Source organism: Ranitomeya variabilis, chromosome 5 (assembly GCF_051348905.1).
Source record: "Ranitomeya variabilis isolate aRanVar5 chromosome 5, aRanVar5.hap1, whole genome shotgun sequence".
NCBI lineage: Eukaryota > Metazoa > Chordata > Amphibia > Anura > Dendrobatidae > Ranitomeya > Ranitomeya variabilis.
Window position 1 is genome coordinate 592,478,855 of NC_135236.1, and position 138,524 is coordinate 592,617,378.

At 35.5% G+C, this 138,524-nt stretch overlaps 47 non-coding genes across 47 annotated transcripts; all 47 read right to left on the reverse strand.

Annotated features, from left to right (window-relative positions):
- Positions 1 to 1,678: 1,678 nt before the first annotated feature.
- Positions 1,679 to 1,760, reverse strand: TRNAL-UAG (transfer RNA leucine (anticodon UAG)). Its single transcript has one exon. It is a non-coding gene; the product is annotated as a tRNA-Leu (tRNA).
- Positions 1,761 to 7,785: 6,025 nt separating this feature from the next.
- TRNAL-UAG (transfer RNA leucine (anticodon UAG)) lies at positions 7,786 to 7,867 on the reverse strand. The gene has a single exon. It is a non-coding gene; the product is annotated as a tRNA-Leu (tRNA).
- Positions 7,868 to 10,659: 2,792 nt separating this feature from the next.
- Positions 10,660 to 10,741, reverse strand: TRNAL-UAG (transfer RNA leucine (anticodon UAG)). The gene has a single exon. It is a non-coding gene; the product is annotated as a tRNA-Leu (tRNA).
- A 2,931-nt stretch (positions 10,742 to 13,672) lies between these two features.
- Positions 13,673 to 13,754, reverse strand: TRNAL-AAG (transfer RNA leucine (anticodon AAG)). The gene has a single exon. It is a non-coding gene; the product is annotated as a tRNA-Leu (tRNA).
- Positions 13,755 to 18,926: 5,172 nt separating this feature from the next.
- TRNAL-UAG (transfer RNA leucine (anticodon UAG)) lies at positions 18,927 to 19,008 on the reverse strand. The gene has a single exon. It is a non-coding gene; the product is annotated as a tRNA-Leu (tRNA).
- Positions 19,009 to 21,053: 2,045 nt separating this feature from the next.
- Positions 21,054 to 21,135, reverse strand: TRNAL-AAG (transfer RNA leucine (anticodon AAG)). The gene has a single exon. It is a non-coding gene; the product is annotated as a tRNA-Leu (tRNA).
- Positions 21,136 to 23,543: 2,408 nt separating this feature from the next.
- TRNAL-UAG (transfer RNA leucine (anticodon UAG)) lies at positions 23,544 to 23,625 on the reverse strand. The gene has a single exon. It is a non-coding gene; the product is annotated as a tRNA-Leu (tRNA).
- A 2,488-nt stretch (positions 23,626 to 26,113) lies between these two features.
- On the reverse strand, positions 26,114 to 26,195 carry TRNAL-AAG (transfer RNA leucine (anticodon AAG)). The gene has a single exon. It is a non-coding gene; the product is annotated as a tRNA-Leu (tRNA).
- A 3,519-nt stretch (positions 26,196 to 29,714) lies between these two features.
- Positions 29,715 to 29,796, reverse strand: TRNAL-AAG (transfer RNA leucine (anticodon AAG)). The gene has a single exon. It is a non-coding gene; the product is annotated as a tRNA-Leu (tRNA).
- A 1,532-nt stretch (positions 29,797 to 31,328) lies between these two features.
- Positions 31,329 to 31,410, reverse strand: TRNAL-AAG (transfer RNA leucine (anticodon AAG)). Its single transcript has one exon. It is a non-coding gene; the product is annotated as a tRNA-Leu (tRNA).
- An 826-nt stretch (positions 31,411 to 32,236) lies between these two features.
- Positions 32,237 to 32,318, reverse strand: TRNAL-AAG (transfer RNA leucine (anticodon AAG)). The gene has a single exon. It is a non-coding gene; the product is annotated as a tRNA-Leu (tRNA).
- Positions 32,319 to 34,085: 1,767 nt separating this feature from the next.
- Positions 34,086 to 34,167, reverse strand: TRNAL-UAG (transfer RNA leucine (anticodon UAG)). The gene has a single exon. It is a non-coding gene; the product is annotated as a tRNA-Leu (tRNA).
- A 1,454-nt stretch (positions 34,168 to 35,621) lies between these two features.
- Positions 35,622 to 35,703, reverse strand: TRNAL-UAG (transfer RNA leucine (anticodon UAG)). The gene has a single exon. It is a non-coding gene; the product is annotated as a tRNA-Leu (tRNA).
- A 1,924-nt stretch (positions 35,704 to 37,627) lies between these two features.
- TRNAL-UAG (transfer RNA leucine (anticodon UAG)) lies at positions 37,628 to 37,709 on the reverse strand. Its single transcript has one exon. It is a non-coding gene; the product is annotated as a tRNA-Leu (tRNA).
- A 1,454-nt stretch (positions 37,710 to 39,163) lies between these two features.
- TRNAL-UAG (transfer RNA leucine (anticodon UAG)) lies at positions 39,164 to 39,245 on the reverse strand. The gene has a single exon. It is a non-coding gene; the product is annotated as a tRNA-Leu (tRNA).
- Positions 39,246 to 40,699: 1,454 nt separating this feature from the next.
- On the reverse strand, positions 40,700 to 40,781 carry TRNAL-UAG (transfer RNA leucine (anticodon UAG)). The gene has a single exon. It is a non-coding gene; the product is annotated as a tRNA-Leu (tRNA).
- Positions 40,782 to 42,705: 1,924 nt separating this feature from the next.
- On the reverse strand, positions 42,706 to 42,787 carry TRNAL-UAG (transfer RNA leucine (anticodon UAG)). The gene has a single exon. It is a non-coding gene; the product is annotated as a tRNA-Leu (tRNA).
- A 2,990-nt stretch (positions 42,788 to 45,777) lies between these two features.
- On the reverse strand, positions 45,778 to 45,859 carry TRNAL-UAG (transfer RNA leucine (anticodon UAG)). The gene has a single exon. It is a non-coding gene; the product is annotated as a tRNA-Leu (tRNA).
- Positions 45,860 to 61,205: 15,346 nt separating this feature from the next.
- On the reverse strand, positions 61,206 to 61,287 carry TRNAL-UAG (transfer RNA leucine (anticodon UAG)). The gene has a single exon. It is a non-coding gene; the product is annotated as a tRNA-Leu (tRNA).
- Positions 61,288 to 63,857: 2,570 nt separating this feature from the next.
- TRNAL-AAG (transfer RNA leucine (anticodon AAG)) lies at positions 63,858 to 63,939 on the reverse strand. Its single transcript has one exon. It is a non-coding gene; the product is annotated as a tRNA-Leu (tRNA).
- A 1,532-nt stretch (positions 63,940 to 65,471) lies between these two features.
- Positions 65,472 to 65,553, reverse strand: TRNAL-AAG (transfer RNA leucine (anticodon AAG)). Its single transcript has one exon. It is a non-coding gene; the product is annotated as a tRNA-Leu (tRNA).
- A 4,758-nt stretch (positions 65,554 to 70,311) lies between these two features.
- TRNAL-AAG (transfer RNA leucine (anticodon AAG)) lies at positions 70,312 to 70,393 on the reverse strand. The gene has a single exon. It is a non-coding gene; the product is annotated as a tRNA-Leu (tRNA).
- Positions 70,394 to 71,923: 1,530 nt separating this feature from the next.
- TRNAL-AAG (transfer RNA leucine (anticodon AAG)) lies at positions 71,924 to 72,005 on the reverse strand. Its single transcript has one exon. It is a non-coding gene; the product is annotated as a tRNA-Leu (tRNA).
- Positions 72,006 to 75,141: 3,136 nt separating this feature from the next.
- TRNAL-AAG (transfer RNA leucine (anticodon AAG)) lies at positions 75,142 to 75,223 on the reverse strand. Its single transcript has one exon. It is a non-coding gene; the product is annotated as a tRNA-Leu (tRNA).
- Positions 75,224 to 76,755: 1,532 nt separating this feature from the next.
- On the reverse strand, positions 76,756 to 76,837 carry TRNAL-AAG (transfer RNA leucine (anticodon AAG)). Its single transcript has one exon. It is a non-coding gene; the product is annotated as a tRNA-Leu (tRNA).
- Positions 76,838 to 78,369: 1,532 nt separating this feature from the next.
- TRNAL-AAG (transfer RNA leucine (anticodon AAG)) lies at positions 78,370 to 78,451 on the reverse strand. Its single transcript has one exon. It is a non-coding gene; the product is annotated as a tRNA-Leu (tRNA).
- Positions 78,452 to 79,983: 1,532 nt separating this feature from the next.
- Positions 79,984 to 80,065, reverse strand: TRNAL-AAG (transfer RNA leucine (anticodon AAG)). Its single transcript has one exon. It is a non-coding gene; the product is annotated as a tRNA-Leu (tRNA).
- A 1,906-nt stretch (positions 80,066 to 81,971) lies between these two features.
- On the reverse strand, positions 81,972 to 82,053 carry TRNAP-AGG (transfer RNA proline (anticodon AGG)). Its single transcript has one exon. It is a non-coding gene; the product is annotated as a tRNA-Pro (tRNA).
- A 2,025-nt stretch (positions 82,054 to 84,078) lies between these two features.
- Positions 84,079 to 84,160, reverse strand: TRNAL-UAG (transfer RNA leucine (anticodon UAG)). Its single transcript has one exon. It is a non-coding gene; the product is annotated as a tRNA-Leu (tRNA).
- A 942-nt stretch (positions 84,161 to 85,102) lies between these two features.
- Positions 85,103 to 85,184, reverse strand: TRNAL-AAG (transfer RNA leucine (anticodon AAG)). The gene has a single exon. It is a non-coding gene; the product is annotated as a tRNA-Leu (tRNA).
- A 1,268-nt stretch (positions 85,185 to 86,452) lies between these two features.
- TRNAL-AAG (transfer RNA leucine (anticodon AAG)) lies at positions 86,453 to 86,534 on the reverse strand. Its single transcript has one exon. It is a non-coding gene; the product is annotated as a tRNA-Leu (tRNA).
- Positions 86,535 to 88,066: 1,532 nt separating this feature from the next.
- Positions 88,067 to 88,148, reverse strand: TRNAL-AAG (transfer RNA leucine (anticodon AAG)). Its single transcript has one exon. It is a non-coding gene; the product is annotated as a tRNA-Leu (tRNA).
- A 1,906-nt stretch (positions 88,149 to 90,054) lies between these two features.
- Positions 90,055 to 90,136, reverse strand: TRNAP-AGG (transfer RNA proline (anticodon AGG)). The gene has a single exon. It is a non-coding gene; the product is annotated as a tRNA-Pro (tRNA).
- Positions 90,137 to 92,161: 2,025 nt separating this feature from the next.
- On the reverse strand, positions 92,162 to 92,243 carry TRNAL-UAG (transfer RNA leucine (anticodon UAG)). The gene has a single exon. It is a non-coding gene; the product is annotated as a tRNA-Leu (tRNA).
- Positions 92,244 to 93,432: 1,189 nt separating this feature from the next.
- TRNAL-AAG (transfer RNA leucine (anticodon AAG)) lies at positions 93,433 to 93,514 on the reverse strand. The gene has a single exon. It is a non-coding gene; the product is annotated as a tRNA-Leu (tRNA).
- An 802-nt stretch (positions 93,515 to 94,316) lies between these two features.
- On the reverse strand, positions 94,317 to 94,398 carry TRNAL-AAG (transfer RNA leucine (anticodon AAG)). The gene has a single exon. It is a non-coding gene; the product is annotated as a tRNA-Leu (tRNA).
- A 1,255-nt stretch (positions 94,399 to 95,653) lies between these two features.
- TRNAL-AAG (transfer RNA leucine (anticodon AAG)) lies at positions 95,654 to 95,735 on the reverse strand. Its single transcript has one exon. It is a non-coding gene; the product is annotated as a tRNA-Leu (tRNA).
- A 3,051-nt stretch (positions 95,736 to 98,786) lies between these two features.
- On the reverse strand, positions 98,787 to 98,868 carry TRNAL-AAG (transfer RNA leucine (anticodon AAG)). Its single transcript has one exon. It is a non-coding gene; the product is annotated as a tRNA-Leu (tRNA).
- A 2,933-nt stretch (positions 98,869 to 101,801) lies between these two features.
- TRNAL-AAG (transfer RNA leucine (anticodon AAG)) lies at positions 101,802 to 101,883 on the reverse strand. The gene has a single exon. It is a non-coding gene; the product is annotated as a tRNA-Leu (tRNA).
- A 231-nt stretch (positions 101,884 to 102,114) lies between these two features.
- Positions 102,115 to 102,196, reverse strand: TRNAL-UAG (transfer RNA leucine (anticodon UAG)). Its single transcript has one exon. It is a non-coding gene; the product is annotated as a tRNA-Leu (tRNA).
- Positions 102,197 to 105,268: 3,072 nt separating this feature from the next.
- TRNAL-UAG (transfer RNA leucine (anticodon UAG)) lies at positions 105,269 to 105,350 on the reverse strand. Its single transcript has one exon. It is a non-coding gene; the product is annotated as a tRNA-Leu (tRNA).
- Positions 105,351 to 106,306: 956 nt separating this feature from the next.
- TRNAL-AAG (transfer RNA leucine (anticodon AAG)) lies at positions 106,307 to 106,388 on the reverse strand. Its single transcript has one exon. It is a non-coding gene; the product is annotated as a tRNA-Leu (tRNA).
- A 1,269-nt stretch (positions 106,389 to 107,657) lies between these two features.
- TRNAL-UAG (transfer RNA leucine (anticodon UAG)) lies at positions 107,658 to 107,739 on the reverse strand. The gene has a single exon. It is a non-coding gene; the product is annotated as a tRNA-Leu (tRNA).
- A 1,268-nt stretch (positions 107,740 to 109,007) lies between these two features.
- TRNAL-UAG (transfer RNA leucine (anticodon UAG)) lies at positions 109,008 to 109,089 on the reverse strand. Its single transcript has one exon. It is a non-coding gene; the product is annotated as a tRNA-Leu (tRNA).
- A 956-nt stretch (positions 109,090 to 110,045) lies between these two features.
- TRNAL-AAG (transfer RNA leucine (anticodon AAG)) lies at positions 110,046 to 110,127 on the reverse strand. The gene has a single exon. It is a non-coding gene; the product is annotated as a tRNA-Leu (tRNA).
- A 2,934-nt stretch (positions 110,128 to 113,061) lies between these two features.
- Positions 113,062 to 113,143, reverse strand: TRNAL-UAG (transfer RNA leucine (anticodon UAG)). Its single transcript has one exon. It is a non-coding gene; the product is annotated as a tRNA-Leu (tRNA).
- Positions 113,144 to 114,412: 1,269 nt separating this feature from the next.
- TRNAL-UAG (transfer RNA leucine (anticodon UAG)) lies at positions 114,413 to 114,494 on the reverse strand. The gene has a single exon. It is a non-coding gene; the product is annotated as a tRNA-Leu (tRNA).
- Between the last annotated feature and the right edge of the window lie 24,030 nt (positions 114,495 to 138,524).

Genomic DNA, 138,524 nt, shown 5'->3' on the forward strand with positions numbered 1-138,524 from the left:
CAAAGGGTTCTCAAAACCTCATAATAATGGCAGCAGTGGGATTTAAATGGGCATGTCTCTAAACATTAGAAAAAAGCAAGGATTCTATCAACAGTCTTTATCTGAACTGAAAACTGCAAAATCATGCAAATACAAAAGAAGATTAAATCACATGCTAATTTGCATGTTAGCAAAATCATAAGAATAAGTACAAAAACATTTCAAGATCTCATAATACTGGCAGCAGTGGGTTTAAAGCATATGCTAATTTTGCATGTTAGCATAATTATAAGAATAAGATAAAAAGGTTTAAAAGAACTCATACTAGTGGCATTTGAACCCACAAGTCTGTTAAAATTTAGGTAAGTCTCTAAACAATAGGAACAATCAATGATTCTTTCAACTGTCTTTTCCAAAACAGAAATGCACACACTCATGGAAATACAAAATACTCAGAATTAGATCAAAGGGTTCTCAAAACCTCATAATAATGGCAGCAGTGGGATTTGAATGGGCATGTCTCTAAACATTAGAAAAAAGCAAGGATTCTTTCAACAGTCTTTATCTGAACTGAAAACTGCAAAATCATGCAAATACAAAAGAAGATTAAATCACATGCTAATTTGCATGCTAGCAAAATCATAAGAATAAGTAGAAAAACATTTCAAGATCTCATAATACTGGCAGCAGTGGGTTTAAAGCATATGCTAATTTTGCATGTTAGCATAATTATAAGAATGAGATAAAAAAGTTTAAAAGAACTCATACTAGTGGCAGCAGTGGGATTTGAACTCACAAGTCTGTTGGAATATGGGTAAGTCTCTTAACAATAGGAAAAATCAATGATTCTTTCAACTGTCTTTTCCTAAACAGAAGTTAAGACACTCATGAAAATACAAAGTCATAAGAATTAGATCAAAGGGTTCTCAAAACCTCATAATAATGGCAGCAGTGGGATTTGAATGGGCATGTCTCTAAACATTAGAAAAAAGCAAGGATTCTATCAACAGTCTTTATCTGAACTGAAAACTGCAAAATCATGCAAATACAAAAGAAGATTAAATCACATGCTAATTTGCATGTTAGCAAAATCATAAGAATAAGTACAAAAACATTTCAAGATCTCATAATACTGGCAGCAGTGGGTTTAAAGCATATGCTAATTTTGCATGTTAGCATAATTATAAGAATAAGATAAAAAGGTTTAAAAGAACTCATACTAGTGGCATTTGAACCCACAAGTCTGTTAAAATTTAGGTAAGTCTCTAAACAATAGGAACAATCAATGATTCTTTCAACTGTCTTTTCCAAAACAGAAATGCACACACTCATGGAAATACAAAATCCTCAGAATTAGATCAAAGGGTTCTCAAAACCTCATAATACTGGCAGCAGTTGGATTTGAACCCACGCCTCCGAAGAGACTGGAGCCTTAATCCAGCGCCTTAGACCGCTCGGCCATGCTACCTAATGCATCATTAAAAGAGCTTCCTTAGAGTAAGTTTAGTGTATCTGACTACATTTTAAACTTGTGCATTGTGGAAAATGGATAGGTCTCTAAACAAAAAGGAAAAAGCAATGATTCTATCTTTTGTCTTTTCCAAAAAAGCAAAGCACGCACTCATACAAAAATATGCTAATTTTTCTGTTAGCAAAATCATAAATATAAGCTGAAAAGGTTTTCAAAACCTCAATATGTTGGCAGCAGTGGGATTTGAACCCACGCCTCCAAAGAGACTGGAGCCTAAATCCAGCGCCTTAGACCACTCGGCCATGCTACCTTAAACAGCATGATTAATTAAGCTTCCTTAGAGAAAGTGAAGTACATTTGACAACATCTAAAATTAGTACATTTTGGAAAATGGGCATGTCTCTAAACATTAGGCAAAAACAAAGATTCTATCAACGGTCTTTATCTTAACTGAAAACTGCTAAATCATACAAATACAAAAGAAGATTATATCACATGCTAATTTGCATGTCTCTTAACAATAGGAAAAATCAATGATTCTTTCAACTGTCTCTTTCTAAACAGAAATTAACACACTCATGAAAATACAAAATCATAAGAATTAGATCAAAGGGTTCTCAAAACCTCATAATAATGGCAGCAGTGGGATTTGAATGGGCATGTCTCTAAACATTAGAAAAAAGCAAGGATTCTTTCAACAGTCTTTATCTGAACTGAAAACTGCAAAATCATGCAAATACAAAAGAAGATTAAATCACATGCTAATTTGCATGTTAGCAAAATCATAAGAATAAGTACAAAAACATTTCAAGATCTCATAATACTGGCAGCAGTGGGTTTAAAGCATATGCTAATTTTGCATGTTAGCATAATTATAAGAATAAGATAAAAAGGTTTAAAAGAACTCATACTAGTGGCATTTGAACCCACAAGTCTGTTAAAATTTAGGTAAGTCTCTAAACAATAGGAACAATCAATGATTCTTTCAACTGTCTTTTCCAAAACAGAAATGCACACACTCATGGAAATACAAAATACTCAGAATTAGATCAAAGGGTTCTCAAAACCTCATAATAATGGCAGCAGTGGGATTTGAATGGGCATGTCTCTAAACATTAGAAAAAAGCAAGGATTCTTTCAACAGTCTTTATCTGAACTGAAAACTGCAAAATCATGCAAATACAAAAGAAGATTAAATCACATGCTAATTTGCATGCTAGCAAAATCATAAGAATAAGTAGAAAAACATTTCAAGATCTCATAATACTGGCAGCAGTGGGTTTAAAGCATATGCTAATTTTGCATGTTAGCATAATTATAAGAATGAGATAAAAAAGTTTAAAAGAACTCATACTAGTGGCAGCAGTGGGATTTGAACTCACAAGTCTGTTGGAATATGGGTAAGTCTCTTAACAATAGGAAAAATCAATGATTCTTTCAACTGTCTTTTCCTAAACAGAAGTTAAGACACTCATGAAAATACAAAATCATAAGAATTAGATCAAAGGGTTCTCAAAACCTCATAATAATGGCAGCAGTGGGATTTGAATGGGCATGTCTCTAAACATTAGAAAAAAGCAAGGATTCTATCAACAGTCTTTATCTGAACTGAAAACTGCAAAATCATGCAAATACAAAAGAAGATTAAATCACATGCTAATTTGCATGTTAGCAAAATCATAAGAATAAGTACAAAAACATTTCAAGATCTCATAATACTGGCAGCAGTGGGTTTAAAGCATATGCTAATTTTGCATGTTAGCATAATTATAAGAATAAGATAAAAAGGTTTAAAAGAACTCATACTAGTGGCATTTGAACCCACAAGTCTGTTAAAATTTAGGTAAGTCTCTAAACAATAGGAACAATCAATGATTCTTTCAACTGTCTTTTCCGAAACAGAAATGCACACACTCATGGAAATACAAACTACTCAGAATTAGATCAAAGGGTTCTCAAAACCTCATAATCCTGGCGGCAGTGGGATTTGAACCCACACCTCCGAAGAGACTGGAGCCTTAATCCAGCGCCTTAGACCGCTCGGCCATGCTACCTAATGCATCATTGAAAGAGCTTCCTTAGAGTAAGTTTAGTGTATCTGACTACATTTTAAACTTGTGCATTGTGGAAAATGGATAGGTCTCTAAACAAAAAGGAAAAAGCAATGATTCTATCTTTTGTCTTTTCCAAAAAAGCAAAGCACGCACTCATACAAAAATATGCTAATTTTTCTATTAGCAAAATCATAAATATAAGCTGAAAAGGTTTTCAAAACCTCAAGATGTTGGCAGCAGTGGGATTTGAACCCACGCCTCCAAAGAGACTGGAGCCTAAATCCAGCGCCTTAGACTACTCGGTCATGCTACCTTAAACAGCATGATTAATTAAGCTTCCTTAGAGAAAGTGAAGTACATTTGACAACATTTAAAATTAGTACATTTTGGAAAATGGGCATGTCTCTAAACATTAGGCAAAAACAAAGATTCTATCAACGGTCTTTATCTTAACTGAAAACTGCTAAATCATACAAATACAAAAGAAGACTATATCACATGCTAATTTGCATGCTAGCAAAATCATAAGAATAAGTACAAAAACATTTCAAGATCTCATAATACTGGCAGCAGTGAGATTAAAGCATATGCTAATTTTGCATGTTAGCATAATTATAAGAATTAGATAAAAAGTTTAAAAGAACTCATACTAGTGGCAGCAGTGGGATTTGAACTCACAAGTCTATTGGAATATGGGTAAGTCTCTTAACAATAGGAAAAATCAATGATTCTTTCAACTGTCTTTTCCTAAACAGAAATTAACACACTCATGAAAGTACAAAACCATAAGAATTAGATCAAAGGGTTCTCAAAACCTCATAATAATGGCAGCAGTGGGATTTGAATGGGCATGTCTCTAAACATTAGAAAAAAGCAAGGATTCTATCAACAGTCTTTATCTTAACTGAAAACTGCAAAATCATGCAAATACAAAAGAAGATTAAATCACATGCTAATTTGCATGCTAGCAAAATCATAAGAATAAGTACAAAAACATTTCAAGATCTCATAATACTGGCAGCAGTGGGTTTAAAGCATATGCTAATTTTGCATGTTAGCATAATTATAAGAATAAGATAAAAAGGTTTAAAAGAACTCATACTAGTGGCATTTGAACCCACAAGTCTGTTAAAATTTAGGTAAGTCTCTAAACAATAGGAACAATCAATGATTCTTTCAACTGTCTTTTCCGAAACAGAAATGCACACACTCATGGAAATACAAACTACTCAGAATTAGATCAAAGGGTTCTCAAAACCTCATAATCCTGGCGGCAGTGGGATTTGAACCCACACCTCCGAAGAGACTGGAGCCTTAATCCAGCGCCTTAGACCGCTCGGCCATGCTACCTAATGCATCATTGAAAGAGCTTCCTTAGAGTAAGTTTAGTGTATCTGACTACATTTTAAACTTGTGCATTGTGGAAAATGGATAGGTCTCTAAACAAAAAGGAAAAAGCAATGATTCTATCTTTTGTCTTTTCCAAAAAAGCAAAGCACGCACTCATACAAAAATATGCTAATTTTTCTATTAGCAAAATCATAAATATAAGCTGAAAAGGTTTTCAAAACCTCAAGATGTTGGCAGCAGTGGGATTTGAACCCACGCCTCCAAAGAGACTGGAGCCTAAATCCAGCGCCTTAGACTACTCGGTCATGCTACCTTAAACAGCATGATTAATTAAGCTTCCTTAGAGAAAGTGAAGTACATTTGACAACATTTAAAATTAGTACATTTTGGAAAATGGGCATGTCTCTAAACATTAGGCAAAAACAAAGATTCTATCAACGGTCTTTATCTTAACTGAAAACTGCTAAATCATACAAATACAAAAGAAGACTATATCACATGCTAATTTGCATGCTAGCAAAATCATAAGAATAAGTACAAAAACATTTCAAGATCTCATAATACTGGCAGCAGTGAGATTAAAGCATATGCTAATTTTGCATGTTAGCATAATTATAAGAATTAGATAAAAAGGTTTAAAAGAACTCATACTAGTGGCAGCAGTGGGATTTGAACTCACAAGTCTGTTGGAATATGGGTAAGTCTCTTAACAATAGGAAAAATCAATGATTCTTTCAACTGTCTTTTCCTAAACAGAAATTAACACACTCATGAAAGTACAAAACCATAAGAATTAGATCAAAGGGTTCTCAAAACCTCATAATAATGGAAGCAGTGGGATTTGAATGGGCATGTCTCTAAACATTAGAAAAATGCAAGGATTCTTTCAACAGTCTTTATCTTAACTGAAAACTGCAAAATCATGCAAATACAAAAGAAGATTAAATCACATGCTAATTTGCATGCTAGCAAAATCATAAGAATAAGTACAAAAACATATTAAGATCTCATAATACTGGCAGCAGTGGGTTTAAAGCATATGCTAATTTTGCATGTTAGCATAATTATAAGAATGAGATAAAAAGGTTTAAAAGAACTCATACTAGTGGCATTTGAACCCACAAGTCTGTTAAAATTTAGGTGTCTCTAAACAATAGGAACAATCAATGATTCTTTCAACTGTCTTTTCCAAAACAGAAATGCACACACTCATGGAAATACAAAATACTCAGAATTAGATCAAAGGGTTCTCAAAACCTCATAATACTGGCAGCAGTGGGATTTGAACCCACACCTCCGAAGAGACTGGAGCCTTAACCCAGCGCCTTAGACCGCTCGGCCATGCTACCTAATGGATCATTAAAAGAGCTTCCTTAGAGTAAGTTTAGTGTATCTGACTACATTTTAAACTTGTGCATTGTGGAAAATGGATAGGTCTCTAAACAAAAAGGAAAAAGCAATGATTCTATCTTTTGTCTTTTCCAAAAAAGCAAAGCACGCACTCATACAAAAATATGCTAATTTTTCTGCTAGCAAAATCATAAATATAAGCTGTAAAGGTTTTCAAAACCTCAATATGTTGGCAGCAGTGGGATTTGAACCCACGCTTCCAAAGAGACTGGAGCCTAAATCCAGCGCCTTAGATCACTCGGCCATGCTACCTTAAACAGCATGATTAATTAAGCTTCCTTAGAGTAAGTGAAGTACATTTGACAACATTTAAAATTAGTACATTTTGGAAAATGGGCATGTCTCTAAACATTAGGCAAAAACAAAGATTCTATCAACGGTCTTTATCTTAACTGAAAACTGCTAAATCATACAAATACAAAAGAAGATTATATCACATGCTAATTTGCATGCTAGCAAAATCATAAGAATAAGTACAAAAACATTTCAAGATCTCATTATACTGGCAGCAGTGAGATTAAAGCATATGCTAATTTTGCATGTTAGCATAATTATAAGAATGAGATAAAAAGGTTTAAAAGAACTCATACTAGTGGCAGCAGTGGGATTTGAACTCACAAGTCTGTTGGAATATGGGTAAGTCTCTTAACAATAGGAAAAATCAATGATTCTTTCAACTGTCTTTTCCTAAACAGAAATTAACACACTCATGAAAGTGCAAAATCATAAGAATTAGATCAAAGGGTTCTCAAAACCTCATAATAATGGCAGCAGTGGGATTTGAATGGGCATGTCTCTAAACATTAGAAAAAAGCAAGGATTCTTTCAACAGTCTTTATCTGAACTGAAAACTGCAAAATCATGCAAATACAAAAGAAGATTAAATCACATGCTAATTTGCATGCTAGCAAAATCATAAGAATAAGTACAAAAACATTTCAAGATCTCATAATACTGGCAGCAGTGGGTTTAAAGCATATGCTAATTTTGCATGTTAGCATAATTATAAGAATAAGATAAAAAGGTTTAAAAGAACTCATACTAGTGGCATTTGAACCCACAAGTCTGTTAAAATTTAGGTAAGTCTCTAAACAATAGGAACAATCAATGATTCTTTCAACTGTCTTTTCCAAAACAGAAATGCACACACTCATGGAAATACAAAATACTCAGAATTAGATCAAAGGGTTCTCAAAACCTCATAATACTGGCAGCAGTGGGATTTGAACCCATGCCTCCGAAGAGACTGGAGCCTTAATCCAGCGCCTTAGACCGCTCGGCCATGCTACCTAATGCATCATTAAAAGAGCTTCCTTAGAGTAAGTTTAGTGTATCTGACTACATTTTAAACTTGTGCATTGTGGAAAATGGATAGGTCTCTAAACAAAAAGGAAAAAGCAATGATTCTATCTTTTGTCTTTTCCAAAAAAGCAAAGCACGCACTCATACAAAAATATGCTAATTTTTCTGTTAGCAAAATCATAAATATAAGCTGAAAAGGTTTTCAAAACCTCAATATGTTGGCAGCAGTGGGATTTGAACCCACGCCTCCAAAGAGACTGGAGCCTAAATCCAGCGCCTTAGACCACTCGGCCATGCTACCTTAAACAGCATGATTAATTAAGCTTCCTTAGAGAAAGTGAAGTACATTTGACAACATTTAAAATTAGTACATTTTGGAAAATGGGCATGTCTCTAAACATTAGGCAAAAACAAAGATTCTATCAACGGTCTTTATCTTAACTGAAAACTGCTAAATCATACAAATACAAAAGAAGATTATATCACATGCTAATTTGCATGTCTCTTAACAATAGGAAAAATCAATGATTCTTTCAACTGTCTCTTTCTAAACAGAAATTAACACACTCATGAAAATACAAAATCATAAGAATTAGATCAAAGGGTTCTCAAAACCTCATAATAATGGCAGCAGTGGGATTTGAATGGGCATGTCTCTAAACATTAGAAAAAAGCAAGGATTCTTTCAACAGTCTTTATCTGAACTGAAAAATGCAAAATCATGCAAATACAAAAGAAGATTAAATCACATGCTAATTTGCATGCTAGCAAAATCATAAGAATAAGTACAAAAACTTTTCAAGATCTCATAATACTGGCAGCAGTGGGTTTAAAGCATATGCTAATTTTGCATGTTAGCATAATTATAAGAATAAGATAAAAAGGTTTAAAAGAACTCATACTAGAGGCATTTGAACCCACAAGTCTGTTAAAATTTAGGTAAGTCTCTAAACTAAAGTCTAAAACTGTCTTTTCCAAAACAGAAATGCACACACTCATGGAAATACAAAATATGGAAAATGGGCATGTCTCTAAACATTAGGCAAAAACAAAGATTCTATCAACGGTCTTTATCTTAACTGAAACTGCTAAATCATACAAATACAAAAGAAGATTATATCACATGCTAATTTGCATGCTAGCAAAATCATAAGAATAAGTACAAAAACATTTCAAGATCTTATAATACTGGTAGCAGTGAGATTAAAGCATATGCTAATTTTGCATGTTAGCATAATTATAAGAATGAGATAAAAAGGTTTAAAAGAACTCATACTAGTGGCAGCAGTGGGATTTGAACTCACAAGTCTGTTGGAATATGGGTAAGTCTCTTAACAATAGGAAAAATCAATGATTCTTTCAACTGTCTTTTCCTAAACAGAAATTAACACACTCATGAAAATACAAAATCATAAGAATTAGATCAAAGGGTTCTCAAAACCTCATAATAATGGCAGCAGTGGGATTTGAATGGGCATGTCTCTAAACATTAGAAAAAAGCAAGGATTCTATCAACAGTCTTTATCTGAACTGAAAACTGCAAAATCATGCAAATACAAAAGAAGATTAAATCACATGCTAATTTGCATGTTAGCAAAATCATAAGAATAAGTACAAAAACATTTCAAGATCTCATAATACTGGCAGCAGTGGGTTTAAAGCATATGCTAATTTTGCATGTTAGCATAATTATAAGAATAAGATAAAAAGGTTTAAAAGAACTCATACTAGTGGCATTTGAACCCACAAGTCTGTTAAAATTTAGGTAAGTCTCTAAACAATAGGAACAATCAATGATTTTTTCAACTGTCTTTTCCAAAACAGAAATGCACACACTCATGGAAATACAAAATACTCAGAATTAGATCAAAGGGTTCTCAAAACCTCATAATAATGGCAGCAGTGGGATTTGAATGGGCATGTCTCTAAACATTAGAAAAAAGCAAGGATTCTTTCAACAGTCTTTATCTGAACTGAAAACTGCAAAATCATGCAAATACAAAAGAAGATTAAATCACATGCTAATTTGCATGCTAGCAAAATCATAAGAATAAGTAGAAAAACATTTCAAGATCTCATAATACTGGCAGCAGTGGGTTTAAAGCATATGCTAATTTTGCATGTTAGCATAATTATAAGAATGAGATAAAAAAGTTTAAAAGAACTCATACTAGTGGCATTTGAACTCACAAGTCTGTTGGAATATGGGTAAGTCTCTTAACAATAGGAAAAATCAATGATTCTTTCAACTGTCTTTTCCTAAACAGATGTTAAGACACTCATGAAAATACAAAATCATAAGAATTAGATCAAAGGGTTCTCAAAACCTCATAATAATGGCAGCAGTGGGATTTGAATGGGCATGTCTCTAAACATTAGAAAAAAGCAAGGATTCTATCAACAGTCTTTATCTGAACTGAAAACTGCAAAATCATGCAAATACAAAAGAAGATTAAATCACATGCTAATTTGCATGTTAGCAAAATCATAAGAATAAGTACAAAAACATTTCAAGATCTCATAATACTGGCAGCAGTGGGTTTAAAGCATATGCTAATTTTGCATGTTAGCATAGTTATAAGAATAAGATAAAAAGGTTTAAAAGAACTCATACTAGTGGCATTTGAACCCACAAGTCTGTTAAAATTTAGGTAAGTCTCTAAACAATAGGAACAATCAATGATTCTTTCAACTGTCTTTTCCAAAACAGAAATGCACACACTCATGGAAATACAAAATCCTCAGAATTAGATCAAAGGGTTCTCAAAACCTCATAATACTGGCAGCAGTTGGATTTGAACCCACGCCTCCGAAGAGACTGGAGCCTTAATCCAGCGCCTTAGACCGCTCGGCCATGCTACCTAATGCATCATTAAAAGAGCTTCCTTAGAGTAAGTTTAGTGTATCTGACTACATTTTAAACTTGTGCATTGTGGAAAATGGATAGGTCTCTAAACAAAAAGGAAAAAGCAATGATTCTATCTTTTGTCTTTTCCAAAAAAGCAAAGCACGCACTCATACAAAAATATGCTAATTTTTCTGTTAGCAAAATCATAAATATAAGCTGAAAAGGTTTTCAAAACCTCAATATGTTGGCAGCAGTGGGATTTGAACCCACGCCTCCAAAGAGACTGGAGCCTAAATCCAGCGCCTTAGACCACTCGGCCATGCTACCTTAAACAGCATGATTAATTAAGCTTCCTTAGAGAAAGTGAAGTACATTTGACAACATTTAAAATTAGTACATTTTGGAAAATGGGCATGTCTCTAAACATTAGGCAAAAACAAAGATTCTATCAACGGTCTTTATCTTAACTGAAAACTGCTAAATCATACAAATACAAAAGAAGATTATATCACATGCTAATTTGCATGTCTCTTAACAATAGGAAAAATCAATGATTCTTTCAACTGTCTCTTTCTAAACAGAAATTAACACACTCATGAAAATACAAAATCATAAGAATTAGATCAAAGGGTTCTCAAAACCTCATAATAATGGCAGCAGTGGGATTTGAATGGGCATGTCTCTAAACATTAGAAAAAAGCAAGGATTCTATCAACAGTCTTTATCTGAACTGAAAACTGCAAAATCATGCAAATACAAAAGAAGATTAAATCACATGCTAATTTGCATGTTAGCAAAATCATAAGAATAAGTACAAAAACATTTCAAGATCTCATAATACTGGCAGCAGTGGGTTTAAAGCATATGCTAATTTTGCATGTTAGCATAATTATAAGAATAAGATAAAAAGGTTTAAAAGAACTCATACTAGTGGCATTTGAACCCACAAGTCTGTTAAAATTTAGGTAAGTCTCTAAACAATAGGAACAATCAATGATTCTTTCAACTGTCTTTTCCAAAACAGAAATGCACACACTCATGGAAATACAAAATACTCAGAATTAGATCAAAGGGTTCTCAAAACCTCATAATAATGGCAGCAGTGGGATTTGAATGGGCATGTCTCTAAACATTAGAAAAAAGCAAGGATTCTTTCAACAGTCTTTATCTGAACTGAAAACTGCAAAATCATGCAAATACAAAAGAAGATTAAATCACATGCTAATTTGCATGCTAGCAAAATCATAAGAATAAGTACAAAAACATTTCAAGATCTCATAATACTGGCAGCAGTGGGTTTAAAGCATATGCTAATTTTGCATGTTAGCATAATTATAAGAATAAGATAAAAAGGTTTAAAAGAACTCATACTAGTGGCATTTGAACCCACAAGTCTGTTAAAATTTAGGTAAGTCTCTAAACTAAAGTCTAAAACTGTCTTTTCCAAAACAGAAATGCACACACTCATGGAAATACAAAATATGGAAAATGGGCATGTCTCTAAACATTAGGCAAAAACAAAGATTCTATCAACGGTCTTTATCTTAACTGAAACTGCTAAATCATACAAATACAAAAGAAGATTATATCACATGCTAATTTGCATGCTAGCAAAATCATAAGAATAAGTACAAAAACATTTCAAGATCTTATAATACTGGTAGCAGTGAGATTAAAGCATATGCTAATTTTGCATGTTAGCATAATTATAAGAATGAGATAAAAAGGTTTAAAAGAACTCATACTAGTGGCAGCAGTGGGATTTGAACTCACAAGTCTGTTGGAATATGGGTAAGTCTCTTAACAATAGGAAAAATCAATGATTCTTTCAACTCTCTTTTCCTAAACAGAAATTAACACACTCATGAAAATACAAAATCATAAGAATTAGATCAAAGGGTTCTCAAAACCTCATAATAATGGCAGCAGTGGGATTTGAATGGGCATGTCTCTAAACATTAGAAAAAAGCAAGGATTCTATCAACAGTCTTTATCTGAACTGAAAACTGCAAAATCATGCAAATACAAAAGAAGATTAAATCACATGCTAATTTGCATGTTAGCAAAATCATAAGAATAAGTACAAAAACATTTCAAGATCTCATAATACTGGCAGCAGTGCGTTTAAAGCATATGCTAATTTTGCATGTTAGCATAATTATAAGAATAAGATAAAAAGGTTTAAAAGAACTCATACTAGTGGCATTTGAACCCACAAGTCTGTTAAAATTTAGGTAAGTCTCTAAACAATAGGAACAATCAATGATTCTTTCAACTGTCTTTTCCAAAACAGAAATGCACACACTCATGGAAATACAAAATACTCAGAATTAGATCAAAGGGTTCTCAAAACCTCATAATAATGGCAGCAGTGGGATTTGAATGGGCATGTCTCTAAACATTAGAAAAAAGCAAGGATTCTTTCAACAGTCTTTATCTGAACTGAAAACTGCAAAATCATGCAAATACAAAAGAAGGTTAAATCACATGCTAATTTGCATGCTAGCAAAATCATAAGAATAAGTACAAAAACATTTCAAGATCTCATAATACTGGCAGCAGTGGGTTTAAAGCATATGCTAATTTTGCATGTTAGCATAATTATAAGAATGAGATAAAAAGGTTTAAAAGAACTCATACTAGTGGCAGCAGTGGGATTTGAACTCACAAGTCTGTTGGAATATGGGTAAGTCTCTTAACAATAGGAAAAATCAATGATTCTTTCAACTGTCTTTTCCTAAACAGAAGTTAACACACTCATGAAAATACAAAATCATAAGAATTAGATCAAAGGGTTCTCAAAACCTCATAATAATGGCAGCAGTGGGATTTGAATGGGCATGTCTCTAAACATTAGAAAAAAGCAAGGATTCTATCAACAGTCTTTATCTGAACTGAAAACTGCAAAATCATGCAAATACAAAAGAAGATTAAATCACATGCTAATTTGCATGTTAGCAAAATCATAAGAATGAGTACAAAAACATTTCAAGATCTCATAATACTGGCAGCAGTGGGTTTAAAGCATATGCTAATTTTGCATGTTAGCATAATTATAAGAATAAGATAAAAAGGTTTAAAAGAACTCATACTAGTGGCATTTGAACCCACAAGTCTGTTAAAATTTAGGTAAGTCTCTAAACAATAGGAACAATCAATGATTCTTTCAACTGTCTTTTCCAAAACAGAAATGCACACACTCATGGAAATACAAAATCCTCAGAATTAGATCAAAGGGTTCTCAAAACCTCATAATACTGGCAGCAGTGGGATTTGAACCCACGCCTCCGAAGAGACTGGAGCCTTAATCCAGCGCCTTAGACCGCTCGGCCATGCTACCTAATGCATCATTAAAAGAGCTTCCTTAGAGTAAGTTTAGTGTATCTGACTACATTTTAAACTTGTGCATTGTGGAAAATGGATAGGTCTCTAAACAAAAAGGAAAAAGCAATGATTCTATCTTTTGTCTTTTCCAAAAAAGCAAAGCACGCACTCATACAAAAATATGCTAATTTTTCTGTTAGCAAAATCATAAATATAAGCTGAAAAGGTTTTCAAAACCTCAATATGTTGGCAGCAGTGGGATTTGAACCCACGCCTCCAAAGAGACTGGAGCCTAAATCCAGCGCCTTAGACCACTCGGTCATGCTACCTTAAACATCATGATTAATTAAGCTTCCTTAGAGAAAGTGAAGTACATTTGACAACATTTAAAATTAGTACATTTTGGAAAATGGGCATGTCTCTAAACATTAGGCAAAAACAAAGATTCTATCAACGGTCTTTATCTTAACTGAAAACTGCTAAATCATACAAATACAAAAGAAGATTATATCACATGCTAATTTGCATGTCTCTTAACAATAGGAAAAATCAATGATTCTTTCAACTGTCTCTTTCTAAACAGAAATTAACACACTCATGAAAATACAAAATCATAAGAATTAGATCAAAGGGTTCTCAAAACCTCATAATAATGGCAGCAGTGGGATTTGAATGGGCATGTCTCTAAACATTAGAAAAAAGCAAGGATTCTTTCAACAGTCTTTATCTGAACTGAAAAATGCAAAATCATGCAAATACAAAAGAAGATTAAATCACATGCTAATTTGCATGCTAGCAAAATCATAAGAATAAGTACAAAAACATTTCAAGATCTCATAATACTGGCAGCAGTGGGTTTAAAGCATATGCTAATTTTGCATGTTAGCATAATTATAAGAATAAGATAAAAAGGTTTAAAAGAACTCATACTAGTGGCATTTGAACCCACAAGTCTGTTAAAATTTAGGTAAGTCTCTAAACTAAAGTCTAAAACTGTCTTTTCCAAAACAGAAATGCACACACTCATGGAAATACAAAATATGGAAAATGGGCATGTCTCTAAACATTAGGCAAAAACAAAGATTCTATCAACGGTCTTTATCTTAACTGAAACTGCTAAATCATACAAATACAAAAGAAGATTATATCACATGCTAATTTGCATGCTAGCAAAATCATAAGAATAAGTACAAAAACATTTCAAGATCTTATAATACTGGTAGCAGTGAGATTAAAGCATATGCTAATTTTGCATGTTAGCATAATTATAAGAATGAGATAAAAAGGTTTAAAAGAACTCATACTAGTGGCAGCAGTGGGATTTGAACTCACAAGTCTGTTGGAATATGGGTAAGTCTCTTAACAATAGGAAAAATCAATGATTCTTTCAACTGTCTTTTCCTAATCAGAAATTAACACACTCATGAAAATACAAAATCATAAGAATTAGATCAAAGGGTTCTCAAAACCTCATAATAATGGCAGCAGTGGGATTTGAATGGGCATGTCTCTAAACATTAGAAAAAAGCAAGGATTCTATCAACAGTCTTTATCTGAACTGAAAACTGCAAAATCATGCAAATACAAAAGAAGATTAAATCACATGCTAATTTGCATGTTAGCAAAATCATAAGAATAAGTACAAAAACATTTCAAGATCTCATAATACTGGCAGCAGTGGGTTTAAAGCATATGCTAATTTTGCATGTTAGCATAATTATAAGAATAAGATAAAAAGGTTTAAAATAACTCATACTAGTGGCATTTGAACCCACAAGTCTGTTAAAATTTAGGTAAGTCTCTAAACAATAGGAACAATCAATGATTCTTTCAACTGTCTTTTCCAAAACAGAAATGCACACACTCATGGAAATACAAAATACTCAGAATTAGATCAAAGGGTTCTCAAAACCTCATAATAATGGCAGCAGTGGGATTTGAATGGGCATGTCTCTAAACATTAGAAAAAAGCAAGGATTCTTTCAACAGTCTTTATCTGAACTGAAAACTGCAAAATCATGCAAATACAAAAGAAGATTAAATCACATGCTAATTTGCATGCTAGCAAAATCATAAGAATAAGTAGAAAAACATTTCAAGATCTCATAATACTGGCAGCAGTGGGTTTAAAGCATATGCTAATTTTGCATGTTAGCATAATTATAAGAATGAGATAAAAAAGTTTAAAAGAACTCATACTAGTGGCAGCAGTGGGATTTGAACTCACAAGTCTGTTGGAATATGGGTAAGTCTCTTAACAATAGGAAAAATCAATGATTCTTTCAACTGTCTTTTCCTAAACAGAAGTTAAGACACTCATGAAAATACAAAATCATAAGAATTAGATCAAAGGGTTCTCAAAACCTCATAATAATGGCAGCAGTGGGATTTGAATGGGCATGTCTCTAAACATTAGAAAAAAGCAAGGATTCTATCAACAGTCTTTATCTGAACTGAAAACTGCAAAATCATGCAAATACAAAAGAAGATTAAATCACATGCTAATTTGCATGTTAGCAAAATCATAAGAATAAGTACAAAAACATTTCAAGATCTCATAATACTGGCAGCAGTGGGTTTAAAGCATATGCTAATTTTGCATGTTAGCATAGTTATAAGAATAAGATAAAAAGGTTTAAAAGAACTCATACTAGTGGCATTTGAACCCACAAGTCTGTTAAAATTTAGGTAAGTCTCTAAACAATAGGAACAATCAATGATTCTTTCAACTGTCTTTTCCAAAACAGAAATGCACACACTCATGGAAATACAAAATCCTCAGAATTAGATCAAAGGGTTCTCAAAACCTCATAATACTGGCAGCAGTTGGATTTGAACCCACGCCTCCGAAGAGACTGGAGCCTTAATCCAGCGCCTTAGACCGCTCGGCCATGCTACCTAATGCATCATTAAAAGAGCTTCCTTAGAGTAAGTTTAGTGTATCTGACTACATTTTAAACTTGTGCATTGTGGAAAATGGATAGGTCTCTAAACAAAAAGGAAAAAGCAATGATTCTATCTTTTGTCTTTTCCAAAAAAGCAAAGCACGCACTCATACAAAAATATGCTAATTTTTCTGTTAGCAAAATCATAAATATAAGCTGAAAAGGTTTTCAAAACCTCAATATGTTGGCAGCAGTGGGATTTGAACCCACGCCTCCAAAGAGACTGGAGCCTAAATCCAGCGCCTTAGACCACTCAGCCATGCTACCTTAAACAGCATGATTAATTAAGCTTCCTTAGAGAAAGTGAAGTACATTTGACAACATTTAAAATTAGTACATTTTGGAAAATGGGCATGTCTCTAAACATTAGGCAAAAACAAAGATTCTATCAACGGTCTTTATCTTAACTGAAAACTGCTAAATCATACAAATACAAAAGAAGATTATATCACATGCTAATTTGCATGTCTCTTAACAATAGGAAAAATCAATGATTCTTTCAACTGTCTCTTTCTAAACAGAAATTAACACACTCATGAAAATACAAAATCATAAGAATTAGATCAAAGGGTTCTCAAAACCTCATAATAATGGCAGCAGTGGGATTTGAATGGGCATGTCTCTAAACATTAGAAAAAAAGCAAGGATTCTATCAACAGTCTTTATCTGAACTGAAAACTGCAAAATCATGCAAATACAAAAGAAGATTAAATCACATGCTAATTTGCATGTTAGCAAAATCATAAGAATAAGTACAAAAACATTTCAAGATCTCATAATACTGGCAGCAGTGGGTTTAAAGCATATGCTAATTTTGCATGTTAGCATAATTATAAGAATAAGATAAAAAGGTTTAAAAGAACTCATACTAGTGGCATTTGAACCCACAAGTCTGTTAAAATTTAGGTAAGTCTCTAAACAATAGGAACAATCAATGATTCTTTCAACTGTCTTTTCCAAAACAGAAATGCACACACTCATGGAAATACAAAATACTCAGAATTAGATCAAAGGGTTCTCAAAACCTCATAATAATGGCAGCAGTGGGATTTGAATGGGCATGTCTCTAAACATTAGAAAAAAGCAAGGATTCTTTCAACAGTCTTTATCTGAACTGAAAACTGCAAAATCATGCAAATACAAAAGAAGATTAAATCACATGCTAATTTGCATGCTAGCAAAATCATAAGAATAAGTAGAAAAACATTTCAAGATCTCATAATACTGGCAGCAGTGGGTTTAAAGCATATGCTAATTTTGCATGTTAGCATAATTATAAGAATGAGATAAAAAGGTTTAAAAGAACTCATACTAGTGGCAGCAGTGGGATTTGAACTCACAAGTCTGTTGGAATATGGGTAAGTCTCTTAACAATAGGAAAAATCAATGATTCTTTCAACTGTCTTTTCCTAAACAGAAGTTAACACACTCATGAAAATACAAAATCATAAGAATTAGATCAAAGGGTTCTCAAAACCTCATAATAATGGCAGCAGTGGGATTTGAATGGGCATGTCTCTAAACATTAGAAAAAAGCAAGGATTCTATCAACAGTCTTTATCTGAACTGAAAACTGCAAAATCATGCAAATACAAAAGAAGATTAAATCACATGCTAATTTGCATGTTAGCAAAATCATAAGAATAAGTACAAAAACATTTCAAGATCTCATAATACTGGCAGCAGTGGGTTTAAAGCATATGCTAATTTTGCATGTTAGCATAATTATAAGAATAAGATAAAAAGGTTTAAAAGAACTCATACTAGTGGCATTTGAACCCACAAGTCTGTTAAAATTTAGGTAAGTCTCTAAACAATAGGAACAATCAATGATTCTTTCAACTGTCTTTTCCAAAACAGAAATGCACACACTCATGGAAATACAAAATCCTCAGAATTAGATCAAAGGGTTCTCAAAACCTCATAATACTGGCAGCAGTGGGATTTGAACCCACGCCTCCGATGAGACTGGAGCCTTAATCCAGCGCCTTAGACCGCTCGGCCATGCTACCTAATACATCATTAAAAGAGCTTCCTTAGAGTAAGTTTAGTGTATCTGACTACATTTTAAACTTGTGCATTGTGGAAAATGGATAGGTCTCTAAACAAAAAGGAAAAAGCAATGATTCTATCTTTTGTCTTTTCCAAAAAAGCAAAGCACGCACTCATACAAAAATATGCTAATTTTTCTGTTAGCAAAATCATAAATATAAGCTGAAAAGGTTTTCAAAACCTCAATATGTTGGCAGCAGTGGGATTTGAACCCACGCCTCCAAAGAGACTGGAGCCTAAATCCAGCGCCTTAGACCACTCGGCCATGCTACCTTAAACAGCATGATTAATTAAGCTTCCTTAGAGAAAGTGAAGTACATTTGACAACATTTAAAATTAGTACATTTTGGAAAATGGGCATGTCTCTAAACATTAGGCAAAAACAAAGATTCTATCAACGGTCTTTATCTTAACTGAAAACTGCTAAATCATACAAATACAAAAGAAGATCATATCACATGCTAATTTGCATGTCTCTTAACAATAGGAAAAATCAATGATTCTTTCAACTGTCTCTTTCTAAACAGAAATTAACACACTCATGAAAATACAAAATCATAAGAATTAGATCAAAGGGTTCTCAAAACCTCATAATAATGGCAGCAGTGGGATTTGAATGGGCATGTCTCTAAACATTAGAAAAAAGCAAGGATTCTTTCAACAGTCTTTATCTGAACTGAAAAATGCAAAATCATGCAAATACAAAAGAAGATTAAATCACATGCTAATTTGCATGCTAGCAAAATCATAAGAATAAGTACAAAAACATTTCAAGATCTCATAATACTGGCAGCAGTGGGTTTAAAGCATATGCTAATTTTGCATGTTAGCATAATTATAAGAATAAGATGAAAAGGTTTAAAAGAACTCATACTAGTGGCATTTGAACCCACAAGTCTGTTAAAATTTAGGTAAGTCTCTAAACTAAAGTCTAAAACTGTCTTTTCCAAAACAGAAATGCACACACTCATGGAAATACAAAATATGGAAAATGGGCATGTCTCTAAACATTAGGCAAAAACAAAGATTCTATCAACGGTCTTTATCTTAACTGAAACTGCTAAATCATACAAATACAAAAGAAGATTATATCACATGCTAATTTGCATGCTAGCAAAATCATAAGAATAAGTACAAAAACATTTCAAGATCTTATAATACTGGTAGCAGTGAGATTAAAGCATATGCTAATTTTGCATGTTAGCATAATTATAAGAATGAGATAAAAAGGTTTAAAAGAACTCATACTAGTGGCAGCAGTGGGATTTGAACTCACAAGTCTGTTAAAATTTAGGTAAGTCTCTAAACAATAGGAACAATCAATGATTCTTTCAACTGTCTTTTCCAAAACAGAAATGCACACACTCATGGAAATACAAAATACTCAGAATTAGATCAAAGGGTTCTCAAAACCTCATAATAATGGCAGCAGTGGGATTTGAATGGGCATGTCTCTAAACATTAGAAAAAAGCAAGGATTCTTTCAACAGTCTTTATCTGAACTGAAAACTGCAAAATCATGCAAATACAAAAGAAGATTAAATCACATGCTAATTTGCATGCTAGCAAAATCATAAGAATAAGTACAAAAACATTTCAAGATCTCATAATACTGGCAGCAGTGGGTTTAAAGCATATGCTAATTTTGCATGTTAGCATAATTATAAGAATGAGATAAAAAGGTTTAAAAGAACTCATACTAGTGGCAGCAGTGGGATTTGAACTCACAAGTCTGTTGGAATATGGGTAAGTCTCTTAACAATAGGAAAAATCAATGATTCTTTCAACTGTCTTTTCCTAATCAGAAGTTAACACACTCATGAAAATACAAAATCATAAGAATTAGATCAAAGGGTTCTCAAAACCTCATAATAATGGCAGCAGTGGGATTTGAATGGGCATGTCTCTAAACATTACAAAAAAGCAAGGATTCTATCAACAGTCTTTATCTGAACTGAAAACTGCAAAATCATGCAAATACAAAAGAAGATTAAATCACATGCTAATTTGCATGTTAGCAAAATCATAAGAATAAGTACAAAAACATTTCAAGATCTCATAATACTGGCAGCAGTGGGTTTAAAGCATATGCTAATTTTGCATGTTAGCATAATTATAAGAATAAGATAAAAAGGTTTAAAAGAACTCATACTAGTGGCATTTGAACCCACAAGTCTGTTAAAATTTAGGTAAGTCTCTAAACAATAGGAACAATCAATGATTCTTTCAACTGTCTTTTCCAAAACAGAAATGCACACACTCATGGAAATACAAAATACTCAGAATTAGATCAAAGGGTTCTCAAAACCTCATAATACTGGCAGCAGTGGGATTTGAACCCACGCCTCCGAAGAGACTGGAGCCTTAATCCAGCGCCTTAGACCGCTCGGCCATGCTACCTAATGCATCATTAAAAGAGCTTCCTTAGAGTAAGTTTAGTGTATCTGACTACATTTTAAACTTGTGCATTGTGGAAAATGGATAGGTCTCTAAACAAAAAGGAAAAAGCAATGATTCTATCTTTTGTCTTTTCCAAAAAAGCAAAGCACGCACTCATACAAAAATATGCTAATTTTTCTATTAGCAAAATCATAAATATAAGCTGAAAAGGTTTTCAAAACCTCAAGATGTTGGCAGCAGTGGGATTTGAACCAACGCCTCCAAAGAGACTGGAGCCTAAATCCAGCGCCTTAGACTACTCGGTCATGCTACCTTAAACAGCATGATTAATTAAGCTTCCTTAGAGAAAGTGAAGTACATTTGACAACATTTAAAATTAGTACATTTTGGAAAATGGGCATGTCTCTAAACATTAGGCAAAAACAAAGATTCTATCAACGGTCTTTATCTTAACTGAAAACTGCTAAATCATACAAATACAAAAGAAGACTATATCACATGCTAATTTGCATGCTAGCAAAATCATAAGAATAAGTACAAAAACATTTCAAGATCTCATAATACTGGCAGCAGTGAGATTAAAGCATATGCTAATTTTGCATGTTAGCATAATTATAAGAATTAGATAAAAAGGTTTAAAAGAACTCATACTAGTGGCAGCAGTGGGATTTGAACTCACAAGTCTGTTGGAATATGGGTAAGTCTCTTAACAATAGGAAAAATCAATATTTCTTTCAACTGTCTTTTCCTAAACAGAAATTAACACACTCATGAAAGTACAAAATCATAAGAATTAGATCAAAGGGTTCTCAAAACCTCATAATAATGGCAGCAGTGGGATTTGAATGGGCATGTCTCTAAACATTAGAAAAAAGCAAGGATTCTTTCATCAGTCTTTATCTGAACTGAAAAATGCAAAATCATGCACATACAAAAGAAGATTAAATCACATGCTAATTTGCATGCTAGCAAAATCATAAGAATAAGTACAAAAACATTTCAAGATCTCATAATACTGGCAGCAGTGGGTTTAAAGCATATGCTAATTTTGCATGTTAGCATAATTATAAGAATAAGATAAAAAGGTTTAAAAGAACTCATACTAGTGGCATTTGAACCCACAAGTCTGTTAAAATTTAGGTAAGTCTCTAAACTAAAGTCTAAAACTGTCTTTTCCAAAACAGAAATGCACACACTCATGGAAATACAAAATATGGAAAATGGGCATGTCTCTAAACATTAGGCAAAAACAAAGATTCTATCAACGGTCTCTATCTTAACTGAAACTGCTAAATCATACAAATACAAAAGAAGATTATATCACATGCTAATTTGCATGCTAGCAAAATCATAAGAATAAGTACAAAAACATTTCAAGATCTTATAATACTGGTAGCAGTGAGATTAAAGCATATGCTAATTTTGCATGTTAGCATAATTATAAGAATGAGATAAAAAGGTTTAAAAGAACTCATACTAGTGGCAGCAGTGGGATTTGAACTCACAAGTCTGTTGGAATATGGGTAAGTCTCTTAACAATAGGAAAAATCAATGATTCTTTCAACTGTCTTTTCCTATACAGAAATTAACACACTCATGAAAATACAAAATCATAAGAATTAGATCAAAGGGTTCTCAAAACCTCATAATAATGGCAGCAGTGGGATTTGAATGGGCATGTCTCTAAACATTAGAAAAAAGCAAGGATTCTATCAACAGTCTTTATCTGAACTGAAAACTGCAAAATCATGCAAATACAAAAGAAGATTAAATCACATGCTAATTTGCATGTTAGCAAAATCATAAGAATAAGTACAAAAACATTTCAAGATCTCATAATACTGGCAGCAGTGGGTTTAAAGCATATGCTAATTTTGCATGTTAGCATAATTATAAGAATAAGATAAAAAGGTTTAAAAGAACTCATACTAGTGGCATTTGAACCCACAAGTCTGTTAAAATTTAGGTAAGTCTCTAAACAATAGGAACAATCAATGATTCTTTCAACTGTCTTTTCCAAAACAGAAATGCACACACTCATGGAAATACAAAATCCTCAGAATTAGATCAAAGGGTTCTCAAAACCTCATAATACTGGCAGCAGTGGGATTTGAACCCACACCTCCGAAGAGACTGGAGCCTTAATCCAGCGCCTTAGACCGCTCGGCCATGCTACCTAATGCATCATTAAAAGAGCTTCCTTAGAGTAAGTTTAGTGTATCTGACTACATTTTAAACTTGTGCATTGTGGAAAATGGATAGGTCTCTAAACAAAAAGGAAAAAGCAATGATTCTATCTTTTGTCTTTTCCAAAAAAGCAAAGCACGCACTCATACAAAAATATGCTAATTTTTCTGTTAGCAAAATCATAAATATAAGCTGAGAAGGTTTTCAAAACCTCAATATGTTGGCAGCAGTGGGATTTGAACCCACGCCTCCAAAGAGACTGGAGCCTAAATCCAGCGCCTTAGACCACTCGGCCATGCTACCTTAAACAGCATGATTAATTAAGCTTCCTTAGAGAAAGTGAAGTACATTTGACAACATTTAAAATTAGTACATTTTGGAAAATGGGCATGTCTCTAAACATTAGGCAAAAACAAAGATTCTATCAACGGTCTTTATCTTAACTGAAAACTGCTAAATCATACAAATACAAAAGAAGATTATATCACATGCTAATTTGCATGTCTCTTAACAATAGGAAAAATCAATGATTCTTTCAACTGTCTCTTTCTAAACAGAAATTAACACACTCATGAAAATACAAAATCATAAGAATTAGATCAAAGGGTTCTCAAAACCTCATAATAATGGCAGCAGTGGGATTTGAATGGGCATGTCTCTAAACATTAGAAAAAAGCAAGGATTCTTTCAACAGTCTTTATCTGAACTGAAAACTGCAAAATCATGCAAATACAAAAGAAGATTAAATCACATGCTAATTTGCATGCTAGCAAAATCATAAGAATAAGTACAAAAACATTTCAAGATCTCATAATACTGGCAGCAGTGGGTTTAAAGCATATGCTAATTTTGCATGTTAGCATAATTATAAGAATAAGATAAAAAGGTTTAAAAGAACTCATACTAGTGGCATTTGAACCCACAAGTCTGTTAAAATTTAGGTAAGTCTCTAAACTAAAGTCTAAAACTGTCTTTTCCAAAACAGAAATGCACACACTCATGGAAATACAAAATATGGAAAATGGGCATGTCTCTAAACATTAGGCAAAAACAAAGATTCTATCAACGGTCTTTATCTTAACTGAAACTGCTAAATCATACAAATACAAAAGAAGATTATATCACATGCTAATTTGCATGCTAGCAAAATCATAAGAATAAGTACAAAAACATTTCAAGATCTTATAATACTGGTAGCAGTGAGATTAAAGCATATGCTAATTTTGCATGTTAGCATAATTATAAGAATGAGATAAAAAGGTTTAAAAGAACTCATACTAGTGGCAGCAGTGGGATTTGAACTCACAAGTCTGTTGGAATATGGGTAAGTCTCTTAACAATAGGAAAAATCAATGATTCTTTCAACTGTCTTTTCCTAAACAGAAATTAACACACTCATGAAAATACAAAATCATAAGAATTAGATCAAAGGGTTCTCAAAACCTCATAATAATGGCAGCAGTGGGATTTGAATGGGCATGTCTCTAAACATTAGAAAAAAGCAAGGATTCTATCAACAGTCTTTATCTGAACTGAAAACTGCAAAATCATGCAAATACAAAAGAAGATTAAATCACATGCTAATTTGCATGTTAGCAAAATCATAAGAATAAGTACAAAAACATTTCAAGATCTCATAATACTGGCAGCAGTGGGTTTAAAGCATATGCTAATTTTGCATGTTAGCATAATTATAAGAATAAGATAAAAAGGTTTAAAAGAACTCATACTAGTGGCATTTGAACCCACAAGTCTGTTAAAATTTAGGTAAGTCTCTAAACAATAGGAACAATCAATGATTCTTTCAACTGTCTTTTCCAAAACAGAAATGCACACACTCATGGAAATACAAAATACTCAGAATTAGATCAAAGGGTTCTCAAAACCTCATAATAATGGCAGCAGTGGGATTTGAATGGGCATGTCTCTAAACATTAGAAAAAAGCAAGGATTCTTTCAACAGTCTTTATCTGAACTGAAAACTGCAAAATCATGCAAATACAAAAGAAGATTAAATCACATGCTAATTTGCATGCTAGCAAAATCATAAGAATAAGTACAAAAACATTTCAAGATCTCATAATACTGGCAGCAGTGGGTTTAAAGCATATGCTAATTTTGCATGTTAGCATAATTATAAGAATGAGATAAAAAGGTTTAAAAGAACTCATACTAGTGGCAGCAGTGGGATTTGAACTCACAAGTCTGTTGGAATATGGGTAAGTCTCTTAACAACAGGAAAAATCAATGATTCTTTCAACTGTCTTTTCCTAAACAGAAGTTAACACACTCATGAAAATACAAAATCATAAGAATTAGATCAAAGGGTTCTCAAAACCTCATAATAACGGCAGCAGTGGGATTTGAATGGGCATGTCTCTAAACATTAGAAAAAAGCAAGGATTCTATCAACAGTCTTTATCTGAACTGAAAACTGCAAAATCATGCAAATACAAAAGAAGATTAAATCACATGCTAATTTGCATGTTAGCAAAATCATAAGAATAAGTACAAAAACATTTCAAGATCTCATAATACTGGCAGCAGTGGGTTTAAAGCATATGCTAATTTTGCATGTTAGCATAATTATAAGAATAAGATAAAAAGGTTTAAAAGAACTCATACTAGTGGCATTTGAACCCACAAGTCTGTTAAAATTTAGGTAAGTCTCTAAACAATAGGAACAATAAATGATTCTTTCAACTGTCTTTTCCAAAACAGAAATGCACACACTCATGGAAATACAAAATCCTCAGAATTAGATCAAAGGGTTCTCAAAACCTCATAATACTGGCAGCAGTGGGATTTGAACCCACGCCTCTGAAGAGACTGGAGCCTTAATCCAGCGCCTTAGACCGCTCGGCCATGCTACCTAATGCATCATTAAAAGAGCTTCCTTAGAGTAAGTTTAGTGTATCTGACTACATTTTAAACTTGTGCATTGTGGAAAATGGATAGGTCTCTAAACAAAAAGGAAAAAGCAATGATTCTATCTTTTGTCTTTTCCAAAAAAGCAAAGCACGCACTCATACAAAAATATGCTAATTTTTCTGTTAGCAAAATCATAAATATAAGCTGAAAAGGTTTTCAAAACCTCAATATGTTGGCAGCAGTGGGATTTGAAACCACGCCTCCAAAGAGACTGGAGCCTAAATCCAGCGCCTTAGACCACTCGGCCATGCTACCTTAAACAGCATGATTAATTAAGCTTCCTTAGAGAAAGTGAAGTACATTTGACAACATTTAAAATTAGTACATTTTGGAAAATGGGCATGTCTCTAAACATTAGGCAAAAACAAAGATTCTATCAACGGTCTTTATCTTAACTGAAAACTGCTAAATCATACAAATACAAAAGAAGATTATATCACATGCTAATTTGCATGTCTCTTAACAATAGGAAAAATCAATGATTCTTTCAACTGTCTCTTTCTAAACAGAAATTAACACACTCATGAAAATACAAAATCATAAGAATTAGATCAAAGGGTTCTCAAAACCTCATAATAATGGCAGCAGTGGGATTTGAATGGGCATGTCTCTAAACATTAGAAAAAAGCAAGGATTCTTTCAACAGTCTTTATCTGAACTGAAAACTGCAAAATCATGCAAATACAAAAGAAGATTAAATCACATGCTAATTTGCATGCTAGCAAAATCATAAGAATAAGTACAAAAACATTTCAAGATCTCATAATACTGGCAGCAGTGGGTTTAAAGCATATGCTAATTTTGCATGTTAGCATAATTATAAGAATAAGATAAAAAGGTTTAAAAGAACTCATACTAGTGGCATTTGAACCCACAAGTCTGTTAAAATTTAGGTAAGTCTCTAAACTAAAGTCTAAAACTGTCTTTTCCAAAACAGAAATGCACACACTCATGGAAATACAAAATATGGAAAATGGGCTGTCTCTAAACATTAGGCAAAAACAAAGATTCTATCAACGGTCTTTATCTTAACTGAAACTGCTAAATCATACAAATACAAAAGTAGATTATATCACATGCTAATTTGCATGCTAGCAAAATCATAAGAATAAGTACAAAAACATTTCAAGATCTTATAATACTGGTAGCAGTGGGTTTAAAGCATATGCTAATTTTGCATGTTAGCATAATTATAAGAATGAGATAAAAAAGTTTAAAAGAACTCATACTAGTGGCAGCAGTGGGATTTGAACTCACAAGTCTGTTGGAATATGGGTAAGTCTCTTAACAATAGGAAAAATAAATGATTCTTTCAACTGTCTTTTCCTAAACAGAAGTTAACACACTCATGAAAATACAAAATCATAAGAATTAGATCAAAGGGTTCTCAAAACCTCATAATAATGGCAGCAGTGGGATTTGAATGGGCATGTCTCTAAACATTAGAAAAAAGCAAGGATTCTATCAACAGTCTTTATCTGAACTGAAAACTGCAAAATCATGCAAATACAAAAGAAGATTAAATCACATGCTAATTTGCATGTTAGCAAAATCATAAGAATAAGTACAAAAACATTTCAAGATCTCATAATACTGGCAGCAGTGGGTTTAAAGCATATGCTAATTTTGCATGTTAGCATAATTATAAGAATAAGATAAAAAGGTTTAAAAGAACTCATACTAGTGGCATTTGAACCCACAAGTCTGTTAAAATTTAGGTAAGTCTCTAAACAATAGGAACAATCAATGATTCTTTCAACTGTCTTTTCCAAAACAGAAATGCACACACTCATGGAAATACAAAATCCTCAGAATTAGATCAAAGGGTTCTCAAAACCTCATAATACTGGCAGCAGTTGGATTTGAACCCACGCCTCAGAAGAGACTGGAGCCTTAATCCAGCGCCTTAGACCGCTCGGCCATGCTACCTAATGCATCATTAAAAGAGCTTCCTTAGAGTAAGTTTAGTGTATCTGACTACATTTTAAACTTGTGCATTGTGGAAAATGGATAGGTCTCTAAACAAAAAGGAAAAAGCAATGATTCTATCTTTTGTCTTTTCCAAAAAAGCAAAGCACGCACTCATACAAAAATATGCTAATTTTTCTGTTAGCAAAATCATAAATATAAGCTGAAAAGGTTTTCAAAACCTCAATATGTTGGCAGCAGTGGGATTTGAAACCACGCCTCCAAAGAGACTGGAGCCTAAATCCAGCGCCTTAGACCACTCGGCCATGCTACCTTAAACAGCATGATTAATTAAGCTTCCTTAGAGAAAGTGAAGTACATTTGACAACATTTAAAATTAGTACATTTTGGAAAATGGGCATGTCTCTAAACATTAGGCAAAAACAAAGATTCTATCAACGGTCTTTATCTTAACTGAAAACTGCTAAATCATACAAATACAAAAGAAGATTATATCACATGCTAATTTGCATGTCTCTTAACAATAGGAAAAATCAATGATTCTTTCAACTGTCTCTTTCTAAACAGAAATTAACACACTCATGAAAATACAAAATCATAAGAATTAGATCAAAGGGTTCTCAAAACCTCATAATAATGGCAGCAGTGGGATTTGAATGGGCATGTCTATAAACATTAGAAAAAAGCAAGGATTCTTTCAACAGTCTTTATCTGAACTGAAAACTGCAAAATCATGCAAATACAAAAGAAGATTAAATCACATGCTAATTTGCATGCTAGCAAAATCATAAGAATAAGTACAAAAACATTTCAAGATCTCATAATACTGGCAGCAGTGGGTTTAAAGCATATGCTAATTTTGCATGTTAGCATAATTATAAGAATGAGATAAAAAGGTTTAAAAGAACTCATACTAGTGGCAGCAGTGGGATTTGAACTCACAAGTCTGTTGGAATATGGGTAAGTCTCTTAACAATAGGAAAAATCAATGATTCGTTCAACTGTCTTTTCCTAAACAGAAGTTAACACACTCATGAAAATACAAAATCATAAGAATTAGATCAAAGGGTTCTCAAAACCTCATAATAATGGCAGCAGTGGGATTTGAATGGGCATGTCTCTAAACATTAGAAAAAAGCAAGGATTCTATCAACAGTCTTTATCTGAACTGAAAACTGCAAAATCATGCAAATACAAAAGAAGATTAAATCACATGCTAATTTGCATGTTAGCAAAATCATAAGAATACGTACAAAAACATTTCAAGATCTCATAATACTGGCAGCAGTGGGTTTAAAGCATATGCTAATTTTGCATGTTAGCATAATTATAAGAATAAGATAAAAAGGTTTAAAAGAACTCATACTAGTGGCATTTGAACCCACAAGTCTGTTAAAATTTAGGTAAGTCTCTAAACAATAGGAACAATCAATGATTCTTTCAACTGTCTTTTCCAAAACAGAAATGCACACACTCATGGAAATACAAAATACTCAGAATTAGATCAAAGGGTTCTCAAAACCTCATAATAATGGCAGCAGTGGGATTTGAACCCACGCCTCCGAAGAGACTGGAGCCTTAATCCAGCGCCTTAGACCGCTCGGCCATGCTACCTAATGCATCATTAAAAGAGCTTCCTTAGAGTAAGTTTAGTGTATCTGACTACATTTTAAACTTGTGCATTGTGGAAAATGGATAGGTCTCTAAACAAAAAGGAAAAAGCAATGATTCTATCTTTTGTCTTTTCCAAAAAAGCAAAGCACGCACTCATACAAAAATATGCTAATTTTTCTGTTAGCAAAATCATAAATATAAGCTGAAAAGGTTTTCAAAACCTCAATATGTTGGCAGCAGTGGGATTTGAAACCACGCCTCCAAAGAGACTGGAGCCTAAATCCAGCGCCTTAGACCACTCGGCCATGCTACCTTAAACAGCATGATTAATTAAGCTTCCTTAGAGAAAGTGAAGTACATTTGACAACATTTAAAATTAGTACATTTTGGAAAATGGGCATGTCTCTAAAAATTAGGCAAAAACAAAGATTCTATCAACGGTCTTTATCTTAACTGAAAACTGCTAAATCATACAAATACAAAAGAAGATTATATCACATGCTAATTTGCATGTCTCTTAACAATAGGAAAAATCAATGATTCTTTCAACTGTCTCTTTCTAAACAGAAATTAACACACTCATGAAAATACAAAATCATAAGAATTAGATCAAAGGGTTCTCAAAACCTCATAATAATGGCAGCAGTGGGATTTGAATGGGCATGTCTATAAACATTAGAAAAAAGCAAGGATTCTTTCAACAGTCTTTATCTGAACTGAAAACTGCAAAATCATGCAAATACAAAAGAAGATTAAATCACATGCTAATTTGCATGCTAGCAAAATCATAAGAATAAGTACAAAAACATTTCAAGATCTCATAATACTGGCAGCAGTGGGTTTAAAGCATATGCTAATTTTGCATGTTAGCATAATTATAAGAATGAGATAAAAAGGTTTAAAAGAACTCATACTAGTGGCAGCAGTGGGATTTGAACTCACAAGTCTGTTGGAATATGGGTAAGTCTCTTAACAATAGGAAAAATCAATGATTCTTTCAACTGTCTTTTCCTAAACAGAAGTTAACACACTCATGAAAATACAAAATCATAAGAATTAGATCAAAGGGTTCTCAAAACCTCATAATAATGGCAGCAGTGGGATTTGAATGGGCATGTCTCTAAACATTAGAAAAAAGCAAGGATTCTATCAACAGTCTTTATCTGAACTGAAAACTGCAAAATCATGCAAATACAAAAGAAGATTAAATCACATGCTAATTTGCATGTTAGCAAAATCATAAGAATACGTACAAAAACATTTCAAGATCTCATAATACTGGCAGCAGTGGGTTTAAAGCATATGCTAATTTTGCATGTTAGCATAATTATAAGAATAAGATAAAAAGGTTTAAAAGAACTCATACTAGTGGCATTTGAACCCACAAGTCTGTTAAAATTTAGGTAAGTCTCTAAACAATAGGAACAATCAATGATTCTTTCAACTGTCTTTTCCAAAACAGAAATGCACACACTCATGGAAATACAAAATACTCAGAATTAGATCAAAGGGTTCTCAAAACCTCATAATAATGGCAGCAGTGGGATTTGAACCCACGCCTCCGAAGAGACTGGAGCCTTAATCCAGCGCCTTAGACCGCTCGGCCATGCTACCTAATGCATCATTAAAAGAGCTTCCTTAGAGTAAGTTTAGTGTATCTGACTACATTTTAAACTTGTGCATTGTGGAAAATGGATAGGTCTCTAAACAAAAAGGAAAAAGCAATGATTCTATCTTTTGTCTTTTCCAAAAAAGCAAAGCACGCACTCATACAAAAATATGCTAATTTTTCTATTAGCAAAATCATAAATATAAGCTGAAAAGGTTTTCAAAACCTCAAGATGTTGGCAGCAGTGGTATTTGAACCCACGCCTCCAAAGAGACTGGAGCCTAAATCCAGCGCCTTAGACTACTCGGTCATGCTACCTTAAACAGCATGATTAATTAAGCTTCCTTAGAGAAAGAGAAGTACATTTGACAACATTTAAAATTAGTACATTTTGGAAAATGGGCATGTCTCTAAACATTAGGCAAAAACAAAGATTCTATCAACGGTCTTTATCTTAACTGAAAACTGCTAAATCATACAAATACAAAAGAAGACTATATCACATGCTAGTTTGCATGCTAGCAAAATCATAAGAATAAGTACAAAAACATTTCAAGATCTCATAATACTGGCAGCAGTGAGATTAAAGCATATGCTAATTTTGCATGTTAGCATAATTATAAGAATTAGATAAAAAGGTTTAAAATAACTCATACTAGTGGCAGCAGTGGGATTTGAACTCACAAGTCTGTTAAAATTTAGGTAAGTCTCTAAACAATAGGAACAATCAATGATTCTTTCAACTGTCTTTTCCAAAACAGAAATGCACACACTCATGGAAATACAAAATACTCAGAATTAGATCAAAGGGTTCTCAAAACCTCATAATACTGGCAGCAGTGGGATTTGAACCCACGCCTCCGAAGAGACTGGAGCCTTAATCCAGCGCCTTAGACCGCTCGGCCATGCTACCTAATGCATCATTAAAAGAGCTTCCTTAGAGTAAGTTTAGTGTATCTGACTACATTTTAAACTTGTGCATTGTGGAAAATGGATAGGTCTCTAAACAAAAAGGAAAAAGCAATGATTCTATCTTTTGTCTTTTCCAAAAAAGCAAAGCACGCACTCATACAAAAATATGCTAATTTTTCTGTTAGCAAAATCATAAACATAAGCTGAAAAGGTTTTCAAAACCTCAATATGTTGGCAGCAGTGGGATTTGAACCCACGCCTCCAAAGAGACTAGAGCCTAAATCCAGCGCCTTAGACCACTCGGCCATGCTACCTTAAACAGCATGATTAATTAAGCTTCCTTAGAGAAAGTGAAGTACATTTGACAACATTTAAAATTAGTACATTTTGGAAAATGGGCATGTCTCTAAACATTAGGCAAAAACAAAGATTCTATCAACGGTCTTTATCTTAACTGAAAACTGCTAAATCATACAAATACAAAAGAAGATTATATCACATGCTAATTTGCATGTCTCTTAACAATAGGAAAAATCAATGATTCTTTCAACTGTCTCTTTCTAAACAGAAATTAACACACTCATGAAAATACAAAATCATAAGAATTAGATCAAAGGGTTCTCAAAACCTCATAATAATGGCAGCAGTGGGATTTGAATGGGCATGTCTCTAAACATTAGAAAAAAGCAAGGATTCTTTCAACAGTCTTTATCTGAACTGAAAAATGCAAAATCATGCAAATACAAAAGAAGATTAAATCACATGCTAATTTGCATGCTAGCAAAATCATAAGAATAAGTACAAAAAAATTTCAAGATCTCATAATACTGGCAGCAGTGGGTTTAAAGCATATGCTAATTTTGCATGTTAGCATAATTATAAGAATAAGATAAAAAGGTTTAAAAGAACTCATACTAGTGGCATTTGAACCCACAAGTCTGTTAAAATTTAGGTAAGTCTCTAAACTAAAGTCTAAAACTGTCTTTTCCAAAACAGAAATGCACACACTCATGGAAATACAAAATATGGAAAATGGGCATGTCTCTAAACATTAGGCAAAAACAAAGATTCTATCAACGGTCTTTATCTTAACTGAAACTGCTAAATCATACAAATACAAAAGAAGATTATATCACATGCTAATTTGCATGCTAGCAAAATCATAAGAATAAGTACAAAAACATTTCAAGATCTTATAATACTGGCAGCAGTGGGTTTAAAGCATATGCTAATTTTGCATGTTAGCATAATTATAAGAATAAGATAAAAAGGTTTAAAAGAACTCATACTAGTGGCATTTGAACCCACAAGTCTGTTAAAATTTAGGTAAGTCTCTAAACAATAGGAACAATCAATGATTCTTTCAACTGTCTTTTCCAAAACAGAAATGCACACACTCATGGAAATACAAAATACTCAGAATTAGATCAAAGGGTTCTCAAAACCTCATAATACTGGCAGCAGTGGGATTTGAACCCACACCTCCGAAGAGACTGGAGCCTTAATCCAGCGCCTTAGACCGCTCGGCCATGCTACCTAATGCATCATTAAAAGAGCTTCCTTAGAGTAAGTTTAGTGTATCTGACTACATTTTAAACTTGTGCATTGTGGAAAATGGATAGGTCTCTAAACAAAAAGGAAAAAGCAATGATTCTATCTTTTGTCTTTTCCAAAAAAGCAAAGCACGCACTCATACAAAAATATGCTAATTTTTCTGTTAGCAAAATCATAAATATAAGCTGAAAAGGTTTTCAAAACCTCAATATGTTGGCAGCAGTGGGATTTGAACCCACGCCTCCAAAGAGACTGGAGCCTAAATCCAGCGCCTTAGACCACTCGGCCATGCTACCTTAAACAGCATGATTAATTAAGCTTCCTTAGAGAAAGTGAAGTACATTTGACAACATTTAAAATTAGTACATTTTGGAAAATGGGCATGTCTCTAAACATTAGGCAAAAACAAAGATTCTATCAACGGTCTTTATCTTAACTGAAAACTGCTAAATCATACAAATACAAAAGAAGATTATATCACATGCTAATTTGCATGTCTCTTAACAATAGGAAAAATCAATGATTCTTTCAACTGTCTCTTTCTAAACAGAAATTAACACACTCATGAAAATACAAAATCATAAGAATTAGATCAAAGGGTTCTCAAAACCTCATAATAATGGCAGCAGTGGGATTTGAATGGGCAAGTCTCTAAACATTAGAAAAAAGCAAGGATTCTTTCAACAGTCTTTATCTGAACTGAAAAATGCAAAATCATGCAAATACAAAAGAAGATTAAATCACATGCTAATTTGCATGCTAGCAAAATCATAAGAATAAGTACAAAAACATTTCAAGATCTCATAATACTGGCAGCAGTGGGTTTAAAGCATATGCTAAGTTTGCATGTTAGCATAATTATAAGAATAAGATAAAAAGGTTTAAAAGAACTCATACTAGTGGCATTTGAACCCACAAGTCTGTTAAAATTTAGGTAAGTCTCTAAACTAAAGTCTAAAACTGTCTTTTCCAAAACAGAAATGCACACACTCATGGAAATACAAAATATGGAAAATGGGCATGTCTCTAAACATTAGGCAAAAACAAAGATTCTATCAACGGTCTTTATCTTAACTGAAACTGCTAAATCATACAAATACAAAAGAAGATTATATCACATGCTAATTTGCATGCTAGCAAAATCATAAGAATAAGTACAAAAACATTTCAAGATCTTATAATACTGGCAGCAGTGGGTTTAAAGCATATGCTAATTTTGCATGTTAGCATAATTATAAGAATAAGATAAAAAGGTTTAAAAGAACTCATACTAGTGGCATTTGAACCCACAAGTCTGTTAAAATTTAGGTAAGTCTCTAAACAATAGGAACAATCAATGATTCTTTCAACTGTCTTTTCCAAAACAGAAATGCACACACTCATGGAAATACAAAATACTCAGAATTAGATCAAAGGGTTCTCAAAACCTCATAATACTGGCAGCAGTGGGATTTGAACCCACGCCTCCGAAGAGACTGGAGCCTTAATCAAGCGCCTTAGACCGCTCGGCCATGCTACCTAATGCATCATTAAAAGAGCTTCCTTAGAGTAAGTTTAGTGTATCTGACTACATTTTAAACTTGTGCATTGTGGAAAATGGATAGGTCTCTAAACAAAAAGGAAAAAGCAATGATTCTATCTTTTGTCTTTTCCAAAAAAGCAAAGCACGCACTCATACAAAAATATGCTAATTTTTCTGTTAGCAAAATCATAAATATAAGCTGAAAAGGTTTTCAAAACCTCAATATGTTGGCAGCAGTGGGATTTGAACCCACGCCTCCAAAGAGACTGGAGCCTAAATCCAGCGCCTTAGACCACTCGGCCATGCTACCTTAAACAGCATGATTAATTAAGCTTCCTTAGAGAAAGTGAAGTACATTTGACAACATTTAAAATTAGTACATTTTGGAAAATGGGCATGTCTCTAAACATTAGGCAAAAACAAAGATTCTATCAACGGTCTTTATCTTAACTGAAAACTGCTAAATCATACAAATACAAAAGAAGATTATATCACATGCTAATTTGCATGTCTCTTAACAATAGGAAAAATCAATGATTCTTTCAACTGTCTCTTTCTAAACAGAAATTAACACACTCATGAAAATACAAAATCATAAGAATTAGATCAAAGGGTTCTCAAAACCTCATAATAATGGCAGCAGTGGGATTTGAATGGGCATGTCTCTAAACATTAGAAAAAAGCAAGGATTCTTTCAACAGTCTTTATCTGAACTGAAAAATGCAAAATCATGCAAATACAAAAGAAGATTAAATCACATGCTAATTTGCATGCTAGCAAAATCATAAGAATAAGTACAAAAACATTTCAAGATCTCATAATACTGGCAGCAGTGGGTTTAAAGCATATGCTAATTTTGCATGTTAGCATAATTATAAGTATAAGATAAAAAGGTTTAAAAGAACTCATACTAGTGGCATTTGAACCCACAAGTCTGTTAAAATTTAGGTAAGTCTCTAAACTAAAGTCTAAAACTGTCTTTTCCAAAACAGAAATGCACACACTCATGGAAATACAAAATATGGAAAATGGGCATGTCTCTAAACATTAGGCAAAAACAAAGATTCTATCAACGGTCTTTATCTTAACTGAAACTGCTAAATCATACAAATACAAAAGAAGATTATATCACATGCTAATTTGCATGCTAGCAAAATCATAAGAATAAGTACAAAAACATTTCAAGATCTTATAATACTGGTAGCAGTGAGATTAAAGCATATGCTAATTTTGCATGTTAGCATAATTATAAGAATGAGATAAAAAGGTTTAAAAGAACTCATACTAGTGGCAGCAGTGGGATTTGAACTCACAAGTCTGTTGGAATATGGGTAAGTCTCTTAACAATAGGAAAAATCAATGATTCTTTCAACTGTCTTTTCCTAAACAGAAATTAACACACTCATGAAAATACAAAATCATAAGAATTAGATCAAAGGGTTCTCAAAACCTCATAATAATGGCAGCAGTGGGATTTGAATGGGCATGTCTCTAAACATTAGAAAAAAGCAAGGATTCTATCAACAGTCTTTATCTGAACTGAAAACTACAAAATCATGCAAATACAAAAGAAGATTAAATCACATGCTAATTTGCATGTTAGCAAAATCATAAGAATAAGTACAAAAACATTTCATGAAAAAACATTTCTCATAATACTGGCAGCAGTGGGTTTAAAGCATATGCTAATTTTGCATGTTAGCATAATTATAAGAATAAGATAAAAAGGTTTAAAAGAACTCATACTAGTGGCAGCAGTGGGATTTGAACTCACAAGTCTGTTAAAATTTAGGTAAGTCTCTAAACAATAGGAACAATCAATGATTCTTTCAACTGTCTTTTCCAAAACAGAAATGCACACACTCATGGAAATACAAAATACTCAGAATTAGATAAAAGGGTTCTCAAAACCTCATAATACTGGCAGCAGTGGGATTTGAACCCACGCCTCCGAAGAGACTGGAGCCTTAATCCAGCGACTTAGACCGCTCGGCCATGCTACCTAAAGCATCATTAAAAGAGCTTCCTTAGAGTAAGTTTAGTGTATCTGACTACATTTTAAACTTGTGCATTGTGGAAAATGGATAGGTCTCTAAACAAAAAGGAAAAAGCAATGATTCTATCTTTTGTCTTTTCCAAAAAAGCAAAGCACGCACTCATACAAAAATATGCTAATTTTTCTGTTAGCAAAATCATAAATATAAGCTGAAAAGGTTTTCAAAACCTCAATATGTTGGCAGCAGTGGGATTTGAACCCACGCCTCCAAAGAGACTGGAGCCTAAATCCAGCGCCTTAGACCACTCGGCCATGCTACCTTAAACAGCATGATTAATTAAGCTTCCTTAGAGAAAGTGAAGTACATTTGACAACATTTAAAATTAGTACATTTTGGAAAATGGGCATGTCTCTAAACATTAGGCAAAAACAAAGATTCTATCAACGGTCTTTATCTTAACTGAAAACTGCTAAATCATACAAATACAAAAGAAGATTATATCACATGCTAATTTGCATGTCTCTTAACAATAGGAAAAATCAATGATTCTTTCAACTGTCTCTTTCTAAACAGAAATTAACACACTCATGAAAATACAAAATCATAAGAATTAGATCAAAGGGTTCTCAAAACCTCATAATAATGGCAGCAGTGGGATTTGAATGGGCATGTCTCTAAACATTAGAAAAAAGCAAGGATTCTTTCAACAGTCTTTATCTGAACTGAAAAATGCAAAATCATGCAAATACAAAAGAAGATTAAATCACATGCTAATTTGCATGCTAGCATAATCATAAGAATAAGTACAAAAACATTTCAAGATCTCATAATACTGGCAGCAGTGGGTTTAAAGCAGATGCTAATTTTGCATGTTAGCATAATTATAAGAATAAGATAAAAAGGTTTAAAAGAACTCATACTAGTGGCATTTGAACCCACAAGTCTGTTAAAATTTAGGTAAGTCTCTAAACTAAAGTCTAAAACTGTCTTTTCCAAAACAGAAATGCACACACTCATGGAAATACAAAATATGGAAAATGGGCATGTCTCTAAACATTAGGCAAAAACAAAGATTCTATCAACGGTCTTTATCTTAACTGAAACTGCTAAATCATACAAATACAAAAGAAGATTATATCACATGCTAATTTGCATGCTAGCAAAATCATAAGAATAAGTACAAAAACATTTCAAGATCTTATAATACTGGCAGCAGTGGGTTTAAAGCATATGCTAATTTTGCATGTTAGCATAATTATAAGAATAAGATAAAAAGGTTTAAAAGAACTCATACTAGTGGCATTTGAACCCACAAGTCTGTTAAAATTTAGGTAAGTCTCTAAACAATAGGAACAATCAATGATTCTTTCAACTGTCTTTTCCAAAACAGAAATGCACACACTCATGGAAATACAAAATACTCAGAATTAGATCAAAGGGTTCTCAAAACCTCATAATACTGGCAGCAGTGGGATTTGAACCCACGCCTCCAAAGAGACTGGAGCCTTAATCAAGCGCCTTAGACCGCTCGGCCATGCTACCTAATGCATCATTAAAAGAGCTTCCTTAGAGTAAGTTTAGTGTATCTGACTACATTTTAAACTTGTGCATTGTGGAAAATGGATAGGTCTCTAAACAAAAAGGAAAAAGCAATGATTCTATCTTTTGTCTTTTCCAAAAAAGCAAAGCACGCACTCATACAAAAATATGCTAATTTTTCTGTTAGCAAAATCATAAATATAAGCTGAAAAGGTTTTCAAAACCTCAATATGTTGGCAGCAGTGGGATTTGAACCCACGCCTCCAAAGAGACTGGAGCCTAAATCCAGCGCCTTAGACCACTCGGCCATGCTACCTTAAACAGCATGATTAATTAAGCTTCCTTAGAGAAAGTGAAGTACATTTGACAACATTTAAAATTAGTACATTTTGGAAAATGGGCATGTCTCTAAACATTAGGCAAAAACAAAGATTCTATCAACGGTCTTTATCTTAACTGAAAACTGCTAAATCATACAAATACAAAAGAAGATTATATCACATGCTAATTTGCATGTCTCTTAACAATAGGAAAAATCAATGATTCTTTCAACTGTCTCTTTCTAAACAGAAATTAACACACTCATGAAAATACAAAATCATAAGAATTAGATCAAAGGGTTCTCAAAACCTCATAATAATGGCAGCAGTGGGATTTGAATGGGCAAGTCTCTAAACATTAGAAAAAAGCAAGGATTCTTTCAACAGTCTTTATCTGAACTGAAAAATGCAAAATCATGCAAATACAAAAGAAGATTAAATCACATGCTAATTTGCATGCTAGCAAAATCATAAGAATAAGTACAAAAACATTTCAAGATCTCATAATACTGGCAGCAGTGGGTTTAAAGCATATGCTAAGTTTGCATGTTAGCATAATTATAAGAATAAGATAAAAAGGTTTAAAAGAACTCATACTAGTGGCATTTGAACCCACAAGTCTGTTAAAATTTAGGTAAGTCTCTAAACTAAAGTCTAAAACTGTCTTTTCCAAAACAGAAATGCACACACTCATGGAAATACAAAATATGGAAAATGGGCATGTCTCTAAACATTAGGCAAAAACAAAGATTCTATCAACGGTCTTTATCTTAACTGAAACTGCTAAATCATACAAATACAAAAGAAGATTATATCACATGCTAATTTGCATGCTAGCAAAATCATAAGAATAAGTACAAAAACATTTCAAGATCTTATAATACTGGCAGCAGTGGGTTTAAAGCATATGCTAATTTTGCATGTTAGCATAATTATAAGAATAAGATAAAAAGGTTTAAAAGAACTCATACTAGTGGCATTTGAACCCACAAGTCTGTTAAAATTTAGGTAAGTCTCTAAACAATAGGAACAATCAATGATTCTTTCAACTGTCTTTTCCAAAACAGAAATGCACACACTCATGGAAATACAAAATACTCAGAATTAGATCAAAGGGTTCTCAAAACCTCATAATACTGGCAGCAGTGGGATTTGAACCCACGCCTCCGAAGAGACTGGAGCCTTAATCAAGCGCCTTAGACCGCTCGGCCATGCTACCTAATGCATCATTAAAAGAGCTTCCTTAGAGTAAGTTTAGTGTATCTGACTACATTTTAAACTTGTGCATTGTGGAAAATGGATAGGTCTCTAAACAAAAAGGAAAAAGCAATGATTCTATCTTTTGTCTTTTCCAAAAAAGCAAAGCACGCACTCATACAAAAATATGCTAATTTTTCTGTTAGCAAAATCATAAATATAAGCTGAAAAGGTTTTCAAAACCTCAATATGTTGGCAGCAGTGGGATTTGAACCCACGCCTCCAAAGAGACTGGAGCCTAAATCCAGCGCCTTAGACCACTCGGCCATGCTACCTTAAACAGCATGATTAATTAAGCTTCCTTAGAGAAAGTGAAGTACATTTGACAACATTTAAAATTAGTACATTTTGGAAAATGGGCATGTCTCTAAACATTAGGCAAAAACAAAGATTCTATCAACGGTCTTTATCTTAACTGAAAACTGCTAAATCATACAAATACAAAAGAAGATTATATCACATGCTAATTTGCATGTCTCTTAACAATAGGAAAAATCAATGATTCTTTCAACTGTCTCTTTCTAAACAGAAATTAACACACTCATGAAAATACAAAATCATAAGAATTAGATCAAAGGGTTCTCAAAACCTCATAATAATGGCAGCAGTGGGATTTGAATGGGCATGTCTCTAAACATTAGAAAAAAGCAAGGATTCTTTCAACAGTCTTTATCTGAACTGAAAAATGCAAAATCATGCAAATACAAAAGAAGATTAAATCACATGCTAATTTGCATGCTAGCAAAATCATAAGAATAAGTACAAAAACATTTCAAGATCTCATAATACTGGCAGCAGTGGGTTTAAAGCATATGCTAATTTTGCATGTTAGCATAATTATAAGTATAAGATAAAAAGGTTTAAAAGAACTCATACTAGTGGCATTTGAACCCACAAGTCTGTTAAAATTTAGGTAAGTCTCTAAACTAAAGTCTAAAACTGTCTTTTCCAAAACAGAAATGCACACACTCATGGAAATACAAAATATGGAAAATGGGCATGTCTCTAAACATTAGGCAAAAACAAAGATTCTATCAACGGTCTTTATCTTAACTGAAACTGCTAAATCATACAAATACAAAAGAAGATTATATCACATGCTAATTTGCATGCTAGCAAAATCATAAGAATAAGTACAAAAACATTTCAAGATCTTATAATACTGGTAGCAGTGAGATTAAAGCATATGCTAATTTTGCATGTTAGCATAATTATAAGAATGAGATAAAAAGGTTTAAAAGAACTCATACTAGTGGCAGCAGTGGGATTTGAACTCACAAGTCTGTTGGAATATGGGTAAGTCTCTTAACAATAGGAAAAATCAATGATTCTTTCAACTGTCTTTTCCTAAACAGAAATTAACACACTCATGAAAATACAAAATCATAAGAATTAGATCAAAGGGTTCTCAAAACCTCATAATAATGGCAGCAGTGGGATTTGAATGGGCATGTCTCTAAACATTAGAAAAAAGCAAGGATTCTATCAACAGTCTTTATCTGAACTGAAAACTACAAAATCATGCAAATACAAAAGAAGATTAAATCACATGCTAATTTGCATGTTAGCAAAATCATAAGAATAAGTACAAAAACATTTCATGAAAAAACATTTCTCATAATACTGGCAGCAGTGGGTTTAAAGCATATGCTAATTTTGCATGTTAGCATAATTATAAGAATAAGATAAAAAGGTTTAAAAGAACTCATACTAGTGGCAGCAGTGGGATTTGAACTCACAAGTCTGTTAAAATTTAGGTAAGTCTCTAAACAATAGGAACAATCAATGATTCTTTCAACTGTCTTTTCCAAAACAGAAATGCACACACTCATGGAAATACAAAATACTCAGAATTAGATAAAAGGGTTCTCAAAACCTCATAATACTGGCAGCAGTGGGATTTGAACCCACGCCTCCGAAGAGACTGGAGCCTTAATCCAGCGACTTAGACCGCTCGGCCATGCTACCTAAAGCATCATTAAAAGAGCTTCCTTAGAGTAAGTTTAGTGTATCTGACTACATTTTAAACTTGTGCATTGTGGAAAATGGATAGGTCTCTAAACAAAAAGGAAAAAGCAATGATTCTATCTTTTGTCTTTTCCAAAAAAGCAAAGCACGCACTCATACAAAAATATGCTAATTTTTCTGTTAGCAAAATCATAAATATAAGCTGAAAAGGTTTTCAAAACCTCAATATGTTGGCAGCAGTGGGATTTGAACCCACGCCTCCAAAGAGACTGGAGCCTAAATCCAGCGCCTTAGACCACTCGGCCATGCTACCTTAAACAGCATGATTAATTAAGCTTCCTTAGAGAAAGTGAAGTACATTTGACAACATTTAAAATTAGTACATTTTGGAAAATGGGCATGTCTCTAAACATTAGGCAAAAACAAAGATTCTATCAACGGTCTTTATCTTAACTGAAAACTGCTAAATCATACAAATACAAAAGAAGATTATATCACATGCTAATTTGCATGTCTCTTAACAATAGGAAAAATCAATGATTCTTTCAACTGTCTCTTTCTAAACAGAAATTAACACACTCATGAAAATACAAAATCATAAGAATTAGATCAAAGGGTTCTCAAAACCTCATAATAATGGCAGCAGTGGGATTTGAATGGGCATGTCTCTAAACATTAGAAAAAAGCAAGGATTCTTTCAACAGTCTTTATCTGAACTGAAAAATGCAAAATCATGCAAATACAAAAGAAGATTAAATCACATGCTAATTTGCATGCTAGCATAATCATAAGAATAAGTACAAAAACATTTCAAGATCTCATAATACTGGCAGCAGTGGGTTTAAAGCAGATGCTAATTTTGCATGTTAGCATAATTATAAGAATAAGATAAAAAGGTTTAAAAGAACTCATACTAGTGGCATTTGAACCCACAAGTCTGTTAAAATTTAGGTAAGTCTCTAAACTAAAGTCTAAAACTGTCTTTTCCAAAACAGAAATGCACACACTCATGGAAATACAAAATATGGAAAATGGGCATGTCTCTAAACATTAGGCAAAAACAAAGATTCTATCAACGGTCTTTATCTTAACTGAAACTGCTAAATCATACAAATACAAAAGAAGATTATATCACATGCTAATTTGCATGCTAGCAAAATCATAAGAATAAGTACAAAAACATTTCAAGATCTTATAATACTGGCAGCAGTGGGTTTAAAGCATATGCTAATTTTGCATGTTAGCATAATTATAAGAATAAGATAAAAAGGTTTAAAAGAACTCATACTAGTGGCATTTGAACCCACAAGTCTGTTAAAATTTAGGTAAGTCTCTAAACAATAGGAACAATCAATGATTCTTTCAACTGTCTTTTCCAAAACAGAAATGCACACACTCATGGAAATACAAAATACTCAGAATTAGATCAAAGGGTTCTCAAAACCTCATAATACTGGCAGCAGTGGGATTTGAACCCACGCCTCCAAAGAGACTGGAGCCTTAATCAAGCGCCTTAGACCGCTCGGCCATGCTACCTAATGCATCATTAAAAGAGCTTCCTTAGAGTAAGTTTAGTGTATCTGACTACATTTTAAACTTGTGCATTGTGGAAAATGGATAGGTCTCTAAACAAAAAGGAAAAAGCAATGATTCTATCTTTTGTCTTTTCCAAAAAAGCAAAGCACGCACTCATACAAAAATATGCTAATTTTTCTGTTAGCAAAATCATAAATATAAGCTGAAAAGGTTTTCAAAACCTCAATATGTTGGCAGCAGTGGGATTTGAACCCACGCCTCCAAAGAGACTGGAGCCTAAATCCAGCGCCTTAGACCACTCGGCCATGATACCTTAAACAGCATGATTAATTAAGCTTCCTTAGAGAAAGTGAAGTACATTTGACAACATTTAAAATTAGTACATTTTGGAAAATGGGCATGTCTCTAAACATTAGGCAAAAACAAAGATTCTATCAACGGTCTTTATCTTAACTGAAAACTGCTAAATCATACAAATACAAAAGAAGATTATATCACATGCTAATTTGCATGTCTCTTAACAATAGGAAAAATCAATGATTCTTTCAACTGTCTCTTTCTAAACAGAAATTAACACACTCATGAAAATACAAAATCATAAGAATTAGATCAAAGGGTTCTCAAAACCTCATAATAATGGCAGCAGTGGGATTTGAATGGGCATGTCTCTAAACATTAGAAAAAAGCAAGGATTCTTTCAACAGTCTTTATCTGAACTGAAAAATGCAAAATCATGCAAATACAAAAGAAGATTAAATCACATGCTAATTTGCAAGCTAGCATAATCATAAGAATAAGTACAAAAACATTTCAAGATCTCATAATACTGGCAGCAGTGGGTTTAAAGCATATGCTAATTTTGCATGTTAGCATAATTATAAGAATAAGATAAAAAGGTTTAAAAGAACTCATACTAGTGGCATTTGAACCCACAAGTCTGTTAAAATTTAGGTAAGTCTCTAAACTAAAGTCTAAAACTGTCTTTTCCAAAACAGAAATGCACACACTCATGGAAATACAAAATATGGAAAATGGGCATGTCTCTAAACATTAGGCAAAAACAAAGATTCTATCAACGGTCTTTATCTTAACTGAAACTGCTAAATCATACAAATACAAAAGAAGATTATATCACATGCTAATTTGCATGCTAGCAAAATCATAAGAATAAGTACAAAAACATTTCAAGATCTTATAATACTGGCAGCAGTGGGTTTAAAGCATATGCTAATTTTGCATGTTAGCATAATTATAAGAATAAGATAAAAAGGTTTAAAAGAACTCATACTAGTGGCATTTGAACCCACAAGTCTGTTAAAATTTAGGTAAGTCTCTAAACAATAGGAACAATCAATGATTCTTTCAACTGTCTTTTCCAAAACAGAAATGCACACACTCATGGAAATACAAAATACTCAGAATTAGATCAAAGGGTTCTCAAAACCTCATAATACTGGCAGCAGTGGGATTTGAACCCACGCCTCCGAAGAGACTGGAGCCTTAATCAAGCGCCTTAGACCGCTCGGCCATGCTACCTAATGCATCATTAAAAGAGCTTCCTTAGAGTAAGTTTAGTGTATCTGACTACATTTTAAACTTGTGCATTGTGGAAAATGGATAGGTCTCTAAACAAAAAGGAAAAAGCAATGATTCTATCTTTTGTCTTTTCCAAAAAAGCAAAGCACGCACTCATACAAAAATATGCTAATTTTTCTGTTAGCAAAATCATAAATATAAGCTGAAAAGGTTTTCAAAACCTCAATATGTTGGCAGCAGTGGGATTTGAACCCACGCCTCCAAAGAGACTGGAGCCTAAATCCAGCGCCTTAGACCACTCGGCCATGCTACCTTAAACAGCATGATTAATTAAGCTTCCTTAGAGAAAGTGAAGTACATTTGACAACATTTAAAATTAGTACATTTTGGAAAATGGGCATGTCTCTAAACATTAGGCAAAAACAAAGATTCTATCAACGGTCTTTATCTTAACTGAAAACTGCTAAATCATACAAATACAAAAGAAGATTATATCACATGCTAATTTGCATGTCTCTTAACAATAGGAAAAATCAATGATTCTTTCAACTGTCTCTTTCTAAACAGAAATTAACACACTCATGAAAATACAAAATCATAAGAATTAGATCAAAGGGTTCTCAAAACCTCATAATAATGGCAGCAGTGGGATTTGAATGGGCATGTCTCTAAACATTAGAAAAAAGCAAGGATTCTTTCAACAGTCTTTATCTGAACTGAAAAATGCAAAATCATGCAAATACAAAAGAAGATTAAATCACATGCTAATTTGCATGCTAGCAAAATCATAAGAATAAGTACAAAAACATTTCAAGATCTCATAATACTGGCAGCAGTGGGTTTAAAGCATATGCTAATTTTGCATGTTAGCATAATTATAAGAATAAGATAAAAAGGTTTAAAAGAACTCATACTAGTGGCATTTGAACCCACAAGTCTGTTAAAATTTAGGTAAGTCTCTAAACTAAAGTCTAAAACTGTCTTTTCCAAAACAGAAATGCACACACTCATGGAAATACAAAATATGGAAAATGGGCATGTCTCTAAACATTAGGCAAAAACAAAGATTCTATCAACGGTCTTTATCTTAACTGAAACTGCTAAATCATACAAATACAAAAGAAGATTATATCACATGCTAATTTGCATGCTAGCAAAATCAAAAGAATAAGTACAAAAACATTTCAAGATCTTATAATACTGGTAGCAGTGGGTTTAAAGCATATGCTAATTTTGCATGTTAGCATAATTATAAGAATAAGATAAAAAGGTTTAAAAGAACTCATACTAGTGGCATTTGAACCCACAAGTCTGTTAAAATTTAGGTAAGTCTCTAAACAATAGGAACAATCAATGATTCTTTCAACTGTCTTTTCCAAAACAGAAATGCACACACTCATGGAAATACAAAATACTCAGAATTAGATCAAAGGGTTCTCAAAACCTCATAATAATGGCAGCAGTGGGATTTGAATGGGCATGTCTCTAAACATTAGAAAAAAGCAAGGATTCTATCAACAGTCTTTATCTGAACTGAAAACTGCAAAATCATGCAAATACAAAGGAAGATTAAATCACATGCTAATTTGCATGTTAGCAAAATCATAAGAATAAGTACAAAAACATTTCAAGATCTCATAATACTGGCAGCAGTGGGTTTAAAGCATATGCTAATTTTGCATGTTAGCATAATTATAAGAATGAGATAAAAAGGTTTAAAAGAACTCATACTAGTGGCAGCAGTGGGATTTGAACTCACAAGTCTGTTGGAATATGGGTAAGTCTCTTAAAGGGAACCTGTCACCCCGTTTTTTCGGTATGAGATAAAAATACTGTTAAATAGGGCCTGAGCTGAGCATTACAATAGTGTAGTTTGTGGACCCCGATTCCCCACCTATGCTGCCGAAATACGTTACCGAAGTAGTCGTTTTCGCCTGTCAATCAGGCTGGTCAGGTCAAAAGGGTGTGGTGTCCTCCCCCAGATCTTGCGTAGTTTTCCGTTGGTGGCGTAGTGGTGTGCGCATGTCCAAGGTCCAGATTCCTCTGCCAGGGGATTTCAAAGAGCGCGGTGTCCGTTATTGCATTGGTGATCGGTGGGCGCGGCCATCTTCCTTTGGCCGCGCGTGCGCAGAAGCGGCGCTGTGCTGGCCGCGACGCTCTGCTGGCCGCGGCTTCAGGAAAATGGCCGCCGCGATATCCATCTGCGCACGCGCGGCATCCCGCGGCCATTTTCCTGAAGCCGCGGCCAGCAGAGCGTCGCGGCCAGAACAGCGCCGCTTCTGCGCACGCGCGGCCAAAGGAAGATGGCCGCGCCCACCGATCACCAATGCAATAACGGACACCGCGCTCTTTGAAATCCCCTGGCAGAGGAATCTGGACCTTGGACATGCGCACACCACTACGCCACCAACGGAAAACTACGCAAGATCTGGGGGAGGACACCACACCCTTTTGACCTGACCAGCCTGATTGACAGGCGAAAACGACTACTTCGGTAACGTATTTCGGCAGCATAGGTGGGGAATCGGGGTCCACAAACTACACTATTGTAATGCTCAGCTCAGGCCCTATTTAACAGTATTTTTATCTCATACCGAAAAAACGGGGTGACAGGTTCCCTTTAACAATAGGAAAAATCAATGATTCTTTCAACTGTCTTTTCCTAAACAGAAACTAACACACTCATGAAAATACAAAATCATAAGAATTAGATCAAAGGGTTCTCAAAACCTCATAATAATGGCAGCAGTGGGATTTGAATGGGCATGTCTCTAAACATTAGAAAAAAGCAAGGATTCTATCAACAGTCTTTATCTGAACTGAAAACTGCAAAATCATGCAAATACAAAAGAAGATTAAATCACATGCTAATTTGCATGTTAGCAAAATCATAAGAATAAGTACAAAAACATTTCAAGATCTCATAATACTGGCAGCAGTGGGTTTAAAGCATATGCTAATTTTGCATGTTAGCATAATTATAAGAATAAGATAAAAAGGTTTAAAAGAACTCATACTAGTGGCATTTGAACCCACAAGTCTGTTAAAATTTAGGTAAGTCTCTAAACAGTAGGAACAATCAATGATTCTTTCAACTGTCTTTTCCAAAACAGAAATGCACACACTCATGGAAATACAAAATACTCAGAATTAGATCAAAGGGTTCTCAAAACCTCATAATACTGGCAGCAGTGGGATTTGAATTCACGCCTCCGAAGAGACTGGAGCCTTAACCCAGTGTCTTAGACCGCTCGGCCATGCTACCTAATGCATCATTAAAAGAGCTTCCTTAGAGTAAGTTTAGTGTATCTGACTACATTTTAAACTTGTGCATTGTGGAAAATGGATAGGTCTCTAAACAAAAAGGAAAAAGCAATGATTCTATCTTTTGTCTTTTCCAAAAAAGCAAAGCACGCACTCATACAAAAATATGCTAATTTTTCTGTTAGCAAAATCATAAATATAAGCTGAAAAGGTATTCAAAACCTCAATATGTTGGCAGCAGTGGGATTTGAACCCACGCCTCCAAAGAGACTGGAGCCTAAATCCAGCGCCTTAGACTACTCGGTCATGCTACCTTAAACAGCATGATTAATTAAGCTTCCTTAGAGAAAGTGAAGTACATTTGACAACATTTAAAATTAGTACATTTTGGAAAATGGGCATGTCTCTAAACATTAGGCAAAAACAAAGATTCTATCAACGGTCTTTATCTTAACTGAAAACTGCTAAATCATACAAATACAAAAGAAGACTATATCACATGCTAATTTGCATGCTAGCAAAATCATAAGAATAAGTACAAAAACATTTCAAGATCTCATAATACTGGCAGCAGTGAGATTAAAGCATATGCTAATTTTGCATGTTAGCATAATTATAAGAATTAGATAAAAAGGTTTAAATGAACTCATACTAGTGGCAGCAGTGGGATTTGAACTCACAAGTCTGTTGGAATATGGGTAAGTCTCTTAACAATAGGAAAAATCAATGAATCTTTCAACTGTCTTTTCCTAAACAGAAATTAACACACTCATGAAAGTACAAAATCATAAGAATTAGATCAAAGGGTTCTCAAAACCTCATAATAATGGCAGCAGTGGGATTTGAATGGGCATGTCTCTAAACATTAGAAAAATGCAAGGATTCTTTCAACAGTCTTTATCTTAACTGAAAACTGCAAAATCATGCAAATACAAAAGAAGATTAAATCACATGCTAATATGCATGCTAGCAAAATCATAAGAATAAGTACAAAAACATTTTAAGATCTCATAATACTGGCAGCAGTGGGTTTAAAGCATATGCTAATTTTGCATGTTAGCATAATTATAAGAATGAGATAAAAAGGTTTAAAAGAACTCATACTAGTGGCATTTGAACCCACAAGTCTGTTAAAATTTAGGTAAGTCTCTAAACAATAGGAACAATCAATGATTCTTTCAACTGTCTTTTCCAAAACAGAAATGCACACACTCATGGAAATACAAAATACTCAGAATTAGATCAAAGGGTTCTCAAAACCTCATAATAATGGCAGCAGTGGGATTTGGACCCACGCCTCCGAAGAGACTGGAGCCTTAATCCAGCGCCTTAGACCGCTCGGCCATGCTACCTAATGCATCATTAAAAGAGCTTCCTTAGAGTAAGTTTAGTGTATCTGACTACATTTTAAACTTGTGCATTGTGGAAAATGGATAGGTCTCTAAACAAAAAGGAAAAAGCAATGATTCTATCTTTTGTCTTTTCCAAAAAAGCAAAGCACGCACTCATACAAAAATATGCTAATTTTTCTGTTAGCAAAATCATAAATATAAGCTGAAAAGGTATTCAAAACCTCAATATGTTGGCAGCAGTGGGATTTGAACCCACGCCTCCAAAGAGACTGGAGCCTAAATCCAGCGCCTTAGACTACTCGGTCATGCTACCTTAAACAGCATGATTAATTAAGCTTCCTTAGAGAAAGTGAAGTACATTTGACAACATTTAAAATTAGTACATTTTGGAAAATGGGCATGTCTCTAAACATTAGGCAAAAACAAAGATTCTATCAACGGTCTTTATCTTAACTGAAAACTGCTAAATCATACAAATACAAAAGAAGACTATATCACATGCTAATTTGCATGCTAGCAAAATCATAAGAATAAGTACAAAAACATTTCAAGATCTCATAATACTGGCAGCAGTGAGATTAAAGCATATGCTAATTTTGCATGTTAGCATAATTATAAGAATTAGATAAAAAGGTTTAAATGAACTCATACTAGTGGCAGCAGTGGGATTTGAACTCACAAGTCTGTTGGAATATGGGTAAGTCTCTTAACAATAGGAAAAATCAATGAATCTTTCAACTGTCTTTTCCTAAACAGAAATTAACACACTCATGAAAGTACAAAATCATTAGAATTAGATCAAAGGGTTCTCAAAACCTCATAATAATGGCAGCAGTGGGATTTGAATGGGCATGTCTCTAAACATTAGAAAAATGCAAGGATTCTTTCAACAGTCTTTATCTTAACTGAAAACTGCAAAATCATGCAAATACAAAAGAAGATTAAATCACATGCTAATATGCATGCTAGCAAAATCATAAGAATAAGTACAAAAACATTTTAAGATCTCATAATACTGGCAGCAGTGGGTTTAAAGCATATGCTAATTTTGCATGTTAGCATAATTATAAGAATGAGATAAAAAGGTTTAAAAGAACTCATACTAGTGGCATTTGAACCCACAAGTCTGTTAAAATTTAGGTAAGTCTCTAAACAATAGGAACAATCAATGATTCTTTCAACTGTCTTTTCCAAAACAGAAATGCACACACTCATGGAAATACAAAATACTCAGAATTAGATCAAAGGGTTCTCAAAACCTCATAATACTGGCAGCAGTGGGATTTGAACCCACGCCTCTGAAGAGACTGGAGCCTTAACCCAGCGCCTTAGACCGCTCGGCCATGCTACCTAATGCATCATTAAAAGAGCTTCCTTAGAGTAAGTTTAGTGTATCTGACTACATTTTAAACTTGTGCATTGTGGAAAATGGATAGGTCTCTAAACAAAAAGGAAAAAGCAATGATTCTATCTTTTGTCTTTTCCAAAAAAGCAAAGCACGCACTCATACAAAAATATGCTAATTTTTCTATTAGCAAAATCATAAATATAAGCTGAAAAGGTTTTCAAAACCTCAAGATGTTGGCAGCAGTGGGATTTGAACCCACGCCTCCAAAGAGACTGGAGCCTAAATCCAGCGCCTTAGACTACTCGGTCATGCTACCTTAAACAGCATGATTAATTAAGCTTCCTTAGAGAAAGTGAAGTACATTTGACAACATTTAAAATTAGTACATTTTGGAAAATGGGCATGTCTCTAAACATTAGGCAAAAACAAAGATTCTATCAACGGTCTTTATCTTAACTGAAAACTGCTAAATCATACAAATACAAAAGAAGACTATATCACATGCTAATTTGCATGCTAGCAAAATCATAAGAATAAGTACAAAAACATTTCAAGATCTCATAATACTGGCAGCAGTGAGATTAAAGCATATGCTAATTTTGCATGTTAGCATAATTATAAGAATTAGATAAAAAGGTTTAAAAGAACTCATACTAGTGGCAGCAGTGGGATTTGAACTCACAAGTCTGTTGGAATATGGGTAAGTATCTTAACAATAGGAAAAATCAATGATTCTTTCAACTGTCTTTTCCTAAACAGAAATTAACACACTCATGAAAGTACAAAATCATAAGAATTAGATCAAAGGGTTCTCAAAACCTCATAATAATGGCAGCAGTGGGATTTGAATGGGCATGTCTCTAAACATTAGAAAAATGCAAGGATTCTTTCAACAGTCTTTATCTTAACTGAAAACTGCAAAATCATGCAAATACAAAAGAAGATTAAATCATATGCTAATTTGCATGCTAGCAAAATCATAAGAATAAGTACAAAAACATTTTAAGATCTCATAATACTGGCAGCAGTGGGTTTAAAGCATATGCTAATTTTGCATGTTAGCATAATTATAAGAATGAGATAAAAAGGTTTAAAAGAACTCATACTAGTGGCATTTGAACCCACAAGTCTGTTAAAATTTAGGTAAGTCTCTAAACAATAGGAACAATCAATGATTCTTTCAACTGTCTTTTCCAAAACAAAAAATGCACACACTCATGGAAATACAAAATACTCAGAATTAGATCAAAGGGTTCTCAAAACCTCATAATACTGGCAGCAGTGGGATTTGGACCCACGCCTCCGAAGAGACTGGAGCCTTAATCCAGCGCCTTAGACCGCTCGGCCATGCTACCTAATGCATCATTAAAAGAGCTTCCTTAGAGTAAGTTTAGTGTATCTGACTACATTTTAAACTTGTGCATTGTGGAAAATGGATAGGTCTCTAAACAAAAAGGAAAAAGCAATGATTCTATCTTTTGTCTTTTCCAAAAAAGCAAAGCACGCACTCATACAAAAATATGCTAATTTTTCTGTTAGCAAAATCATAAATATAAGCTGAAAAGGTATTCAAAACCTCAATATGTTGGCAGCAGTGGGATTTGAACCCACGCCTCCAAAGAGACTGGAGCCTAAATCCAGCGCCTTAGACTACTCGGTCATGCTACCTTAAACAGCATGATTAATTAAGCTTCCTTAGAGAAAGTGAAGTACATTTGACAACATTTAAAATTAGTACATTTTGGAAAATGGGCATGTCTCTAAACATTAGGCAAAAACAAAGATTCTATCAACGGTCTTTATCTTAACTGAAAACTGCTAAATCATACAAATACAAAAGAAGACTATATCACATGCTAATTTGCATGCTAGCAAAATCATAAGAATAAGTACAAAAACATTTCAAGATCTCATAATACTGGCAGCAGTGAGATTAAAGCATATGCTAATTTTGCATGTTAGCATAATTATAAGAATTAGATAAAAAGGTTTAAATGAACTCATACTAGTGGCAGCAGTGGGATTTGAACTCACAAGTCTGTTGGAATATGGGTAAGTCTCTTAACAATAGGAAAAATCAATGAATCTTTCAACTGTCTTTTCCTAAACAGAAATTAACACACTCATGAAAGTACAAAATCATTAGAATTAGATCAAAGGGTTCTCAAAACCTCATAATAATGGCAGCAGTGGGATTTGAATGGGCATGTCTCTAAACATTAGAAAAATGCAAGGATTCTTTCAACAGTCTTTATCTTAACTGAAAACTGCAAAATCATGCAAATACAAAAGAAGATTAAATCACATGCTAATATGCATGCTAGCAAAATCATAAGAATAAGTACAAAAACATTTTAAGATCTCATAATACTGGCAGCAGTGGGTTTAAAGCATATGCTAATTTTGCATGTTAGCATAATTATAAGAATGAGATAAAAAGGTTTAAAAGAACTCATACTAGTGGCATTTGAACCCACAAGTCTGTTAAAATTTAGGTAAGTCTCTAAACAATAGGAACAATCAATGATTCTTTCAACTGTCTTTTCCAAAACAGAAATGCACACACTCATGGAAATACAAAATACTCAGAATTAGATCAAAGGGTTCTCAAAACCTCATAATACTGGCAGCAGTGGGATTTGAACCCACGCCTCTGAAGAGACTGGAGCCTTAACCCAGCGCCTTAGACCGCTCGGCCATGCTACCTAATGCGTCATTAAAAGAGCTTCCTTAGAGTAAGTTTAGTGTATCTGACTACATTTTAAACTTGTGCATTGTGGAAAATGGATAGGTCTCTAAACAAAAAGGAAAAAGCAATGATTCTATCTTTTGTCTTTTCCAAAAAAGCAAAGCACGCACTCATACAAAAATATGCTAATTTTTCTATTAGCAAAATCATAAATATAAGCTGAAAAGGTTTTCAAAACCTCAAGATGTTGGCAGCAGTGGGATTTGAACCCACGCCTCCAAAGAGACTGGAGCCTAAATCCAGCGCCTTAGACTACTCGGTCATGCTACCTTAAACAGCATGATTAATTAAGCTTCCTTAGAGAAAGTGAAGTACATTTGACAACATTTAAAATTAGTACATTTTGGAAAATGGGCATGTCTCTAAACATTAGGCAAAAACAAAGATTCTATCAACGGTCTTTATCTTAACTGAAAACTGCTAAATCATACAAATACAAAAGAAGACTATATCACATGCTAATTTGCATGCTAGCAAAATCATAAGAATAAGTACAAAAACATTTCAAGATCTCATAATACTGGCAGCAGTGAGATTAAAGCATATGCTAATTTTGCATGTTAGCATAATTATAAGAATTAGATAAAAAGGTTTAAAAGAACTCATACTAGTGGCAGCAGTGGGATTTGAACTCACAAGTCTGTTGGAATATGGGTAAGTATCTTAACAATAGGAAAAATCAATGATTCTTTCAACTGTCTTTTCCTAAACAGAAATTAACACACTCATGAAAGTACAAAATCATAAGAATTAGATCAAAGGGTTCTCAAAACCTCATAATAATGGCAGCAGTGGGATTTGAATGGGCATGTCTCTAAACATTAGAAAAATGCAAGGATTCTTTCAACAGTCTTTATCTTAACTGAAAACTGCAAAATCATGCAAATACAAAAGAAGATTAAATCATATGCTAATTTGCATGCTAGCAAAATCATAAGAATAAGTACAAAAACATTTTAAGATCTCATAATACTGGCAGCAGTGGGTTTAAAGCATATGCTAATTTTGCATGTTAGCATAATTATAAGAATGAGATAAAAAGGTTTAAAAGAACTCATACTAGTGGCATTTGAACCCACAAGTCTGTTAAAATTTAGGTAAGTCTCTAAACAATAGGAACAATCAATGATTCTTTCAACTGTCTTTTCCAAAACAAAAAATGCACACACTCATGGAAATACAAAATACTCAGAATTAGATCAAAGGGTTCTCAAAACCTCATAATACTGGCAGCAGTGGGATTTGGACCCACGCCTCCGAAGAGACTGGAGCCTTAATCCAGCGCCTTAGACCGCTCGGCCATGCTACCTAATGCATCATTAAAAGAGCTTCCTTAGAGTAAGTTTAGTGTATCTGACTACATTTTAAACTTGTGCATTGTGGAAAATGGATAGGTCTCTAAACAAAAAGGAAAAAGCAATGATTCTATCTTTTGTCTTTTCCAAAAAAGCAAAGCACGCACTCATACAAAAATATGCTAATTTTTCTGTTAGCAAAATCATAAATATAAGCTGAAAAGGTATTCAAAACCTCAATATGTTGGCAGCAGTGGGATTTGAACCCACGCCTCCAAAGAGACTGGAGCCTAAATCCAGCGCCTTAGACTACTCGGTCATGCTACCTTAAACAGCATGATTAATTAAGCTTCCTTAGAGAAAGTGAAGTACATTTGACAACATTTAAAATTAGTACATTTTGGAAAATGGGCATGTCTCTAAACATTAGGCAAAAACAAAGATTCTATCAACGGTCTTTATCTTAACTGAAAACTGCTAAATCATACAAATACAAAAGAAGACTATATCACATGCTAATTTGCATGCTAGCAAAATCATAAGAATAAGTACAAAAACATTTCAAGATCTCATAATACTGGCAGCAGTGAGATTAAAGCATATGCTAATTTTGCATGTTAGCATAATTATAAGAATTAGATAAAAAGGTTTAAATGAACTCATACTAGTGGCAGCAGTGGGATTTGAACTCACAAGTCTGTTGGAATATGGGTAAGTCTCTTAACAATAGGAAAAATCAATGAATCTTTCAACTGTCTTTTCCTAAACAGAAATTAACACACTCATGAAAGTACAAAATCATTAGAATTAGATCAAAGGGTTCTCAAAACCTCATAATAATGGCAGCAGTGGGATTTGAATGGGCATGTCTCTAAACATTAGAAAAATGCAAGGATTCTTTCAACAGTCTTTATCTTAACTGAAAACTGCAAAATCATGCAAATACAAAAGAAGATTAAATCACATGCTAATATGCATGCTAGCAAAATCATAAGAATAAGTACAAAAACATTTTAAGATCTCATAATACTGGCAGCAGTGGGTTTAAAGCATATGCTAATTTTGCATGTTAGCATAATTATAAGAATGAGATAAAAAGGTTTAAAAGAACTCATACTAGTGGCATTTGAACCCACAAGTCTGTTAAAATTTAGGTAAGTCTCTAAACAATAGGAACAATCAATGATTCTTTCAACTGTCTTTTCCAAAACAGAAATGCACACACTCATGGAAATACAAAATACTCAGAATTAGATCAAAGGGTTCTCAAAACCTCATAATACTGGCAGCAGTGGGATTTGAACCCACGCCTCTGAAGAGACTGGAGCCTTAACCCAGCGCCTTAGACCGCTCGGCCATGCTACCTAATGCGTCATTAAAAGAGCTTCCTTAGAGTAAGTTTAGTGTATCTGACTACATTTTAAACTTGTGCATTGTGGAAAATGGATAGGTCTCTAAACAAAAAGGAAAAAGCAATGATTCTATCTTTTGTCTTTTCCAAAAAAGCAAAGCACGCACTCATACAAAAATATGCTAATTTTTCTATTAGCAAAATCATAAATATAAGCTGAAAAGGTTTTCAAAACCTCAAGATGTTGGCAGCAGTGGGATTTGAACCCACGCCTCCAAAGAGACTGGAGCCTAAATCCAGCGCCTTAGACTACTCGGTCATGCTACCTTAAACAGCATGATTAATTAAGCTTCCTTAGAGAAAGTGAAGTACATTTGACAACATTTAAAATTAGTACATTTTGGAAAATGGGCATGTCTCTAAACATTAGGCAAAAACAAAGATTCTATCAACGGTCTTTATCTTAACTGAAAACTGCTAAATCATACAAATACAAAAGAAGACTATATCACATGCTAATTTGCATGCTAGCAAAATCATAAGAATAAGTACAAAAACATTTCAAGATCTCATAATACTGGCAGCAGTGAGATTAAAGCATATGCTAATTTTGCATGTTAGCATAATTATAAGAATTAGATAAAAAGGTTTAAAAGAACTCATACTAGTGGCAGCAGTGGGATTTGAACTCACAAGTCTGTTGGAATATGGGTAAGTATCTTAACAATAGGAAAAATCAATGATTCTTTCAACTGTCTTTTCCTAAACAGAAATTAACACACTCATGAAAGTACAAAATCATAAGAATTAGATCAAAGGGTTCTCAAAACCTCATAATAATGGCAGCAGTGGGATTTGAATGGGCATGTCTCTAAACATTAGAAAAATGCAAGGATTCTTTCAACAGTCTTTATCTTAACTGAAAACTGCAAAATCATGCAAATACAAAAGAAGATTAAATCATATGCTAATTTGCATGCTAGCAAAATCATAAGAATAAGTACAAAAACATTTTAAGATCTCATAATACTGGCAGCAGTGGGTTTAAAGCATATGCTAATTTTGCATGTTAGCATAATTATAAGAATGAGATAAAAAGGTTTAAAAGAACTCATACTAGTGGCATTTGAACCCACAAGTCTGTTAAAATTTAGGTAAGTCTCTAAACAATAGGAACAATCAATGATTCTTTCAACTGTCTTTTCCAAAACAAAAAATGCACACACTCATGGAAATACAAAATACTCAGAATTAGATCAAAGGGTTCTCAAAACCTCATAATACTGGCAGCAGTGGGATTTGGACCCACGCCTCCGAAGAGACTGGAGCCTTAATCCAGCGCCTTAGACCGCTCGGCCATGCTACCTAATGCATCATTAAAAGAGCTTCCTTAGAGTAAGTTTAGTGTATCTGACTACATTTTAAACTTGTGCATTGTGGAAAATGGATAGGTCTCTAAACAAAAAGGAAAAAGCAATGATTCTATCTTTTGTCTTTTCCAAAAAAGCAAAGCACGCACTCATACAAAAATATGCTAATTTTTCTGTTAGCAAAATCATAAATATAAGCTGAAAAGGTATTCAAAACCTCAATATGTTGGCAGCAGTGGGATTTGAACCCACGCCTCCAAAGAGACTGGAGCCTAAATCCAGCGCCTTAGACTACTCGGTCATGCTACCTTAAACAGCATGATTAATTAAGCTTCCTTAGAGAAAGTGAAGTACATTTGACAACATTTAAAATTAGTACATTTTGGAAAATGGGCATGTCTCTAAACATTAGGCAAAAACAAAGATTCTATCAACGGTCTTTATCTTAACTGAAAACTGCTAAATCATACAAATACAAAAGAAGACTATATCACATGCTAATTTGCATGCTAGCAAAATCATAAGAATAAGTACAAAAACATTTCAAGATCTCATAATACTGGCAGCAGTGAGATTAAAGCATATGCTAATTTTGCATGTTAGCATAATTATAAGAATTAGATAAAAAGGTTTAAATGAACTCATACTAGTGGCAGCAGTGGGATTTGAACTCACAAGTCTGTTGGAATATGGGTAAGTCTCTTAACAATAGGAAAAATCAATGAATCTTTCAACTGTCTTTTCCTAAACAGAAATTAACACACTCATGAAAGTACAAAATCATTAGAATTAGATCAAAGGGTTCTCAAAACCTCATAATAATGGCAGCAGTGGGATTTGAATGGGCATGTCTCTAAACATTAGAAAAATGCAAGGATTCTTTCAACAGTCTTTATCTTAACTGAAAACTGCAAAATCATGCAAATACAAAAGAAGATTAAATCACATGCTAATATGCATGCTAGCAAAATCATAAGAATAAGTACAAAAACATTTTAAGATCTCATAATACTGGCAGCAGTGGGTTTAAAGCATATGCTAATTTTGCATGTTAGCATAATTATAAGAATGAGATAAAAAGGTTTAAAAGAACTCATACTAGTGGCATTTGAACCCACAAGTCTGTTAAAATTTAGGTAAGTCTCTAAACAATAGGAACAATCAATGATTCTTTCAACTGTCTTTTCCAAAACAGAAATGCACACACTCATGGAAATACAAAATACTCAGAATTAGATCAAAGGGTTCTCAAAACCTCATAATACTGGCAGCAGTGGGATTTGAACCCACGCCTCTGAAGAGACTGGAGCCTTAACCCAGCGCCTTAGACCGCTCGGCCATGCTACCTAATGCGTCATTAAAAGAGCTTCCTTAGAGTAAGTTTAGTGTATCTGACTACATTTTAAACTTGTGCATTGTGGAAAATGGATAGGTCTCTAAACAAAAAGGAAAAAGCAATGATTCTATCTTTTGTCTTTTCCAAAAAAGCAAAGCACGCACTCATACAAAAATATGCTAATTTTTCTATTAGCAAAATCATAAATATAAGCTGAAAAGGTTTTCAAAACCTCAAGATGTTGGCAGCAGTGGGATTTGAACCCACGCCTCCAAAGAGACTGGAGCCTAAATCCAGCGCCTTAGACTACTCGGTCATGCTACCTTAAACAGCATGATTAATTAAGCTTCCTTAGAGAAAGTGAAGTACATTTGACAACATTTAAAATTAGTACATTTTGGAAAATGGGCATGTCTCTAAACATTAGGCAAAAACAAAGATTCTATCAACGGTCTTTATCTTAACTGAAAACTGCTAAATCATACAAATACAAAAGAAGACTATATCACATGCTAATTTGCATGCTAGCAAAATCATAAGAATAAGTACAAAAACATTTCAAGATCTCATAATACTGGCAGCAGTGAGATTAAAGCATATGCTAATTTTGCATGTTAGCATAATTATAAGAATTAGATAAAAAGGTTTAAAAGAACTCATACTAGTGGCAGCAGTGGGATTTGAACTCACAAGTCTGTTGGAATATGGGTAAGTATCTTAACAATAGGAAAAATCAATGATTCTTTCAACTGTCTTTTCCTAAACAGAAATTAACACACTCATGAAAGTACAAAATCATAAGAATTAGATCAAAGGGTTCTCAAAACCTCATAATAATGGCAGCAGTGGGATTTGAATAGGCATGTCTCTAAACATTAGAAAAATGCAAGGATTCTTTCAACAGTCTTTATCTTAACTGAAAACTGCAAAATCATGCAAATGCAAAAGAAGATTAAATCATATGCTAATTTGCATGCTAGCAAAATCATAAGAATAAGTACAAAAACATTTTAAGATCTCATAATACTGGCAGCAGTGGGTTTAAAGCATATGCTAATTTTGCATGTTAGCATAATTATAAGAATGAGATAAAAAGGTTTAAAAGAACTCATACTAGTGGCATTTGAACCCACAAGTCTGTTAAAATTTAGGTAAGTCTCTAAACAATAGGAACAATCAATGATTCTTTCAACTGTCTTTTCCAAAACAAAAAATGCACACACTCATGGAAATACAAAATACTCAGAATTAGATCAAAGGGTTCTCAAAACCTCATAATACTGGCAGCAGTGGGATTTGGACCCACGCCTCCGAAGAGACTGGAGCCTTAATCCAGCGCCTTAGACCGCTCGGCCATGCTACCTAATGCATCATTAAAAGAGCTTCCTTAGAGTAAGTTTAGTGTATCTGACTACATTTTAAACTTGTGCATTGTGGAAAATGGATAGGTCTCTAAACAAAAAGGAAAAAGCAATGATTCTATCTTTTGTCTTTTCCAAAAAAGCAAAGCACGCACTCATACAAAAATATGCTAATTTTTCTGTTAGCAAAATCATAAATATAAGCTGAAAAGGTTTTCAAAACCTCAATATGTTGGCAGCAGTGGGATTTGAACCCACGCCTCCTAAGAGACTGGAGCCTAAATCCAGCGCCTTAGACCACTCGGCCATGCTACCTTAAACAGCATGATTAATTAAGCTTCCTTAGAGTAAGTGAAGTACATTTGACAACATTTAAAATTAGTACATTTTGGAAAATGGGCATGTCTCTAAACATTAGGCAAAAACAAAGATTCTATCAACGGTCTTTATCTGAACTGAAAACTGCAAAATCATGCAAATACAAAAGAAGATTAAATCACATGCTAATTTGCATGTTAGCAAAATCATAAGAATAAGTACAAAAACATTTCAAGATCTCATAATACTGGCAGCAGTGGGTTTAAAGCATATGCTAATTTTGCATGTTAGCATAATTATAAGAATAAGATAAAAAGGTTTAAAAGAACTCATACTAGTGGCATTTGAACCCACAAGTCTGTTAAAATTTAGGTAAGTCTCTAAACAATAGGATCAATCAATGATTCTTTCAACTGTCTTTTCCAAAACAGAAATGCACACACTCATGGAAATACAAAATACTCAGAATTAGATCAAAGGGTTCTCAAAACCTCATAATAATGGCAGCAGTGGGATTTGAATGGGCATGTCTCTAAACATTAGAAAAAAGCAAGGATTCTTTCAACAGTCTTTATCTGAACTGAAAACTGCAAAATCATGCAAATACAAAAGAAGATTAAATCACATGCTAATTTGCATGCTAGCAAAATCATAAGAATAAGTACAAAAACATTTCAAGATCTCATAATACTGGCAGCAGTGGGTTTAAAGCATATGCTAATTTTGCATGTTAGCATAATTATAAGAATGAGATAAAAAGGTTTAAAAGAACTCATACTAGTGGCAGCAGTGGGATTTGAACTCACAAGTCTGTTGGAATATGGGTAAGTCTCTTAACAATTGGAAAAATCAATGATTCTTTCAAATGTCTTTTCCTAAGCAGAAGTTAACACACTCATGAAAATACAAAATCATAAGAATTAGATCAAAGGGTTCTCAAAACCTCATAATACTGGCAGCAGTGGGATTTGAACCCACGCATCCGAAGAGACTGGAGCCTTAATCCAGCGCCTTAGACCGCTCGGCCATGCTACCTAATGAATCATTAAAAGAGCTTCCTTAGAGTAAGTTTAGTGTATCTGACTACATTTTAAACTTGTGCATTGTGGAAAATGGATAGGTCTCTAAACAAAAAGGAAAAAGCAATGATTCTATCTTTTGTCTTTTCCAAAAAAGCAAAGCACGCACTCATACAAAAATATGCTAATTTTTCTGTTAGCAAAATCATAAATATAAGCTGAAAAGGTTTTCAAAACCTCAATATGTTGGCAGCAGTGGGATTTGAACCCACGCCTCCAAAGAGACTGTAGCCTAAATCCAGCGCCTTAGACCACTTGGCCATGCTACCTTAAACAGCATGATTAATTAAGCTTCCTTAGAGAAAGTGAAGTACATTTGACAACATTTAAAATTAGTACATTTTGGAAAATGGGCATGTCTCTAAACATTAGGCAAAAACAAAGATTCTATCAACGGTCTTTATCTTAACTGAAAACTGCTAAATCATACAAATACAAAAGAAGATTATATCACATGCTAATTTGCATGTCTCTTAACAATAGGAAAAATCAATGATTCTTTCAACTGTCTTTTCCTAAACAGAAATTAACACACTCATGAAAATACAAAATCATAAGAATTAGATCAAAGGGTTCTCAAAACCTCATAATAATGGCAGCAGTGGGATTTGAATGGGCATGTCTCTAAACATTAGAAAAAAGCAAGGATTCTATCAACAGTCCTTATCTGAACTGAAAACTGCAAAATCATGCAAATACAAAAGAAGATTAAATCACATGCTAATTTGCATGTTAGCAAAATCATAAGAATAAGTACAAAAACATTTCAAGATCTCATAATACTGGCAGCAGTGGGTTTAAAGCATATGCTAATTTTGCATGTTAGCATAATTATAAGAATAAGATAAAAAGGTTTAAAAGAACTCATACTAGTGGCATTTGAACCCACAAGTCTGTTAAAATTTAGGTAAGTCTCTAAACAATAGGAACAATCAATGATTCTTTCAACTGTCTTTTCCAAAACAGAAATGCACACACTCATGGAAATACAAAATACTCAGAATTAGATCAAAGGGTTCTCAAAACCTCATAATAATGGCAGCAGTGGGATTTGAATGGGCATGTCTCTAAACATTAGAAAAAAGCAAGGATTCTTTCAACAGTCTTTATCTGAACTGAAAACTGCAAAATCATGCAAATACAAAAGAAGATTAAATCACATGCTAATTTGCATGCTAGCAAAATCATAAGAATAAGTACAAAAACATTTCAAGATCTCATAATACTGGCAGCAGTGGGTTTAAAGCATATGCTAATTTTGCATGTTAGCATAATTATAAGAATGAGATAAAAAGGTTTAAAAGAACTCATACTAGTGGCAGCAGTGGGATTTGAACTCACAAGTCTGTTGGAATATGGGTAAGTCTCTTAACAATAGGAAAAATCAATGATTCTTTCAACTGTCTTTTCCTAAACAGAAGTTAACACACTCATGAAAATACAAAATCATAAGAATTAGATCAAAGGGTTCTCAAAACCTCATAATACTGGCAGCAGTGGGATTTGAACCCACGCCTCCGAAGAGACTGGAGCCTTAATCCAGCGCCTTAGACCGCTCGGCCATGCTACCTAATGCATCATTAAAAGAGCTTCCTTAGAGTAAGTTTAGTGTATCTGACTACATTTTAAACTTGTGCATTGTGGAAAATGGATAGGTCTCTAAACAAAAAGGAAAAAGCAATGATTCTATCTTTTGTCTTTTCCAAAAAAGCAAAGCACGCACTCATACAAAAATATGCTAATTTTTCTATTAGCAAAATCATAAATATAAGCTGAAAAGGTTTTCAAAACCTCAAGATGTTGGCAGCAGTGGGATTTGAACCCACGCCTCCAAAGAGACTGGAGCCTAAATCCAGCGCCTTAGACTACTCGGTCATGCTACCTTAAACAGCATGATTAATTAAGCTTCCTTAGAGAAAGTGAAGTACATTTGACAACATTTAAAATTAGTACATTTTGGAAAATGGGCATGTCTCTAAACATTAGGCAAAAACAAAGATTCTATCAACGGTCTTTATCTTAACTGAAAACTGCTAAATCATACAAATACAAAAGAAGATTATATCACATGCTAATTTGCATGTCTCTTAACAATAGGAAAAATCAATGATTCTTTCAACTGTCTCTTTCTAAACAGAAATTAACACACTTACGAAAATACAAAATCATAAGAATTAGATCAAAGGGTTCTCAAAACCTCATAATAATGGCAGCAGTGGGATTTGAATGGGCATGTCTCTAAACATTAGAAAAAAGCAAGGATTCTTTCAACAGTCTTTATCTGAACTGAAAACTGCAAAATCATGCAAATACAAAAGAAGATTAAATCACATGCTAATTTGCATGCTAGCAAAATCATAAGAATAAGTACAAAAACATTTCAAGATCTCATAATACTGGCAGCAGTGGGTTTAAAGCATATGCTAATTTTGCATGTTAGCATAATTATAAGAATAAGATAAAAAGGTTTAAAAGAACTCATACTAGTGGCATTTGAACCCACAAGTCTGTTAAAATTTAGGTAAGTCTCTAAACAATAGGAACAATCAATGATTCTTTCAACTGTCTTTTCCAAAACAGAAATGCACACACTCATGGAAATACAAAATACTCAGAATTAGATCAAAGGGTTCTCAAAACCTCATAATAATGGCAGCAGTGGGATTTGAATGGGCATGTCTCTAAACATTAGAAAAAAGCAAGGATTCTTTCAACAGTCTTTATCTGAACTGAAAACTGCAAAATCATGCAAATACAAAAGAAGATTAAATCACATGCTAATTTGCATGCTAGCAAAATCATAAGAATAAGTACAAAAACATTTCAAGATCTCATAATACTGGCAGCAGTGGGTTTAAAGCATATGCTAATTTTGCATGTTAGCATAATTATAAGAATGAGATAAAAAGGTTTAAAAGAACTCATACTAGTGGCAGCAGTGGGATTTGAACTCACAAGTCTGTTGGAATATGGGTAAGTCTCTTAACAATAGGAAAAATCAATGATTCTTTCAACTGTCTTTTCCTAAACAGAAGTTAACACACTCATGAAAATACAAAATCATAAGAATTAGATCAAAGGGTTCTCAAAACCTCATAATACTGGCAGCAGTGGGATTTGAACCCACGCCTCCGAAGAGACTGGAGCCTTAATCCAGCGCCTTAGACCGCTCGGCCATGCTACCTAATGCATCATTAAAGAGCTTCCTTAGAGTACGTTTAGTGTATCTGACTACATTTTAAACTTGTGCATTGTGGAAAATGGATAGGTCTCTAAACAAAAAGGAAAAAGCAATGATTCTATCTTTTGTCTTTTCCAAAAAAGCAAAGCACGCACTCATACAAAAATATGCTAATTTTTCTATTAGCAAAATCATAAATATAAGCTGAAAAGGTTTTCAAAACCTCAAGATGTTGGCAGCAGTGGGATTTGAACCCACGCCTCCAAAGAGACTGGAGCCTAAATCCAGCGCCTTAGACTACTCGGTCATGCTACCTTAAACAGCATGATTAATTAAGCTTCCTTAGAGAAAGTGAAGTACATTTGACAACATTTAAAATTAGTACATTTTGGAAAATGGGCATGTCTCTAAACATTAGGCAAAAACAAAGATTCTATCAACGGTCTTTATCTTAACTGAAAACTGCTAAATCATACAAATACAAAAGAAGATTATATCACATGCTAATTTGCATGTCTCTTAACAATAGGAAAAATCAATGATTCTTTCAACTGTCTCTTTCTAAACAGAAATTAACACACTCATGAAAATACAAAATCATAAGAATTAGATCAAAGGGTTCTCAAAACCTCATAATAATGGCAGCAGTGGGATTTGAATGGGCATGTCTCTAAACATTAGAAAAAAGCAAGGATTCTTTCAACAGTCTTTATCTGAACTGAAAACTGCAAAATCATGCAAATACAAAAGAAGATTAAATCACATGCTAATTTGCATGCTAGCAAAATCATAAGAATAAGTACAAAAACATTTCAAGATCTCATAATACTGGCAGCAGTGGGTTTAAAGCATATGCTAATTTTGCATGTTAGCATAATTATAAGAATAAGATAAAAAGGTTTAAAAGAACTCATACTAGTGGCATTTGAACCCACAAGTCTGTTAAAATTTAGGTAAGTCTCTAAACAATAGGAACAATCAATGATTCTTTCAACTGTCTTTTCCAAAACAGAAATGCACACACTCATGGAAATACAAAATACTCAGAATTAGATCAAAGGGTTCTCAAAACCTCATAATAATGGCAGCAGTGGGATTTGAATGGGCATGTCTCTAAACATTAGAAAAAAGCAAGGATTCTTTCAACAGTCTTTATCTGAACTGAAAACTGCAAAATCATGCAAATACAAAAGAAGATTAAATCACATGCTAATTTGCATGCTAGCAAAATCATAAGAATAAGTACAAAAACATTTCAAGATCTCATAATACTGGCAGCAGTGGGTTTAAAGCATATGCTAATTTTGCATGTTAGCATAATTATAAGAATGAGATAAAAAGGTTTAAAAGAACTCATACTAGTGGCAGCAGTGGGATTTGAACTCACAAGTCTGTTGGAATATGGGTAAGTCTCTTAACAATAGGAAAAATCAATGATTCTTTCAACTGTCTTTTCCTAAACAGAAGTTAACACACTCATGAAAATACAAAATCATAAGAATTAGATCAAAGGGTTCTCAAAACCTCATAATACTGGCAGCAGTGGGATTTGAACCCACGCATCCGAAGAGACTGGAGCCTTAATCCAGCGCCTTAGACCGCTCGGCCATGCTACCTAATGCATCATTAAAGAGCTTCCTTAGAGTACGTTTAGTGTATCTGACTACATTTTAAACTTGTGCATTGTGGAAAATGGATAGGTCTCTAAACAAAAAGGAAAAAGCAATGATTCTATCTTTTGTCTTTTCCAAAAAAGCAAAGCACGCACTCATACAAAAATATGCTAATTTTTCTATTAGCAAAATCATAAATATAAGCTGAAAAGGTTTTCAAAACCTCAAGATGTTGGCAGCAGTGGGATTTGAACCCACGCCTCCAAAGAGACTGGAGCCTAAATCCAGCGCCTTAGACTACTCGGTCATGCTACCTTAAACAGCATGATTAATTAAGCTTCCTTAGAGAAAGTGAAGTACATTTGACAACATTTAAAATTAGTACATTTTGGAAAATGGGCATGTCTCTAAACATTAGGCAAAAACAAAGATTCTATCAACGGTCTTTATCTTAACTGAAAACTGCTAAATCATACAAATACAAAAGAAGATTATATCACATGCTAATTTGCATGTCTCTTAACAATAGGAAAAATCAATGATTCTTTCAACTGTCTCTTTCTAAACAGAAATTAACACACTCATGAAAATACAAAATCATAAGAATTAGATCAAAGGGTTCTCAAAACCTCATAATAATGGCAGCAGTGGGATTTGAATGGGCATGTCTCTAAACATTAGAAAAAAGCAAGGATTCTTTCAACAGTCTTTATCTGAACTGAAAACTGCAAAATCATGCAAATACAAAAGAAGATTAAATCACATGCTAATTTGCATGCTAGCAAAATCATAAGAATAAGTACAAAAACATTTCAAGATCTCATAATACTGGCAGCAGTGGGTTTAAAGCATATGCTAATTTTGCATGTTAGCATAATTATAAGAATAAGATAAAAAGGTTTAAAAGAACTCATACTAGTGGCATTTGAACCCACAAGTCTGTTAAAATTTAGGTAAGTCTCTAAACAATAGGAACAATCAATGATTCTTTCAACTGTCTTTTCCAAAACAGAAATGCACACACTCATGGAAATACAAAATACTCAGAATTAGATCAAAGGGTTCTCAAAACCTCATAATAATGGCAGCAGTGGGATTTGAATGGGCATGTCTCTAAACATTAGAAAAAAGCAAGGATTCTTTCAACAGTCTTTATCTGAACTGAAAACTGCAAAATCATGCAAATACAAAAGAAGATTAAATCACATGCTAATTTGCATGCTAGCAAAATCATAAGAATAAGTACAAAAACATTTCAAGATCTCATAATACTGGCAGCAGTGGGTTTAAAGCATATGCTAATTTTGCATGTTAGCATAATTATAAGAATGAGATAAAAAGGTTTAAAAGAACTCATACTAGTGGCAGCAGTGGGATTTGAACTCACAAGTCTGTTGGAATATGGGTAAGTCTCTTAACAATAGGAAAAATCAATGATTCTTTCAACTGTCTTTTCCTAAACAGAAGTTAACACACTCATGAAAATACAAAATCATAAGAATTAGATCAAAGGGTTCTCAAAACCTCATAATACTGGCAGCAGTGGGATTTGAACCCACGCATCCGAAGAGACTGGAGCCTTAATCCAGCGCCTTAGACCGCTCGGCCATGCTACCTAATGAATCATTAAAAGAGCTTCCTTAGAGTAAGTTTAGTGTATCTGACTACATTTTAAACTTGTGCATTGTGGAAAATGGATAGGTCTCTAAACAAAAAGGAAAAAGCAATGATTCTATCTTTTGTCTTTTCCAAAAAAGCAAAGCACGCACTCATACAAAAATATGCTAATTTTTCTGTTAGCAAAATCATAAATATAAGCTGAAAAGGTTTTCAAAACCTCAATATGTTGGCAGCAGTGGGATTTGAACCCACGCCTCCAAAGAGACTGTAGCCTAAATCCAGCGCCTTAGACCACTTGGCCATGCTACCTTAAACAGCATGATTAATTAAGCTTCCTTAGAGAAAGTGAAGTACATTTGACAACATTTAAAATTAGTACATTTTGGAAAATGGGCATGTCTCTAAACATTAGGCAAAAACAAAGATTCTATCAACGGTCTTTATCTTAACTGAAAACTGCTAAATCATACAAATACAAAAGAAGATTATATCACATGCTAATTTGCATGTCTCTTAACAATAGGAAAAATCAATGATTCTTTCAACTGTCTTTTCCTAAACAGAAATTAACACACTCATGAAAATACAAAATCATAAGAATTAGATCAAAGGGTTCTCAAAACCTCATAATAATGGCAGCAGTGGGATTTGAATGGGCATGTCTCTAAACATTAGAAAAAAGCAAGGATTCTATCAACAGTCTTTATCTGAACTGAAAACTGCAAAATCATGCAAATACAAAAGAAGATTAAATCACATGCTAATTTGCATGTTAGCAAAATCATAAGAATAAGTACAAAAACATTTCAAGATCTCATAATACTGGCAGCAGTGGGTTTAAAGCATATGCTAATTTTGCATGTTAGCATAATTATAAGAATAAGATAAAAAGGTTTAAAAGAACTCATACTAGTGGCATTTGAACCCACAAGTCTGTTAAAATTTAGGTAAGTCTCTAAACAATAGGAACAATCAATGATTCTTTCAACTGTCTTTTCCAAAACAGAAATGCACACACTCATGGAAATACAAAATACTCAGAATTAGATCAAAGGGTTCTCAAAACCTCATAATAATGGCAGCAGTGGGATTTGAATGGGCATGTCTCTAAACATTAGAAAAAAGCAAGGATTCTTTCAACAGTCTTTATCTGAACTGAAAACTGCAAAATCATGCAAATACAAAAGAAGATTAAATCACATGCTAATTTGCATGCTAGCAAAATCATAAGAATAAGTACAAAAACATTTCAAGATCTCATAATACTGGCAGCAGTGGGTTTAAAGCATATGCTAATTTTGCATGTTAGCATAATTATAAGAATGAGATAAAAAGGTTTAAAAGAACTCATACTAGTGGCAGCAGTGGGATTTGAACTCACAAGTCTGTTGGAATATGGGTAAGTCTCTTAACAATAGGAAAAATCAATGATTCTTTCAACTGTCTTTTCCTAAACAGAAGTTAACACACTCATGAAAATACAAAATCATAAGAATTAGATCAAAGGGTTCTCAAAACCTCATAATACTGGCAGCAGTGGGATTTGAACCCACGCCTCCGAAGAGTCTGGAGCCTTAATCCAGCGCCTTAGACCGCTCGGCCATGCTACCTAATGCATCATTAAAAGAGCTTCCTTAGAGTAAGTTTAGTGTATCTGACTACATTTTAAACTTGTGCATTGTGGAAAATGGATAGGTCTCTAAACAAAAAGGAAAAAGCAATGATTCTATCTTTTGTCTTTTCCAAAAAAGCAAAGCACGCACTCATACAAAAATATGCTAATTTTTCTATTAGCAAAATCATAAATATAAGCTGAAAAGGTTTTCAAAACCTCAAGATGTTGGCAGCAGTGGGATTTGAACCCACGCCTCCAAAGAGACTGGAGCCTAAATCCAGCGCCTTAGACTACTCGGTCATGCTACCTTAAACAGCATGATTAATTAAGCTTCCTTAGAGAAAGTGAAGTACATTTGACAACATTTAAAATTAGTACATTTTGGAAAATGGGCATGTCTCTAAACATTAGGCAAAAACAAAGATTCTATCAACGGTCTTTATCTTAACTGAAAACTGCTAAATCATACAAATACAAAAGAAGATTATATCACATGCTAATTTGCATGTCTCTTAACAATAGGAAAAATCAATGATTCTTTCAACTGTCTCTTTCTAAACAGAAATTAACACACTCATGAAAATACAAAATCATAAGAATTAGATCAAAGGGTTCTCAAAACCTCATAATAATGGCAGCAGTGGGATTTGAATGGGCATGTCTCTAAACATTAGAAAAAAGCAAGGATTCTTTCAACAGTCTTTATCTGAACTGAAAACTGCAAAATCATGCAAATACAAAAGAAGATTAAATCACATGCTAATTTGCATGCTAGCAAAATCATAAGAATAAGTACAAAAACATTTCAAGATCTCATAATACTGGCAGCAGTGGGTTTAAAGCATATGCTAATTTTGCATGTTAGCATAATTATAAGAATAAGATAAAAAGGTTTAAAAGAACTCATACTAGTGGCATTTGAACCCACAAGTCTGTTAAAATTTAGGTAAGTCTCTAAACAATAGGAACAATCAATGATTCTTTCAACTGTCTTTTCCAAAACAGAAATGCACACACTCATGGAAATACAAAATACTCAGAATTAGATCAAAGGGTTCTCAAAACCTCATAATAATGGCAGCAGTGGGATTTGAATGGGCATGTCTCTAAACATTAGAAAAAAGCAAGGATTCTTTCAACAGTCTTTATCTGAACTGAAAACTGCAAAATCATGCAAATACAAAAGAAGATTAAATCACATGCTAATTTGCATGCTAGCAAAATCATAAGAATGTACAAAAACATTTCAAGATCTCATAATACTGGCAGCAGTGGGTTTAAAGCATATGCTAATTTTGCATGTTAGCATAATTATAAGAATGAGATAAAAAGGTTTAAAAGAACTCATACTAGTGGCAGCAGTGGGATTTGAACTCACAAGTCTGTTGGAATATGGGTCAGTCTCTTAACAATAGGAAAAATCAATGATTCTTTCAACTGTCTTTTCCTAAACAGAAGTTAACACACTCATGAAAATACAAAATCATAAGAATTAGATCAAAGGGTTCTCAAAACCTCATAATACTGGCAGCAGTGGGATTTGAACCCACGCCTCCGAAGAGACTGGAGCCTTAATCCAGCGCCTTAGACCGCTCGGCCATGCTACCTAATGCATCATTAAAGAGCTTCCTTAGAGTACGTTTAGTGTATCTGACTACATTTTAAACTTGTGCATTGTGGAAAATGGATAGGTCTCTAAACAAAAAGGAAAAAGCAATGATTCTATCTTTTGTCTTTTCCAAAAATGCAAAGCACGCACTCATACAAAAATATGCTAATTTTTCTATTAGCAAAATCATAAATATAAGCTGAAAAGGTTTTCAAAACCTCAAGATGTTGGCAGCAGTGGGATTTGAACCCACGCCTCCAAAGAGACTGGAGCCTAAATCCAGCGCCTTAGACTACTCGGTCATGCTACCTTAAACAGCATGATTAATTAAGCTTCCTTAGAGAAAGTGAAGTACATTTGACAACATTTAAAATTAGTACATTTTGGAAAATGGGCATGTCTCTAAACATTAGGCAAAAACAAAGATTCTATCAACGGTCTTTATCTTAACTGAAAACTGCTAAATCATACAAATACAAAAGAAGATTATATCACATGCTAATTTGCATGTCTCTTAACAATAGGAAAAATCAATGATTCTTTCAACTGTCTCTTTCTAAACAGAAATTAACACACTCATGAAAATACAAAATCATAAGAATTAGATCAAAGGGTTCTCAAAACCTCATAATAATGGCAGCAGTGGGATTTGAATGGGCATGTCTCTAAACATTAGAAAAAAGCAAGGATTCTTTCAACAGTCTTTATCTGAACTGAAAACTGCAAAATCATGCAAATACAAAAGAAGATTAAATCACATGCTAATTTGCATGCTAGCAAAATCATAAGAATAAGTACAAAAACATTTCAAGATCTCATAATACTGGCAGCAGTGGGTTTAAAGCATATGCTAATTTTGCATGTTAGCATAATTATAAGAATAAGATAAAAAGGTTTAAAAGAACTCATACTAGTGGCATTTGAACCCACAAGTCTGTTAAAATTTAGGTAAGTCTCTAAACAATAGGAACAATCAATGATTCTTTCAACTGTCTTTTCCAAAACAGAAATGCACACACTCATGGAAATACAAAATACTCAGAATTAGATCAAAGGGTTCTCAAAACCTCATAATAATGGCAGCAGTGGGATTTGAATGGGCATGTCTCTAAACATTAGAAAAAAGCAAGGATTCTTTCAACAGTCTTTATCTGAACTGAAAACTGCAAAATCATGCAAATACAAAAGAAGATTAAATCACATGCTAATTTGCATGCTAGCAAAATCATAAGAATAAGTACAAAAACATTTCAAGATCTCATAATACTGGCAGCAGTGGGTTTAAAGCATATGCTAATTTTGCATGTTAGCATAATTATAAGAATGAGATAAAAAGGTTTAAAAGAACTCATACTAGTGGCATTTGAACTCACAAGTCTGTTGGAATATGGGTAAGTCTCTTAACAATAGGAAAAATCAATGATTCTTTCAACTGTCTTTTCCTAAACAGAAGTTAACACACTCATGAAAATACAAAATCATAAGAATTAGATCAAAGGGTTCTCAAAACCTCATAATACTGGCAGCAGTGGGATTTGAACCCACGCCTCCAAAGAGACTGGAGCCTTAATCAAGCGCCTTAGACCGCTCGGCCATGCTACCTAATGCATCATTAAAAGAGCTTCCTTAGAGTAAGTTTAGTGTATCTGACTACATTTTAAACTTGTGCATTGTGGAAAATGGATAGGTCTCTAAACAAAAAGGAAAAAGCAATGATTCTATCTTTTGTCTTTTCCAAAAAAGCAAAGCACGCACTCATACAAAAATATGCTAATTTTTCTGTTAGCAAAATCATAAATATAAGCTGAAAAGGTTTTCAAAACCTCAATATGTTGGCAGCAGTGGGATTTGAACCCACGCCTCCAAAGAGACTGTAGCCTAAATCCAGCGCCTTAGACCACTTGGCCATGCTACCTTAAACAGCATGATTAATTAAGCTTCCTTAGAGAAAGTGAAGTACATTTGACAACATTTAAAATTAGTACATTTTGGAAAATGGGCATGTCTCTAAACATTAGGCAAAAACAAAGATTTTATCAACGGTCTTTATCTTAACTGAAAACTGCTAAATCATACAAATACAAAAGAAGATTATATCACATGCTAATTTGCATGTCTCTTAACAATAGGAAAAATCAATGATTCTTTCAACTGTCTTTTCCTAAACAGAAATTAACACACTCATGAAAATACAAAATCATAAGAATTAGATCAAAGGGTTCTCAAAACCTCATAATAATGGCAGCAGTGGGATTTGAATGGGCATGTCTCTAAACATTAGAAAAAAGCAAGGATTCTATCAACAGTCTTTATCTGAACTGAAAACTGCAAAATCATGCAAATACAAAAGAAGATTAAATCACATGCTAATTTGCATGTTAGCAAAATCATAAGAATAAGTACAAAAACATTTCAAGATCTCATAATACTGGCAGCAGTGGGTTTAAAGCATATGCTAATTTTGCATGTTAGCATAATTATAAGAATAAGATAAAAAGGTTTAAAAGAACTCATACTAGTGGCATTTGAACCCACAAGTCTGTTAAAATTTAGGTAAGTCTCTAAACAATAGGAACAATCAATGATTCTTTCAACTGTCTTTTCCAAAACAGAAATGCACACACTCATGGAAATACAAAATACTCAGAATTAGATCAAAGGGTTCTCAAAACCTCATAATAATGGCAGCAGTGGGATTTGAATGGGCATGTCTCTAAACATTAGAAAAAAGCAAGGATTCTTTCAACAGTCTTTATCTGAACTGAAAACTGCAAAATCATGCAAATACAAAAGAAGATTAAATCACATGCTAATTTGCATGCTAGCAAAATCATAAGAATAAGTACAAAAACATTTCAAGATCTCATAATACTGGCAGCAGTGGGTTTAAAGCATATGCTAATTTTGCATGTTAGCATAATTATAAGAATGAGATAAAAAGGTTTAAAAGAACTCATACTAGTGGCAGCAGTGGGATTTGAACTCACAAGTCTGTTGGAATATGGGTAAGTCTCTTAACAATAGGAAAAATCAATGATTCTTTCAACTGTCTTTTCCTAAACAGAAGTTAACACACTCATGAAAATACAAAATCATAAGAATTAGATCAAAGGGTTCTCAAAACCTCATAATACTGGCAGCAGTGGGATTTGAACCCACGCCTCCGAAGAGACTGGAGCCTTAATCCAGCGCCTTAGACCGCTCGGCCATGCTACCTAATGCATCATTAAAAGAGCTTCCTTAGAGTAAGTTTAGTGTATCTGACTACATTTTAAACTTGTGCATTGTGGAAAATGGATAGGTCTCTAAACAAAAAGGAAAAAGCAATGATTCTATCTTTTGTCTTTTCCAAAAAAGCAAAGCACGCACTCATACAAAAATATGCTAATTTTTCTATTAGCAAAATCATAAATATAAGCTGAAAAGGTTTTCAAAACCTCAAGATGTTGGCAGCAGTGGGATTTGAACCCACGCCTCCAAAGAGACTGGAGCCTAAATCCAGCGCCTTAGACTACTCGGTCATGCTACCTTAAACAGCATGATTAATTAAGCTTCCTTAGAGAAAGTGAAGTACATTTGACAACATTTAAAATTAGTACATTTTGGAAAATGGGCATGTCTCTAAACATTAGGCAAAAACAAAGATTCTATCAACGGTCTTTATCTTAACTGAAAACTGCTAAATCATACAAATACAAAAGAAGATTATATCACATGCTAATTTGCATGTCTCTTAACAATAGGAAAAATCAATGATTCTTTCAACTGTCTCTTTCTAAACAGAAATTAACACACTCATGAAAATACAAAATCATAAGAATTAGATCAAAGGGTTCTCAAAACCTCATAATAATGGCAGCAGTGGGATTTGAATGGGCATGTCTCTAAACATTAGAAAAAAGCAAGGATTCTTTCAACAGTCTTTATCTGAACTGAAAACTGCAAAATCATGCAAATACAAAAGAAGATTAAATCACATGCTAATTTGCATGCTAGCAAAATCATAAGAATAAGTACAAAAACATTTCAAGATCTCATAATACTGGCAGCAGTGGGTTTAAAGCATATGCTAATTTTGCATGTTAGCATAATTATAAGAATAAGATAAAAAGGTTTAAAAGAACTCATACTAGTGGCATTTGAACCCACAAGTCTGTTAAAATTTAGGTAAGTCTCTAAACAATAGGAACAATCAATGATTCTTTCAACTGTCTTTTCCAAAACAGAAATGCACACACTCATGGAAATACAAAATACTCAGAATTAGATCAAAGGGTTCTCAAAACCTCATAATAATGGCAGCAGTGGGATTTGAATGGGCATGTCTCTAAACATTAGAAAAAAGCAAGGATTCTTTCAACAGTCTTTATCTGAACTGAAAACTGCAAAATCATGCAAATACAAAAGAAGATTAAATCACATGCTAATTTGCATGCTAGCAAAATCATAAGAATAAGTACAAAAACATTTCAAGATCTCATAATACTGGCAGCAGTGGGTTTAAAGCATATGCTAATTTTGCATGTTAGCATAATTATAAGAATGAGATAAAAAGGTTTAAAAGAACTCATACTAGTGGCAGCAGTGGGATTTGAACTCACAAGTCTGTTGGAATATGGGTAAGTCTCTTAACAATAGTTAAAATCAATGATTCTTTCAACTGTCTTTTCCTAAACAGAAGTTAACACACTCATGAAAATACAAAATCATAAGAATTAGATCAAAGGGTTCTCAAAACCTCATAATACTGGCAGCAGTGGGATTTGAACCCACGCCTCCGAAGAGACTGGAGCCTTAATCCAGCGCCTTAGACCGCTCGGCCATGCTACCTAATGAATCATTAAAAGAGCTTCCTTAGAGTAAGTTTAGTGTATCTGACTACATTTTAAACTTGTGCATTGTGGAAAATGGATAGGTCTCTAAACAAAAAGGAAAAAGCAATGATTCTATCTTTTGTCTTTTCCAAAAAAGCAAAGCACGCACTCATACAAAAATATGCTAATTTTTCTGTTAGCAAAATCATAAATATAAGCTGAAAAGGTTTTCAAAACCTCAATATGTTGGCAGCAGTGGGATTTGAACCCACGCCTCCAAAGAGACTGGAGCCTAAATCCAGCACCTTAGATCACTCGGCCATGCTACCTTAAACAGCATGATTAATTAAGCTTCCTTAGAGAAAGTGAAGTACATTTGACAACATTTAAAATTAGTACATTTTGGAAAATGGGCATGTCTCTAAACATTAGGCAAAAACAAAGATTCTATCAACGGTCTTTATCTTAACTGAAAACTGCTAAATCATACAAATACAAAAGAAGATTATATCACATGCTAATTTGCATGTCTCTTAACAATAGGAAAAATCAATGATTCTTTCAACTGTCTTTTCCTAAACAGAAATTTACACACTCATGAAAATACAAAATCATAAGAATTAGATCAAAGGGTTCTCAAAACCTCATAATAATGGCAGCAGTGGGATTTGAATGGGCATGTCTCTAAACATTAGAAAAAAGCAAGGATTCTATCAACAGTCTTTATCTGAACTGAAAACTGCAAAATCATGCAAATACAAAAGAAGATTAAATCACATGCTAATTTGCATGTTAGCAAAATCATAAGAATAAGTACAAAAACATTTCAAGATCTCATAATACTGGCAGCAGTGGGTTTAAAGCATATGCTAATTTTGCATGTTAGCATAATTATAAGAATAAGATAAAAAGGTTTAAAAGAACTCATACTAGTGGCATTTGAACCCACAAGTCTGTTAAAATTTAGGTAAGTCTCTAAACAATAGGAACAATCAATGATTCTTTCAACTGTCTTTTCCAAAACAGAAATGCACACACTCATGGAAATACAAAATACTCAGAATTAGATCAAAGGGTTCTCAAAACCTCATAATAATGGCAGCAGTGGGATTTGAATGGGCATGTCTCTAAACATTAGAAAAAAGCAAGGATTCTTTCAACAGTCTTTATCTGAACTGAAAACTGCAAAACCATGCAAATACAAAAGAAGATTAAATCACATGCTAATTTGCATGCTAGCAAAATCATAAGAATAAGTACAAAAACATTTCAAGATCTCATAATACTGGCAGCAGTGGGTTTAAAGCATATGCTAATTTTGCATGTTAGCATAATTATAAGAATGAGATAAAAAGGTTTAAAAGAACTCATACTAGTGGCAGCAGTGGGATTTGAACTCACAAGTCTGTTGGAATATGGGTAAGTCTCTTAACAATAGGAAAAATCAATGATTCTTTCAACTGTCTTTTCCTAAACAGAAGTTAACACACTCATGAAAATACAAAATCATAAGAATTAGATCAAAGGGTTCTCAAAACCTCATAATACTGGCAGCAGTGGGATTTGAACCCACGCCTCCGAAGAGACTGGAGCCTTAATCCAGCGCCTTAGACCGCTCGGCCATGCTACCTAATGAATCATTAAAAGAGCTTCCTTAGAGTAAGTTTAGTGTATCTGACTACATTTTAAACTTGTGCATTGTGGAAAATGGATAGGTCTCTAAACAAAAAGGAAAAAGCAATGATTCTATCTTTTGTCTTTTCCAAAAAAGCAAAGCACGCACTCATACAAAAATATGCTAATTTTTCTGTTAGCAAAATCATAAATATAAGCTGAAAAGGTTTTCAAAACCTCAATATGTTGGCAGCAGTGGGATTTGAACCCACGCCTCCAAAGAGACTGGAGCCTAAATCCAGCACCTTAGATCACTCGGCCATGCTACCTTAAACAGCATGATTAATTAAGCTTCCTTAGAGAAAGTGAAGTACATTTGACAACATTTAAAATTAGTACATTTTGGAAAATGGGCATGTCTCTAAACATTAGGCAAAAACAAAGATTCTATCAACGGTCTTTATCTTAACTGAAAACTGCTAAATCATACAAATACAAAAGAAGATTATATCACATGCTAATTTGCATGTCTCTTAACAATAGGAAAAATCAATGATTCTTTCAACTGTCTTTTCCTAAATAGAAATTTACACACTCATGAAAATACAAAATCATAAGAATTAGATCAAAGGGTTCTCAAAACCTCATAATAATGGCAGCAGTGGGATTTGAATGGGCATGTCTCTAAACATTAGAAAAAAGCAAGGATTCTATCAACAGTCTTTATCTGAACTGAAAACTGCAAAATCATGCAAATACAAAAGAAGATTAAATCACATGCTAATTTGCATGTTAGCAAAATCATAAGAATAAGTACAAAAACATTTCAAGATCTCATAATACTGGCAGCAGTGGGTTTAAAGCATATGCTAATTTTGCATGTTAGCATAATTATAAGAATAAGATAAAAAGGTTTAAAAGAACTCATACTAGTGGCATTTGAACCCACAAGTCTGTTAAAATTTAGGTAAGTCTCTAAACAATAGGAACAATCAATGATTCTTTCAACTGTCTTTTCCAAAACAGAAATGCACACACTCATGGAAATACAAAATACTCAGAATTAGATCAAAGGGTTCTCAAAACCTCATAATAATGGCAGCAGTGGGATTTGAATGGGCATGTCTCTAAACATTAGAAAAAAGCAAGGATTCTTTCAACAGTCTTTATCTGAACTGAAAACTGCAAAACCATGCAAATACAAAAGAAGATTAAATCACATGCTAATTTGCATGCTAGCAAAATCATAAGAATAAGTACAAAAACATTTCAAGATCTCATAATACTGGCAGCAGTGGGTTTAAAGCATATGCTAATTTTGCATGTTAGCATAATTATAAGAATGAGATAAAAAGGTTTAAAAGAACTCATACTAGTGGCAGCAGTGGGATTTGAACTCACAAGTCTGTTGGAATATGGGTAAGTCTCTTAACAATAGGAAAAATCAATGATTCTTTCAACTGTCTTTTCCTAAACAGAAGTTAACACACTCATGAAAATACAAAATCATAAGAATTAGATCAAAGGGTTCTCAAAACCTCATAATACTGGCAGCAGTGGGATTTGAACCCACGCCTCCGAAGAGACTGGAGCCTTAATCCAGCGCCTTAGACCGCTCGGCCATGCTACCTAATGCATCATTAAAAGAGCTTCCTTAGAGTAAGTTTAGTGTATCTGACTACATTTTAAACTTGTGCATTGTGGAAAATGGATAGGTCTCTAAACAAAAAGGAAAAAGCAATGATTCTATCTTTTGTCTTTTCCAAAAAAGCAAAGCACGCACTCATACAAAAATATGCTAATTTTTCTATTAGCAAAATCATAAATATAAGCTGAAAAGGTTTTCAAAACCTCAAGATGTTGGCAGCAGTGGGATTTGAACCCACGCCTCCAAAGAGACTGGAGCCTAAATCCAGCGCCTTAGACCACTCGGTCATGCTACCTTAAACAGCATGATTAATTAAGCTTCCTTAGAGAAAGTGAAGTACATTTGACAACATTTAAAATTAGTACATTTTGGAAAATGGGCATGTCTCTAAACATTAGGCAAAAACAAAGATTCTATCAACGGTCTTTATCTTAACTGAAAACTGCTAAATCATACAAATACAAAAGAAGATTATATCACATGCTAATTTGCATGTCTCTTAACAATAGGAAAAATCAATGATTCTTTCAACTGTCTCTTTCTAAACAGAAATTAACACACTCATGAAAATACAAAATCATAAGAATTAGATCAAAGGGTTCTCAAAACCTCATAATAATGGCAGCAGTGGGATTTGAATGGGCATGTCTCTAAACATTAGAAAAAAGCAAGGATTCTTTCAACAGTCTTTATCTGAACTGAAAACTGCAAAATCATGCAAATACAAAAGAAGATTAAATCACATGCTAATTTGCATGCTAGCAAAATCATAAGAATAAGTACAAAAACATTTCAAGATCTCATAATACTGGCAGCAGTGGGTTTAAAGCATATGCTAATTTTGCATGTTAGCATAATTATAAGAATAAGATAAAAAGGTTTAAAAGAACTCATACTAGTGGCATTTGAACCCACAAGTCTGTTAAAATTTAGGTAAGTCTCTAAACTAAAGTCTAAAACTGTCTTTTCCAAAACAGAAATGCACACACTCATGGAAATACAAAATATGGAAAATGGGCATGTCTCTAAACATTAGGCAAAAACAAAGATTCTATCAACGGTTTTTATCTTAACTGAAACTGCTAAATCATACAAATACAAAAGAAGATTATATCACATGCTAATTTGCATGCTAGCAAAATCATAAGAATAAGTACAAAAACATTTCAAGATCTTATAATACTGGCAGCAGTGAGATTAAAGCATATGCTAATTTTGCATGTTAGCATAATTATAAGAATGGGATAAAAAGGTTTAAAAGAACTCATACTAGTGGCAGCACTGGGATTTGAACTCACAAGTCTGTTGGAATATGGGTAAGTCTCTTAACAATAGGAAAAATCAATGATTCTTTCAACTGTCTTTTCCTAAACAGAAATTAACACACTCATGAAAATACAAAATCATAAGAATTAGATCAAAGGGTTCTCAAAAGCTCATAATAATGGCAGCAGTGGGATTTGAATGGGCATGTCTTTAAACATTAGAAAAAAGAAAGGATTCTATCAACAGTCTTTATCTGAACTGAAAACTGCAAAATCATGCAAATACAAAAGAAGATTAAATCACATGCTAATTTGCATGCTAGCAAAATCATAAGAATAAGTACAAAAACATTTTAAGATCTCATAATACTGGCAGCAGTGGGTTTAAAGCATATGCTAATTTTGCATGTTAGCATAATTATAAGAATGAGATAAAAAGGTTTAAAAGAACTCATACTAGTGGCATTTGAACCCACAAGTCTGTTAAAATTTAGGTAAGTCTCTAAACAATAGGAACAATCAATGATTCTTTCAACTGTCTTTTCCAAAACAGAAATGCGCACACTCATGGAAATACAAAATACTCAGAATTAGATCAAAGGGTTCTCAAAACCTCATAATACTGGCAGCAGTGGGATTTGGACCCACGCCTCCGAAGAGACTGGAGCCCTAATCCAGCGCCTTAGACCGCTCGGCCATGCTACCTAATGTATCATTAAAAGAGCTTCCTTAGAGTAAGTTTAGTGTATCTGACTACATTTTAAACTTGTGCATTGTGGAAAATGGATAGGTCTCTAAACAAAAAGGAAAAAGCAATGATTCTATCTTTTGTCTTTTCCAAAAAAGCAAAGCACGCACTCATACAAAAATATGCTAATTTTTCTATTAGCAAAATCATAAATTAAAGCTGAAAAGGTTTTCAAAACCTCAATATGTTGGCAGCAGTGGGATTTGAACCCTCGACTCCAAAGAGACTGGAGCCTAAATCCAGCGCCTTAGACCACTCGGCCATGCTACCTTAAACAGCATGGATAATTAAGCTTCCTTAGAGAAAGTGAAGTACATTTGACAACATTTAAAATTAGTACATTTTGGAAAATGGGCATGTCTCTAAACATTAGGCAAAAACAAAGATTCTATCAACGGTCTTTATCTTAACTGAAAACTGCTAAATCATACAAATACAAAAGAAGATTATATCACATGCTAATTTGCATGCTAGCAAAATCATAAGAATAAGTACAAAAACATTTCAAGATCTCATAATACTGGCAGCAGTGAGATTAAAGCATATGCTAATTTTGCATGTTAGCATAATTATAAGAATGAGATAAAAAGGTTTAAAAGAACTCATACTAGTGGCAGCAGTGGGATTTGAACTCACAAGTCTGTTGGAATATGGGTAAGTCTATTAACAATAGGAAAAATCAATGATTCTTTCAACTGTCTTTTCCTAAGCAGAAATTAACACACTCATGAAAATACAAAATCATAAGAATTAGATCAAAGGGTTCTCAAAACCTCATAATAATGGCAGCAGTGGGATTTGAATGGGCATGTCTCTAAACATTAGAAAAAAGCAAGGATTCTATCAACAGTCTTTATCTGAACTGAAAACTGCAAAATCATGCAAATACAAAAGAAGATTAAATCACATGCTAACTTGCATGTTAGCAAAATCATAAGAATAAGTACAAAAACATTTCAAGATCTCATAATACTGGCAGCAGTGGGTTTAAAGCATATGCTAATTTTGCATGTTAGCATAATTATAAGAATAAGATAAAAAGGTTTAAAAGAACTCATACTAGTGGCATTTGAACCCACAAGTCTGTTAAAATTTAGGTAAGTCTCTAAACAATAGGAACAATCAATGATTCTTTCAACTGTCTTTTCCAAAACAGAAATGCACACACTCATGGAAATACAAAATACTTAGAATTAGATCAAAGGGTTCTCAAAACCTCATAATAATGGCAGCAGTGGGATTTGAATGGGCATGTCTCTAAACATTAGAAAAAAGCAAGGATTCTTTCAACAGTCTTTATCTGAACTGAAAACTGGAAAATCATGCAAATACAAAAGAAGATTAAATCACATGCTAATTTGCATGTTAGCAAAATCATAAGAATAAGTACAAAAACATTTCAAGATCTCATAATACTGGCAGCAGTGGGTTTAAAGCATATGCTAATTTTGCATGTTAGCATAATTATAAGAATAAGATAAAAAGGTTTAAAAGAACTCATACTAGTGGCATTTGAACCCACAAGTCTGTTAAAATTTAGGTAAGTCTCTAAACAATAGGAACAATCAATGATTCTTTCAACTGTCTTTTCCAAAACAGAAATGCACACACTCATGGAAATACAAAATACTCAGAATTAGATCAAAGGGTTCTCAGAACCTCATAATACTGGCAGCAGTGGGATTTGAACCAACGCCTCCGAAGAGACTGGAGCCTTAATCCAGCGCCTTTGACTGCTCGGCCATGCTACCTAATGCATCATTAAAAGAGCTTCCTTAGAGTAAGTTTAGTGTATCTGACTACATTTTAAACTTGTGCATTGTGGAAAATGGATAGGTCTCTAAACAAAAAGGAAAAAGCAATGATTCTATCTTTTGTCTTTTCCAAAAAAGCAAAGCACGCACTCATACAAAAATATGCTAATTTTTCTATTAGCAAAATCATAAATATAAGCTGAAAAGGTTTTCAAAACCTCAAGATGTTGGCAGCAGTGGGATTTGAACCCACGCCTCCAAAGAGACTGGAGCCTAAATCCAGCGCCTTAGACCACTCGGCCATGCTACCTTAAACAGTATGGTTAATTAATCTTCCTTAGAGAAAGTGAAGTACATTTGACAACATTTAAAATTAGTACACTTTGGAAAATGGGCATGTCTCTAAACATTAGGCAAAAACAAAGATTCTATCAACGGTCTTTATCTTAACTGAAAACTGCTAAATCATACAAATACAAAAGAAGATTATATCACATGCTAATTTGCATGCTAGCAAAATCATAAGAATAAGTACAAAAACATTTCAAGATCTCATTATACTGGCAGCAGTGAGATTAAAGCATATGCTAATTTTGCATGTTAGCATAATTATTAGAATGAGATAAAAAGGTTTAAAAGAACTCATACTAGTGGCAGCAGTGGGATTTGAACTCACAAGTCTGTTGGAATATGGGTAAGTCTCTTAGCAATAGGAAAAATCAAAGATTCTTTCAACTGTCTCTTCCTAAACAGAAATTAACACACTCATGAAAATACAAAATCATAAGAATTTGATCAAAGGGTTCTCAAAACCTCATAATAATGGCAGCAGTGGGATTTGAATGGGCATGTCTCTAAACATTAGAAAAAAGCAAGGATTCTTTCAACAGTCTTTATCTGAACTGAAAACTGGAAAATCATGCAAATACAAAAGAAGATTAAATCACATGCTAATTTGCATGTTAGCAAAATCATAAGAATAAGTACAAAAACATTTCAAGATCTCATAATACTGGCAGCAGTGGGTTTAAAGCATATGCTAATTTTGCATGTTAGCATAATTATAAGAATAAGATAAAAAGGTTTAAAAGAACTCATACTAGTGGCATTTGAACCCACAAGTCTGTAAAAAATTTAGGTAAGTCTCTAAACTAAAGTCTAAAACTGTCTTTTCCAAAACAGAAATGCACACACTCATGGAAATACAAAATCCTCAGAATTAGATCAAAGGGTTCTCAATACCTCATAATACTGGTAGCAGTGGGATTTGAACCCACGCCTCCGAAGAGACTGGAGCCTTAATCCAGCGCCTTAGACCGCTCGGCCATGCTACCTAATGCATCATTAAAAGAGCTTCCTTAGAGTAAGTTTAGTGTATCTGACTACATTTTAAACTTGTGCATTGTGGAAAATGGATAGTCTCTAAACAAAAAGGAAAAAGCAATGATTCTATCTTTTGTCTTTTCCAAAAAAGCAAAGCACGCACTCATACAAAAATATGCTAATTTTTCTGTTAGCAAAATCATAAATATAAGCTGAAAAGGTTTTCAAAACCTCAATATGTTGGCAGCAGTGGGATTTGAACCCACGCCTCCTAAGAGACTGGAGCCTAAATCCAGCGCCTTAGACCACTCAGCCATGCTACCTTAAACAGCATGGATAATTAAGCTTCCTTAGAGAAAGTGAAGTACATTTGACAACATTTAAAATTAGTACATTTTGGAAAATGGGCATGTCTCTAAACATTAGGCAAAAACAAAGATTCTATCAATGGTCTTTATCTTAACTGAAAACTGCTAAATCATACAAATACAAAAGAAGATTATATCACATGCTAATTTGCATGCTAGCAAAATCATAAGAATAAGTACAAAAACATTTCAAGATCTCATAATACTGGCAGCAGTGGGTTTAAAGCATATGCTAATTTTGCATGTTAGCATAATTATAAGAATAAGATAAAAAGGTTTAAAAGAACTCATACTAGTGGCATTTGAACCCACAAGTCTGTTAAAATTTAGGTAAGTCTCTAAACAATAGGAACAATCAATGATTCTTTCAACTGTCTTTTCCAAAACAGAAATGCACACACTCATGGAAATACAAAATACTCAGAATTAGATCAAAGGGTTCTCAAAACCTCATAATAATGGCAGCAGTGGGATTTGAATGGGCATGTCTCTAAACATTAGAAAAAAGCAAGGATTCTTTCAACAGTCTTTATCTGAACTGAAAACTGCAAAACCATGCAAATACAAAAGAAGATTAAATCACATGCTAATTTGCATGCTAGCAAAATCATAAGAATAAGTACAAAAACATTTCAAGATCTCATAATACTGGCAGCAGTGGGTTTAAAGCATATGCTAATTTTGCATGTTAGCATAATTATAAGAATGAGATAAAAAGGTTTAAAAGAACTCATACTAGTGGCAGCAGTGGGATTTGAACTCACAAGTCTGTTGGAATATGGGTAAGTCTCTTAACAATAGGAAAAATCAATGATTCTTTCAACTGTCTTTTCCTAAACAGAAGTTAACACACTCATGAAAATACAAAATCATAAGAATTAGATCAAAGGGTTCTCAAAACCTCATAATACTGGCAGCAGTGGGATTTGAACCCACGCCTCCGAAGAGACTGGAGCCTTAATCCAGCGCCTTAGACCGCTCGGCCATGCTACCTAATGAATCATTAAAAGAGCTTCCTTAGAGTAAGTTTAGTGTATCTGACTACATTTTAAACTTGTGCATTGTGGAAAATGGATAGGTCTCTAAACAAAAAGGAAAAAGCAATGATTCTATCTTTTGTCTTTTCCAAAAAAGCAAAGCACGCACTCATACAAAAATATGCTAATTTTTCTGTTAGCAAAATCATAAATATAAGCTGAAAAGGTTTTCAAAACCTCAATATGTTGGCAGCAGTGGGATTTGAACCCACGCCTCCAAAGAGACTGGAGCCTAAATCCAGCACCTTAGATCACTCGGCCATGCTACCTTAAACAGCATGATTAATTAAGCTTCCTTAGAGAAAGTGAAGTACATTTGACAACATTTAAAATTAGTACATTTTGGAAAATGGGCATGTCTCTAAACATTAGGCAAAAACAAAGATTCTATCAACGGTCTTTATCTTAACTGAAAACTGCTAAATCATACAAATACAAAAGAAGATTATATCACATGCTAATTTGCATGTCTCTTAACAATAGGAAAAATCAATGATTCTTTCAACTGTCTTTTCCTAAATAGAAATTTACACACTCATGAAAATACAAAATCATAAGAATTAGATCAAAGGGTTCTCAAAACCTCATAATAATGGCAGCAGTGGGATTTGAATGGGCATGTCTCTAAACATTAGAAAAAAGCAAGGATTCTATCAACAGTCTTTATCTGAACTGAAAACTGCAAAATCATGCAAATACAAAAGAAGATTAAATCACATGCTAATTTGCATGTTAGCAAAATCATAAGAATAAGTACAAAAACATTTCAAGATCTCATAATACTGGCAGCAGTGGGTTTAAAGCATATGCTAATTTTGCATGTTAGCATAATTATAAGAATAAGATAAAAAGGTTTAAAAGAACTCATACTAGTGGCATTTGAACCCACAAGTCTGTTAAAATTTAGGTAAGTCTCTAAACAATAGGAACAATCAATGATTCTTTCAACTGTCTTTTCCAAAACAGAAATGCACACACTCATGGAAATACAAAATACTCAGAATTAGATCAAAGGGTTCTCAAAACCTCATAATAATGGCAGCAGTGGGATTTGAATGGGCATGTCTCTAAACATTAGAAAAAAGCAAGGATTCTTTCAACAGTCTTTATCTGAACTGAAAACTGCAAAACCATGCAAATACAAAAGAAGATTAAATCACATGCTAATTTGCATGCTAGCAAAATCATAAGAATAAGTACAAAAACATTTCAAGATCTCATAATACTGGCAGCAGTGGGTTTAAAGCATATGCTAATTTTGCATGTTAGCATAATTATAAGAATGAGATAAAAAGGTTTAAAAGAACTCATACTAGTGGCAGCAGTGGGATTTGAACTCACAAGTCTGTTGGAATATGGGTAAGTCTCTTAACAATAGGAAAAATCAATGATTCTTTCAACTGTCTTTTCCTAAACAGAAGTTAACACACTCATGAAAATACAAAATCATAAGAATTAGATCAAAGGGTTCTCAAAACCTCATAATACTGGCAGCAGTGGGATTTGAACCCACGCCTCCGAAGAGACTGGAGCCTTAATCCAGCGCCTTAGACCGCTCGGCCATGCTACCTAATGCATCATTAAAAGAGCTTCCTTAGAGTAAGTTTAGTGTATCTGACTACATTTTAAACTTGTGCATTGTGGAAAATGGATAGGTCTCTAAACAAAAAGGAAAAAGCAATGATTCTATCTTTTGTCTTTTCCAAAAAAGCAAAGCACGCACTCATACAAAAATATGCTAATTTTTCTATTAGCAAAATCATAAATATAAGCTGAAAAGGTTTTCAAAACCTCAAGATGTTGGCAGCAGTGGGATTTGAACCCACGCCTCCAAAGAGACTGGAGCCTAAATCCAGCGCCTTAGACCACTCGGTCATGCTACCTTAAACAGCATGATTAATTAAGCTTCCTTAGAGAAAGTGAAGTACATTTGACAACATTTAAAATTAGTACATTTTGGAAAATGGGCATGTCTCTAAACATTAGGCAAAAACAAAGATTCTATCAACGGTCTTTATCTTAACTGAAAACTGCTAAATCATACAAATACAAAAGAAGATTATATCACATGCTAATTTGCATGTCTCTTAACAATAGGAAAAATCAATGATTCTTTCAACTGTCTCTTTCTAAACAGAAATTAACACACTCATGAAAATACAAAATCATAAGAATTAGATCAAAGGGTTCTCAAAACCTCATAATAATGGCAGCAGTGGGATTTGAATGGGCATGTCTCTAAACATTAGAAAAAAGCAAGGATTCTTTCAACAGTCTTTATCTGAACTGAAAACTGCAAAATCATGCAAATACAAAAGAAGATTAAATCACATGCTAATTTGCATGCTAGCAAAATCATAAGAATAAGTACAAAAACATTTCAAGATCTCATAATACTGGCAGCAGTGGGTTTAAAGCATATGCTAATTTTGCATGTTAGCATAATTATAAGAATAAGATAAAAAGGTTTAAAAGAACTCATACTAGTGGCATTTGAACCCACAAGTCTGTTAAAATTTAGGTAAGTCTCTAAACTAAAGTCTAAAACTGTCTTTTCCAAAACAGAAATGCACACACTCATGGAAATACAAAATATGGAAAATGGGCATGTCTCTAAACATTAGGCAAAAACAAAGATTCTATCAACGGTTTTTATCTTAACTGAAACTGCTAAATCATACAAATACAAAAGAAGATTATATCACATGCTAATTTGCATGCTAGCAAAATCATAAGAATAAGTACAAAAACATTTCAAGATCTTATAATACTGGCAGCAGTGAGATTAAAGCATATGCTAATTTTGCATGTTAGCATAATTATAAGAATGGGATAAAAAGGTTTAAAAGAACTCATACTAGTGGCAGCACTGGGATTTGAACTCACAAGTCTGTTGGAATATGGGTAAGTCTCTTAACAATAGGAAAAATCAATGATTCTTTCAACTGTCTTTTCCTAAACAGAAATTAACACACTCATGAAAATACAAAATCATAAGAATTAGATCAAAGGGTTCTCAAAAGCTCATAATAATGGCAGCAGTGGGATTTGAATGGGCATGTCTTTAAACATTAGAAAAAAGAAAGGATTCTATCAACAGTCTTTATCTGAACTGAAAACTGCAAAATCATGCAAATACAAAAGAAGATTAAATCACATGCTAATTTGCATGCTAGCAAAATCATAAGAATAAGTACAAAAACATTTTAAGATCTCATAATACTGGCAGCAGTGGGTTTAAAGCATATGCTAATTTTGCATGTTAGCATAATTATAAGAATGAGATAAAAAGGTTTAAAAGAACTCATACTAGTGGCATTTGAACCCACAAGTCTGTTAAAATTTAGGTAAGTCTCTAAACAATAGGAACAATCAATGATTCTTTCAACTGTCTTTTCCAAAACAGAAATGCGCACACTCATGGAAATACAAAATACTCAGAATTAGATCAAAGGGTTCTCAAAACCTCATAATACTGGCAGCAGTGGGATTTGGACCCACGCCTCCGAAGAGACTGGAGCCCTAATCCAGCGCCTTAGACCGCTCGGCCATGCTACCTAATGCATCATTAAAAGAGCTTCCTTAGAGTAAGTTTAGTGTATCTGACTACATTTTAAACTTGTGCATTGTGGAAAATGGATAGGTCTCTAAACAAAAAGGAAAAAGCAATGATTCTATCTTTTGTCTTTTCCAAAAAAGCAAAGCACGCACTCATACAAAAATATGCTAATTTTTCTATTAGCAAAATCATAAATTAAAGCTGAAAAGGTTTTCAAAACCTCAATATGTTGGCAGCAGTGGGATTTGAACCCTCGCCTCCAAAGAGACTGGAGCCTAAATCCAGCGCCTTAGACCACTCGGCCATGCTACCTTAAACAGCATGGATAATTAAGCTTCCTTAGAGAAAGTGAAGTACATTTGACAACATTTAAAATTAGTACATTTTGGAAAATGGGCATGTCTCTAAACATTAGGCAAAAACAAAGATTCTATCAACGGTCTTTATCTTAACTGAAAACTGCTAAATCATACAAATACAAAAGAAGATTATATCACATGCTAATTTGCATGCTAGCAAAATCATAAGAATAAGTACAAAAACATTTCAAGATCTCATAATACTGGCAGCAGTGAGATTAAAGCATATGCTAATTTTGCATGTTAGCATAATTATAAGAATGAGATAAAAAGGTTTAAAAGAACTCATACTAGTGGCAGCAGTGGGATTTGAACTCACAAGTCTGTTGGAATATGGGTAAGTCTATTAACAATAGGAAAAATCAATGATTCTTTCAACTGTCTTTTCCTAAACAGAAATTAACACACTCATGAAAATACAAAATCATAAGAATTAGATCAAAGGGTTCTCAAAACCTCATAATAATGGCAGCAGTGGGATTTGAATGGGCATGTCTCTAAACATTAGAAAAAAGCAAGGATTCTATCAACAGTCTTTATCTGAACTGAAAACTGCAAAATCATGCAAATACAAAAGAAGATTAAATCACATGCTAACTTGCATGTTAGCAAAATCATAAGAATAAGTACAAAAACATTTCAAGATCTCATAATACTGGCAGCAGTGGGTTTAAAGCATATGCTAATTTTGCATGTTAGCATAATTATAAGAATAAGATAAAAAGGTTTAAAAGAACTCATACTAGTGGCATTTGAACCCACAAGTCTGTTAAAATTTAGGTAAGTCTCTAAACAATAGGAACAATCAATGATTCTTTCAACTGTCTTTTCCAAAACAGAAATGCACACACTCATGGAAATACAAAATACTTAGAATTAGATCAAAGGGTTCTCAAAACCTCATAATAATGGCAGCAGTGGGATTTGAATGGGCATGTCTCTAAACATTAGAAAAAAGCAAGGATTCTTTCAACAGTCTTTATCTGAACTGAAAACTGGAAAATCATGCAAATACAAAAGAAGATTAAATCACATGCTAATTTGCATGTTAGCAAAATCATAAGAATAAGTACAAAAACATTTCAAGATCTCATAATACTGGCAGCAGTGGGTTTAAAGCATATGCTAATTTTGCATGTTAGCATAATTATAAGAATAAGATAAAAAGGTTTAAAAGAACTCATACTAGTGGCATTTGAACCCACAAGTCTGTTAAAATTTAGGTAAGTCTCTAAACAATAGGAACAATCAATGATTCTTTCAACTGTCTTTTCCAAAACAGAAATGCACACACTCATGGAAATACAAAATACTCAGAATTAGATCAAAGGGTTCTCAGAACCTCATAATACTGGCAGCAGTGGGATTTGAACCAACGCCTCCGAAGAGACTGGAGCCTTAATCCAGCGCCTTTGACTGCTCGGCCATGCTACCTAATGCATCATTAAAAGAGCTTCCTTAGAGTAAGTTTAGTGTATCTGACTACATTTTAAACTTGTGCATTGTGGAAAATGGATAGGTCTCTAAACAAAAAGGAAAAAGCAATGATTCTATCTTTTGTCTTTTCCAAAAAAGCAAAGCACGCACTCATACAAAAATATGCTAATTTTTCTATTAGCAAAATCATAAATATAAGCTGAAAAGGTTTTCAAAACCTCAAGATGTTGGCAGCAGTGGGATTTGAACCCACGCCTCCAAAGAGACTGGAGCCTAAATCCAGCGCCTTAGACCACTCGGCCATGCTACCTTAAACAGTATGCTTTAATCTCACTGCTGCCAGTATAATGAGATCTTGAAATGTTTTTGTACTTATTCTTATGATTTTGCTAGCATGCAAATTAGCATGTGATATAATCTTCTTTTGTATTTGTATGATTTAGCAGTTTTCAGTTAAGATAAAGACCGTTGATAGAATCTTTGTTTTTGCCTAATGTTTAGAGACATGCCCATTTTCCAAAGTGTACTAATTTTAAATGTTGTCAAATGTACTTCACTTTCTCTAAGGAAGATTAATATCTTCCTTAGAGAAAGTGAAGTACATTTGACAACATTTAAAATTAGTACACTTTGGAAAATGGGCATGTCTCTAAACATTAGGCAAAAACAAAGATTCTATCAACGGTCTTTATCTTAACTGAAAACTGCTAAATCATACAAATACAAAAGAAGATTATATCACATGCTAATTTGCATGCTAGCAAAATCATAAGAATAAGTACAAAAACATTTCAAGATCTCATTATACTGGCAGCAGTGAGATTAAAGCATATGCTAATTTTGCATGTTAGCATAATTATTAGAATGAGATAAAAAGGTTTAAAAGAACTCATACTAGTGGCAGCAGTGGGATTTGAACTCACAAGTCTGTTGGAATATGGGTAAGTCTCTTAGCAATAGGAAAAATCAAAGATTCTTTCAACTGTCTCTTCCTAAACAGAAATTAACACACTCATGAAAATACAAAATCATAAGAATTTGATCAAAGGGTTCTCAAAACCTCATAATAATGGCAGCAGTGGGATTTGAATGGGCATGTCTCTAAACATTAGAAAAAAGCAAGGATTCTTTCAACAGTCTTTATCTGAACTGAAAACTGGAAAATCATGCAAATACAAAAGAAGATTAAATCACATGCTAATTTGCATGTTAGCAAAATCATAAGAATAAGTACAAAAACATTTCAAGATCTCATAATACTGGCAGCAGTGGGTTTAAAGCATATGCTAATTTTGCATGTTAGCATAATTATAAGAATAAGATAAAAAGGTTTAAAAGAACTCATACTAGTGGCATTTGAACCCACAAGTCTGTAAAAAATTTAGGTAAGTCTCTAAACTAAAGTCTAAAACTGTCTTTTCCAAAACAGAAATGCACACACTCATGGAAATACAAAATCCTCAGAATTAGATCAAAGGGTTCTCAATACCTCATAATACTGGTAGCAGTGGGATTTGAACCCACGCCTCCGAAGAGACTGGAGCCTTAATCCAGCGCCTTAGACCGCTCGGCCATGCTACCTAATGCATCATTAAAAGAGCTTCCTTAGAGTAAGTTTAGTGTATCTGACTACATTTTAAACTTGTGCATTGTGGAAAATGGATAGTCTCTAAACAAAAAGGAAAAAGCAATGATTCTATCTTTTGTCTTTTCCAAAAAAGCAAAGCACGCACTCATACAAAAATATGCTAATTTTTCTGTTAGCAAAATCATAAATATAAGCTGAAAAGGTTTTCAAAACCTCAATATGTTGGCAGCAGTGGGATTTGAACCCACGCCTCCTAAGAGACTGGAGCCTAAATGCAGCGCCTTAGACCACTCAGCCATGCTACCTTAAACAGCATGGATAATTAAGCTTCCTTAGAGAAAGTGAAGTACATTTGACAACATTTAAAATTAGTACATTTTGGAAAATGGGCATGTCTCTAAACATTAGGCAAAAACAAAGATTCTATCAACGGTCTTTATCTTAACTGAAAACTGCTAAATCATACAAATACAAAAGAAGATTATATCACATGCTAATTTGCATGCTAGCAAAATCATAAGAATAAGTACAAAAACATTTCAAGATCTCATAATACTGGCAGCAGTGGGTTTAAAGCATATGCTAATTTTGCATGTTAGCATAATTATAAGAATAAGATAAAAAGGTTTAAAAGAAATCATACTAGTGGCATTTGAACCCACAAGTCTGTAAAAAATTTAGGTAAGTCTCTAAACTAAAGTCTAAAACTGTCTTTTCCAAAACAGAAATGCACACACTCATGGAAATACAAAATCCTCAGAATTAGATCAAAGGGTTCTCAAAACCTCATAATACTGGCAGCAGTGGGATTTGAACCCACGCCTCCGAAGAGACTGGAGCCTTAATCCAGCGCCTTAGACCGCTCGGCCATGCTACCTAATGCATCATTAAAAGAGCTTCCTTAGAGTAAGTTTAGTGTATCTGACTACATTTTAAACTTGTGCATTGTGGAAAATGGATAGGTCTCTAAACAAAAAGGAAAAAGCAATGATTCTATCTTTTGTCTTTTCCAAAAAAGCAAAGCACGCACTCATACAAAAATATGCTAATTTTTCTATTAGCAAAATCATAAATATAAGCTGAAAAGGTTTTCAAAACCTCAATATGTTAGCAGCAGTGGGATTTGAACCCACGCCTCCAAAGAGACTGGAGCCTAAATCCAGCACCTTAGACCACTCGGCCATGCTACCTTAAACAGCATGGTTAATTAAGCTCCCTTAGAGAAAGTGAAGTACATTTGACAACATTTAAAATTAGTACATTTTGGAAAATGGGCATGTCTCTAAACATTAGGCAAAAACAAAGATTCTATCAACGGTCTTTATCTTAACTGAAAACTGCTAAATCATACAAATACAAAAGAAGATTATATCACATGCTAATTTGCATGCTAGCAAAATCATAAGAATAAGTACAAAAACATTTCAAGATCTCATAATACTGGCAGCAGTGAGATTAAAGCATATGCTAATTTTGCATGTTAGCATAATTATAAGAATGAGATAAAAAGGTTTAAAAGAACTCATACTAGTGGCAGCAGTGGGATTTGAACTCACAAGTCTGTTGGAATATGGGTAAGTCTCTTAACAATAGGAAAAATCAATGATTCTTTCAACTGTCTTTTCCTAAACAGAAATTAACACACTCATGAAAATACAAAATCATAAGAATTAGATCAAAGGGTTCTCAAAACCTCATAATAATGGCAGCAGTGGGATTTGAATGGGCATGTCTCTAAACATTAGAAAAAAGCAAGGATTCTTTCAACAGTCTTTATCTGAACTGAAAACTGGAAAATCATGCAAATACAAAAGAAGATTAAATCACATGCTAATTTGCATGTTAGCAAAATCATAAGAATAAGTACAAAAACATTTCAAGATCTCATAATACTGGCAGCAGTGGGTTTAAAGCATATGCTAATTTTGCATGTTAGCATAATTATAAGAATAAGATAAAAAGGTTTAAAAGAAATCATACTAGTGGCATTTGAACCCACAAGTCTGTAAAAAATTTAGGTAAGTCTCTAAACTAAAGTCTAAAACTGTCTTTTCCAAAACAGAAATGCACACACTCATGGAAATACAAAATCCTCAGAATTAGATCAAAGGGTTCTCAAAACCTCATAATACTGGCAGCAGTGGGATTTGAACCCACGCCTCCGAAGAGACTGGAGCCTTAATCCAGCGCCTTAGACCGCTCGGCCATGCTACCTAATGCATCATTAAAAGAGCTTCCTTAGAGTAAGTTTAGTGTATCTGACTACATTTTAAACTTGTGCATTGTGGAAAATGGATAGTCTCTAAACAAAAAGGAAAAAGCAATGATTCTATCTTTTGTCTTTTCCAAAAAAGCAAAGCACGCACTCATACAAAAATATGCAAATTTTTCTGTTAGCAAAATCATAAATATAAGCTGAAAAGGTTTTCAAAACCTCAATATGTTGGCAGCAGTGGGATTTGAACCCACGCCTCCAAAGAGACTGGAGCCTAAATCCAGCACCTTAGACCACTCAGCCATGCTACCTTAAACAGGATGGATAATTAAGCTTCCTTAGACAAAGTGAAGTACATTTGACAACATTTAAAATTAGTACATTTTGGAAAATGGGCATGTCTCTAAACATTAGGCAAAAACAAAGATTCTATCAACGGTCTTTATCTTAACTGAAAACTGCTAAATCATACAAATACAAAAGAAGATTATATCACATGCTAATTTGCATGCTAGCAAAATCATAAGAATAAGTACAAAAACATTTCAAGATCTCATAATACTGGCAGCAGTGGGTTTAAAGCATATGCTAATTTTGCATGTTAGCATAATTATAAGAATAAGATAAAAAGGTTTAAAAGAACTCATACTAGTGGCATTTGAACCCACAAGTCTGTTAAAATTTAGGTAAGTCTCTAAACAATAGGAACAATCAATGATTCTTTCAACTGTCTTTTCCAAAACAGAAATGCACTCACTCATGGAAATACAAAATACTTAGAATTAGATCAAAGGGTTCTCAAAACCTCATAATACTGGCAGCAGTGGGATTTGAACCCACGCCTCCGAAGAGACTGGAGCCTTAATCCAGTGCCTTAGACCGCTTGGCCATGCTACCTAATGCATCATTAAAAGAGCTTCCTTAGAGTAAGTTTAGTGTATCTGACTACATTTTAAACTTGTGCATTGTGGAAAATGGATAGGTCTCTAAACAAAAAGGAAAAAGCAATGATTCTATCTTTTGTCTTTTCCAAAAAAGCAAAGCACGCACTCATACAAAAATATGCTAATTTTTCTATTAGCAAAATCATAAATATAAGCTGAAAAGGTTTTCAAAACCTCAATATGTTGGCAGCAGTGGGATTTGAACCCACGCCTCCAAAGAGACTGGAGCCTAAATCCAGCACCTTAGACCACTCGGCCATGCTACCTTAAACAGCATGGTTAATTAAGCTCCCTTAGAGAAAGTGAAGTACATTTGACAACATTTAAAATTAGTACATTTTGGAAAATGGGCATGTCTCTAAACATTAGGCAAAAACAAAGATTCTATCAACGGTCTTTATCTTAACTGAAAACTGCTAAATCATACAAATACAAAAGAAGATTATATCACATGCTAATTTGCATGCTAGCAAAATCATAAGAATAAGTACAAAAACATTTCAAGATCTCATAATACTGGCAGCAGTGAGATTAAAGCATATGCTAATTTTGCATGTTAGCATAATTATAAGAATGAGATAAAAAGGTTTAAAAGAACTCATACTAGTGGCAGCAGTGGGATTTGAACTCACAAGTCTGTTGGAATATGGGTAAGTCTCTTAACAATAGGAAAAATCAATGATTCTTTCAACTGTCTTTTCCTAAACAGAAATTAACACACTCATGAAAATACAAAATCATAAGAATTAGATCAAAGGGTTCTCAAAACCTCATAATAATGGCAGCAGTGGGATTTGAATGGGCATGTCTCTAAACATTAGAAAAAAGCAAGGATTCTTTCAACAGTCTTTATCTGAACTGAAAACTGGAAAATCATGCAAATACAAAAGAAGATTAAATCACATGCTAATTTGCATGTTAGCAAAATCATAAGAATAAGTACAAAAACATTTCAAGATCTCATAATACTGGCAGCAGTGGGTTTAAAGCATATGCTAATTTTGCATGTTAGCATAATTATAAGAATAAGATAAAAAGGTTTAAAAGAAATCATACTAGTGGCATTTGAACCCACAAGTCTGTAAAAAATTTAGGTAAGTCTCTAAACTAAAGTCTAAAACTGTCTTTTCCAAAACAGAAATGCACACACTCATGGAAATACAAAATCCTCAGAATTAGATCAAAGGGTTCTCAAAACCTCATAATACTGGCAGCAGTGGGATTTGAACCCACGCCTCCGAAGAGACTGGAGCCTTAATCCAGCACCTTAGACCGCTCGGCCATGCTACCTAATGCATCATTAAAAGAGCTTCCTTAGAGTAAGTTTAGTGTATCTGACTACATTTTGAACTTGTGCATTGTGGAAAATGGATAGTCTCTAAACAAAAAGGAAAAAGCAATGATTCTATCTTTTGTCTTTTCCAAAAAAGCAAAGCACGCACTCATACAAAAATATGCTAATTTTTCTGTTAGCAAAATCATAAATATAAGCTGAAAAGGTTTTCAAAACCTCAATATGTTGGCAGCAGTGGGATTTGAACCCACGCCTCCAAAGAGACTGGAGCCTAAATCCAGCGCCTTAGACCACTCAGCCATGCTACCTTAAACAGCATGGATAATTAAGCTTCCTTAGAGAAAGTGAAGTACATTTGACAACATTTAAAATTAGTACATTTTGAAAAATGGGCATGTCTCTAAACATTAGGCAAAAACAAAGATTCTATCAACGGTCTTTATCTGAACTGAAAACTGCAAAATCATACAAATACAAAAGAAGATTATATCACATGCTAATTTGCATGTTAGCAAAATCATAAGAATAAGTACAAAAACATTTCAAGATCTCATAATACTGGCAGCAGTGGGTTTAAAGCATATGCTAATTTTGCATGTTAGCATTATTATAAGAATAAGATAAAAAGGTTTAAAAGAACTCATACTAGTGGCATTTGAACCCACAAGTCTGTTAAAATTTAGGTAAGTCTCTAAACAATAGGAACAATCAATGATTCTTTCAACTGTCTTTTCCAAAACAGAAATGCACACACTCATGGAAATACAAAATCCTCAGAATTAGATCAAAGGGTTCTCAAAACCTCATAATACTGGCAGCAGTGGGATTTGAACCCACGCCTCCGAAGAGACTGGAGCCTTAATCCAGCGCCTTAGACCGCTCGGCCATGCTACCTAATGCATCATTAAAAGAGCTTCCTTAGAGTAAGTTTAGTGTATCTGACTACATTTTAAACTTGTGCATTGTGGAAAATGGATAGGTCTCTAAACAAAAAGGAAAAAGCAATGATTCTATCTTTTGTCTTTTCCAAAAAAGCAAAGCACACACTCATACAAAAATATGCTAATTTTTCTATTAGCAAAATCATAAATATAAGCTGAAAAGGTTTTCAAAACCTCAATATGTTGGCAGCAGTGGGATTTGAACCCACGCCTCCAAAGAGACTGGAGCCTAAATCCAGCACCTTAGACCACTCGGCCATGCTACCTTAAACAGTATAGTTAATTAAGCTTCCTTAGAGAAAGTGAAGTACATTTGACAACATTTAAAATTAGTACATTTTGGAAAATGGGCATGTCTCTAAACATTAGGCAAAAACAAAGATTCTATCAACGGTCTTTATCTTAACTGAAAACTGCTAAATAATACAAATACAAAAGAAGATTATATCACATGCTAATTTGCATGCTAGCAAAATCATAAGAATAAGTACAAAAACATTTCAAGATCTCATTATACTGGCAGCAGTGAGATTAAAGCATAAGCTAATTTTGCATGTTAGCATAATTATAAGAATGAGATAAAAAGGTTTAAAAGAACTCATACTAGTGGCAGCAGTGGGATTTGAACTCACAAGTCTGTTGGAATATGGGTAAGTCTCTTAACAATAGGAAAAATCAAAGATTCTTTCAACTGTCTCTTCCTAAACAGAAATTAACACACTCATGAAAATACAAAATCATAAGAATTAGATCAAAGGGTTCTCAAAACCTCATAATAATGGCAGCAGTGGGATTTGAATGGGCATGTCTCTAAACATTAGAAAAAAGCAAGGATTCTTTCAACAGTCTTTATCTGAACTGAAAACTGGAAAATCATGCAAATACAAAAGAAGATTAAATCACATGCTAATTTGCATGTTAGCAAAATCATAAGAATAAGTACAAAAACATTTCAAGATCTCATAATACTGGCAGCAGTGGGTTTAAAGCATATGCTAATTTTGCATGTTAGCATAATTATAAGAATAAGATAAAAAGGTTTAAAAGAACTCATACTAGTGGCATTTGAACCCACAAGTCTGTTAAAATTTAGGTAAGTCTCTAAACAATAGGAACAATCAATGATTCTTTCAACTGTCTTTTCCAAAACAGAAATGCACACACTCATGGAAATACAAAATACTCAGAATTAGATCAAAGGGTTCTCAAAACCTCATAATACTGGCAGCAGTGGGATTTGAACCCACGCCTCCGAAGAGACTGGAGCCTTAATCCAGCGCCTTAGAGCGCTCGGCCATGCTACCTAATGCATCATTAAAAGAGCTTCCTTAGAGTAAGTTTAGTGTATCTGACTACATTTTAAACTTGTGCATTGTGGAAAATGGATAGGTCTCTAAACAAAAAGGAAAAAGCAATGATTCTATCTTTTGTCTTTTCCAAAAAAGCAAAGCACGCACTCATACAAAAATGTGCTAATTTTTCTATTAGCAAAATCATAAATATAAGCTGAAAAGGTTTTCAAAACCTCAATATGTTGGCAGCAGAGGGATTTGAACCCACGCCTCCAAAGAGACTGGAGCCTTAATCCAGCGCCTTAGAGCGCTCGGCCATGCTACCTAATGCATCATTAAAAGAGCTTCCTTAGAGTAAGTTTAGTGTATCTGACTACATTTTAAACTTGTGCATTGTGGAAAATGGATAGGTCTCTAAACAAAAAGGAAAAAGCAATGATTCTATCTTTTGTCTTTTCCAAAAAAGCAAAGCACGCACTCATACAAAAATGTGCTAATTTTTCTATTAGCAAAATCATAAATATAAGCTGAAAAGGTTTTCAAAACCTCAATATGTTGGCAGCAGAGGGATATGAACCCACGCCTCCAAAGAGACTGGAGCCTAAATCCAGCGCCTTAGACCACTCGGCCATGCTACCTTAAACAGTATGGTTAATTAAGCTTCCTTAGAGAAAGTGAAGTACATTTGACAACATTTAAAATTAGTACATTTTGGAAAATGGGCATGTCTCTAAACATTAGGCAAAAACAAAGATTCTATCAACGGTCTTTATCTTAACTGAAAACTGCTAAATCATACAAATACAAAAGAAGATTATATCACATGCTAATTTGCATGCTAGCAAAATCATAAGAATAAGTACAAAAACATTTCAAGATCTCATAATACTGGCAGCAGTGAGATTAAAGCATATGCTAATTTTGCATGTTAGCATAATTATAAGAATGAGATAAAAAGGTTTAAAAGAACTCATACTAGTGGCAGCAGTGGGATTTGAACTCACAAGTCTGTTGGAATATGGGTAAGTCTCTTAACAATAGGAAAAATCAAAGATTCTTTCAACTGTCTTTTCCTAAACAGAAATTAACACACTCATGAAAATACAAAATCATAAGAATTAGATCAAAGGGTTCTCAAAACCTCATAATAATGGCAGCAGTGGGATTTGAATGGGCATGTCTCTAAACATTAGAAAAAAGCAAGGATTCTATCAACAGTCTTTATCTGAACTGAAAACTGCAAAATCATGCAAATACAAAAGAAGATTAAATCACATGCTAATTTGCATGTTAGCAAAATCATAAGAATAAGTACAAAAACATTTCAAGATCTCATAATACTGGCAGCAGTGGGTTTAAAGCATATGCTAATTTTGCATGTTAGCATAATTATAAGAATAAGATAAAAAGATTTAAAAGAACTCATACTAGTGGCATTTGAACCCACAAGTCTGTTAAAATTTAGGTAAGTCTCTAAACAATAGGAACAATCAATGATTCTTTCAACTGTCTTTTCCAAAACAGAAATGCACACACTCATGGAAATACAAAATACTCAGAATTAGATCAAAGGGTTCTCAAAACCTCATAATACTGGCAGCAGTGGGATTTGAACCCACGCCTCCGAAGAGACTGGAGCCTTAATCCAGCGCCTTAGACCGCTCGGCCATGCTACCTAATGCATCATTAAAAGAGCTTCCTTAGAGTAAGTTTAGTGTATCTGACTACATTTTAAACTTGTGCATTGTGGAAAATGGATAGGTCTCTAAACAAAAAGGAAAGAGCAATGATTCTATCTTTTGTCTTTTCCAAAAAAGCAAAGCACGCACTCATACAAAAATATGCTAATTTTTCTATTAGCAAAATCATAAATATAAGCTGAAAAGGTTTTCAAAACCTCAATATGTTGGCAGCAGTGGGATTTGAACCCACGCCTCCAAAGAGACTGGAGCCTAAATCCAGCGCCTTAGACCACTCGGCCATGCTACCTTAAACAGTATGGTTAATTAAGCTTCCTTAGAGAAAGTGAAGTACATTTGACAACATTTAAAATTAGTACATTTTGGAAAATGGGCATGTCTCTAAACATTAGGCAAAAACAAAGATTCTATCAACGGTCTTTATCTTAACTGAAAACTGCTAAATCATACAAATACAAAAGAAGATTATATCACATGCTAATTTGCATGCTAGCAAAATCATAAGAATAAGTACAAAAACATTTCAAGATCTCATTATACTGGCAGCAGTGAGATTAAAGCATATGCTAATTTTGCATGTTAGCATAATTATAAGAATGAGATAAAAAGGTTTAAAAGAACTCATACTAGTGGCAGCAGTGGGATTTGAACTCACAAGTCTGTTGGAATATGGGAAAGTCTCTTAACAATAGGAAAAATCAAAGATTCTTTCAACTGTCTCTTCCTAAACAGAAATTAACACACTCATGAAAATACAAAATCATAAGAATTAGATCAAAGGGTTCTCAAAACCTCATAATAATGGCAGCAGTGGGATTTGAATGGGCATGTCTCTAAACATTAGAAAAAAGCAAGGATTCTTTCAACAGTCTTTATCTGAACTGAAAACTGGAAAATCATGCAAATACAAAAGAAGATTAAATCACATGCTAATTTGCATGTTAGCAAAATCATAAGAATAAGTACAAAAACATTTCAAGATCTCATAATACTGGCAGCAGTGGGTTTAAAGCATACGCTAATTTTGCATGTTAGCATAATTATAAGAATAAGATAAAAAGGTTTAAAAGAACTCATACTAGTGGCATTTGAACCCACAAGTCTGTTAAAATTTAGGTAAGTCTCTAAACAATAGGAACAATCAATGATTCTTTCAACTGTCTTTTCCAAAACAGAAATGCACACACTCATGGAAATACAAAATACTCAGAATTAGATCAAAGGGTTCTCAAAACCTCATAATACTGGCAGCAGTGGGATTTGAACCCACGCCTCCGAAGAGACTGGAACCTTAATCCAGCGCCTTAGACCGCTCAGCCATGCTACCTAATGCGTCATTAAAAGAGCTTCCTTAGAGTAAGTTTAGTGCATCTGACTACATTTTAAACTTGTGCATTGTGGAAAATGGATAGGTCTCTAAACAAAAAGGAAAAAGCAATGATTCTATCTTTTGTCTTTTCCAAAAAAGCAAAGCACGCACTCATACAAAAATATGCTAATTTTTCTATTAGCAAAATCATAAATATAAGCTGAAAAGGTTTTCAAAACCTCAATATGTTGGCAGCAGTGGGATTTGAACCCACGCCTCCAAAGAGACTGGAGCCTAAATCCAGCACCTTAGACCACTCGGCAATGCTACCTTAAACAGTATGGTTAATTAAGCTTCCTTAGAGAAAGTGAAGTACATTTGACAACATTTAAAATTAGTACATTTTGGAAAATGGGCATGTCTCTAAACATTAGGCAAAAACAAAGATTCTATCAACGGTCTTTATCTTAACTGAAAACTGCTAAATCATACAAATACAAAAGAAGATTATATCACATGCTAATTTGCATGCTAGCAAAATTATAAGAATAAGTACAAAAACATTTCAAGATCTCATAATACTGGCAGCAGTGAGATTAAAGCATATGCTAATTTTGCATGTTAGCATAATTATAAGAATGAGATAAAAAGGTTTAAAAGAACTCATACTAGTGGCAGCAGTGGGATTTGAACTCACAAGTCTGTTGGAATATGGGTAAGTCTCTTAACAATAGGAAAAATCAATGATTCTTTCAACTGTCTTTTCCTAAACAGAAATTAACACACTCATGAAAATACAAAATCATAAGAATTAGATCAAAGGGTTCTCAAAACCTCATAATAATGGCAGCAGTGGGATTTGAATGGGCATGTCTCTAAACATTAGAAAAAAGCAAGGATTCTATCAACAGTCTTTATCTGAACTGAAAACTGCAAAATCATGCAAATACAAAAGAAGATTAAATCACATGCTAATTTGCATGTTAGCAAAATCATAAGAATAAGTACAAAAACATTTCAAGATCTCATAATACTGGCAGCAGTGGGTTTAAAGCATATGCTAATTTTGCATGTTAGCATAATTATAAGAATAAGATAAAAAGATTTAAAAGAACTCATACTAGTGGCAGCAGTGGGATTTGAACTCACAAGTCTGTTGGAATATGGGAAAGTCTCTTAACAATAGGAAAAATCAAAGATTCTTTCAACTGTCTCTTCCTAAACAGAAATTAACACACTCATGAAAATACAAAATCATAAGAATTAGATCAAAGGGTTCTCAAAACCTCATAATAATGGCAGCAGTGGGATTTGAATGGGCATGTCTCTAAACATTAGAAAAAAGCAAGGATTCTTTCAACAGTCTTTATCTGAACTGAAAACTGGAAAATCATGTAAATACAAAAGAAGATTAAATCACATGCTAATTTGCATGTTAGCAAAATCATAAGAATAAGTACAAAAACATTTCAAGATCTCATAATACTGGCAGCAGTGGGTTTAAAGCAAACGCTAATTTTGCATGTTAGCATAATTATAAGAATAAGATAAAAAGGTTTAAAAGAACTCATACTAGTGGCATTTGAACCCACAAGTCTGTTAAAATTTAGGTAAGTCTCTAAACAATAGGAACAATCAATGATTCTTTCAACTGTCTTTTCCAAAACAGAAATGCACACACTCATGGAAATACAAAATACTCAGAATTAGATCAAAGGGTTCTCAAAACCTCATAATACTGGCAGCAGTGGGATTTGAACCCACGCCTCCGAAGAGACTGGAGCCTTAATCCAGCACCTTAGACCGCTCAGCCATGCTACCTAATGCGTCATTAAAAGAGCTTCCTTAGAGTAAGTTTAGTGTATCTGACTACATTTTAAACTTGTGCATTGTGGAAAATGGATAGGTCTCTAAACAAAAAGGAAAAAGCAATGATTCTATCTTTTGTCTTTTCCAAAAAAGCAAAGCACGCACTCATACAAAAATATGCTAATTTTTCTATTAGCAAAATCATAAATATAAGCTGAAAAGGTTTTCAAAACCTCAATATGTTGGCAGCAGTGGGATTTGAACCCACGCCTCCAAAGAGACTGGAGCCTAAATCCAGCGCCTTAGACCACTCGGCCATGCTACCTTAAACAGTATGGTTAATTAAGCTTCCTTAGAGAAAGTGAAGTACATTTGACAACATTTAAAATTAGTACATTTTGGAAAATGGGCATGTCTCTAAACATTAGGCAAAAACAAAGATTCTATCAACGGTCTTTATCTTAACTGAAAACTGCTAAATCATACAAATACAAAAGAAGATTATTTCACATGCTAATTTGCATGCTAGCAAAATCATAAGAATAAGTACAAAAACATTTCAAGATCTCATAATACTGGCAGCAGTGAGATTAAAGCATATGCTAATTTTGCATGTTAGCATAATTATAAGAATGAGATAAAAAGGTTTAAAAGAACTCATACTAGTGGCAGCAGTGGGATTTGAACTCACAAGTCTGTTGGAATATGGGTAAGTCTCTTAACAATAGGAAAAATCAAAGATTCTTTCAACTGTCTTTTCCTAAACAGAAATTAACACACTCATGAAAATACAAAATCATAAGAATTAGATCAAAGGGTTCTCAAAACCTCATAATAATGGCAGCAGTGGGATTTGAATGGGCATGTCTCTAAACATTAGAAAAAAGCAAGGATTCTATCAACAGTCTTTATCTGAACTGAAAACTGCAAAATCATGCAAATACAAAAGAAGATTAAATCACATGCTAATTTGCATGTTAGCAAAATCATAAGAATAAGTACAAAAACATTTCAAGATCTCATAATACTGGCAGCAGTGGGTTTAAAGCATATGCTAATTTTGCATGTTAGCATAATTATAAGAATAAGATAAAAAGATTTAAAAGAACTCATACTAGTGGCATTTGAACCCACAAGTCTGTTAAAATTTAGGTAAGTCTCTAAACAATAGGAACAATGAATGATTCTTTCAACTGTCTTTTCCAAAACAGAAATGCACACACTCATGGAAATACAAAATACTCAGAATTAGATCAAAGGGTTCTCAAAACCTCATAATACTGGCAGCAGTGGGATTTGAACCCACGCCTCCGAAGAGACTGGAGCCTTAATCCAGTGCCTTAGACCACTCGGCCATGCTACCTTAAACAGTATGGTTAATTAAGCTTCCTTAGAGAAAGTGAAGTACATTTGACAACATTTAAAATTAGTACATTTTGGAAAATGGGCATGTCTCTAAACATTAGGCAAAAACAAAGATTCTATCAACGGTCTTTATCTTAACTGAAAACTGCTAAATCATACAAATACAAAAGAAGATTATATCACATGCTAATTTGCATGCTAGCAAAATCATAAGAATAAGTACAAAAACATTTCAAGATCTCATAATACTGGCAGCAGTGAGATTAAAGCATATGCTAATTTTGCATGTTAGCATAATTATAAGAATGAGATAAAAAGGTTTAAAAGAACTCATACTAGTGGCAGCAGTGGGATTTGAACTCACAAGTCTGTTGGAATATGGGTAAGTCTCTTAACAATAGGAAAAATCAAAGATTCTTTCAACTGTCTTTTCCTAAACAGAAATTAACACACTCAAGAAAATACAAAATCATAAGAATTAGATCAAAGGGTTCTCAAAACCTCATAATAATGGCAGCAGTGGGATTTGAATGGGCATGTCTCTAAACATTAGAAAAAAGCAAGGATTCTATCAACAGTCTTTATCTGAACTGAAAACTGCAAAATCATGCAAATACAAAAGAAGATTAAATCACATGCTAATTTGCATGTTAGCAAAATCATAAGAATAAGTACAAAAACATTTCAAGATCTCATAATACTGGCAGCAGTGGGTTTAAAGCATATGCTAATTTTGCATGTTAGCATAATTATAAGAATAAGATAAAAAGATTTAAAAGAACTCTTACTAGTGGCATTTGAACCCACAAGTCTGTTAAAATTTAGGTAAGTCTCTAAACAATAGGAACAATCAATGATTCTTTCAACTGTCTTTTCCAAAACAGAAATGCACACACTCATGGAAATACAAAATACTCAGAATTAGATCAAAGGGTTCTCAAAACCTCATAATACTGGCAGCAGTGGGATTTGAACCCACGCCACCGAAGAGACTGGAGCCTTAATCCAGCGCCTTACACCGCTCGGCCATGCTACCTAATGCATCATTAAAAGAGCTTCCTTAGAGTAAGTTTAGTGTATCTGACTACATTTTAAACTTGTGCATTGTGGAAAATGGATAGGTCTCTAAACAAAAAGGAAAAAGCAATGATTCTATCTTTTGTCTTTTCCAAAAAAGCAAAGCACGCACTCATACAAAAATATGCTAATTTTTCTATTAGCAAAATCATAAATATAAGCTGAAAAGGTTTTCAAAACCTCAATATGTTGGCAGCAGTGGGATTTGAACCCACGCCTCCAAAGAGACTGGAGCCTAAATCCAGCGCCTTAGACCACTCGGCCATGCTACCTTAAACAGTATGGTTAATTAAGCTTCCTTAGAGAAAGTGAAGTACATTTGACAACATTTAAAATTAGTACATTTTGGAAAATGGGCATGTCTCTAAACATTAGGCAAAAACAAAGATTCTATCAACGGTCTTTATCTTAACTGAAAACTGCTAAATCATACAAATACAAAAGAAGATTATATCACATGCTAATTTGCATGCTAGCAAAATCATAAGAATAAGTACAAAAACATTTCAAGATCTCATTATACTGGCAGCAGTGAGATTAAAGCATATGCTAATTTTGCATGTTAGCATAATTATAAGAATGAGATAAAAAGGTTTAAAAGAACTCATACTAGTGGCAGCAGTGGGATTTGAACTCACAAGTCTGTTGGAATATGGGAAAGTCTCTTAACAATAGGAAAAATCAAAGATTCTTTCAACTGTCTCTTCCTAAACAGAAATTAACACACTCATGAAAATACAAAATCATAAGAATTAGATCAAAGGGTTCTCAAAACCTCATAATAATGGCAGCAGTGGGATTTGAATGGGCATGTCTCTAAACATTAGAAAAAAGCAAGGATTCTTTCAACAGTCTTTATCTGAACTGAAAACTGGAAAATCATGCAAATACAAAAGAAGATTAAATCACATGCTAATTTGCATGTTAGCAAAATCATAAGAATAAGTACAAAAACATTTCAAGATCTCATAATACTGGCAGCAGTGGGTTTAAAGCATACGCTAATTTTGCATGTTAGCATAATTATAAGAATAAGATAAAAAGGTTTAAAAGAACTCATACTAGTGGCATTTGAACCCACAAGTCTGTTAAAATTTAGGTAAGTCTCTAAACAATAGGAACAATCAATGATTCTTTCAACTGTCTTTTCCAAAACAGAAATGCACACACTCATGGAAATACAAAATACTCAGAATTAGATCAAAGGGTTCTCAAAACCTCATAATACTGGCAGCAGTGGGATTTGAACCCACGCCTCCGAAGAGACTGGAGCCTTAATCCAGCGCCTTAGACCGCTCAGCCATGCTACCTAATGCGTCATTAAAAGAGCTTCCTTAGAGTAAGTTTAGTGTATCTGACTACATTTTAAACTTGTGCATTGTGGAAAATGGATAGTCTCTAAACAAAAAGGAAAAAGCAATGATTCTATCTTTTGTCTTTTCCAAAAAAGCAAAGCACGCACTCATACAAAAATATGCTAATTTTTCTATTAGCAAAATCATAAATATAAGCTGAAAAGGTTTTCAAAACCTCAATATGTTGGCAGCAGTGGGATTTGAACCCACGCCTCCAAAGAGACTGGAGCCTAAATCCAGCGCCTTAGACCACTCGGCCATGCTACCTTAAACAGTATGGTTAATTAAGCTTCCTTAGAGAAAGTGAAGTACATTTGACAACATTTAAAATTAGTACATTTTGGAAAATGGGCATGTCTCTAAACATTAGGCAAAAACAAAGATTCTATCAACGGTCTTTATCTTAACTGAAAACTGCTAAATCATACAAATACAAAAGAAGATTATATCACATGCTAATTTGCATGCTAGCAAAATCATAAGAATAAGTACAAAAACATTTCAAGATCTCATTATACTGGCAGCAGTGAGATTAAAGCATATGCTAATTTTGCATGTTAGCATAATTATAAGAATGAGATAAAAAGGTTTAAAAGAACTCATACTAGTGGCAGCAGTGGGATTTGAACTCACAAGTCTGTTGGAATATGGGTAAGTCTCTTAACAATAGGAAAAATCAAAGATTCTTTCAACTGTCTTTTCCTAAACAGAAATTAACACACTCATGAAAATACAAAATCATAAGAATTAGATCAAAGGGTTCTCAAAACCTCATAATAATGGCAGCAGTGGGATTTGAATGGACATGTCTCTAAACATTAGAAAAAAGCAAGGATTCTATCAACAGTCTTTATCTGAACTGAAAACTGCAAAATCATGCAAATACAAAAGAAGATTAAATCACATGCTAATTTGCATGTTAGCAAAATCATAAGAATAAGTACAAAAACATTTCAAGATCTCATAATACTGGCAGCAGTGGGTTTAAAGCATATGCTAATTTTGCATGTTAGCATAATTATAAGAATAAGATAAAAAGGTTTAAAAGAACTCATACTAGTGGCATTTGAACCCACAAGTCTGTTAAAATTTAGGTAAGTCTCTAAACAATAGGAACAATCAATGATTCTTTCAACTGTCTTTTCCAAAACAGAAATGCACACACTCATGGAAATACAAAATACTCAGAATTAGATCAAAGGGTTCTCAAAACCTCATAATACTGGCAGCAGTGGGATTTGAACCCACGCCTCCGAAGAGACTGGAGCCTTAATCCAGCGCCTTAGACCGCTCGGCCATGCTACCTAATGCATCATTCAAAGAGCTTCCTTAGAGTAAGTTTAGTGTATCTGACTACATTTTAAACTTGTGCATTGTGGAAAATGGATAGGTCTCTAAACAAAAAGGAAAAAGCAATGATTCTATCTTTTGTCTTTTCCAAAAAAGCAAAGCACGCACTCATACAAAAATATGCTAATTTTTCTATTAGCAAAATCATAAATATAAGCTGAAAAGGTTTTCAAAACCTCAATATGTTGGCAGCAGTGGGATTTGAACCCACGCCTCCAAAGAGACTAGAGCCTAAATCCAGCGCCTTAGACCACTCGGCCATGCTACCTTAAACAGTATGGTTAATTAAGCTTCCTTAGAGAAAGTGAAGTACATTTGACAACATTTAAAATTAGTACATTTTGGAAAATGGGCATGTCTCTAAACATTAGGCAAAAACAAAGATTCTATCAACGGTCTTTATCTTAACTGAAAACTGCTAAATCATACAAATACAAAAGAAGATTATATCACATGCTAATTTGCATGCTAGCAAAATCATAAGAATAAGTACAAAAACATTTCAAGATCTCATAATACTGGCAGCAGTGAGATTAAAGCATATGCTAATTTTGCATGTTAGCATAATTATAAGAATGAGATAAAAAGGTTTAAAAGAACTCATACTAGTGGCAGCAGTGGGATTTGAACTCACAAGTCTGTTGGAATATGGGTAAGTCTCTTAACAATAGGAAAAATCAAAGATTCTTTCAACTGTCTTTTCCTAAACAGAAATTAACACACTCATGAAAATACAAAATCATAAGAATTAGATCAAAGGGTTCTCAAAACCTCATAATAATGGCAGCAGTGGGATTTGAATGGGCATGTCTCTAAACATTAGAAAAAAGCAAGGATTCTATCAACAGTCTTTATCTGAACTGAAAACTGCAAAATCATGCAAATACAAAAGAAGATTAAATCACATGCTAATTTGCATGTTAGCAAAATCATAAGAATAAGTACAAAAACATTTCAAGATCTCATAATACTGGCAGCAGTGGGTTTAAAGCATATGCTAATTTTGCATGTTAGCATAATTATAAGAATAAGATAAAAAGGTTTAAAAGAACTCATACTAGTGGCATTTGAACCCACAAGTCTGTTAAAATTTAGGTAAGTCTCTAAACAATAGGAACAATCAATGATTCTTTCAACTGTCTTTTCCAAAACAGAAATGCACACACTCATGGAAATACAAAATACTCAGAATTAGATCAAAGGGTTCTCAAAACCTCATAATACTGGCAGCAGTGGGATTTGAACCCACGCCTCCGAAGAGACTGGAGCCTTAATCCAGCGCCTTAGACCGCTCGGGCCATGCTACCTAATGCATCATTAAAAGAGCTTCCTTAGAGTAAGTTTAGTGTATCTGACTACATTTTAAACTTGTGCATTGTGGAAAATGGATAGGTCTCTAAACAAAAAGGAAAAAGCAATGATTCTATCTTTTGTCTTTTCCAAAAAAGCAAAGCACGCACTCATACAAAAATGTGCTAAATTTTCTATTAGCAAAATCATAAATATAAGCTGAAAAGGTTTTCAAAACCTCAATATGTTGGCAGCAGAGGGATTTGAACCCACGCCTCCAAAGAGACTGGAGCCTAAATCCAGCGCCTTAGACCACTCGGCCATGCTACCTTAAACAGTATGGTTGATTAAGCTTCCTTAGAGAAAGTGAAGTACATTTGACAACATTTAAAATTAGTACATTTTGGAAAATGGGCATGTCTCTAAACATTAGGCAAAAACAAAGATTCTATCAACGGTCTTTATCTTAACTGAAAACTGCTAAATCATACAAATACAAAAGAAGATTATATCACATGCTAATTTGCATGCTAGCAAAATCATAAGAATAAGTACAAAAACATTTCAAGATCTCATTATACTGGCAGCAGTGAGATTAAAGCATATGCTAATTTTGCATGTTAGCATAATTATAAGAATGAGATAAAAAGGTTTAAAAGAACTCATACTAGTGGCAGCAGTGGGATTTGAACTCACAAGTCTGTTGGAATATGGGTAAGTCTCTTAACAATAGGAAAAATCAAAGATTCTTTCAACTGTCTCTTCCTAAACAGAAATTAACACACTCATGAAAATACAAAATCATAAGAATTAGATCAAAGGGTTCTCAAAACCTCATAATAATGGCAGCAGTGGGATTTGACTGGGCATGTCTCTAAACATTAGAAAAAAGCAAGGATTCTTTCAACAGTCTTTATCTGAACTGAAAACTGGAAAATCATGCAAATACAAAAGAAGATTAAATCACATGCTAATTTGCATGTTAGCAAAATCATAAGAATAAGTACAAAAACATTTCAAGATCTCATAATACTGGCAGCAGTGGGTTTAAAGCATACGCTAATTTTGCATGTTAGCATAATTATAAGAATAAGATAAAAAGGTTTAAAAGAACTCATACTAGTGGCATTTGAACCCACAAGTCTGTTAAAATTTAGGTAAGTCTCTAAACAATAGGAACAATCAATGATTCTTTCAACTGTCTTTTCCAAAACAGAAATGCACACACTCATGGAAATACAAAATACTCAGAATTAGATCAAAGGGTTCTCAAAACCTCATAATACTGGCAGCAGTGGGATTTGAACCCACGCCTCCGAAGAGACTGGAGCCTTAATCCAGTGCCTTAGACCGCTCAGCCATGCTACCTAATGCGTCATTAAAAGAGCTTCCTTAGAGTAAGTTTAGTGTATCTGACTACATTTTAAACTTGTGCATTGTGGAAAATGGATAGGTCTCTAAACAAAAAGGAAAAAGCAATGATTCTATCTTTTGTCTTTTCCAAAAAAGCAAAGCACGCACTCATACAAAAATATGCTAATTTTTCTATTAGCAAAATCATAAATATAAGCTGAAAAGGTTTTCAAAACCTCAATATGTTGGCAGCAGTGGGATTTGAACCCACGCCTCCAAAGAGACTGGAGCCTAAATCCAGCGCCTTAGACCACTCGGCCATGCTACCTTAAACAGTATGGTTAATTAAGCTTCCTTAGAGAAAGTGAAGTACATTTGACAACATTTAAAATTAGTACATTTTGGAAAATGGGCATGTCTCTAAACATTAGGCAAAAACAAAGATTCTATCAACGGTCTTTATCTTAACTGAAAACTGCTAAATCATACAAATACAAAAGAAGATTATATCACATGCTAATTTGCATGCTAGCAAAATCATAAGAATAAGTACAAAAACATTTCAAGATCTCATAATACTGGCAGCAGTGAGATTAAAGCATATGCTAATTTTGCATGTTAGCATAATTATAAGAATGAGATAAAAAGGTTTAAAAGAACTCATACTAGTGGCAGCAGTGGGATTTGAACTCACAAGTCTGTTGGAATATGGGTAAGTCTCTTAACAATAGGAAAAATCAAAGATTCTTTCAACTGTCTCTTCCTAAACAGAAATTAACACACTCATGAAAATACAAAATCATAAGAATTAGATCAAAGGGTTCTCAAAACCTCATAATAATGGCAGCAGTGGGATTTGACTGGGCATGTCTCTAAACATTAGAAAAAAGCAAGGATTCTTTCAACAGTCTTTATCTGAACTGAAAACTGGAAAATCATGCAAATACAAAAGAAGATTAAATCACATGCTAATTTGCATGTTAGCAAAATCATAAGAATAAGTACAAAAACATTTCAAGATCTCATAATACTGGCAGCAGTGGGTTTAAAGCATACGCTAATTTTGCATGTTAGCATAATTATAAGAATAAGATAAAAAGGTTTAAAAGAACTCATACTAGTGGCATTTGAACCCACAAGTCTGTTAAAATTTAGGTAAGTCTCTAAACAATAGGAACAATCAATGATTCTTTCAACTGTCTTTTCCAAAACAGAAATGCACACACTCATGGAAATACAAAATACTCAGAATTAGATCAAAGGGTTCTCAAAACCTCATAATACTGGCAGCAGTGGGATTTGAACCCACGCCTCCGAAGAGACTGGAGCCTTAATCCAGTGCCTTAGACCGCTCAGCCATGCTACCTAATGCGTCATTAAAAGAGCTTCCTTAGAGTAAGTTTAGTGTATCTGACTACATTTTAAACTTGTGCATTGTGGAAAATGGATAGGTCTCTAAACAAAAAGGAAAAAGCAATGATTCTATCTTTTGTCTTTTCCAAAAAAGCAAAGCACGCACTCATACAAAAATATGCTAATTTTTCTATTAGCAAAATCATAAATATAAGCTGAAAAGGTTTTCAAAACCTCAATATGTTGGCAGCAGTGGGATTTGAACCCACGCCTCCAAAGAGACTGGAGCCTAAATCCAGCGCCTTAGACCACTCGGCCATGCTACCTTAAACAGTATGGTTAATTAAGCTTCCTTAGAGAAAGTGAAGTACATTTGACAACATTTAAAATTAGTACATTTTGGAAAATGGGCATGTCTCTAAACATTAGGCAAAAACAAAGATTCTATCAACGGTCTTTATCTTAACTGAAAACTGCTAAATCATACAAATACAAAAGAAGATTATATCACATGCTAATTTGCATGCTAGCAAAATCATAAGAATAAGTACAAAAACATTTCAAGATCTCATAATACTGGCAGCAGTGAGATTAAAGCATATGCTAATTTTGCATGTTAGCATAATTATAAGAATGAGATAAAAAGGTTTAAAAGAACTCATACTAGTGGCAGCAGTGGGATTTGAACTCACAAGTCTGTTGGAATATGGGTAAGTCTCTTAACAATAGGAAAAATCAAAGATTCTTTCAACTGTCTTTTCCTAAACAGAAATTAACACACTCATGAAAATACAAAATCATAAGAATTAGATCAAAGGGTTCTCAAAACCTCATAATAATGGCAGCAGTGGGATTTGAATGGGCATGTCTCTAAACATTAGAAAAAAGCAAGGATTCTATCAACAGTCTTTATCTGAACTGAAAACTGCAAAATCGTGCAAATACAAAAGAAGATTAAATCACATGCTAATTTGCATGTTAGCAAAATCATAAGAATAAGTACAAAAACATTTCAAGATCTCATAATACTGGCAGCAGTGGGTTTAAAGCATATGCTAATTTTGCATGTTAGCATAATTATAAGAATAAGATAAAAAGATTTAAAAGAACTCATACTAGTGGCATTTGAACCCACAAGTCTGTTAAAATTTAGGTAAGTCTCTAAACAATAGTAACAATCAATGATTCTTTCAACTGTCTTTTCCAAAACAGAAATGCACACACTCATGGAAATACAAAATACTCAGAATTAGATCAAAGGGTTCTCAAAACCTCATAATACTGGCAGCAGTGGGATTTGAACCCACGCCTCCGAAGAGACTGAAGCCTTAATCCAGCGCCTTAGACCGCTCGGCCATGCTACCTAATGCATCATTAAAAGAGCTTCCTTAGAGTAAGTTTAGTGTATCTGACTACATTTTAAACTTGTGCATTGTGGAAAATGGATAGGTCTCTAAACAAAAAGGAAAAAGCATTGATTCTATCTTTTGTCTTTTCCAAAAAAGCAAAGCACGCACTCATACAAAAATATGCTAATTTTTCTATTAGCAAAATCATAAATAGGGTTGAGCGACTTTCATTTTTTTAAGATCGAGTAGGGTTTTGGGAAACCCGATTTTGTCCAGAGTCGAGTCGAGTGCAGTCGGCCGATTATCGCTAAAAGTCGGGGATCGACCGAAACACGAAACCCAATGCAAGTCAATGGGGAAGCATAGTCGGCAGTGAGTGGAGGCCAGGAAAACACCTACAGTGCCCATTTTAATGCCAAAAACATCCATTCTTGTTTCTGAAGCTTGCCAATCTTAATTAACTGTATAATAATAGTTGGGCATAGGGAATTGGGTGAAAGTTGTGGGGGGAGTAGGGCTGGCTCAAGTTTTTCGTGGGCCCAGGAAATGCGGACTACGTCACGGCGGTGTTGCAGGGAAAGGTAAGTATTTAAAAGTTGCAAGTGCTGTGATCCTGAGCAAGCAGGGGGGGGGCCCACTCGTTCGCATTGCCACTGGCACAGGGCCCCTCAAAGTACGGCGGTGTGTTTGCATGGCGGGGGCGCCTCCCACCAGCAGCGACACTTTTGCGTACTCTGAGGGGCCCTGTGCCAGTGACGTCGCCAACGAGTATGCCCCCCCACCTGATGAAGGAACCTGCACTTTCATCTGCACCTTCCTCTTTGTCCCTGTGTAAGGTGGTATAACATGCGGGAAGGGGAACCTTACTTTCAGCAGGGACAGATTCTGGCTGTGTAGAGTACAAGGGGAATGTAGTGGTCTAGGTCAATGTACCAGCAGACTCATTTAGCAGTGGCTGGGCAATGGGCAGGATGAGGAGGAAACAGATATAGGGCCAAAGAATAAAGTAGGCTACATGCAGTTCAAAATTGGTAACAGGACTAAACAGGCGGCATTGCTTTGTTCAGTGGAGTAGCAAACCCAAGAGCAGCAGACACTGTTTCAAGGGCCTAACCACACTAGTAGGCCAAATGCAGTTTAATATCTGATAGTATAGGGCGAAAGCCAGAATGTGGAAGCTCAGCTTTGTTCAGTTGAGGACAACACCAGGGAGGGGCAGACACCTTTAGTAGGCCGGAAAAGCCTATTGCATTTTTTAAAATGGTAATTTGGAGCAGAAGGTTGAAGCTCAGCTTTATTTACTTGAGGGCAACACCAGGGAGGGGCAGAAGCCGTTAGTAGGCCCTAACCACCATTTTTTTTTTTTAAACCACATAATGAGAGCCGGAAGGTTGAAGCTCAGCTTTATTTAGTTGAGGACAACACCAGGGAGGGGCACACAGACAGACACCTTTTGTAGGCCTGAAAAGCCTATTGCATTTTTCAAAATGGTAATTTGGAGCAGAAGGTTGAAGCTCAGCTTTATTTAGTTGAGGGCAACACCAGGGAGGGGCAGAAGCCGTTAGTAGGCCCTAACCACCATTTTTTTTTTAAAACCACATAATGAGAGCCGGAAGGTTGAAGCTCAGCTTTATTTAGTTGAGGACAACACCAGGGAGGGGCAGAAGCCGTTAGTAGGCCCTAACCACCATTTTTTTTTTTTAAACCACATAATGAGAGCCGGAAGGTTGAAGCTCAGCTTTATTTAGTTGAGGACAACACCAGGGAGGGGCACACAGACAGACACCTTTAGTAGGCCTGAAAAGCCTATTGCATTTTTCAAAATGGTAATTTGGAGCAGAAGGTTGAAGCTCAGCTTTATTTAGTTGAGGGCAACACCAGGGAGGGGCAGAAGCCGTTAGTAGGCCCTAACCACCATTTTTTTTTTAAAACCACATAATGAGAGCCGGAAGGTTGAAGCTCAGCTTTATTTAGTTGAGGACAACACCAGGGAGGGGCAGAAGCCGTTAGTAGGCCCTAACCACCATTTTTTTTTTTTAAACCACATAATGAGAGCCGGAAGGTTGAAGCTCAGCTTTATTTAGTTGAGGACAACACCAGGGAGGGGCAGAAGCCGTTAGTAGGCCCTAACCACCATTTTTTTTTTTAAAACCACATAATGAGAGCCGGAAGGTTGAAGCTCAGCTTTATTTAGTTGAGGACAACACCAGGGAGGGGCACACAGACAGACACCTTTTGTAGGCCTGAAAAGCCTATTGCATTTTTCAAAATGGTAATTTGGAGCAGAAGGTTGAAGCTCAGCTTTATTTAGTTGAGGGCAACACCAGGGAGGGGCAGAAGCCGTTAGTAGGCCCTAACCACCATTTTTTTTTTAAAACCACATAATGAGAGCCGGAAGGTTGAAGCTCAGCTTTATTTAGTTGAGGACAACACCAGGGAGGGGCAGAAGCCGTTAGTAGGCCCTAACCACCATTTTTTTTTTTAAAACCACATAATGAGAGCCGGAAGGTTGAAGCTCAGCTTTATTTAGTTGAGGACAACACCAGGGAGGGGCAGAAGCCGTTAGTAGGCCCTAACCACCATTTTTTTTTTAAAACCACATAATGAGAGCCGGAAGGTTGAAGCTCAGCTTTATTTAGTTGAGGACAACACCAGGGAGGGGCAGAAGCCGTTAGTAGGCCCTAACCACCATTTTTTTTTTTAAAACCACATAATGAGAGCCGGAAGGTTGAAGCTCAGCTTTATTTAGTTGAGGACAACACCAGGGAGGGGCAGAAGCCGTTAGTAGGCCCTAACCACCATTTTTTTTTTTAAAACCACATAATGAGAGCCGGAAGGTTGAAGCTCAGCTTTATTTAGTTGAGGACAACACCAGGGAGGGGCAGAAGCCGTTAGTAGGCCCTAACCACCATTTTTTTTTTAAAACCACATAATGAGAGCCGGAAGGTTGAAGCTCAGCTTTATTTAGTTGAGGACAACACCAGGGAGGGGCAGAAGCCGTTAGTAGGCCCTAACCACCATTTTTTTTTTTAAAACCACATAATGAGAGCCGGAAGGTTGAAGCTCAGCTTTATTTAGTTGAGGACAACACCAGGGAGGGGCAGAAGCCGTTAGTAGGCCCTAACCACCATTTTTTTTTTTAAAACCACATAATGAGAGCCGGAAGGTTGAAGCTCAGCTTTATTTAGTTGAGGACAACACCAGGGAGGGGCAGAAGCCGTTAGTAGGCCCTAACCACCATTTTTTTTTTTAAAACCACATAATGAGAGCCGGAAGGTTGAAGCTCAGCTTTATTTAGTTGAGGACAACACCAGGGAGGGGCACACAGACAGACACCTTTAGTAGGCCTGAAAAGCCTATTGCATTTTTTAAAATGGTAATTTGGAGCAGAAGGTTGAAGCTCAGCTTTATTTAGTTGAGGGCAACACCAGGGAGGGGCAGAAGCCGTTAGTAGGCCCTAACCACCATTTTTTTTTTTTAAACCACATAATGAGAGCCGGAAGGTTGAAGCTCAGCTTTATTTAGTTGAGGGCAACACCAGGGAGGGGCAGAAGCCGTTAGTAGGCCCTAACCACCATTTTTTTTTTTTAAACCACATAATGAGAGCCGGAAGGTTGAAGCTCAGCTTTATTTAGTTGAGGGCAACACCAGGGAGGGGCAGAAGCCGTTAGTAGGCCCTAACCAAAGTTGAAGGCCAAATGCAGTTTAATTTCTGATACTATAGGCCGAAAGCCAGAAGGTGGAAGTTCCGATTTAGACAGTGGAGGACAATTTGAATTAGGGACTGCAGACAGACTTAGTAGGCTGTCCCCTGTGGACCATGCATCCACCACATTAACCCATTGCGCCGTAATGGACACGTAATCTTCCGTGGCCATGCCTACAGGTCCATGCGTCTGTTGTCAGGTGCACCTTTGTACTCACAGATTGCCAGAGTGCATGGACAATGCGGTCTTCTACATGCTGGTGGAGGGTTGGGATGGCTTTTCTCGCAAAAGAAGTGTCGACTGGTTAGCTTGTAGCGTGGTACAGCGTAGTCCATCATGGCCTTATTAATAGTAAATAAAATATATAACTAGGCTCTATGAACTTTTAAATAGGTTCCAGGGGTACACGGGCAGCATTGGTGTGGTCAGTGGAGGAGTATTGCAAGTAGGGGCTGCAGACAGGCTATCAAAGGCCTAAAATAACAAACAGTAGGCAGTCATGGCAGTTTTACATCGGTTACATGGATACACAGGCAGGCACTCCAGGCAGCATTGTGGTCAGTGGAGGAGTATTGCAAGTAGGGGCCGCAGACAGGCTATCAAAGGCCTAAAATAACAAACAATAGGCTCATGGCAGTTTTACAGCGGTTACATGGATACACGGGCAGGCAGCTTGGTGGTCAGTGGAGGAGTATTTAAAGTAGGGACCGCAGACAGGCTTCAAAGGCCTAACATAAGAAAATGGGCTGGCTGTAGGCACTTTATAATTGGTTCCAGGGGTACACGGGCAGCAGTGGTCTGGTCAGTGGAGGAGTATTTAAAGTAGGGACCGCAGACAGGCTATCAAAGGCCTAACATAACAAACAATAGGCTCATGGCAGTTTCACAGCGGTTACATGGATACACGGGCAGGCAGCTTGGTGGTCAGTGGAGGAGTATTGCAAGTAGGGGCTGCAGACAGGCTATCAAAGGCCTAAAATAACAAACAGTAGGCAGTCATGGCAGTTTTACATCGGTTACATGGATACACAGGCAGGCACTCCAGGCAGCATTGTGGTCAGTGGAGGAGTATTGCAAGTAGGGGCCGCAGACAGGCTATCAAAGGCCTAAAATAACAAACAATAGGCTCATGGCAGTTTTACAGCGGTTACATGGATACACGGGCAGGCAGCTTGGTGGTCAGTGGAGGAGTATTTAAAGTAGGGACCGCAGACAGGCTTCAAAGGCCTAACATAAGAAAATGGGCTGGCTGTAGGCACTTTATAATTGGTTCCAGGGGTACACGGGCAGCAGTGGTCTGGTCAGTGGAGGAGTATTTAAAGTAGGGACCGCAGACAGGCTATCAAAGGCCTAACATAACAAACAATAGGCTCATGGCAGTTTCACAGCGGTTACATGGATACACGGGCAGGCAGCTTGGTGGTCAGTGGAGGAGTATTGCAAGTAGGGGCTGCAGACAGGCTATCAAAGGCCTAAAATAACAAACAGTAGGCAGTCATGGCAGTTTTACATCGGTTACATGGATACACAGGCAGGCACTCCAGGCAGCATTGTGGTCAGTGGAGGAGTATTGCAAGTAGGGACCGCAGACAGGCTTCAAAGGCCTAACATAAAAAAATGGGCTGGCTGTAGGCACTTTATAATTGGTTCCAGGGGTACACGGGCAGCAGTGGTCTGGTCAGTGGAGGAGTATTTAAAGTAGGGACCGCAGACAGGCTATCAAAGGCCTAAAATAACAAACAATAGGCTCATGGCAGTTTCACAGCGGTTACATGGATACACGGGCAGGCAGCTTGGTGGTCAGTGGAGGAGTATTGCAAGTAGGGACCGCAGACAGGCTTCAAAGGCCTAACATAAAAAAATGGGCTGGCTGTAGGCACTTTATAATTGGTTCCAGGGGTACACGGGCAGCAGTGGTCTGGTCAGTGGAGGAGTATTTAAAGTAGGGACCGCAGACAGGCTATCAAAGGCCTAAAATAACAAACAATAGGCTCATGGCAGTTTTACAGCGGTTACATGGATACACAGGCAGCTTGGTGGTGAGTGGAGGAGTAGTGCAAGGAGTGTCTGTCCCAGTACTCCCAAAATATAAATAGATGTTAATGTCTCGCAAAACAACCAAAACAAAAAAAAAAGGTGGCATACTTAGGTACAGGGGTGGGCTCATCTACTGAGTTTCTGACATAGTAATTTGGCAGTAACTATTTAATGGTGCCAATATAGGACACAGACACAGACTACTTTAAGTTGCATCATAGATGTCTACAAATTTGTATTGTCAGTGCCAGACATTGAATGATGTCAGCGAATAGACTAAAGATTGGTGGAGCTGTGCGACATAATTTTGCACGTGGTAGAGCACATTTTGAGCTGGGGTAGGGGGGAACTCTCTTGAGGCCGGCGGGACCGCCCCAGGGCCCCTCATGTTACAACGGTGTGTCTGACGTTGGGTGCGCACCACCACCGCCAGAGACACTACATTGTACTATGAGGGACCCAGTAGCAATGCCGTCAACCAAAAGCGAGCACACCCACCTCTTCAGACAAACAGCAGTCTCACGGGTGCTTGCGCCAAGTCGCGATACCACGGCCCCGTGTGGGGAGTTTTGCCATTTAGGGAGGTGTAAACATGTCGTATGCTGTACAATCAGCTGCAGCAAATTAGACATTAGAAAAGTAATTCACAGGCAAGAGCTTTTCATAGGAAAGCTAGGTGTCGGCCGGGCAAGGTGGGGCAAAAGATTTCGAAATCCAGTTGTGGTTCATTTTAATGAATGTTAGATCGTCAACATTTTGGGTAGCCAGACGAGTCCTTTTTTCGGTTAATATTGAACCTGCAGCACTGAATACTCTTTCTGATAGGACACTTGCTGCCGGGCAAGCAAGCTCCTGCAATGCATATTCTGCCAATTCTGGCCAGGTGTCTAATTTGGAGGCCCAGTAATCAAATGGGAATGACGGTTGAGGGAGAACATCGATAAGGGATGAAAAATAGTTAGTAACCATACTGGACAAATGTTGTCTCCTGTCACTTTCAATTGATGCAGCAGTACCTGTCCTGTCTGCGGTCATAGCAAAATCACTCCACAACCTGGTCAGAAAACCCCTCTGTCCAATGCCACTTCTGATGTGTGCACCCCTAACACTCCTAGTCTGCTGCCCCCTGGAGCTCGTGTGAGAACGATCACGTGCGCTGTGTGCTGGGAATGCCTGAAGCAAACGGTCAACAAGAGTTGATTGTTTGGTTGCTAATATTAGTTCCAAGTTCTCATGTGGCATAATATTTTGCAATTTGCCTTTATAGCGTGGATCAAGGAGGCAGGCCAACCAGTAATCGTCATCGTTCATCATTTTCGTAATGCGTGTGTCCCTTTTTAGGATACGTAAGGCATAATCCGCCATGTGGGCCAAAGTTCCAGTTGTCAAATCTCCGGTTGTGATTGGTTGAGGGGCAGTTGCAGGCAAATCTACGTCACTTGTGTCCCTCAAAAAACCAGAACCCGGCCGTGACACGCAACCAAATTCCTGTGCCCCCGGGAAAGGTTCGGCATTAAAAATATACTCATCCCCATCATCCTCCTCGTCCTCCACCTCCTCTTCGCCCGCTACCTCGTCCTGTACACTGCCCTGACCAGACAATGGCTGACTGTCATCAAGGCTTTCCTCTTCCTCTGGTGCAGACGCCTGCTCCTTTATGTGCGTCAAACTTTGCATCAGCAGACGCATTAGGGGGATGCTCATGCTTATTACGGCGTTGTCTGCACTAACCAGCCGTGTGCATTCCTCAAAGCACTGAAGGACTTGACACATGTCTTGTATCTTAGACCACTGCACACCTGACAACTCCATGTCTGCCATCCTACTGCCTGCCCGTGTATCCTCCCACAAATAAATAACAGCACGCCTCTGTTCGCACAGTCTCTGAAGCATGTGCAGTGTTGAGTTCCACCTTGTTGCAACGTCTATGATTAGGCGATGCTGGGGAAGGTTCAAAGACCGCTGATAGGTCTGCATACGGCTGGCGTGTACAGGCGAACGTCGGATATGTGAGCAAAGTGCACGCACTTTGAGGAGCAGGTCGGAGAACCCAGGATAAGTTTTCAATAAGCACTGCACCACCAGGTTTAAGGTGTGAGCCAGGCAAGGAATGTGTTTCAGTTGGGAAAGGGAGATGGCAGCCATGAAATTCCTTCCGTTATCACTCACTACCTTGCCTGCCTCAAGATCTACTGTGCCCAGCCACGACTGCGTTTCTTGTTGCAAGAACTCGGACAGAACTTCCGCGGTGTGTCTATTGTCGCCCAAGCACTTCATAGCCAATACAGCCTGCTGACGCTTGGCAGTAGCTGGCCCATAATGGGACAACTGGTGTGCAACAGTGTCATCTGCCGATGGAGTGGTTGGCAGACTGCGTTCTGTGGAAGAGCTGTAGCTTCTGCAGGAGGACGAGGAGGAGGAGGAGGAGGGGGTGCGAACGCCTACAGCCAACTGTTTCCTAGACCGTGGGCTAGGCACAACTGTCCCTAAATTGATGTCGCCTGTGGACCCTGCATCCACCACATTCACCCAGTGTGCCGTGATGGACACATAACGTCCCTGGCCATGCCTACTGGTCCATGCATCTGTAGTCAGGTGCACCTTTGTACTCACAGATTGCCTGAGTGCATGGACGATGCGCTGTTTAACATGCTGGTGCAGGGCTGGGATGGCTTTTCTGGAAAAAAAGTGTCGACTGGGTAGCTCGTATCGTGGTTCAGCGTACTCCATCAGGGCTTTGAAAGCTTCGCTTTCAACTAACCGGTAGGGCATCATCTCTAACGAGATTAGTCTAGCTATGTGGGCGTTAAAACCCTGTGTACGCGGATGCGAGGATAAGTACTTCCTTTTTCTAACCAGAGTCTCATGTAGGGTGAGCTGGACTGGAGAGCTGGAGATCGTGGAACTTTCGGGTGTGCCGGTGTACATGGCAGACTGAGAGACGGTTGGAGACGGTATTGTTTCCGCCGGTGCCCTAGATGCAATATTTCCTCCTACAAAACTGGTGATTCCCTGACCCTGACTGCTTTTGGCTGGCAAAGAAACCTGCACAGATACTGCCTGTGGTGCGGAAAATGGTGGCCTTACAGTGACGGAAGGGATGTTGCGTTGCTGACTAGCTTCATTGGCCGAGGGTGCTACAACCTTGAGGGACGTTTGGTAGTTAGTCCAGGCTTGAAAATGCATGGTGGTTAAGTGTCTATGCATGCAACTAGTATTTAGACTTTTCAGATTCTGACCTCTGCTTAAGCTAGTTGAACATTTTTGACAGATGACTTTGCGCTGATCAGTTGGATGTTGTTTAAAAAAATGCCAGACTGCACTCTTCCTAGACTCGGATCCCTTTTCAGGGATTGCAGACTGAGCTTTAACCGGATGGCAACGCTGTGCTCCAACAGGTTTTGGCTTTGACACGCGTTTTGGGCCAGATACGGGCCCGGCAGATGTAACCTGTTGCGATGTTGATGCCTGCTGCGGCCCCTCCTCCACCTCCGCTTCTGAACTACTGCCGCCTGCACCCTGTTCCCCCAATGGCTGCCAATCGGGGTCAATAACTGGGTCATCTATTACCTCCTCTTCGAGCTCGTGTGCAACTTCGTCTGTGTCACTGTGTCGGTCGGTGGTATAGCGTTCGTGGCGGGGCAACATAGTCTCATCAGGGTCTGATTGTGGATCTGTACCCTGAGAGGGCAATGTGGTGGTCTGAGTCAAAGGAGCAGCATAGTACTCTGGCTGTGGCTGTGCATCAGTGCACTCCATGTCAGAATATACTTGTAATGGGCATGGCCTGTTAAATGTTTCACTTTCTAAGCCAGGGACGGTATGTGTAAAGAGCTCCATGGAGTGACCCGTTGTGTCGCCTGCTGCATCCTTCTCTCTTGTTGTAGTTTTTGCTGAGGAGGACAAGGAAGCGACTTGTCCCTGACCGTGAACATCCACAAGCGACGCGCTGCTTTTACATTTACCAGTTTCGGAAGAGGAGGCAAAAGAGCTAGAGGCTGAGTCTGCAATGTAAGCCAAAACTTGCTGTTGCTGCTCCGCCTTTAAAAGCGGTTTTCCTACTCCCAGAAAAGAGAGCGTTCGAGGCCTTGTGTAGCCTGACGACGAAACTGGCTCCACAGCTCCAGACTTAGGTGGAATATTTTTATCCCCACGACCACCTGATGCTCCTCTACCACTACCATCATTACCAGCTGACAATGAACGCCCACGACGACCTCTTGCACCAGACTTCCTCATTGTTTTAAAATCTTAACCAAAGTAACTTTATTTGTTGCTGTCAAACAACTTACACGGTGAGCTATAACTTCAGTATGATTTCAATATCCCTTAACAGGTTGGTGAGACCACAAGGAAAATCAGGCACAATGTTACACACTCTGTTTTCTGTGGCACAAAATCACAGAGATGACACACACGCAGGACTGTCACTCAAGCACTAATGTCAATATTAATCTCCCACCTAATTTATTTTTTTTTTTTCCTCAGGGAGACTTTAGAAACCAAATAATATTAAAAAAAAAAAAAAAAAAGGCTTTCTATGGCCCACAATTAGAGAGAGAGAGGTGGCACACCCAGGAGTCAAGACTGGCACACAAGCTGAGAGGGCAATATTACTCTCCCACTGTTTTTTTATGTATTTTTTGTTTTTTCAGGGAGACTTTAGAAACCCAATAATATTTTAAAAAAAAAATAAATAGGCTTTCTATGGCCCACTGAATGAGAGGGAGAGAGGTGGCACACCCAGGAGTCAAGACTGGCACACAAGCTGAAAGGGCAATATTACTCTCCCACTGTTTTTTTAGGTTTTTTTTTTTTTTTCAGGGAGACTTTAGAAACCCAATAATATTTTAAAAAAAAAATAAATAGGCTTTCTATGGCCCACTGAATGAAAGGGAGAGAGGTGGCACACCCAGGAGTCAAGACTGGCACACAAGCTGAAAGGGCAATATTACTCTCCCACTGTTTTTTTATGTATTTTTTGTTTTTTCAGGGAGACTTTAGAAACCCAATAATATTTAAAAAAAAAAATAAATAGGCTTTCTATGGCCCACTGAATGAGAGGGAGAGAGGTGGCACACCCAGGAGTCAAGACTGGCACACAAGCTGAAAGGGCAATATTACTCTCCCACTGTTTTTTTAGGTTTTTTTTTTTTTTTCAGGGAGACTTTAGAAACCAAATAATATAAAAAAAAAAAAAAAAAAAAAATAGGCTTGCTATAGCCCACTGAATGAGAGATAGCACACACAGCAGTGGCACACAAGCCCTGACTGAGGCCAATATTTTTCTCCCACTGATTGATGTAGTGTTTTTGTGTTGAGGTAGAATTTAGAACACAAATCACGGAAAAAATAAATAGGCTTTCTATGGCCCACTGAATGAAAGGGAGAGAGGTGGCACACCCAGGAGTCAAGACTGGCACACAAGCTGAAAGGGCAATATTACTCTCCCACTGTTTTTTTATGTATTTTTTGTTTTTTCAGGGAGACTTTAGAAACCCAATAATATTTAAAAAAAAAAATAAATAGGCTTTCTATGGCCCACTGAATGAGAGGGAGAGAGGTGGCACACCCAGGAGTCAAGACTGGCACACAAGCTGAAAGGGCAATATTACTCTCCCACTGTTTTTTTAGGTTTTTTTTTTTTTTTTCAGGGAGACTTTAGAAACCCAATAATATTTTAAAAAAAAAATAAATAGGCTTTCTATGGCCCACTGAATGAGAGGGAGAGAGGTGGCACACCCAGGAGTCAAGACTGGCACACAAGCTGAAAGGGCAATATTACTCTCCCACTGTTTTTTTAGGTTTTTTTTTTTTTTTCAGGGAGACTTTAGAAACCCAATAATATTTAAAAAAAAAAATAAATAGGCTTTCTATGGCCCACTGAATGAAAGGGAGAGAGGTGGCACACCCAGGAGTCAAGACTGGCACACAAGCTGAAAGGGCAATATTACTCTCCCACTGTTTTTTTATGTATTTTTTGTTTTTTCAGGGAGACTTTAGAAACCCAATAATATTTTTAAAAAAAAATAAATAGGCTTTCTATGGCCCGCTGAATGAGAGGGAGAGAGGTGGCACACCCAGGAGTCAAGACTGGCACACAAGCTGAAAGGGCAATATTATTCTCCCACTGTTTTTTTAGGTTTTTTTTTTTTTTTCAGGGAGAATTAGAAACCAAATAATATTAAAAAAAAAAAATAAATAGGCTTTCTATGGCCCACTGAATGAGAGGGAGAGAGGTGGCACACCCAGGAGTCAAGACTGGCACACAAGCTGAAAGGGCAATATTACTCTCCCACTGTTTTTTTAGGTTTTTTTTTTTTTTTCAGGGAGACTTTAGAAACCAAATAATATTAAAAAAAAAAAAAAAAAAAAAAAAAAATAGGCTTGCTATAGCCCACTGAATGAGAGATAGCACACACAGCAGTGGCACACAAGCCCTGACTGAGGCCAATATTTTTCTCCCACTGATTGATGTAGTGTTTTTGTGTTGAGGTAGAATTTAGAACACAAATCACGGAAAAAATAAATAGGCTTTCTATGGCCCACTGAATGAAAGGGAGAGAGGTGGCACACCCAGGAGTCAAGACTGGCACACAAGCTGAAAGGGCAATATTACTCTCCCACTGTTTTTTTATGTATTTTTTGTTTTTTCAGGGAGACTTTAGAAACCCAATAATATTTTTTAAAAAAAATAAATAGGCTTTCTATGGCCCACTGAATGAGAGGGAGAGAGGTGGCACACCCAGGAGTCAAGACTGGCACACAAGCTGAAAGGGCAATATTACTCTCCCACTGTTTTTTTAGGTTTTTTTTTTTTTTCAGGGAGACTTTAGAAACCAAATAATATTAAAAAAAAAAAAAAAAAATAGGCTTGCTATAGCCCACTGAATGAGAGATAGCACACACAGCAGTGGCACACAAGCCCTGACTGAGGCCAATATTTTTCTCCCACTGATTGATGTAGTGTTTTTGTGTTGAGGTAGATTTTAGAACACAAATCACGGAAAAAATAAATAGGCTTTCTATGGCCCACTCAGTGAGAGATGGCACACACAGGGATGGCACTGTAGCAGAAATGCCAATCTTAATCTCCCACAAAAAAAAAAAAAAAAAAAAAAAAAAAACTGTCCTACAATTACTATCTCCCTGCAGTAATGTAAGCCAGGTATGGCAGGCAGCAATAGGAGTGGACTGATGCACAAATTAAATAAAAAGTGTGGACAAACAAAAAAGATAGCTGTGCAGAAAGGAAGGAACAAGAGGATATGTGCTTTGAAAAAAGCAGTTGGTTTCCACAGTGGCGTACACACAGCAATACAGCTATCACGGAGCCTTCTAGGGCAGCCCAATGAGCTACAGCGCTGAGGGGAAAAAAAAAAAAAAATAGCTTCCACAGTCCCTGCACACCGAAGGTGGTGTTGGACAGTGGAAATCGCTGCAGCACAAGCGGTTTGGTGGTTAGTGGACCCTGCCTAACGCTCTCCCTGCTTCTGACGAAGCGGCAGCAACCTCTCCCTAAGCTCAGATCAGCAGCAGTAAGATGGCGGTCGGCGGGAACGCCCCTTTATAGCCCCTGTGACGCCGCAGACAGCAAGCCAATCACTGCAATGCCCTTCTCTAAGATGGTGGGGACCAGGATCTATGTCATCACGCTGCCCACACTCTGCGTTCACCTTCATTGGCTGAGAAATGGCGCTTTTCGCGTCATTGAAACGCGACTTTGGCGCGAAAGTCGCGTACCGCATGGCCGACAAGCACAGGGGTCGGATCGGGTTTCATGAGACGCCGACTTAGCCAAAAGTCGGCGACTTTTGAAAATGATCGACCCGTTTCGCTCAACCCTAATCATAAATATAAGCTGAAAAGGTTTTCAAAACCTCAATATGTTGGCAGCAGTGGGATTTGAACCCACGCCTCCAAAGAGACTGGAGCCTAAATCCAGCGCCTTAGACCACTCAGCCATGCTACCTTAAACAGTATGGTTAATTAAGCTTCCTTAGAGAAAGTGAAGTACATTTGACAACATTTAAAATTAGTACATTTTGGAAAATGGGCATGTCTCTAAACATTAGGCAAAAACAAAGATTCTATCAACGGTCTTTATCTTAACTGAAAACTGCTAAATCATACAAATACAAAAGAAGATTATATCACATGCTAATTTGCATGCTAGCAAAATCATAAGAATAAGTACAAAAACATTTCAAGATCTCATAATACTGGCAGCAGTGAGATTAAAGCATATGCTAATTTTGCATGTTAGGATAATTATAAGAATGAGATAAAAAGGTTTAAAAGAACTCATACTAGTGGCAGCAGTGGGATTTGAACTCACAAGTCTGTTGGAATATGGGTAAGTCTCTTAACAATAGGAAAAATCAAAGATTCTTTCAACTGTCTTTTCCTAAACAGAAATTAACACACTCAAGAAAATACAAAATCATAAGAATTAGATCAAAGGGTTCTCAAAACCTCATAATAATGGCAGCAGTGGGATTTGAATGGGCATGTCTCTAAACATTAGAAAAAAGCAAGGATTCTATCAACAGTCTTTATCTGAACTGAAAACTGCAAAATCATGCAAATACAAAAGAAGATTAAATCACATGCTAATTTGCATGTTAGCAAAATCATAAGAATAAGTACAAAAACATTTCAAGATCTCATAATACTGGCAGCAGTGGGTTTAAAGCATATGCTAATTTTGCATGTTAGCATAATTATAAGAATAAGATAAAAAGATTTAAAAGAACTCATACTAGTGGCATTTGAACCCACAAGTCTGTTAAAATTTAGGTAAGTCTCTAAACAATAGGAACAATCAATGATTCTTTCAACTGTCTTTTCCAAAACAGAAATGCACACATTCATGGAAATACAAAATACTCAGAATTAGATCAAAGGGTTCTCAAAACCTCATAATACTGGCAGCAGTGGGATTTGAACCCACGCCTCCGAAGAGACTGGAGCCTTAATCCAGCGCCTTAATTCGCTCCGCCATGCTACCTAATGCATCATTAACCCCTTAGTGACAGAGCCAATTTGGTACTTAATGACCGAGCCAATTTTTACAATTCTGACCAGTGTCACTTTATGAGGTTATAACTCTGGAACGCTTTATCGGATCCCGCTGATTCTGAGATTGTTTTTTCGTGACATGTTGTACTTCAAGTTAGTGGTAACATTTCTTCGATATTACTTGCGATTATTTATGAAAAAAATGGAAATATGGCGAAAATTTTTAAAATTTTGCAATTTTCAAACTTTGTATTTTTATGCCCTTAAATCAGAGAGATATGTCACAAAAAATAGTTAATAAATAACATTTCTCACATGTCTACTTTACATCAGCACAATTTTGGAAACAATTTTTTTTTTTGTTAGGGAGTTATAAGGGTTAAAAGTTGACCAGCAATTTCTCATTTTTACAACACCATGTTTTTTTTAGGGACCACATCACCTTTGAAGTGATTTTGAGGGGTCTATATGATAGAAAATAACCAAGTGTGACACCATTCTAAAAACTGCACCCCTCAAGCTGCTCAAAACCACATTCAAGAAGTTTATTAACCCTTTACGTACTTCACAGGAACTAAAACAATGTGGAAGAAAAAAATTAACATTTTACTTTTTTTTGCAAACATTTTACTTCAGAACCATTTTTTTTAATTTTCACAAGTGTAAAAACAGAAATTTAACCACAAATTTTGTTGTGCAATTTTTCCTGAGTACGCCGATACCCCATATGTGGAGGTAAACCACTGTTTGGGCGCACCGCAGAGCTTGGAAGTGAAGGAGCACCGTTTGACTGTTTCAATGCAGAATTGGCTGGAATTGAGATCGGACGCCATGTCGCGTTTGGAGAGCCCCTAATGTGCCTAAACAGTGGAAACCCCCCACAATTGACACCATTTTGGAAACTAGACCCCCCAAGGAACTTATCTAGATGTGTGGTGAGCACTTTGAACCCCCAAGTGCTTCACAGAAGTTTATAACGTAGAGCCGTGAAAATAAAAAATCGCATTTGTTTTCACAAAAATGATTTTTTCGCCCACAAATTCTTATTTTCACAAGGGTAGCAGGAGAAATTAGACCACAAAAGTTGTTGTGCAATTTCTCCTGAGTACGTCGATACCCCATATGTGGAGGTAAACCACTGTTTGGGCGCACCGCAGAGCTTGGAAGTGAAGGAGCACCGTTTGACTTTTTCAATGCAGAATTGGCTGGAATTGAGATCGGATGCCATGTCGCGTTTGGAGAGTCCCTGATGTGCCTAAACAGTGGAAACCCCCCACAAGTGATACCATTTTGGAAACTAGACCCCCCAAGGAACTTATCTAGATGTGTGGTGAGCACTTTGAACCCCCAAGTGCTTCACAGAAGTTTATAACGTAGAGCTGTGAAAATAAAAAATCTCATTTTTTCTACAAAAATGATCTTTTTGCCCCCAAATTTTTATTTTCACAAGGGTAACGGGAGAAATTAGACCACAAAAGTTGTTGTGCAATTTCTCCTGAGTACGTCGATACCCCATATATGGGGGTAAACCACTGTTTGGACGCACCGCAGAGCTTGGACGTGAAGGAGCACCGTTTGACTTTTTCAATGCAGAATTGGCTGGAATTGAGATCGGATGCCATGTCGCGTTTGGAGAGTCCCTGATGTGCCTAAACAGTGGAAACCCCCCACAAGTGATACCATTTTGGAAACTAGACCCCCCAAGGAACTTATCTAGATGTGTGGTGAGCACTTTGAACCCCCAAGTGCTTCACAGAAGTTTATAACGTAGAGCCGTGAAAATAAAAAATCTCATTTTTTCTACAAAAATGATCTTTTTGCCCCCAAATTTTTATTTTCACAAGGGTAACAGGAGAAATTAGACCACAAAAGTTGTTTTGCAATTTCTCCTGAGTACGTCGATACCCCATATATGGGGGTAAACCACTGTTTGGGCGCACCGCAGAGCTTGGAAGAGAAGGAGTGTCGTTTTACTTTTTCAATGTAGAATTGGCTGGAATTGAGATCGGACGCCATGTCACGTTTGGAGAGCCGCTGATGTGCCTAAACAGTAGAGACCCCCCACATATGACACCATTTTGGAAACTAGACCCCTTAAGGAACTTATCTAGATGTGTGGTGAGCACTTTAAACCCCCAGGTGCTTCACAGAAGTTTATAACGTAGAGCCGTGAAAATAAAAAAATCGCATTTTTTCTACAAAAATGATCTTTTTGCCTCCAAATTTTTATTTTACCAAGGGTAACAGGAGAAAATGGACCCCAGAAGCTGTTGTACAATTTGTCTTGAGTACGCCGACACCCCATATGTGGGGGTAAACCACTGTTTGGGCGCATGGCTGAGCTCGGAAGCAAAGGAGCGCCATTTGACTTTTCAATGCAAAATTGACTGGAATTGAGATCGGACGCCATGTCGCGTTTGGAGAGCCCCTGATGTGCCTAAACAGCAGAAACCCCCCAAAAGTGACCCCATTTTGGAAACTAGACCCCCATGGAACTTATCTAGATGTGTAGTGAGAACTTTGAATGCCCAAGTGCATCACAGAAGTTTATAATGCAGAGTCGTGAAAATAAAAAATATATATTTTTTAACAATAAAGATTTTTTTAGCCCCCAAGTTTTTATTTTCACAAGGGTAACAAGAGAAATTGGACCCCAACAGTTGTCCAATTTGTCCTGAGTATGCTGGTACCCCATATGTGGGGGTAAACCACTGTTTGGGCGCATGGCAGAGCTCGGAATGGAAGGAGTGCCATTTTGGAATGCAGACTTTGATAGAATTGTCTGCGGGCGTTATGTTGCCTTTGCAGACCCCTAATGTACCTAAACAGTAGAAACCCCCAACAAGTGACCCCATTTTGGAAAATAGACCCCCCAAGGAACTTATCTAGATATGTGGTGAGAACTTTGAATGCCCAAGTGCTTCACAGAAGTTTATAATGCAGAGTAGTGAAAATAAAAAATATTTTTTTTCCCACAAAAAAGATTTTTTTAGCCCCCAAATTTTTATTTTCACAAGGGTAACAAGAGAAATTGGACCCCAAAAGTTGTTGTCCAATTTGTCCTGAGTATGCTGGTACCCCATATGTGGGGGTAAACCACTGTTTGGGCGCACGGCAGAGCTCGGAAGGGAAGGAGCGCCATTTTGCAATGCAGACTTTGATAGAATTGTCTGCGGGCGTTATGTTGCGTTTGCAGACCCCTAATGTACCTAAACAGTAGAAACCCCCACAAGTGACCAAATTTTGGAAACTAGACCCCCTAAGGAACTTATCTAGATATGTGGTGAGAACTTTGAAAGCTCAAGTGCTTCACAGAAATTTATAATGCAGAGTAGTGAAAATAAAAAAATATATTTTTTTCCAACAAAAAAGATTTTTAGCCCCCAAGTTTTTATTTTCACAAGGGTAACAGGAGAAATTGGACCCCAAAAGTTGTTGTCCAATTTATCCCGAGTACGCTGATGCCCCATATGTGGGGGTAAACCACTGTTTGGGCGCACGGCAGAGCTCAGAAGGGAGGGAGTACCATTTGACTTTTTTAGCGCAAAATTGGCTGTCGTGTTTGGAGACCCCCTGATGTACCTAAACAGTGGAAACCCCCCAATTCTAACTCCAACCCTAACCCCAACACAGCCCTAACCCTAATCTCAACCCGATCCATAATCCTAATCACAACCCTAACGATAATCACAACCCTAACCCCAAAACAGCCCTAATCTCAACCCTAACCATAACCCTAATCAAAACCCTAAATCCAACACACCCCTAACCCTAATCCCAACCCTAACCCTAATCCCAACCCTAATCCCAAACGTAACACTAATCCCAACCCTAATCCAAACCCTAACCCTAATCCCAACTCTAACCCTAACTTTAGCCCCAACCCTAACTTTAGCCCCAACCCTAACCATAACTTTAGCCCCCGTCGTCACAAAAAAAGTTCAATGTAACCTTTTTTTTGTACGTCGCGTCCGCCATTTCCGTGGATGCGTGGCCGTAACTCTGCCCCCTCCTCCCCAGGACATAGACTGGGCAGCGGATGCGTTGAAAAACTGCATCCGCTGCCCACGTTGTGCACAATTTTCACAACGTGCGTCGGTACATCGGGCCGACGCATTGCGACCGCCCCGTACCGACGCAAGTGTGAAAGAAGCCTTAGGCTACTTTCAGACATAGCGCATTTTTGAGCGCTATTTTGCGGGCGCTTTTCAAAAATGCGCAATGTCATTTTCGTCTGCCGGCAAAGTGAATGAGAAATTCACTTTGCCGTTCAGACACACCGCAAAAAAACGCGGCGCTTTTGTCTGCAAACACGCCGGCGTAAAAAGAATTGACATGTCAATTCTTTACGCAGCGGTGTGTCTGCGTATCCCCCTAGGGCCCCATATTACCTTCCACACACAGCGCCTTTGTCCTGGGTGTCGGCGTCTTTGTACGGAGGGGTTGACACCCAGGACCGGACGTGACGTCGGACAGGAAGAGGGAAGCCCCCGCCCCCCAGTGAAGCAGCATGGAGTCCTTCTGTGTGTGTGTGTGTGCGTGTGTGTGCGTGTGTGTGTCCCCATGCGACGCTAGTGCCACCATTGTGCTAAGTCGCCGTATGGGACTACTACTCCCATCCGGTATTAGGATGGGAGAGTTGTCCCTGTGTCCGGCGACTTAGCACAATTGTAAAGTTACACAAAACACCTACACACAATACACATACATGACACACAGTACATACAACATATAACACAGAGTATATACTCACCAACAGCACACTTGTAGGCGAAGCCCTCGATCCTCCAGGAAAAAATCCAAAAATAATAAACCAAATTCATACTCCCTGTCCGCAGAATCCATAAAACGAGTGTCCCACGCCGATCGGCTGCTCTCCGGCGATACACTGCCAGGAGCGAAGCTCCTAGCAGTGTATCGCGTACTGTTCCGGAGTTCAATGACTCCGGCGTCTCGGTTAACAGCAGTACAGCTGCGTTGAACTTTCCCACGCAGCACTGCCGTTAAGCGAGAGTGCCGGGGTCAATGACCGCCGGTAAACTCGCTCGCGCATGCGCAGTGACACACCGACAGGAACTATGGCTCCTGTCAGTGTGTTGCTGCAGCCGTGGAGAGCTGACATATCTCTGGATGTGTCTGTTCTCCATGGAAAATCTTGATACGTGGCACTTAAATATGTGGCAATTAAATACGTGACACGTGGCACTTATACGTGATACGTGTCACTTAAATACGTGGCACTGAAATACGTGATACGTGGCACTTTGATACGTGGCACGTGTCTCTTAAATACGTGACACGTGGCACTGAAAGATGTGGCACGTGGCACTATGATACGTGGCACGTGGCACTTTGATACGTGGCACGTGGCACTGAAATATGTGGCACGTGGCACTTTGATACGTGGCACGTGGCACTTTGATACGTGGCACGTGGCACTTTGATACGTGGCACGTGGCACTTTGATACGTGGCACGGGGCACTTTGATACGTGGCACTGAAATATGTGGCACGTGGCACTTTGATACGTGGCACGTGTCACTTAAATACGTGGCACGTGGCACTGAAATATGTGGCACGTGGCACTTTGATACGTGGCACGTGTCTCTTAAATACGTGGCACGTGGCACTGAAAGATGTGGCACGTGGCACTTTGATACGTGGCACGTGGCACTTTGATACGTGGCACGTGGCACTTTGATACGTGGCACGTGGCACTTTGATACGTGGCACTGAAATATGTGGCACGTGGCACTTTGATACGTGGCACGTGTCACTTAAATACGTGGCACGTGGCACTGAAATATGTGGGACACGTTGCACAAAAAAGTTACATGTAGTTTTTTTTGTGTTGACGGTCCGCCGAAGCACGACGCATCCGTCGCACGACGGATGCGACATGTGGCAATCCGTCGCAATGCGTCGCTAATGCAAGCCAATGGAGAAAAAACGCATCCTGCAAGCACTTTTGCAGGATGCGTTTTTTCTCCAACGACGCATTGCGACGGAAGCCAAAAAACGCTAGTGTGAAAGTAGCCTAACCCTAGCCCTAACCCTAAATTTAGCCCCAACCCTAACCCTAACTCTAACCCTAACCCTAACTCTAACCCTAACCCTAACCCTAACCCTAATTTTAGCCCCAACTTGTCTTCTCCTGCCGGCCGGCAGATGGCAGCAGATGGCGGGCGCACTGCGCATGCGCCCGCCATGATGAAAAAGCCGGCCGGCAGGAGAAGACAGAAGAGGACCCAGGGACCCCGGGTGAGTATGATAGGGTCCCCGAATCCCCCTATTTCTCTGTCCTCTGATGTGCGATCACATCAGAGGACAGAGAAATAACTGATCGCTTTTTTTTTTTTTTTTTTTTTTTTGCGGTCGCCGGTAAACTGTTAATTACCGGCGATCGCAAAGCAGGGGTCGGTGCAAATCGACCCCGATCATGTTCTTTGGGGTCTCGGCTACCCCCGGCAGCCGAGACCCCAAAGAACATCCGGGTGCCGGGCGGCGGGCGCACTGCGCGTGCGCCCGCCATTTTTTCCCGGAAAAAAGATGGCGGCGCCCATGGGGAGACACGAGGAGCACCGGGGGAGGTAGGTAAGTATTGGGGGGCTATTGGGGGCCATCGGGGACCACATTTCTCTGTCCTCCGATGTGCGATCACATCGGAGGACAGAGAAATTAAACGGCACATCGCGTTTTTTTTTTTTTTGTTGCGACCGCCGGTAAACGGTTAATTACCGGCGATCGCAACTCGGGGGTCGGTAAAAACCCCCCGAATCATGTTCTCTGGGGTCTCGGCAACCCTCGGCAACCGAGACCCCAGAGAAAATCCGACTCTGGGGGGCGCTATTCACTTTTTCCACAGCGCCGTTAATTAACGGCGCTGTGGATTAAGTACCCTTAGCGGCCGCCGTTAAAAGGCGTATCGGCGGTCGTTAAGGGGTTAAAAGAGCTTCCTTAGAGTAAGTTTAGTGTATCTGACTACATTTTAAACTTGTGCATTGTGGAAAATGGATAGGTCTCTAAACAAAAAGGAAAAAGCAATGATTCTATCTTTTGTCTTTTCCAAAAAAGCAAAGCACGCACTCATACAAAAATATGCTAATTTTTCTATTAGCAAAATCATAAATATAAGCTGAAAAGGTTTTCAAAACCTCAATATGTTGGCAGCAGTGGGATTTGAACCCAAGCCTCCAAAGAGACTGGAGCCTAAATCCAGCGCCTTAGACCACTCGGCCATGCTACCTTAAACAGTATGGTTAATTAAGCTTCCTTAGGGTACCGTCACACAGTGCAATTTTGATCGCTACAACGGCACGATTCGTGACGTTCCAGCGATGCATTTACGATATCGCTGTGTCTGACACGCTACTGCGATCCGGATCCCCGCTGAGAATCGTACGTCGTAGCAGATCGTTTGAAACTTTCTTTCGTCGTCTAGTGTCCCGCTGTGGCGGCATGATTGCATTGTGTGACACAGGTTGTATACGATGTGCGCACAGTAACCAATGGCTTCTACATCGCAAATACGTCATGAAATTATCGCTCCAGCGCCGTGTATTGCAACGTGTGACCGCAGTCTACGACGCTGGAGCGATACTTATACGACGCTGCAACGTCACGAATCGTGCCGTCGTAGCGATGAAAATGGCACTGTGTGACGGTACCCTTAGAGAAAGTGAAGTACATTTGACAACATTTAAAATTAGTACATTTTGGAAAATGGGCATGTCTCTAAACATTAGGCAAAAACAAAGATTCTATCAACGGTCTTTATCTTAACTGAAAACTGCTAAATCATACAAATACAAAAGAAGATTATATCACATGCTAATTTGCATGCTAGCAAAATCATAAGAATAAGTACAAAAACATTTCAAGATCTCATTATACTAGCAGCAGTGAGATTAAAGCATATGCTAATTTTGCATGTTAGCATAATTATTAGAATGAGATAAAAAGGTTTAAAAGAACTCATACTAGTGGCAGCAGTGGGATTTGAACTCACAAGTCTGTTGGAATATGGGTAAGTCTCTTAACAATAGGAAAAATCAAAGATTCTTTCAACTGTCTCTTCCTAAACAGAAATTAACACACTCATGAAAATACAAAATCATAAGAATTAGATCAAAGGGTTCTCAAAACCTCATAATAATGGCAGCAGTGGGATTTGAATGGGCATGTCTCTAAACATTAGAAAAAAGCAAGGATTCTTTCAACAGTCTTTATCTGAACTGAAAAC